This window comes from Delphinus delphis, chromosome 13 (genome assembly GCF_949987515.2).
Source record: "Delphinus delphis chromosome 13, mDelDel1.2, whole genome shotgun sequence".
Classification (NCBI taxonomy): Eukaryota; Metazoa; Chordata; class Mammalia; order Artiodactyla; family Delphinidae; genus Delphinus; species Delphinus delphis.
Genome location: NC_082695.1, coordinates 38370781 through 38514959, shown reverse-complemented (window position 1 = coordinate 38514959; position 144179 = coordinate 38370781). Strand labels below are relative to the sequence as shown.

Sequence of the window (144179 nt, the reverse complement as noted above, 5' to 3'; positions counted from 1 at the left end):
ATAGAACTACAATGTGATCCAGCAATCCCACTTCTGGGTTCTCAAAAGAAATGAAAGTGGGGACTAGAACAAATATTTTGTACATCCATGTCCATAGCAGCATTATTCACAATAACCAAAACATGGAAGCAACACAAATGTTCATCAGTGAATGAATGGATAAACAAAATGTGGTATGCACATACGGTGGAACATTATTCAGTCTGACAAAGAATGGAAATCCTGTCACATGCTACAACGTGGATGAACCTTGAGGACGTTATGCTAACTGAAATAAGCCAGTCACAGAGGGACAAATACTGCATGATTCCACTTCTGTGAGGTGTCTAAAATAGTCAAACTCACAGAAACAGAGAGCAGAATGGTGGTTACCAGGGGCAGGAGTGGAGAGGGAAATAGGGAGTTATTGTTTCATGGAGAAAGAGCTTCAGTTTTGCAAGATGAAGAGAGTTCTGAAGGTTGGCTGCACAATGATATGAATGCACTTAACACTACTGAACAGTGCACTTAAAAATGGTTAAGACGGTAACTTTTATGTTGTGTGTATTTCACCACGATTTAAAATAAAAATAAAAAAGCAGTGGCACTTTTTGAACTGGAAGTGGGGGCAGGGGAGACACGAAAAGTTAAAACATTTCTCACCCTGTATTCTGCAATTCTGCTCTAGTATTAATAGACAGAAAATATATTAAATGAGCCATGAGGTGCTCTCTGTGCAAGTTCTGGGCCAGTGTTTAGGTCTCAGTAGAAGCAGTAATAAAGCTCACAGAGCGCGAAGCTCTTCTGAGCTGGGACTGTTTCTTATGCTTGTTTTATGCTGCTGCAGCTCTGATTACTTATACACAATTAGAGGTGAATAAAGGTAACACAGGCTACCTTGCTTTTTTTTTTTTTCTTTCTAACAGAAGTGGAAAAACTCATAGAAAGAGGAATGATGTCAAACGCATTTGGTTAGAAATCTCTTATTAAAATGAAAGACTAAAGCAAACATCTTTTTTCTTATAATGATCCAGTAACATAAAAGGACACAAAATTCAAAGCACACAATGGCTTATTGGTGCCCCTAAGCCAGGGGTAGTGATGTTTACTGAATTATTAAATGACCAATTATGATAACCTATGATATTAAAGACTGTTGTGTCGGTAAAGCCTGGTGTATTGTTTTCAGGGGGCACTGCCTGAGAGGGCCACCCTCACCCCCTCTTCGCCGGCACAAATGGATTTGACTACACAGATGAGCCTGTCCACAAGTGCCATATTTAAACAAGAACAACATGTATTTATCCCCAAAATTGTGTTTAAAAAAATAAAATTAAACAAACGCCCTTGCGTTTCCATCCCACCAGGGAATAGAGTTTTAATGAACCTACGAAGCATCTAGGTGACATCTTTATCAGCCCTCATAAACCTTGATTGAACACATAGCGATAAGGCCTGTTTAAACTGTTCTCCTCCTGATAACAGGCCTGGAGTCTGTGCCGGCCTTAGCAACCAGCCAGGAAAAAGGCCTCCCCAAAACCCAGAGTCGAACCTGCTAGGCTCAGTGAGCGGCAAAACGCCACAGCTCCGGGCAGCTGGTTTATTTGGGGGTGAGGGTTCGGGGGTGGGTAGGTGGGTGCAGGCCCTTCCCCCTGGTTTTCTTGGAATAAGACTTTCTCCCGAACCAGCTTTGACACCTGGGGGTGAGGAAGACACTGGAGGGAAAAGGGTGCTTTAAGCCCTAGTGACCTTTAGCATTTACATGTGCAAACACAGAGAACTCCAAAGGGCCGGTTTTAAAGGATTTGGGAATGGTCAGCTCTGGTTTTCTTTCCACCAGCATCATAAATGCAGGCAAGGTACAGACATCTAAAAAGAACCGGGAGCCATGGGATTTTGCTAATAAGCTTCAAGCCTAATTCCTACGGCCCTTTCTTTTAATGCTTTGACACACCCAATCACTACTGGCTTCTTCAGTCCCAACCCCTTGCGCTCCAGCCTCCCCAGTCTAGAGCCCACAGCGATCCCCACAGGCTGTGGCAGCCAGCACCTCGGTGGGAGAGGCTATAATTCTGCAAAACAATGGAGAGCTGGTCTCAGCAGAGCAGGACATTCGCCTGTGAGGCACCTGAAGATACGCTTCCCGTGCAGCAGCAGAAAACGCCTGAAGCTGGGATTCATGGTGCGGGTTCTAGTCCCAGCCTTCTCTAACTAGCTGGCCGTCCCTGGGGACAGCTTATAACTTCTCTGGTCTCTCTTTCTTCAGTTGAAAGCAGAGACAATTGGACTGAAAGCTCATTCAGGTGTCTTTTCAGGTCTAAAATGAAAAGATTCCATTAAAATGCATTTTTCCATATTCCCTCCTAAGCTCCCTCTCACCCATTTTTTAAAATAACATTTAATTACCGCAGTGGGTTATCTTATAGGTCAGGGCAAAGTATACAGTAGGTTATTTCCTACATCACTAAGATATCGGTTTTCACAATAGCCTCCAACACATGGATGACAATAAAATTTCCCCTCTTCTCCCTTCGCCCTCCCTGCACATTGGACAAGCCTCCAATGAGGTTTGACCCCTAAGATGTCTTCCTGCAGGTCAGTAACCTAGAGCTTTGGCAGCACAAGGGTGGAAGGAAGTTTTTTAGCTGGGAAATTCCACTGCTCTGTGGAAAACACCTGGCCTCTGTGATATTCAGGGACTTGTACCTTCAGATGAGTTTGCAAAAGAACTCAAGCGCTTTCGACCCAGGAGATAAATAGGAAGCAAGGTCATCCCTAGGGAAACTGGGTTTTAGGATAATAACCTGTCTTTGGAGCTATACCCGGTACATGCTCCATGCCAGCAATTTCCCTTGAACATTTATGTGGAATTTTATATTTGTAAAGTGGTTTTCCATCATTTTGCCATAAGTCTACATTTCCCCAACAACACTATGGTTAATACTACTTGTGATTTTTTTGTTTTTTACAAAGAAAGAATTTTACGCCCAGAGAGAGAGAAAAGCAAGTGAAGTGACAAAATTAACAAATACTAAGGCAAGGATTCTGGTCTTATGGGTGATAATCTTATACAAACCAAAACTAGCCATGAGCTGTGATGACCATGGATGTGCTTTTGAGGGCAATGGGACAGAAGAGCTAAAACCCCAACTGCGTGGGGCCATCTCATGTAGTCATCAAAACTACAGGAGTTCTTGGAAGCTGGATCCTGGGATCCACAGAGCAGAGACACAGGGGAAGTCAACACACTCAGGTACTGAAGCATCACAATGTTCATGCATCAAACAAGGAAAGAAATCAGGGCTTCCCTGGTGGCGCAGTGGTTGAGCGTCCGCCTGCCGATGCAGGGGACACGGGTTCGTGCCCCGGTCCAGGAGGATCCCACGTGCCGCGGAGCAGCTGGGCCTGTGAGCCATGGCCGCGGAGCCTGCGCATCCGGAGCGTGCGCTCCGCGGCAGGAGAGGCCACAGAGGTGAGAGGCCCGCGTACCGCAAAAAAAAAAAAAAAGAAAAGAAAGAAGTCAACCTTGTGGGAGTACCAGTTAATCAAATACTATTTCAGACTATTTCCTTATGCTCCTCCTTGCATCCAGAGGGTTTGTCTCTTTCCACACCATTTCTAGACTTAGGGTGCTGATATAATTTATCATCCAAACAGGGCATTCGAAACGAGAACCCTATTAGTAATTACAGCAGACATCAATTAGGACTGGCCCAGGCAAACAGGACATCTGGTCACCCTATCAACACACCTAAAGGACCCTGGGACACTGATTTCTAGCCCTTAGAAGTCATGCCCCACACAACTTAACCTAGACTACATTTCCAGGTTTTCCTCTTCTCTATGAAAATTCAATATGTCCAGGACTGGACAATTATTATTATTATTATTATTTTTTGTGGTACGTGGGTCTCTCACTGTTGTGGCCTCTCCCATTGCGGAGCACAGGCTCCGGTCGCGCAGGCTCAGCGGCCATGGCTCACAGGCCCAGCCACTCCGCGGCATGTGGGATCTTCCCGGACCGGGGAACGAACCCGCGTCCCCTGCATCGGCAGGCGGACTCTCAACCACTGCGCCACCAGGGAAGCCCTGGACAATTATAATTTTTCTTCATCCCTTCCTCCAGCAAATATTTATTGATCCCCTGCTATGTGTCAGGCACTGTGGTTTCTGCCGGTATCCTCAAGGTGCTTGTAATATAGTGATGCACAGACTGGGATTATAATCCTGCCTTCACCTTGAGTACAGCACCAGCTTCTTTGAGCCTCAAGTTTCTTCATTTATCAAATGGAGATAATAAAGTAACTACTATCTCGGATTCTGCGAGGATTAAATGAGTCAGTATATGTTACGTGCTTGGCAAGAGGAAGTCCTATGTGTTATTGCAATCCACAGAAGCCACGTGTTTCTGACGTAACCATTTCATTTATAGTGATTTTTCTCACTGTAGATGTAGCTCAGTCCACAAAACACTCACCTCATTCATTCAACTCACTAAGTGGCCACCAGATGCAGGACACTGAGGAAGACATGAGAAAGCATGAACCATGTAAAAACTTTGGGAATTTTACAGTAAGTGGAGGATGGAAGACATTCATGGTTGGAAATGAAAGAACGATATGAGTATTAAAAAATCAGTGCTTAGTAACTCTGACTACATATCAGAAACATGTGAAAAACTTTAGAAGAAAATAAGGGACCTACCACTTACCAACTAAATGAGACTTTCTAGGAGTAAGGCAAATAACACAGAACATGAATAAAAACAGTGTTTCACCTGTCAGTGAATGGTACATGAATAGGCTGTGAAGCCTTTGCAATACCCAGTCACAGAGTAGCAGTGAAGAGTTTTTGAGCGTTTGTTATGTCTTGAGTGTTGTACCAAGAGCTCCATGACTTGGTTTGGTCCAGGATGGCTTCTTTGGGGATGAACTTGAGGTAGAACCATGAAGGATGGTGGGATTCAGAAAGAAAAAGAAGCAGGGCTTTCCATGATGCAAAGGAGAGAATTTCAGTGCTGGAGGTAGAGTGTGCACATTTGGATGGGGGACAAATAGAAGAACGAACAAATTTAAATGTAAAGCAAATTGTTTTTATTCTATGTGTAGTTTACAAGTCTGTCCTCTGTAGCCTGTAGGTATTATTGAAAGGGACATTCACCCAAAAAAGGGAACATTTTTATCTTAAACTGAAAAAATGTGTGGCTTCCTAGGCATAAACAAGCTGGCCGACCTACATTTTCACTTCATGGGGCTTTGTGTAACTGACTATATTCATAAAGCAAGCTGCAGTGAAACTCCATGGAAAATGACACAAGCGTGGATCTGAGTAAGTTCCTTCCATTTTGCCTTTCCTATCTGCAGCTCTCTGCTGTGTTCCCTACAAAACCAGCAGCCAGTTTCCAGGCATCAACCTGGAAGCAGCACTTTGGAACCTTCACTTTGATTTTGGATAAACAACGATAAAAGAAAAACAATCCGAGAGAGAGAGAGACAGAGACAGAGAGATAATTAGATTTTAAGTTACAAAAATAAAATCAAAACATGGCCCCGTGCAATGCAGACTCTCTCTCTCTCAGAGAGAACCGAACTGGGGTGTTATCTAGAAATGGAACAACTGCGAAAAAGCCAAGATTATAGAGGCAGGAAATATACCCATCATGTCACACCAGAGGATTTTTAAGATAAAAATGCTTCATTGAGCCTTATTGCAGGGAAACCCAAGTCTCTCTCCTCACCAACCCCCCAACACAAGGCTGGATTAGACAGGTAGGCATTTCCTGGTTGGTTAGACAGTGATTTTCCAGGCTCCTTCAATGTGTAAGACCCTCCACAGGGCAAGGGGTGGAGAGGAGGGAACCAGCATATGTCCCTGTGAGACACTCATTCCGTTGGTGATCTGCATTCCTTCGACCATCCTCTCCTGCTGTCTGCATTTTTTTCTATCATTGCACTTTGATTAAAGTAACCCACTGGCAGTCCAATCCCTCATTTACTTCCCAAAGTTTGTGCTAATTTGTAGGTCACCCTGAAGCCTCTATTAATAACCGGCACTGGAATTTCACATCATAGGCGACAACGTCTCTACGGGATCCTCTAGTAACTTTATGAATAAAGCATCCTCATCTCACCATTTTACCTGCAGGAAGACCAAGGGTCAAAGAGGTTACATGGATGGCTGAAGCCCACTGGTAAATTTGGCACAAAGTTTCCATTCTAAATCTCCCTTCTCTCCACTAAAGTATTTTTTTTTTTCTGCTTCTTTGGGGAGCATTTAATTCTCTCACTCACGTTGGGGTGATCAGGGTAGAGAGAGAAGCCACGTCTCACAAATCTCGTCTTGTTACCATTTGTTGGCTTCCAAGAACCTCTCTAACACCAGGACTAACAACTCAAGGCGTCTGAAAACTTTATCTCTGCTTTCATGCATCCATTCTCTCCCTTGCTAACGTGGAGGATTGTGTCAGCTCCGCTTGCTAATCTCTAATACTCAAGCTGCCCCGGGGCTGGACCCTGCCGAGGTGATCCCTCGCCTCTCCCTACACAATGATGAATTGTCCCAGAGGTGCAATGGGCCAATTTCAGGAGCCAAAAGAACAAAAACCCAGGGAACTCAATAATCCTGCAACAACAACAAAAAAAGCGAACTCCAAGTATTATCAAGGGTCAGGCCCAAGCATGGAGACACTCCAGACTCTTTCTGTGCGTTGGAATTCCCACTGAGACCTTCAGCCGTCCTCGCTGGGTTTTCAGTCTGTAATGTCTTACAGATTTCAGGGCTGGTCTCTGACAGCTCTGACGTATCTGAACTAAGGCTAACCTCAGCTCGTTACTTGAAAGCCTGATAAGTTATACTGTACCTGTCAAAGACTCTCCACCGAGATTCTCTCTCCTCCAATGGAGCAATCAAAAAAAAAAAAAAAGAAGAAGAAAATGTATCCTCTTCATTTGACTGGCATAACCTCCTCTGCATATTATTATCGCTGTTCTATTATTCCAAACCCTAATTCATAAAAGAAAATATAGACCACTTAGCTGAGGGGAAAACATATCAACTCAATTTCTTTTAACTTTATAAGCATTGTTGGCGGCTCTTAGAACATAAATTCCAGATTTGAGCTGGGTAGGAGAGAGAGGAAGCAAAGTCCACGTTGTCAAGAAATGAGACGTATCAATTGGCCCCTCCAAAAATTCAACAGGTTCTCTCTAATATTCCCCACAGTGGAAGTCATTCCTCTGTACCCACGAGATGTAACTGCAAATGCTTGCCCAAGTCCCTAACGCCACAATTTTGGTTGTGACCTTGGGGCCCCTGAGTCAGTCTCCAGTGAGGAACCCAGAGGAAATCACAGGGAATCTTTCTGAGAAGGCCCTGGAAGAAAGGAAGGACCCACTTCTCCATGACTCTGTCCCCAGTCCTGACTAATGAAGAGGTTTTACTTTAGATTATGGAACATTTAGGAAATTAAAGATTTACCCAGATCCCATCAGGGTTTACAACAGTAAAGACTGGACTTCCCTGGTGACACAGTGGTTAAGAATCTGCCTGCCAATGCAGGAGACACAGGTTCGAGCCCTGGTCCAGGAAGATCCCACATGCGGCGGAGCAACTAAGCCCACGCACCACAACTACTGAGCCTGCGCTCCAGAGCCCGCGAGCCACAACTACTGAAGCCCAGGTGCCTAGAGCCCGTGGTCTGCAACAAAGAGTAGCCCCTGTTCACCACAACCATAGAAAGCCCACGCACAGCAACGAAGACCCAACACGGCCAAAAAACCAAACAACAACAAAACAATAAACAACAGTAAAGACTTTTGGAAAAGCAATACATTATGAAGAACCTGAAATCGTAAACAATTTCTATCCTTTGCTAACTCTTTGCTGTTATAAGACGTTGCAAAGATACTTTTCATCTTTCTGTCAGAATACCTATAAAAAAGAGCAAAGGCTGCAGCTTCCACTCAAGAGTACTGAAACAGGAAGTAATTTTAAAGCATAGTCATAATTTAAGGATTGCATAAATATCAGATCACAAAGGATACTGCAAATGATTTATTTCTCAGCAAATAAAATTACCCGAGTTAGACAAATACAACTTCAAAAGGAAATTTGTAAAGAGGGCTTTCAGGCTAGGTCAGCACAAATATATTGATGTGCCAGGGACATGGGGCTGCAGGACACATTTCTGCCCTCTAGAAGCTTCAACTCAAGATACTTCACCTTTGGGGAATTCCCTAGCGGTCCAGTGGTTAGGATGCCACGCTTCTACTGCAGGGCGAACGGGTTTAATCCCTGGTCAGGGGGCTTCCCTGGTGGCGCAGTGGTTAAGAATCCGCCTGCCAATGCAGGGGACATGGCTTTGAGCCCTGGTCCAGGAAGATCCCACATGCCTCGGAGCAACTAAGCCCGTGCGCCACAACTACTGAGCCCACGAGCCACAACTACTGAAGCCTGCGCACCTAGAGCCTGTGCTCCACAACGGGAGAAGCCACCGCAATGAGAAGCCCACACACCACAACGAAGAGTAGCCCCCACTCACCACAACTGGGGAGAGCCTGTGTACAGCAACGCAGCCACAAAAAAAAAAAAAAAAATCCCTGGTCAGGGAGCTAAGTTTCTGCAAGCCATGGGGCCAAAAAAAAAAAAAAGATACCTCACTTCCATAATGGTATTTTCTTTTTTAGCATCTTCATTGGAGGATAATTGCTTTACAATGGTGTGTTAGGTTTCTGCTGTATAACAAAGTGAATCAGCCATACATACGTACATCCCCATATCTCCTCCCTCCTGCATCTCCCTCCCACCCTCCCTATCTCACGCCTCTAGGTGGTCACAAAGCATAATGGTATTTTATGTGTATGAATATATTCTCATTTAAAAAATTTAAACAAAGAAGTTTTTTTAAAACTCCCCGCTCCCATACCTATTTTTCTACCGGTCTCTCCTGTCTTCCCGATTGTAATTCCTCTTAGCTGTTTGCTGTGTGTCCTGATGGGCCGTGTTCAGGGCATTTGCGTGCATACGTGCATATACTATCAGACTTTTAAATATACAATTTCTTACTCAAGGATTAAGGTGTTTGACCTGAGGCACTTAACATATTAATGTGAATCTCCAGATTAAAATTTAATCTCTGCCGATAGTTTGTGCCATTTACACAGCAGAAGCTAACTAATTACAAAAGAAATCAGCTCTGCAGTTAACTCTCGATTTCCAGTCTAGAACTCCTGAGCCCTCTCTGCTTCTCCAACTCTACTCGGGTCCCGTGTTCTGCCTATTTTACCTCTCATCTGCGCCTCACCCAGAAAGTCAAGTGCTTAGATTGAAAAGACTCCGGGTATAATCGTTGTGACTTGTTACCCTTTTCATCAGTGCGTTCAAACACAGAGAATTTGGAAATTATTTTTTTCTCTGATTGCCTAAAATAAGGTTTGAGTTTTATCTGCAAACTCTACCTACTCACACCCCACGGCACCCTTCCTCTGCTGCCTGCAACCACAGACAATCAAGGGTTGGCTTTGGCTGAGGTTTGTAGGGGAACGTAGCTAGATTTCCCTCTCTCCACTGGTCTGCTAGTGTCCAGCTGGCTGATGTTCAGGGCGAGGTGCCAGGCCTATATTTTGGGGAAGGATCATCCAGAGAGATAGAGGCGGATGTGATTTGGCGGCTGTGTGAGATCTGGCGTGTGATTTTACGTGCTGTGGTGTTGTGTTTCTGAAATTCAGTACAAGCACTTAGAATGCTGTTCATCATCATCACAGAATATCCAGGCAGCAGCCACTTGGCACTAGAGGCATTCAGAATGTCTTTTTAAAATAACATTGTAGTGAGAGGCCCGGGAAACGCACAATGGCGTGGTACTGTGTGGTACCAACCCCATTAGGCTGACGTTGGCATTTCATGGGAAATTAGGATATCTTCCTGTTTCTGACGATCAGCAAGAATTCTGGAAAGACACAGGCTACATTTTATAATTGTTTTCATGTATTCAATGAAAGCAATGGCGAGCACATATTTTGAAATAAAACAATATTTCTTGAGTTAAAATGAAGAAAACAAGAAATTAATATTAGAACTTTGTCTTCACTCTGCTTTTCTTGCTTTCTTATACAATTCACAAATAAGGAAAAAGAAAGTTTTTTTTTTTGTTTTTTATGTTTTTTTTAAAGAAGATGTTGGGGGTAGGAGTTTATTAATTTATTTATTTTTGCTGTGTTGGGTCTTCGTTTCTGTGCGAGGGCTTTCTCTAGTTGTGGCAAGTGGGGGCCACTCTTCATCGCGGTGCGCGGCCCTCTCACTATCCCGGACGGCCTCTCTTGTTGCGGAGCACAGGCTCCAGACGCGCAGGCTCAGTACTTGTGGCTCACGGGCCCAGTTGCTCCGCGGCATGTGGGATCTTCCCAGACCAGGGCTCGAACCCGTGTCCCCTGCGTTAGCAGGCAGATTCTCAACCACTGCACCACCAGGGAAGCCCCAAGAAGAAAGTTTTTTAACCGCTCTTCTGAACAAAGCTATCTTGCCGTCGCTTACAAGTCTTTCCAGGAATACTTTCCACTCCAGGTTGGGATTTCAGATTTGAGGTGATAGATTCTGGCAGCAGGTTTGGGGAAGACATATCTCTACCGTACGGTGAAACCCCAGCACTGCATTTAGGCGAATATGCTATTATTTTCTGTCATCAGAACAGATGCCCATGTATCACTCGAGAGAATAATGGGGTCCCAAATATTTTTTAAAGGATCCAAGTAGAACACCTGGGGTCAGTTTTGCAGGAAGAAGTCAGCAAACACAGAGCACGTGTGGTCCCTTCTCCCTTAAAATCATCATGTACCTCGCGATGTTCAAGATGTAGTGATGAAGTGTACGGTTCACCTTCTGATTTTCTACAAGTTTGGTTAAGAAAAGCAATGCCGTCCCAAGGGGAGACTGTTGTCCTGAGGACTGAATTTCCTCCTGTGTCAAAAGAAGGGGGCAGGCCGATGACCTTGAAGGCCCCTTGGAGCAAGAATTCACAGCCTGCCGGCAGGGTTTTACCTACTTGGCCTTTTTCCCAGCAATAAAGTGATTAGAAAATTAGGAGGGGAGGAGGGCAAGTAAAATGACAGGTCAGTGTATATTTGAGGGGTTCGTTTACTTTACCCAATGTCTTGCCCTTATGCAGAGCCCAGCTGAGTTCAGAGGAGATGCCTTGGGGAAACAGACCCAAGTTTGACATCATAATGTCATGTTTAAAAAAAAAGAAACGACAAGTCACTCCAGGTGTGGGTTTGTAACATTTTAACCCACTGGGAACTCTATCTTCCTTCTTCCTTATCCATACCTAAGTTACTAAGAAAACAATTTATTAGACTAAAAATCATAAACAATAATAGGTATCTCTCACACTGCTGTGCAGATTAAATGAGATAATAATGACTGGTAAACCCTTGACACAGTGATTGGTAGTAGTAGGCGATCCATAATTGTTAGTTAGCTATTGTTGCATCGGTGGCAACTCACTTTTGAAAATCCCCTTTAACTTACGAAGCAATTTCATATTATTGCACTTAATCCAATCTTTCAGCACATATTTAATGAGTGCCCACCACAATGTGACAGACTCTGCTCTGAGACTACAATAGTGACCGAGATTGGCAGAGGCCACACACTCCCAGAATGCATGTTCCGACTGGGGGAGAAAAACAGTAAACAAGAAAATATGGTACGGTGAGGGGATCAGGGTAGGTAAGGATGAGGATCTGTTATTGTATGTGGATTCGTCGGGAAAGGTCTCTCTACTAAGGAGACATTTGAGCAGATGCCTGAAGGAAGTGAAGGGTGGGCCCCGTGGACGTGCGTGGGCAGGGCATTCCAGGTGGAGGGAGCAGCAAATGCAAAGGCCCTGGGGTAGAAAGGTGATGGCATGTTCAAGAAAGACAAAGGAGGCCCATGTGCTGCAGCCAGGCGAGGGGGTGGGGGTAGTGAGAGGCTGGGGAGGGAGGATGCTGTGGGGCTGGACCATGGAAGGATTCTGTTTTTTACCATGAGTGAGATGCAAAGCCTTTGGGGGGTCCTAAGCACAGAGACACTTGATCTGATTTACACGTTAAAGAGGTCACTCTGGCTGTATGAGAGGAATAGACTGAAGTGGGGCAGGAGCAGACCCAGACAACGAAGGACGCCAGCCTCAGAATCCAGACAAGAAAGGGTGGCTTGGTCCAGGTTAGCAGTGGAGGCAGGGAGAAGAGGTCAGATTCTAGATCAACCTTCAAGGAAGAGCCGACAGGATTTGCTGATGAGTTGGGGTTAAGGAAAGAGAAAAAGAGAAACCAAGGATGATGGAGGCCGCACTTTAGGGTCTGACAGTGGGAAGGTAGAATTGCCATTTACCGAGATGGGAAGACATTGACTCAAAACTCCTCTGTCAGGCAGATATCACGAATGGGACCATTTCCCAGATGAGGACGCTGAGACACAGAGAGTTTAAACCTGACTAGCTCCAGGTAAAGGGATCCTCACCGCCTTAAGACATAGATAAGGACTCAGCAAATGGCAGGGCCTCAGAAGATCAGACCTTAAATTAAATTGGCAAAGTAAAAGTTTTTAAAATTAAGTTTCTTAAAAAGCAGGCGACGCTGTTCAATTTCTGAAGGTTGCTCGCTGCTGTTAGTTGCCCACCGCCTTCTGGGAGGAAAGGTAACTTCCTGAGAGTTGGCACTTGCTGGTCTCCTGGCAGGGCCACTCTTCCATTGTGGAAAAGGAATCGATGGAGCGTCTTCCTAAAAACACCAGACCCCTTCCTGGACTCCTGTACCAGCCAGGCTGCCAAAGCCCTGGCGCTGGGATCAAGGAGAAAGCTCAGCAGCTCTGGGGCTCTGGTGGGGTGGATGTGGGGATGCAGGAGTCTGTCTGCAGGAGGAAACCCTCAGGCCCGTGATTTGCGAGACGGAAAAGAGAAGCTGTACAGAGAACAAACTCATCCACTCAGCTCCTACAGTCGTGTGGAATCCTCACAGCCCCCAGCGCCATGAATTATGTTCAAGCTCCCCACGCCATCCCGTCTCCACGGGAGGAAAGCAGGGCCGGGGGCACCTCCATGCAGCCTCCCAGGACAGACCCGGGACGAGGGAGGGTCGGGCGTGCCCAGACGCAGCATGACCGCTGCATGAGGGGACGCTGAATTTGATCCAGCTTCAAGCGCCCCCTGCCCAAACTCCCCACCTCACAAAGAAATCTGGGGTCAGGGGGCGTCAGTAACTAGGTTCGGACTGCCATCTTGCCCCAAATCAAACCTCTCACCAGTTTACTGGAGAACAGTTGCTTCAGATCTGAGCTGCGGAGTATCTAAGGGCCCATTAGCAAGGATGGGGGAATCCCGTTAGAATTTCTGCAGGAGATAACTCCACCTTCTCCACCCAGCGAGGGAGTCTCTAGTCTCCTCGGAGGACGCTGCCAAGAGGTTCGGTCCTCCGAGAGAAGACAGAACTGCATCAATCAAATGAGCATGTATCCAGTGCTGACATGCCCAGAACTGGGATATGCCAGCGAGAAATCCTGGTTCCTGTCACCAATTTGTTTATAATCTGGCTCAACAGAGATGGACTCACATAAAATGCTTTGTAAGCAATGCACTAAGGTTTACCCGAAGGCTAGCCCAGAATGGGTCCTTAACAAATAGTTGCTGTGGGAATTGCTTATTAAAACTTGTAGGAGTTCAGAGAGAGGAGAGATCTGAGGGCCTTGGAGTTCCTGGGAGGCTCTGGAGCTCAGGGTCAGGATGTGGGAGGTGTGTGGATCGAGGTTTCAGGCCAAGGGAGAAGTGTGAGCAAAGCTTTTACACCACAAGCCCTGGGGAAAGTAGACGATGCAAGATGGCTGCATATCTTGGGTCTCCGTTGCACACTCACTTCTGTCGTGCTGTGGGTGTCTCCTGATCTTTCTTACTGATACAGTGACCCACGGTCTCCGCCAAATTATATTTTATTCAAAGCAGAGACTGCAATATTACGGGGTATCGGAAAATCCTGTAACCTGCCTGCCTACCCCTGGAGAGGCCCTGTCACTGATGCGGAAGCTGTCCTTGTCAGCAGCGGGCTGTGGTCACTCTTCACCCTCTGCTGGCACACTCTCTTCCAGCTGTGGTAAGGCTGGGCGTGAGTCAGCTCCACAAGGACGTCTACAGGGGCATTTAAATCTCCTAATCCTGAAGAAACTTGAGCTGCAGGCCCCACCAGACAGGCCCTTCCAAGCCCTGGCAAGGGTCTGGGAGTGTGTTCATACGGTCACGTGGTTTGTAAAATAGGCAAAAGTAATATATTTTAAGTGCGATCAGTTAACACCACTTAGTATTTCCACTCCCACTTTTCTTTCGCTTCTCTGTGTCAGGTGGCGATGGCGTAGCCCCGCATTTTTGAGATGAGGCAGATGAGGTTACGTTAAGGATGCGCTTAGTTTAGTTGGATACGTCCTGGTGGCTTGCAGTTACTTCTCTGTATATTTAAGTTATTGCTGAGCCATCCTGGTATGGACATGGCTTCTAGGACCACTCCCATCACTCTCCCCGCTTGGTGGTGTGATGGGAAAAGACAGGACCAAAAGGAGTATCTCAGTATGCTTGTGTCCTATGGCACCTGGTACCTGAAATACATGGGTTGTGGAGGAGAAAAGAGATTTGATAGGAACGCAGTCAGAAGCTGGCCTGTGAAAAATTCTTCCAATCATCAGACATGTAAATGGTAAACCAAAGATTTGCTTCTCATTGACACCTAGTCAATGGTCTGCTCTCCTGTCAAGATACTGAGGGGGTGAAGGTCAGAGGTCCCTTCAATACCAGAATGATCCTCCTGTCCCAGTGCTAAGCCATGGAGTGGTTAATGGCAGTAACGGGTCTTCAATTCACTAAGAGGATTTTACTGACCCCTTGTGGGAGAGCGAAGTTGGTGCACCAACGAAGGGATACTTATTTTTCTACCATCCTTCAGGGGAAAATTCAAGGAGCAGAATGGTGAGGTATGTTATTACCTGCCGGGGTTCTTCCCATTCAACTTGAAACTCTCATTTACAATTATTTCTCACATCAGCTTTTTTCCTGACACACTTCAGAGCTCTCATCAAAGGCAGGAGGTGTGTGATGTCAGGTTGTGATGCCTTTGGTTGTTTAAAAAAAAAGAAAAAAGGAAGGAAGGAAGGGAGGGAAGGAAGATAAGAAAAAGAAAACCAATTTTGGATCCTAGCACAGCTACTGACTAAATGAAAGACTGTGAACAATTTGTTTAATCTATCTGAGTCTCGCCATCCTCACAGGTAAGATGAAACTCATTGTTAGTGATGTGCATGTTAGGGGCTTAGTGTTTATGTTGCTATCATTAAACATAAGGATGCCATTTTACTCATCATCTTGGTGCTCATTGGACAGTTATTTCACACTCCTGTATAGAACATCTTATTTTAAATTTAATTGATTAATTTATTTATATATTTATTTTTGGCTGCGTTGGGTATTCATTGCTGTGTTCTGGTTTTCTCTAGCTGCAGCGAGCAGGGGCTACTCTTCATCGCGGTGCGTGGGCTTCTCATTGCGGTGGCTTCTCTTGTTGCGGAGCACAGGCTCTAGGGACACGGGCTTCAGTAGTTGTGGCACGTGGGCTTCAGTAGTTGTGGCACGTGGGCTCAGTAGTTGTGGCTTGCGGGCTCTAGAGCACAGGCTCAGTAGTTGTGGCCCACGGGCTTAGCTGCTCCGTGGCATGCGGGATCTTCCCAGACCAGAAGCTCGAACCCGTGTCCCCTGCACTGGCAGGCAGATTCTTAGCCACGGTGACACCAGGGAAGTCCCCTAGAACATCTTTTTTTTTTTTTTGCGGTACGCGGGCCTCTCACTGTTGTGGCTTCTCCCGTTGCGGAGCACAGGCTCCGGATGCGCAGGCTTACCGGCCATGGCTCACGGGCCCAGCCGCTCTGCGGCATGTGGGATCTTCCCGGCCCGGGGCAGGAACCCGTGTCCCCTGCATCGGTAGGCGGACTCTCAACCACTGCGCCACCAGGGAAGCCCAAGAACATCTTTTAAAAAGAGAACAAAATCTAGAAGTTTCTCCTCAATGATCAATTTCCTCATTTGGGCCCAGGTCTGCCAGAGCCTGACAATGCACACAGAAAACGTTTCTTGTCCAGGAAGCTTGGTTTCCCTTGTGCGAGCAGAATTCCAGAGGAGGGGGCACAGAGAAACCACACCCCGTCCCCAGCGGGGCCGGCAGGACCGTCCTGGGCTCTGGTGTGTGTCTTTGTTTATTTTCCCATAGGAAATGCCTAAGGTCCCACTCAGAAGTAAATACTCTTTGCTGAGAACGGAAGGAGACAATTCTTATTTTCCCAACCTGCAGTTTGAGGTTCCTTATGTTTTGGACTAAGAAGCCCTCAGCATTCCCAGGAGGTAATGAGATGGGGAGAAGGGGGTGCAGGACATAAGCGGGTGTGCTCTTCCCCGCAGAAGGTACGAGGGGCTGAACAATGTCTCCTTACTCTTTCCCTTTCTTCCCAGAGCAGGGGAGAGAGGACTGGAGGATAACAGACCCTGGATTAGACTGGGGAGACTGGGGCTTCCCTGGTGGCGCAGTGGTTGAGAGTCCGCCTGCCGATGCAGGGGACACGAGTTCGTGCTCCGGTCTGGGAAGATCCCACATGCTGCGGAGCGGCTGGGCCCGTGAGCCATAGCCGCTGAGCCTGCGTGTCCGGAGCCTGTGAAAAAAGCGGGTACCAATAAATACGTGTGTGTAGTTTCTAGCATTAAAATTAAAACAGTGGAGGATAAATAAACCATAATATTATTTCTAGGGGAATGGAGGATGGGACAGGGATGGAAGCTAGATTTCTTTTAATATATCTTGCTTTGTGGAACTGACTTTGGAAAAATGTACATATTTTACATAATTTAAAATGAAATTAAATAAATTAATGAATAAGGCAATTCCTAATATCCAAAAGTGAAAGTAAACTTGTGTACCCAGTTGGTAGCATAACTACACAGAGAAAGCTACTACAAGGTCTTCAACGTTTAAAAACGTTGAAAACATACTTTTAACGTTAAAAAAAAACTTCATTTTTTAAACTGTTTTTAGAAATCATATTGTTGGTGATAACACTGTGATTGTGCAATAAAGCAAATACACTTATTAAATGGTTGAAGCAAGATGTAGATATAAAATCGATAAGACTAAATAAACAGGCAGTGGTTCTGAATTTGAATTAGATGGTTGGTTGTTTTTTTTTGGTCCTGCCGCACAGCTTGTGGGATCTTAGTTCCCCGACCAGGAATCAAACCTGGGCCACGGCTGTTAAAGCATGAAAGCACTGAGTCCTAACCAATGGACTGCCAGGGAATTCCCTCATCATGAATGTTTTTTTTAAATCATAAATTGGGATTTTGTCAAATGCTTTTTATCAATCTATTGATATGGTCATATAATTTTTTCTTCTTTAGCAATATTGATGTGATGGATTACATTACTTTTCAAATGTTGTATCAGGCTTGCATAACTGGAATAAATCCTACTTGGTCATGGTGTATAGTTTTTACACATTGTTGGGTCCTACTTGCTAATGTTCTGTTGAAGATTTTTACATCTATGTTCATGAGAGATATTAGCTTATGGTTTTTCTTTCTTGTAATGGCTTTTTCTGGTTTTTGTATTAGGGTAATGTTGGCTGCTTCTATCTTCTGAAACAGATTGTAGAGAATTGGTATAATTTCTCCTCTGAACATTTTAATTCACCAATGAATCCATCTGGGCCTACTACTTTCTGTTTTGAAAGGCTATTAGGTATTGATATGATTTCTTTAATTTATATGAAACTATTCATACTATCTATTTCTCCTTGTTTTGTAGTTTTGGTAGACTGTAAGTTTTGGTAGACTGCTTTTCAAGAAATCAGTCCATTTCATCTAAGTTATCAAGTTTGTGGGCATAGTGTTGTTAATTATCCTTTTAATGTCCATGGGATCTGTAATGATGGCAGCTTTTTCATTTGTGATATTAGTCATTTGTGTCTTCTGTCTTAGATAACCTGGCTAGAGTTTTATCAATTTTATTTATCTTTTCAAAGAAGCAGCTTTGGTTTCCTTGATTTTCTGTTTTCAGTATCACTGATTTCTGCTCTAATTTTGTTAATTTTCTCCTGGTTAACTTGGATTTAATTTTTTCTTCTTTTTCTAGTTTCCTAAGATGGAACCTTAATCATTTTAGATCTTCTTTTCTAATGTATACATTCAATGCTATAAAAAATTTCCCTGAGAGAGCTGCTTTCACTGCATCGCACAAATTTTGATAAGTTGTGTTTTTATTTTCATTTAGTTCAAAATATCTTTTAATTTCTCTTGAGACTTCTTTAAGCCATGTTATTTGGAAGTGTGTTGTTTAATCTCCAAGAACTGTGGGATTTTCCAGCTATCATTGATTTCTTAATTCTATGGTGGTCTGTGAGAATACTGTGTATGATTTCTCTTCTTTTGTATTTGTTTCACTTATTCCTTCTCTCTGAAAATCTTCCTTTAACACTTCTCACAAGGCCAATCTACTGGCAACAAATTTCCTCCATTTTTATTTCTCTGAAAAAGTCTTTGTTTCTCCTTCACTTGGAAGGATAATCTCACTGGATACAGAATTCTGGGTTGATGGGTTTTTTTCTTTCAACACTTCATTCTGTTCCGCTTGAGTGGTGTCTAAAGAGAACTCTAATGTAATATATTTGCTCCTTTATAGGTAAGGTTTCCCGTTCCTTCCCCAGGCTGCTCTCAAGACTTTTCTCTCCATCTTTGATTTCCTGCAGTTTGGATATTATATGGCTGTATGTCTATTTTTGGTATTTATCCCGCTTGGTGAGTTTCCTGCATCTGTGGTTTTGTGACCATCATTAATTTGGGGGAATTCTCAGTCATCATTGCTTCAAATATTTCTTCTGTTCCTCTCTCTCTTCTCCTGGAATTCTCACTAAACATGTTACACCTTTTGAAATTTTCCCACTGTTCTTGGATAGTCTGTTCCATTTTTTCATTCTCTTTTGCTCTCTGCATTTCAGTTTTGGAAGTTTCTATTGACCTCTCTTTAAGCTCATTATTCTTTCCTCAGCCATGTCCAAGCAACTGATAAGCCCATTAAAGGCATTCTTCATTTCTGTCACAGTGTTTTTTTTTTTTTGTCGTTGTTGGTGTTTTTATCTCTAGCATTTATTTTTATTTTTTTTTTAAGCATTTACTTTTGATCCTTTTTTAGAGTTTGCATGTCCCTGCTTACATTACTTATCTTTTTGGATGCTATTTACTTTTTCCATTAGAGCCCTTGTCTAGGAGTTAGGCTGTGTTTACTGTTTGCTGTGGCTGTACCAGAGGCTAAAATTTCTGGTGTCCTTGCTTTTGTCTCCATTATTGTCTTTGGGTTTCCCTAGAGACTTATTAAATAAGGTCTGAAATATGCTGCTCTTTCCATTGTAGTCCTGCTATTATACAGGAGCCCTCTTGATGCGTGGGGGGTAGAATGCATTTGACAGTCCTATGATTAGGTCTCAATCTTTCAGTGAGCCTCTGCCCCAAGCTGTCATCTCAAGTGATTCTCAGTATTTTTTTTTTTTTTTTTTCCCTTTAGGTGAGCCAGGAAGGTTACAGTGGGCTGGAGTTGGTTATCTGCCTTCCCCCAAGTAGAAGCCCAGAGTGGATTGGAGTTGGGTATTTTGTCAGTTAGGCTTTGGCAAATAGTTTCACTTAAGGGCAGGCCTTGTTAAGGCTGACAGAATGTTCTGGATGTATGGTTACTTCCTCCCTCCCCCTACCAGAAGCCCAAGAGGCTTTTTCTCTGATCCTCATTGTGAAAATCTGATAGGCCTCCTGGTGGTAAAATTCACAAAAGTATGGGAACCATCCTGGAATTTTAATTCTTAAGTTTGTCCACACTGAGCCTCCAGCAATTCAACAATTAGAGTTTAGGGTTTCCCATCCTGACACCGGGTCCAGCAGTGGTTTTGGCACCTGGCTTTCTGCTTCAGGAAGCTGTGATTCTCTGCATTGGCCTCCTGTCTACCATTTTCGGAGCAGTGGCTTGTCCTGTGAGCTCAATTCTCTGGTGGATCAAAGAAGAGCTGTTAATTTACTGTTTGTTCAGTTTTTTTCTTGTTGTGAAGACATGGGTGTCAACTTGAGAGCTCCTTACATGCCAGACTGGAAACAGCAAGTCCAAACTTGTTTTTTAAAGGAAAGTAACTTGAGGTAACACATAGGCAAGATTGAAGTGGGAAGGGGCTGTCATAGTGACACCAGGTAGAATGCTTCTGAAATTATCCATGAAGAGTTGATGAGTCCTTGACAAAAGCAGTGGATCCAACAAATAATTAGATATGATAAAAGTAGTCAAATATGACTGAAGTTTTTAGTCTAAGAAACTGGATAATAAAGATAATACTATTAATTAACACAAGTGTTTTGCACATAGTCAATTTAAGGTTGGGACATATTAGGTTTGAGATGCCTGGATATCTATTAAAATATGCCCAAAGTAAGTTGAAAATAAGAATTTTAGGATATAGAATCAGGAATCTTCCAAACATCAATAGTAACTGAGCCACAGTAATGATGAGATCATTGATACAGAATATGAAGATGAATAAGGAACAGCATGTAACCTATCAGCATTTCCATAAACTAGGGTTATCATTAACACTTTCCTCTAGAGAACATTCAGAATTTTGAGCAAATTATTCCCTTTGAGATTCATCCCATATGGGAACTGCCTGTATACCAATTCTGTTAATCGTGGCAGATTTAAGTTAACCTTTCAATGAGATCTTATCAGTTCTTTAAATCTACTGTTGAGAACATTTTTCTCAACATGTAGTAAATACAGGCCCAAATTCCCATCTATACCTTGGTGGGCAGAATAATACCCCATCCCCCAAAAGATGACCTTGGAACCTATGAAGATGTTACGTTACATGGCAAAATGAAATCAAGGTTGCAGGGGAGTTAAGGTTGCTCATCAACTAAAATTAAAATAAAGAGATCATACTAGATTATCCAGATGGACCCAATGCTGTATAACAAGGATCCTAAAAAGTGGAAAATTTCAAGAGGCAGAAGAGGCATTGTCAGGGCGATGCAATGTGAGACTCAACTGGCCATTGCTGGCATTGAAGACGAAAGGGGACCAATGAAAATGGGCCACCTCCAGAAACCAGAAAGAGCAAGGAAATGGGTGTTCCCCAAGATCATCCAGAAAGCCCTGACAGCAATTTGATTTTAGCCCAGGGAGACTCGCGTCAGACTTTTGACCTCCAAAGTCCTTACTGTGTTACGCCACCACCTTCACAGTAATTTGACACAGCAGCAATAGGAAACTAACACAATACTCCTGTATTATTGCATACATACTAAGGGCATATAATCTTTGTGAACTTCAGTCTTTCTTCAGTATGGGTTGGCCATGGTCAGCAGCCAAAGGCGTTCTGATTAGACTGTTTCTCTATTTTTGTATTAAATCAGGGTTAACTTCACCTATAAAAGCTTTTCCCAAACTGTATGTCAGTGTTCCACTCAAGATATAAATTGGTGTTCTGTGGAAGAGAAAGGAAGTGACGTCAATAGTCTTAAATATATGAGAAATAATATTTATATATTGATTGAAAATCTGCCTTTCAGAAAGTTGCCGTATCTAAGAATGTGAGGACCTGGTATGAAGGGGTATTTTAAGCATGTGACATCTGATTAGAGCATCAGTGCAAAGGCAGCACTGCCCAGAGGTCGCAGTGATGCGTCATCAACTCAGGGACTGATGGTCACTGTTTCAGGCCTTGTCTTTTCATATCATGTTTATCATCTTTTTGTCATTAAAATAAAAATAAATTTATCAATTAGTTTTGTTATAAAGAGAAAAACTATGAGCCAAATGATCATTCTTTAGCATTTAATTTATCTGAGAGATCATTTTTGGTGTTCTACTTTAATCCGTGCACTCATTCTGTCTTATAAACCCCTATTACTGCTCTGCAATGCACCATTTAAAAGTTTTCATTATTAATTAAGTCTGGGAAATGCTACACTATAAGACTAACAGTTTTAACTTCTGTGAAGGATGAATAACTATCAATGATAAAAAAATAGAAAGCAGATTTTCTAAAATGGCTTTATTTTAAAAACCTATACAGCTTTGATTTAATAAAAAATATTGCCATGAAATATCTAATTATACAGCAACAGAAATAAACCCCCAAATACAGTTAATTAGAGGTTATCCAAAAATAAATTCACAATTTTAAAGTTGGAATACACATGCTTTTTTTCAAATAAACAATTTTAAAACTGTTTCAGATGGTTTTCATCTTAAAATATCCAGGCTACACATACTTAATCTTTTGAACTAAAACCAGACAACCTCTCAGTAACTTCACAAATAAGTGTTTCTATTAACCTATAAAAGAAAATAACCCCCAAACCCTTCAATTACTGATTTAGTCACAAAATGCTAACAAAGCCAAGTAAATCATTGTTTTAAAATGTGTACCTCTTGAAAATGAAATCTACATCTGAGTTGTGAAGCATAATAAACTTTTTATAGAAGTTGAGCCTTCATGACTAGTCAATTTATTTTCTATCAAGTGCACCCTATTCAGACTACTTTCACAATATCTCTTAATCCTGAAAGAATGTGAGGTGTTAAAATAGGAAAACCTTCTTTGGCCCTATAGATAGAGAGGTACCTTAAATGTAAACAACTGCAATGAGAGCCTTCTAGATGTGGGCACCTATGTCTTATATAGAGTTGGAGATGTATTTCCTTGTTTCTCAAAGACATGATAATCTCCTTCCCAATAATAAAAGATCTGATGTACTGAGATTTGTTTTCAAATGCCATAACAATCAAAATTCACGTATACATCTATAAAGAATAGTTTCAAAAGATCAGAGAAAAGCATTATATAATGATACATCATAGGCTTTATTAATGGTAAATGTTTGCATTCATTTTTAAAAGCTTAGCTCTTGCTAAGCATTTTTAAGCAAAAGCTAATAAACGAGAATCATTTGCCATATGAAAAACTATATTCACAAACAAGACTTTAATCAAGTGAAAACTAAAAAACACTGGAAAAAATACAAAACACTGCTGAGTCGATTAAACCGCCTTCTATCGCTAAATATATTTAGAATGACACAAGCAGATTGAACAGAAAATCAATTTTGTGGACTCAGTCTAAGTAAGACCAGCGTTAAGAGTGTCATGCAATTCACGATTTTCTTTGAAAAAAAATTTTTTTTAAACCAAATCTCTTGAACAAAAGGTCTTCTTTTCATTTGAGGTGAAGACAATCTGTTTTCCAAACGGATTCTCCTTTTATACTAAAATAGCAAACTGTATGAACTCTAGCTCCTCTTCCCAGGTGCTACTTATACATGACTTTGCATAATGACTTAACATAGAAGTACTTTCCTGTTAACAGTGTCATGGCCATAAATAATCCATTAAAAAAAAAAACAAATGATCAAGTGCAAATCTAAGAAAACTTCCTTTAAAGAATTACCCAAACCCAGCACACAAGCAGGATCGCTATTACACGAGCTAAGAAGTACAACTTATGAACGTGTGTATGATGATAAACGCACACTAAAGACCACCTTCTATAAAGTTTTAGTAGTGTTGCCAAGTTAATAATTCCTTCAAGGCACTGAAGAATTATGTAGATGGATTTTCCAAAATATAACTAACAATTGCTTAAATTGTTAAAAAGCCCTGAGTCAGAACTTTCAATAGCTTCCTGAAATTACAGATTTCAGACACAATGGCACATTTGTTTATTGTATAGAAAATTACAAGACCATTTTGCTTTTTGGAGGAAAGAAGTAATGTTTATGAAACAAAATCAGACAGACTGCACAAGAAAAGTAAAATATTCAGCAATATTATCTTTCTTACACATTTTGTGTCAATTGTAACTTGTAGTTATGGATTTAGGCACCAAATTGATGTGGCAAGTCACCTTTCTTGTACCTACTGCTTCCTCAACAAAATAAAAATCTCAATTTTAACCTCAGGTTTCCATCTCCTCCTTAGTCACAAATATGAATAAATGCTGGAAAACTAATACTCTGACAGAAAAAGAGGTAGAAAATTCCAAGGTAGCAACTTACAATTTTAATTCACCAGTTCTACTAACTAGTTAATATTTTTATACTCTAGTTGCACCCACTACAAACCATTTATCAGCAAATTGAGGCTCAATCTAAAAAATTTTCCCCCTCACTGCAGCAAAGCAATGTATACATGAGACAGCATTAAATAGTTTTTCTTCAAATTTAATGTTTTGAAGAAGTACAACTGTACTTAATACTGTTATAGTTTTATATATATGTTAAAGTTCCAAGGCTATACATGATTATCAAGTAATATCAGTAAGCATTCCTATCATAATATTCAAGCAAATAAAATTAGGTTGCCTTTTTGAGAGAAAAATACATTTTGAAACAGTTACAAGTAGACTTAAAGAAAACTGACATTTTCAACAAAGAGGCAGGCAAAATTTGCGAATATCTATTACCTTCCCAATTTAGTACAAATTCAAAGCTAACCTAATTCTAATGTTTAAAATGTGTTTCTCCCCTCTGGCTCAAAATGAAATAACAAACCCTTCTAATTAAAAGATATTTAAAACCTACTCAATTACAACTGATGATAATTGGGAGGGAGGGGAGAAATTCTGTCTCCCTCAGATTTGATATTTACCATCACTTTAGACCTTGCAAACACAAACAAACTCTTAAGATAATTCAGGTGTTTCTTGATTTATACTTAATCAAAATTCTATTCCACTGGAGGAGGGAGAGGGGGGTTGTTGCTTAATGGGTACAGAGTTTCAATTCTGCAAAATGAGAAAGTTCTGGAGATCTGTTTCACAGCAACGTGAATATACTTAACATTACTCAACTGTATGCTTAAAATTTGTTAGGAGAGTAAATTTTATGGTTTGTGTTTTTAACCACAATTTTAAAAATGCAAAAACTTCTATGCTGAAATTCAATTTTTACACAAATTATTCCTATAAATATTTTAGATACTCTGAGAGGGTAAGTGGATAAATGCTTTTCCTTTCGGATCTTTTTTTTTAAGCAAGCTGTTCTAAAGTCTACAATTTCCAAAGCAATTATCAATGAAACTACACTAAAAACTGCCTGAAAGACCCTTCATTCAATTGAATATACTCTCTACACTTACTGCTTTGATAAAATCTACATGATCCCCATTTTTCTCTAAACTCAGAAACTGACTTTTCTTTCTTACTTACCGCAACCCCTGCCATCCTCCCTATCCAACTCCATCACCAATTGTCCTAGTTCGTAAGGTTAAACATTTCTTAGTCCAAAAGGGTCCAAAACTCGTAACAAACAAACAACAGCAATTGGGCAACACATAACTAGACAGTCTATTTCTACCATGTAAAAATGACCTAGAAAGCTCTGAAATTTGAATTGGATAAATCTTAAGCAGCATGCATTGCAATATGCTAAAATGCTCTTACAGGCTAAAGCCATCAAATATATAAATTTAAGAAAGTTATTTTCAACATTATCAATTAATTTTATGCCTCGGGAGCTAGATAGTTAATCTGCAATGTTTAAAATTACAAATAACCGAGCATAATTTGGCCAGCTAAACTAAAACACTTGTGTAATATAATATTCCTATACTAATACAAAATGATTTTCTCTTGAAAAACTTTCTTGCTCCCAATAAAATTAAATATGTATATAGTATAAACAGTAAGAATGTTAAATTATGTGAAGAAAAACTATTAGAATAGCACCATCTGGTAAGTTGTATCTATGTTTTGGGTAACAGAGCTGACAATGTTAGAAGAATAGAAGAAAAAAAAATGTGGTAGGAGTGAGGGGGTACAGAGAGGGAATCCAAATACTACTTAATGACAAGTCTTCCAAAACATTAGGAAGAAATGTTATCAGTGTCTTTAGATCCCTTCTTTTTGAAGGGAATACTTCAAATATACAATGGCTGCATGATAAACTCTGTATGTGCTTAGAAGCTGACAATTTTTTCATTGTTGTGTACCTTGCCCCTGAAGCCCAATAAATATGTTTCTGAATGAATGCATGTCAGTTTTTTTTTTTTTTTAAACGAATCTAGGAAAAGAAAAAGCTCTTTTGAGGCACAAGGTAAAGAGATGATAATGACAAGGAAACATCCTAATTGGGAAAGTACTGCTAAGGTAGCAGTTTCACAGAGTTAGAGCAAAGTCATTAAATAATTAAGTTCTTAATCTTATTCTCTCTCACAAACTGAAAATAAGTTTAAAATAATTTTTTAGGTGCTTGAAAACATGAATAGAGAAACATTTTCTTTTCACTAGACAAATTTCAATGTGGTACAAAGAAGCACTATAATTATAGTGACTTTATGACTTTTGTAATAGTTTATAAGTTATTACATTTTTAGTATGGAGGAAATAAACTAGTCTGGAAGATGAAACTGCCTTTTAGGGATGTAAGTTTAAGCACTGCAGCTCAGAAGACAGACAATAAGAATTTAAGTGAAGTGAAGCTCCTGACCATACAATTCTCTGTTTGGCCAAGCTATGCATGAGTCAGCTAGATGTTCCCTCCTTACAAGCTGATCTACTGGAAAAGAGATGGGCAGCCTCTGGCATGAAGAGAAAGAAAACCCTGACTTACATTGTTTTCAGATCTGAAAGAAAACAGTCTGTCTCTCTCTTTATGTGAACATCATCAGACAGATATTCTATCTTTTCATAACTTCAAAATATGGCTTAATCAACAGCCTCAGTGGCTCATTATTTGATAACTGAGTAGAGACGATATAAATTTTCAAATTTAAAATTTATAAAAATTTTACTGTTCTAAATAAGCCACTCAGCTTAAACACAGATACGGAATTACCGAGACTGTAAAGCCAGGCAGCAAAGCACACCATTGTTCTCACCAGGACTTGCAGAGGCGGCAGCCATTAATTAGCCAGAAATACAATGCTGTGAGGGCTAGAGAATTCGTACTTTCAAATTTAGCTGTTGCAGCAGGAAAACTGAAATAAGAACCAGGTTCAAAGGGGAAAAAACTGACAAAAAAGATAACTATCCTTAGGAGTTAACTTATACACAGTATATAGTAGATACTATTGTAAACAGCTGATTATTTATATAATTATAAATATATATTTATTTATAATCTAGCAGTAATGAACCGCAAAACACTTATTTATGTGTATATTCATTTTAGACGCTGAAAGATTACTCATTCTAAGGAGAAAAAATAATTAGATGTTCTAGAGTAAACAAAACAAAACCACAGGTAATCAGACATATTTCTGTAAATGTCCTAGTCATTCTTTCTAAAGTAAGTATCTATCAACTGGTTATTTACTAGGTCTTGGATATTGCTGGCAGTTGAAATAACATCCCCATCGTTAGGTATGAAGAGACCCTGTTCTTTATAGTAAGCTCTACTGTCTGAGAGAGAACGGAAGCGAGGCCTATGATGAAGGTAGAATCAGTAACACTGGCAGAATTAACAGACACGGAGGAGAAAGGACTGCTGCCTTTGGACAGTTCATTACCCTTCTCAGATCACTGCTACTCAGCACGTTAGAGAAGCTAAACTGAACCTCAGAGACACAAACAGGGCAATATCATTTCACTGGTCAGATCAAGCCTGGATAAGTAACTACTGGGGAAACTGAGGCACACTTCCCACAGACAGTTTTTTAAAAGCTGGCTGAACAAAACAGTGTACAAATTAATATAAGAAAGGCAACCGTTAACAGTCAGTTAATAGGTGCTCTTTTATTGGATGACTCCCCCCACCCCCTTCAGTTCCCCACTATGATTGCTTATTTTTCCTTTTCATGTCTATCAGTCATTTTGAAACTGGCAAGTTGATTCAAGTTAAACAATTTTCCTTTGAATCCAGACAATAAGTTAAATGCAAACTTAATATTCTCTCATTCTATATTTCCATGTACTCTAAGAATTTAGAAACAATCACTTGATAACTTTATGTTATCTTAAAAAGAGACTCCTCTCTTCAGTATTCCCTTAACCATGCAGAACTTGTACTATAATTTTATCGTTTAACATACATGACATAATGGTTTGACTTCCCCCTTTCATTTGATGCATGACTTTTCTGAGTACCTCTATCAGCTCACTGTGTAAAATCATGATAAATTGAAAGACAGCTGATCATAAGGAAGTATATCTTTTGAGGTCTAACAAACTTATAAACTATAAGAGAAAATGCAATAAAAACAAAAATAACAGGAGATCCTTAAAGGATTTTCCCCCTTAGAAGTCAAAGGTAAATCACCTATGAATTACATGGATTTGATGTTTCAGATTTAAAGGAAAAAACCAAAAAACACAGCTTCAAACACTGTTTTGTAGAGTTTTTGTTGTTGTTGTTCTGGTACATTTACAGTCTAATAACACTCTAGTAAAGAAACTATGATATTAAAAATTAATTCATTAGAACCTCCAACTAGCTCACCAAGATCTCATGACCAAATACTTTAGCTAACAAAACACACTGAGTTTTTAAGTTAATACAAAAGAATCCTTCGTTCAATAGCCTTTCGACAAATAGGACATTCACTCATTCGGTCTCCACAGAGCTGGCACGTTCCATGGCCACAAAGGAAAATCATATTCTTCAGACGATCCAAACACACAGGGCACATTGTCTGGAATGTGAGATAACAAATAAAGTAATAAATGCTGAGATATTTTCTATTTTAAAAGTGTAATGTAACAACTCTGCAACATCATTAATTTTCTTTTATTGTTTTAGTCAAATAATCTTTTGTTGCTTTAAAATTTTTAAACAGTTAAAATATCATCCTTATAAAACAGAAATATTGGTTGTACTGTCAGGTCAGTATAAAAGGTACTATCTAAAATAAATATTACATAAAACAAATAGTATATAAAATTAAAAATTCAAATGCCAAAATCTAATAGGAAAAGGATGAAAATAGCCCCATTCAGTCTGACTCAGATTCTCCAACTCTAGGTACTATGCTGTTCTCGCATGAAAATAACACAATGTATGGGTGGGGGGGGAGCAGTGAAGGGATGTTGCTGAGAACACACACATACCAAGCACCATGCTGGATATGATCCAGTCTCAAGGCCTACATCACTCCCACTTCAAAAAAGAGGAAACTGAGGCTGAGTGGGGTTAAAGACTTCCCAGGGCAAGCTATAATGTGAACTCAGTTCCGTGTGGCCCCAGAGCTCTTGCTTTTAAAAATGATGCTGCACTGTAATACTTTCAACGTAGACCCCCTTAGTTAAAAACAATTAACCTTAGTTATATATTGTTAAATGTAACTTAATCAACTTAGAAGAATTAAGGAGGACACTTCTGTGAAGTTTTCTAGAAAATCACATATTTACTTACAAAGCACATTTTGCATTTTATATTTATAAAAACATATTTTACCTTAATATATCATAATACTTCATGCTGAATTAGACCTTTCCCAAATAACATAGAAATGAAATAATTAAATTAAAATGCCTAGATTAATAAACCAGGCCTAAAGCCTATATGAAAATGTGGTAACCAACTCTGACAATATCAGAAATCATTGTGAAGAAAACAACAGAAAAAAAGAACCATAATCTAACTTGCTAGCTCCATTCTTCCAAAGTAAATTTTCACATTTATCCTTGAAGTTTTGAGAAGCAAATTTGTAGAAAAATCGTAACTTTTTATTTTAAAAAGGCAAAGCAGCTTTTTAAAATTAAATTAGTTTCTTTTTCATTAAACTTTCCAGAGGTCTATGTAGTTAATTAATAACTTCCAAAAGTAAACACATCTGTGCAGTCTGGGTTAAGTTACTTTGGATTAATATATGCTTAATAGCACATAAAATTAATCTTTGTCTTTTAAAGAGACATTGGGGTAATAGAAAGATTGGAGATTTAAAATTTAAAAAGAGACTTATTCAGATACTTTCTCTTGGTAACCTTGAAGGGATCCCTGAAAGAAATTCCAACATTCCACAGAAAATAAGTTTTAACTGTTTAAATACTTTAGTGATGAAATATGGCCATGAAGATTATTTAAGAAAGAAAACACTTCAGATAGAAAAGACAAGAGTGAGACTCTTAACAACATGGCAACACTGATGTGACTGCCAAACTAGAGAAAGAACACCCTTTGCTACTCAATCTTTTCATTTGATTCAATCCTTTGAATCAAATCAGATTTAACTGGTGGGTCAAATGGTAAGCTAAGGGGGAAAAAAAGACTTTTTTATTACCAGATACCTAAAAATTTTAGGTAACTTCATTTTACTGTTGCTTTTATTAAATATTAAGCAGATATGAAAGAGTACTTCTGTTGGTATGTATAAGATATAAAGAACAATATAACCACCACCCACCTTAACACATGAATATATATCCTCCTCCACCCCTCACTGATAACCACTATTCTGAATTTTGCATTTATTTACCTTTCTCTTGCTTTTCTCTTGCTTTTCTTTATTTACCTTTCTCTTGTTTTCTTTTTCTTTCTCTTGCTTTTATGTGTGTGTGTGTGTGTGTGTGTGTGTGCACGCGCACGCGCATCCTTTTCTCCTTTTCACTGAAGTATCACATCTATACAGAAATGTGCACGATCATAAATGTATAGTTTAATAAATGTTCACAAACTGATCAAATGCAAGTAATCAACTTAGATCATGAAATGGAACTATCAATACTCTAGAAATTTCCCTCGTGCCCCCTCCCAGCCATCTCAGCCAAAAAAAACCACTACCCTTGATTTCAATCACCATCTGTGTGATTTTTTTCTTCCAAGTTTACATCCCCAAACAATATCCTATTTAGTTTTACGAGACAGTGACAAACTTTCCCAAGGTGTTTTTACTAATTTATATTCCCACCAGCACTGTATGACTTATGGCTGCTAAGTATTTTGCCTGAACACTTGATATTGACAGTTTCTAACATTTTTTTCCCCTCAATCTGATAGGTAGGAAAAGATACCTCAGTGTGGTGTAGCATTTTTTCATGTTGGTCACTGGTGCGTTTCCTATTTTGTAAAGTACTTGATGAAATCTTCTCATCAGACTTTGCTGATTGCAAATATTCAAACACTACAAGTGATACACTAATATGAACCACGCTTACTACAGAAAACACTAGTAATTTTATAGAAAATGATGAAATGCCGTTCTTCGAGTCACTGTTCACCATGAAGAAATCACTGTTACCTGCTCTTTAATGTCCTGTAACTGCTGCTGCAGCTTCTGCACGTCTGCATTGACGTTGGTGTTATCCTTATCCTTTTGTAACACCGGAATATTCCCACTTGCTATATAGTACAGATAAAGAATCTTAATGTTACTGACTGTTTTGAAGCAAGAATGATTCTTTATTTCTAAAATCATTAGTTTTATTTATTAAAAACACAAGACTATTATTAGAATCCTCTTAAAAAATTTATTTTCCCACGTGGACAACAGAAACAGCAGTGACATCCATGTTATACTCCTTCATTTATAATCTTTGGAAAACAAATAGGCTTACACATTAATTTCTAATTATATTTAACTCAGCTAGACAATAGTCCACACACAGAGTACTGGGTTTTCCAAGGCTCTCCTTGTTTTGTTATTGATCTGAGATGAGGAACTCCATGAAAGAAAGGTCATGCTCTACTAAATGGAAGGAAATTTTTTATTTCCCTTTTCCTACTCTCTAGATTCTTGGTCTTTTACTCTAGCTAATCTGTCCCTAGGATTTTTATCCTGCCCTATGGGTGATAAAGAAAAAAAGCTCTGGGCATAAGTAGCTACGCTAATGTTCTTCCTCATCTGTACACAGAACAAAGAAATCAAAGAGACCATCCAGCTTATGTCTAGTGCAGAGATGAAAAATATTTTTATACAGCTGTACTACAGGTGACCCTTGAACAATGCAGGGGTTAATCAACAAATAACATAGTCTGCCCTCCACATCCATGGTTTCTCTACATTCCCAGATTCAACCAACCACACACGGACCGTGTAGTCCTGTAGTATTTACTACTAAAAAATATCCAAGTTTTGGGAGTTCCCTGGTGGCCCAGTGGTTAGGATTCCAGGCTTTCACTGACATGGCCCAGGTTCAATCCCTAGTTGGGGAACTGAGATCCCGCAAGCTGTGCAATATGGCCAAAAAAAAAAAAAAAAAAAAATCCAAGTTTAAATGGACCCTGGCAGTTCAAACCTGCGATGTTCGAGGGTCAACTGTACTGAAAAGGTTGAAGGTAAATAATTTACTTTTCATCTTTCCCCTTGTTCACTGGGTTACACTTCAGTTTATCTACAGTTACTGTGTCACAAAGAATTACTATTCCATAAAATACTTAAACACACGAGGTAAACCTATTTCATAAAATAATGAGGTTAATACTTGTGTAAATTGAGAAAATAATTTATAATATGATGTCCTCCCACCCTAAGACACAATAAATTTCATCTTAAAAATAGCCAGCAGGTTTTCTTTAAGCAAGAATACTACAATGCTCCTTATAACACACATGGAGGTTTCTTAAAAGACGAATGTTTAAAGGTCCATAATCATATTACAAGTTAGAAAAATACAATTTCAGGTTTCTAATAATGTAACAAGAGCAAAACCCTACCCGTTCCTTGTAGATTCAAGTCACATAACTTCTGTTTTACAAGGAGACAGTGTACTATGAGAAGACATGTCTATGAAAGTCCCAATAAGAAAGCGAAGTAAGAAAATCCACTTACAGATATCATCAGTGGCATCCTCTGAACTTTTCCCTCCACAACACATGATGAAGGGCACTCTTCGTTCAACTACTGCCCGACACTGCACACACTTTTTCATCAGATTAGCACAGTCTGGAAACAGCAATAGGACACTTCTCACAAAAGAGAACATGAACAGGGTTGCCTTCCTCTGCTCATTTTTCATAACTTAAATTTAACACTGAGATAAACACTAAGTTATATCAATACACAATTCTACCTTCTTAAAATGTTATCAACCTAAGAATGTATATTTTTGATTGGTAGCCTCTAGAATACAGAGCCCATCATCATGAAACTAATGACATTTTCTAATACATTGGAATAAACTGTGAGGAGGAGGAGGTTCTAAGTTTTTTAAAAATATGTAACGTAAATATTTCAAGATCTTAAGGCTTGAGAATAAAGGAGGGAGATACCTTTCATAAATTTAACTACTACAACAAGAATTATAAGGCTGCTCACATGATACTTTTTAAAAAAATACTTACTTTTGTAAATCGCTTATCTCTTAAATTCCTAAAATATGTTGAACAATTCTCTCCCTTCTATCAGACTGATGTAATCTAACAAGGAAATTGCTTAGTGACTACTTTTTTAATGTAGCAGTCAGGAAAATATCAAAAATGTATCATAATGGACTATCTTTCTAATTCCTATATATCGGCAGAATGCTTCCCCATTCCAAGAAGAAATCCCCAGGCACAATTCGATGTTATGGATTATTAATACTACACCTAAAGTTATTAATTATAAAATAACACAGTGTTTCAACATTCTTTCCCATTAGCATTTATTATGAAAAGTATACTCCATATCTTAGCCTATATACCAAGTGTCTTTGTCATTTCAAAAACAGGAAAAATAGCAAAAACTGTGGCAGGATGTCTTATGACAAGACAGTAAACCTTAACAAAGCACAAAACCACCAATGTGGACAAGGGGGTCACATACTCCCAACAGTACTTATGCTGGTGGACGGAGAATAACAATTCTCTGTCAAGGCCGATCCCGTGCCGAGGCCTAAACAGAGATGGGTCTGATGCTGGCCTAGGCAAGATGCACTAGGCAGGAGCTAATGTTAGTAGATACCTGGTTTGGGGTTTGTCTTCAATCTGAGGGCAGGTGTTTTTTCTTGAATTTAAAGAATTAATTTAATTGCCTGAGTATATAATATGTAACCACAATTATTTTAAATTCTTGTAGCTATTAAGTTAGGTTGTTATATTGTTTATATAAAATCTTTCTTCCATCCCTCCAAAAGGGATGTAATTTCCCCTTCCTTTGATTACTGTGATGTGGGGACTGGACCACCTGCTGTACTGTATACTCCTTGAGAAAGGGACATTTTCCACCTCAATTTCATCTTCCCTAGCAAATAAATGTTTACCAATGATCTGTAAAATGGAGAAAACTCTACTTCTTAGGTTTCTTGTAAAGATAAAAGAGGAAACACTCAGAAAAAGATTAAAATGCCTGGTACAAATTAAGAGCTCAATAAAAGTTAGCTGTTGCTTTTGTTACATTCTAAAGCAAAAATAATGTAAAAACGTTGGGAAACTCCTGGGGGAAAATATTACTTTAAGGCTCTAGAATCTGTATTACCAACTACTAACTATAACCAGCTTTCAAGTCACTTTGGTCTCTGACAGGGTCAGCAAACCCAACCAGTCACTTGTTTTTATAAATAAAGTTTTAATGGAAAACAGTCCCGCCCATTTGTTTACATATTGTCTGTGGTTGTTTTTGCACTACAATGGAAGAGGTAAGCAATTGGAAAGAGTTGAGGTGTTACTACAGAAATCATGTGGCCCACAAAGCCAAAAATATGTTTTATTTGACCCTTTACAGAAAATGTTTGCTAACTCCTGGGCTATGAAAATTTACATAACCTGAGCCCTTTTTTACTTAAGACAGAATTCTCTTTCTTCATGCCCTCTGACAGCTGATAATAGCCATTATACCAGTCTTTGGTAAACAGAAACAATTACGTGGAGCAGAATGTTACAGTAGAAAACCTTGATCCTTTCTTAGTTGACGAGGTGTCTATCAAAATGAAAAAAACAAATAAACAAACAAAACACCAATGCTTAAAGCAAATCTGTGCCAATGAGATTAATCTATTACACAGTTTGTTACTTTAGTCAAATGTTATATGAAAAACCAACACCTAACTGACTGAAACACCATGCTTTACTTTGGGTCCATTTAAGTGAAATATAAATTGTTAAACTTATTTAAAATTCTTCACTGACAAGTAAAAAGCAAAAAGGAGGATATTAATACTAAGTATATTAACTTGAAAAGAATAAGGGAGATATATAAAAGCAAAGCTTAAAACTCCTCTTAAACTTTAATATCATCCTCACAAAGAAGATTTCTATAAGCTCTCTTGACATAGAGGTTAAGGAAGGTTAAGAAGGCCAGAAATTATTGCCCCAAATGGTTGCTGTGAGTGGTTCAGCGGGGGGAAAGTATACAGGAGAGGCAACATAAAGGTGAAGATGTGTTAATTTCATATGTGAAAAAAGGCTAGACTAAATGTATCAACACTCATTTTCGGAAATAAATTTCTCCTGCGTGTGAGAAGTGGTCATTTTGTGCTCATACAACAAATGAAATAAAAAGCTAAGCTGGACCCTCCTACACTGTTGGTGGGAATATAAATTGGTACAGCTCCTATGGAGGACAGTATGGAGGTTCCTTAAAAAACTAAAAATAGAGCTACCATATGATCCACAATCCCATGCCTGGGCATATACCTGGGGAAAACCATAATTTGAAAAGATACATGCACCCCAATGTTCACTGCAGCACTATTTACAATAGCCAGGACATGGAAGCAACCTAAATGTCCACTGACGGAGGAATGGATAAAGAAGATGCGGTACATATATACCATGGAATATTACTCAGCCATAAAAAAGAAGGAAAGAATGCCATTTGCAGCAACATGAATGGACCTAGAGATCATCATACTAAGTGAAGTAAGTCAGACAGAGAGGGACAAGTATTGTCTGATACTGCTGAACTTATTGACAAAATAGAAATCGAGTTACAAATGTAGAAAACAATCTCATGGTTACCAGGAAGGAAGGAAGGGGGAGAGGGATAAATGGGAGACTGGGATTGACATCTACACGCTACTATATATAAAACAGATAACTAATAAGGACCTACTGTATAGCACAGGGAACTCTACCCAATACTCCGTAATAACCTATATGGGAAAATAATCTAAAAAGAGTGGGTATGTGTGTAACTGACCCACTCTGCTGTACAGCAGAAAGTAATACGACACTGTAAATCAACTATACTCCAAAAAAAAAAAAAAAAGAAAAGAAAAGAAAAAGCTGAGCTGGGAGAATGCAGTACATCGAGTCTTCCCTAACACTTAGGACTAAGGAGGGAAAGAGGTGACACTCTTGTACAGAGAACAGACGGAGGGTTCTAGAGGCCCACCAACTCCTCTGTTCGTGAGTTATTAAAAAAGTAATTCAAAGACATAATTTGTTTCACTTTCTACTTTTATAATAATTCTGAGGAAGTTCTGTATGGGCTACTTACTCTCACAAGCACACATGTGTCCGCAAGGCTGAAAAAGAACAGCTGCTTTCTTGTCAGAACATACCACACATTCTTCAATCTGCAAAAAAGAGGTTACAGCAAAAGCGTAAACATCTACAAATACATCTAGTGACTCTAACAGTTCCTTCTGTATCCAAATGTATTTCTCCTCTATAAGGAAACACTCCTGCAAAGAAGAATTTAACACACACTTCTCTGTCCTCTACTTTCTTGGTTACTCATTTTCACATCTTTGAAGACCCCAGCTAAACTGGTCTAGCTCCACTTTAGTCTCCCTACCTGTCCTAAAAAATGATACAGAAAAACTCCATTTCTTCTGAGGTCAGGGAGAACAGACTAGACTTCAATTTTCTTTTTTTTTTCTTTTTTTTTCTAAATTACTTTGAGGACTTCCCTAGCAGTCCAGTGGTTAAGACTCTGCCTTCCAATGCAGGGGGTGTGGGTTTGATCCCTGGTCAGGGAGCTAAGATCCCACATGCCTTGGGGGCCAAAAAACAAAAAAACCCAAACAAAAAATAGAAGCAATATTGTAACAAATTCAACAAAGACTTTAAAAATGGTCCACATCAAAAAAAAAAAAAAACTACTTTGGAGAGAAAAATCAAAAGAACAAATGACTAAGATAGATTTCTAATATTCATAAAATTCTAGCCACATTAGCCAGACAGCTAAAGCTTAAGGGGGATTTTTCTGTTTACCCACATCCGAGGAATTCCACCTAACTCATCCTTTCCCAGGACTTGGAATTCCCCCACACTGGCTGAAGCCCAGAGCTCTGGACTATTCTTTTCGCCTGATCTCCACAAGTCCTCCACAACCTATTCATAATTTCCCTCAATTTTTCCTCCTCTTCTCCACTTAATCTGAGTTCTGCGTGTGTAACTATTTCTTAACTTTGCTCTGGTTCTCTGACTCCCATCTGCCTACTGCCCTTGGCCCCACATCCATCTTTCACTGATTCTCCTCCTTTCTGACACACATTCACCCCTATCTGTGTCATTTAACATTACTGACCAAAAATGATGACCACCACTTCACCTAAACAACCAAAATATTGGACCTTCCCAACTTAGACCTTGCTATGTACATAGAATTTACATAGTCGTAGTAATCTAGTGGGAAGCAGTAAGACATGGTTAGTCAGGATCTTTATGTTCCTGCATTCCAATTCCAGCTCCAATACTAACAAATTACCTAACACTGTAGAGCCGCAGATTTTAAAAAATCTGAACAATAAAGAACAATCCTTCTTCACAAGGTGTTAAAGTGTCAATTAGAAGACAAGGAGAGGACTCAGGTGGCCCTTATTCAAGTATATCCTAGAACAATTCTAACTATGAGATAGGAGGGCATATTTTAAGTAAGACATAACAATACAGAGTAGAAGAAAGAGTTCTGAGAAATATTTAAGAAGACTTGGTAACTAATAAAATGTATAGAATGGTGAAGAAGAGATCTAAGATATCTGCTAAGTTTCTGACTTGATTTAAAACAGTTGAAAGAAACACATTTCAGTCGCCTACAGCTTATAGGATGCAAGACCAGGGTGTTCTTTCCAACTCTAGGATTATACATACAGGCTTTAAGACCTACTCAAGGTCAGACTATAACAAAGGCAATGTTTACCTTCAGTACACAAATCCAGCCCACAAACTGCAAACACTAAGCAGTACACTACCAGAAACACAGTGGGGAGCAGAGATAGGAAGACCCCAGAAATGGGCGACTAAGGAACCCATAGCCTGGAGGTAGGTACACTAACTTTTCATAGCTCCCAACAAAGTTTTTCCTCTCTCTAAAAAAACGGCTGAAATAAACAAATGGGACCTAATGAAATTTAAAAGCTTTTGCACAGCAAAGGAAACCATAAACAAGACGAAAAGACAACCCTCAGAATGGGAGAAAATATTTGCAAATGAAGCAACTGACAAAGGATTAATCTCCAAAATATACGAGCAGCACATATGGCTCAATAACACAAAAACAAACAACCCAATCAAAAAATGGGTGGAAGACCTAAATAGACATTTCTCCAAAGAAGACATGCAGACAGCCAACAAACACATGAAAAGATGCTCAACATCACTAATTATTAAGACAAATGCAAATCAAAACTATGATGAGGTATCACCTCACACCTGTCAGAATGGCCATCATCAAACAATCTACAAACAATAAATGCTGGAGAGGATGTGGAGAAAAGGGAACCGTCATACACTGCTGGTGGGAATGTAAATTGATATAGCCACTATGGAAAACAGTATGGAGATTCCTTAAAAAACTAAAAATAGAACTACCATATGACCCAACAATCCCACTACTGGGCATATACCCAGAGAAAACCATAATTCAAAAAAACACATGCACCCCAATGTTCATAGCAGACCTGTTTACAACAGCCAGGACCTGGAAGCAACCTAAATGTCCATCAACAGAGGAATGGATAAAGAAGATGTGGTACATATATACCATGGAATATTACTCAGCCATAAAACAGAATGAAATTGGGTCATTTGCAGAGACGTGGATGGACCTAGAGACTGTCATACAGAGTGAAGTCAGTCAGAAAGAGAAAAGCAAATATCATATAATAATGCATATACGTGGAATCTAGAAAAATGGTACAGATGATCTCATTTGCAAAGCAGAAACAGAGACACAGATGTAGAGAACAAATGCACGGATACCAAGGGGGAAAGGGGTGGGGTGGATGGAATTGGGAGACTGGGATTGACACATATCCATTATTGATACTATGTATAAAACAGACAACTGATGGGAACACACTGTACAGCACATGGAACTCTACTTAATGCACTGTGGTGACCTAAAAGGGAAGGAAGTCCAAAAGGGAGGGGATCTCTCTATGTGTATGGCTGATTCATTTTGTTGTGCACCAGAGGCTAACACAACATTGTAAAGCAACCATACTCCAATGAAAATTAATTAAAAACAAAATAAAATAAAGGAAGGGCTGAAGACCATGGCTAAATTTCAAAGGTGTGTGAGTCAGCTATCTGGCTGGCTAATATGCTAAAAAGAAAAGTAGGCACAGTATGGGTGAAAGAAGTGAAAATCCCAAACTTCAGCAACTAGACAGACAAAAGTCTCAAGAGCAATGACGACACGGAGGTGAAACTCTGATTGATCTAGCCATTTATTTGTACGTAAGGAGCATCTTCATATAAATATTTTAAGAACTGTATGTGCTAAATACTGGTCAAACATTAAAATGTGACAATTAAAAAAAGTAAATTAGATATTATGTGTACAGTGTCTAGTTCAATGCCTAATATAAAATCAGCGCTTAATACATGATGATTCTCTTCTCCTCTCTATATAAAAGATGTGTTGGTTTTTAAAATGATTCCCGATGCAACTGTCTACATATCTGAATTGCTGATAAAGAGTTTAAAATTATCTAGCAAACCAATCTAATAATCATTTACTTACCCATTCAGCTATTATTAAAAAAAAAATTTTCTAAGCATAACTTTTACCCCTTCTGGATTTTTTTCCTCAGATTACATTCCCAGGAGTGGAATTACTATATCAAAGCATATTTATTGTAACTGTTTGTATATATATTGTCAGGATGGTCTCTCAAAAAAATGTAAACCCATTTATTCAGCCAACTGCAGTGTTAAGAGAGTACTCATTTCTCTTTCCTAGCTAGCATTATTTAAAGTTTATTTTTGCTAATTGGACAAGAATGGCTAATAATAGTTCATAATTTTTAATTTGTATTTCTTTAATTGCTAAAGAGACCAAGTTTGTTTATTCTCCCTCTCTCCAAATACTAATTTTACAATTTGTTTTATCTTCAGTGAAGATGTTCACAATCCTTTAACCACTTGAGGTCGCTATTTCTTTACATTCGAAGGCCCTGCAACGAACCTGGCAAATCTCTTTGGTGGGTATGTAAGTTTTTCTACTTTTGTACAGGTTTGAAAATTCCATAACTTAAAATACAAACAGACTCCTTACTAATTCTTGGAATTCAGAACTGGTCTAAAAAGGAGTGACAACATAATCCTTCCTCTCTACCTTCCTGTTCTGTCAACCCTCCCTTGCAGACATTGGTTTTAATTCTGTCTGTGTATCATAACACAGAGGAAAGAACAGTGACTTAAGAATCAGGAAAACTGCACTGAAGACCCAACTGTCAGTGTACTTCTTTGAGCTTTGCTTTTTTCAATTATTTCAGTAAAGCAAAATGAGTAAGATGGAAAAGCACTCAGTTACATGGGAAAAAAAAATGAAACCAGAAACCCAGAAAAGAATACTGCTTCTCAAAAAGCAAAAGGAGTCAGATAAGATAAAAAGTTCAGAGGAGATACAGAATTTGACCACCAAAAACTGCAGGATGATCAGACTTTATTTGCCTAATGGTGGGATACAGTACGAAATGAATAGCATTGTCTATGAAGTTTTCTTGCCCAGTATGTCTAAGCTGACCCTAATCAAGCAGTTAGATCTAACTTCCAGTTTACAAAAACACAAAGGATATAGAAACAAATTAAAGAACACCATGATAAAAATCAAATAAATCCAGAATGTGTGATATTCTACCGAAAATCAACTAGTCTTTTACAAAGAGGAATACAAAACAACCCACATGTACTCAAAAAAGGTGCAATATACAAGTAACTACAACACGGAGTGAAATTAAATACACCTTTGGGTTATAAGGCGCTTTGAAAGTAAAACAGTAGATTACTTTTATTTTTAACTAGTACTGTAGTTTACATATTTCAACTGGTGTCTTGATAAATGTATAAATCATACATTCCCATATTTAGATCAGTCTTAGGAAGAACAAAATTAAAAGACACGTGGCATCATATAATCTTATTTATCATTAACTGTAGTCTTAAAGAACTTCAAAAAATAATAAAATGCTATATTAAAAACATATTACCTTTGTCCTGGATTGAACTTGTTCTTTACAGATGAGGCATTTCTTGACTCGTGGAGAACACAAAGAACAGGTTGCAATATGTCCACATGGGCCAAAAAGAGTATCTCTCTTCATATCTGAGCACACCATACACTCTTCTAAGGTTTCAGAATCATTACTAATCATAGAAGGACTTCGAGAACCCACCTGACCACTAATTAAAAGAAAATATTTCTAATCAAGCCTCTGAGAATATTCATATTACAAATTCATTAATTTAAATGTTTTTTAAAACATCTAGAGCATCATTAGTATGGGTAAAAAACTTTAGTTATGTTAAAAATTAAGCTTTAACATCTATATATGAAACATTGTATACTATATTTTTCTACTTCTCTGCATTTTTACATACTTCTAGTACAATTCAAATTTCAATTCAACAAATCCTCACCCAATGGAAAAGAGTGAATCTTCTTCTAACAAAGAAATCAAACACCCTAGTTTTTAAAAATTAACATAAAGTTTCCCTCAGAAACTGTTTTATCTATATAGGACCATTTGAGGAAGACACAGGATATAGGAATAAAACAAAAATCCTAACTAGAGCCCATGTTAGTTATGTTAACTACAGACAGAATGAAGCTTTATCAGAGTCCACAACTGACAGGGCACTTTGGAAAATATGTCACTGCAGCTGCTGTTTTGACATTTAAGTGTATCCTTACACTTAAGGAGCATAAAATTCTATTACAGAAAGACAGAACACGTCTATAAATATATATATACAAGACATAAAAATACATATGCACAACCAACTACAGGTACAGATAGAAAAGGGACACTCTGTTTCCACTAGGATCTTCAGAAACTCATGAATACGCGGGCTCACATGTACACATTCAAAGTGGTTTCCCCTTACACCCCAGTGTTTAAGTTATTGCTACAGTAATTACAGTGCCTCTATTTATATATTTTTAGATGCATTCTGCCTTGCTCTAATAAAATGCCCCTTAAGAATATACTTAAAGAAATGTATATACCTCTATATAAAATTGAATACTACTCAGCCATAAAGAAGAATGAAACAATGCCATTTGCAGCAATATGGATGGACCTAGTGATTATCATACTAAGTGAAGAGAGTCAGACAAAGACAAATATAGGGTATCACTTACATGTGGAATCTAAAATATGATACAAATGAACTTATTTACAAAACAGAAACAGACTCAGACATAGAAAACAAACTTATGGTTACCAGAGGGGAAAGAGGTGGGGGGGGGGGCAGATAAATTAGGAGTTTGGGATTAGCAGATACAAACTACTATATATAAAATAAACAATAAGTTCCTACTGTATAGCACAGGGAATTATATTCAATATCCTGTAATAAACCATAACGGAAAATATGTATATATATGTATAACTGAATCCCTTTGCTGTACACCAGAAATTAACACATTGTAAATCAACTATACTTCAATAAGAAATAAAATAGAATAGAATAAAAAAGAAATGTATATACCTCATTATATTAATTTCCCTATAACTGTGGAACCACATGATACTTTATGTACAGAATATTAGGTTTTATGATAATAATACAAACCTGACTTTTTCTTTATGACACTTTGCCAGTGCCTTGCAGAGACTTGGATCAGGACAGAGATCAAGTGGCGACTGACCCTTCTTATTTCGAATGCTAAGGTCAGCACCATTAGCAGCCAAAAAACAGGCAATAGATGCTGCACTCTTCTTCTCGGCTCCCTGGGTACCAAGTCCCATTATTAACTGAAATCAAATGAAAAAAAGTCATTATTTTCCCTTTAGGAATCTGTTATCAATTCTTATCACCATATATATATATATATATATATATATATATATATATATATGCAAGAATGTGTGTGTATATGTGTGTGGTGTGCATGTGCTTGCGTATATATGTATGTATATATGAATATGTATGTGTGGTAAAAAACATGTCTGGCAAGACTATATAGATGTGGTGGACACTTATGAGTTGCAGTCCTAGCATCCTTCCTCCATGACACCTACCCCCCAATTTCCTCAGGTGTATTGTATGAGGACTGACCCATCTCCAGTTTTAGAGATGAACCAAAGATGGCTCAAACCACTCAGAGACCCACCTCATCTATGTAATTAGTTCAGGGGTGACACATAACCTAAATCAGGTCAATTAAGGCCAATAAAACTCAAGAACAAGACTTCTGATTGAGATATTGAGGAGACAGTCTCCCTTTTCTACTCAATTTGTCTCTGGAACTGCTAGCAACCAACGTGAAACAAAAAGGGGAGAGACAACTGAGAAATGAACCAACCAGGAATTAAGCCACGAAGTGGAGAATGAGACAGATCAGGTCCTACTGTCATCTGAGCTTCTGACTCACACATCTTGTCTGATAATAGTCATAATAATTGTTAATATTTATGGAGCATCTACAATGGACTAAGAACTATTTTAAGCAGTTTCCATGAATTAACTCATTTAATCTTTACAACCTTATGGAGGTAGTTACTCACTTCCCCTCGTTTCAAAATGAGAAAAATGAGGCACATAGGAGTTAGAGTATTTACCGATGGTCATATAGAAAAGCAGCAATTCTCAAACACTTTGGTCTCAGAACCCTTTACATTCTTAAAAATGAATCTAAAATTCATATGGAAACATGAAGTACTCGGAATAGGCAAACAACTTTGAAAAAGAAGAAGAGACTTATACCACTGACTTCAACATTTATTACAAAGCTACTGTAATCAAGACAGTGGGTTGACATCACATAGATAAAGACACAGATCAATAGAAGAGAACTGATTTTAGATAAAGGCACAACAGGCAATTCAGTAGAAAAAGAAAGTCTTTTCAAACAAATGGGGCTGGAATGACTGTATATCCACAAACAAACAAAAAACAAAAAAGAACTTTGACCCATACCTCATATTATGCATATAAAAATTAACTCAAAATGAATCACAGACCTAAATGTAACAGCTAAAACTTTATAAACTTCTAGTACAAAATAGGAGAAAACCTTAGTGACCTTGGATTTAGCAAAGATTTCTCAGGACACAAACAATAAAAGAAAAATTGGTCAATCAGACTTCATTAAAATTAAGAACCTCTGTTCTTTGAAAAATACTGTTAAAAGAATGAAAAGAGGGCTTCCCTAGTGGCGCAGTGGTTAAGAATCCACCTGCCAGGCTTCCCTGGTGGCGCCGTGGTTGAGAGTCCACCTGCCGATGCAGGGGACACGGGTTCGTGCCCTGGTCTGGGAAGATCCCACATGCCGTGGAGCAGCTGGGCCTGTGAGCCATGGCCGCTGAGCCTGCGCATCCGGAGCCTGTGCTCCACAACGGGAGAGGCCACAACAGTGAGCGGCCCGCATACAGCAAAAAAAAAAAAAAAAAAAAAAAAAAGAATCCACCTGCCAATGCAGGGGACACGGGTTTGAGCCCCTGTCTGGGAAGATCCCACATGCCATGGAGCAACTAAGCCCGTGTGCCACAACTACTGAAGCCCACACACCTAGAGCCCATGCTCCGCAACACAAGAAGCCACCACAACAAGAAGCTCACACACCACAATGAAAAGCAGCCCCCGTTCGCTGCAACTAGAGAAAGCCCGTGTGCAGCAATGAAGACCCAACGCAGCCAAAAATAAATAAATAAATAAATAAAATTTTTAAAAAGAATGAAAAGACAAGTTACAGACTGGGAGAAAGTATGTGCATACCACATATCTGATAAAGAACTTGTATTCAGTTTATAAAAAGAACCCTCAAAACTTAGTAGTAAGAAAACAGCTCAACAAAACAATGAAGAAGGTCTGAAGAGACACTTCATCAAATATACATGAGTGGTGAACAAGCAAATGAAAAGATGTTCAATACCAGCAGTCATAAGGAAATGCAAATTCAAACCACAAAAAGATACCACAATACTCCTGTTTGAATGGCTAAAGTTATAAAAGGAGAAGCAAACAACTTTTAGTAAGAATGCAAAACAATACAGTTAGCATTGACTAGTATTTAGCTCATAAACTAAATTTGTACATTTGTAGCTCTGATGAAATATCTTATCAGGTGCAAGTTAAATTAGCCATAAATATAAACCTCTGCATTAAAAGATGCTCCCACTGGCACTGAATTAAAGATTATCTTTACTCACGGTGTTTTTGGATGGCTCCCAGGCAGCATCGACCTTCCCCACATCTTGCATATCTTGAAGCTGACGTAGCTGAGACAAAGTGTGATGCCTCAGAGCTTCATGCAAAGGAGTATCCCCATCCTTATCCTGAATATCTAATTTGGCACCTGCACGGACCAAAAGCTAGAAGAGAAAAACATCTTATTTTGCCAAAGTATTCCACCCACAAGAAGTTACAACATCTCTAAAGTAACAGTGTGAGAGCCCTGGACCTATCTGACGGGGTTGCCGTGAAAGTTAATTATTCTTATGTATTTGCTTGCTAAATTACTCTATATCCAACCCTGTGACTCCTTACAAATAATGATGAACCTGGTTATTCAAATATATTGAATTAGAGAAAGCAGAAAGAAATAAGAACCAAAATGTTGCTCAATTAATCTACTCTAAGATCAAGATAACTGGGGGAAATTTAGGACATTTTTTTTCTCATTTTAATTTCAGATATGTGAGTTGGGATATTTTAAGTATTTCCAATAGGACCAAATCATAACGTTCAAAATTCTTCTATTATTTAAATAAGCAAGTTATTTATTTCCATTCTCTTTGGTTAATTTTCTCCAAATGTATGGTTATAAGGGTTATAAGTCCAAATATCAGAGAAATGAAGAATTTTTGGCAAGGGGAATTTTAAATAATAATAAACGTGAAGTGTTTGCTAAACTGCAATCTCTTACATATAACACATAATCGATATATCTCAATCAATTTTTTAAATATATTTATTTATTTTTGGCTGCATTGGGTCTTCATTGCTGCACGCGGGCTTTCTCTAGTTTCAGCGAGTGCGGGTTACCCTTGGTTGCGGTGCACTGGCTTCTCATTGCAGTGGCTTCTCTTGTTGCGGAGCACAGGCTCTAGGCACGTGGGCTTCAGTAGTTGTGGTACATGGGCTCAGCAGTCGTGGCTCACGGGCTCTAGAGCGCAGGCTCAGTAGTTGTGGCGCACGGGCTTAGTTGCTCCGTGGCATGTGGGATCTTCCCGGACCAGGGCTCGAACCCGTGTCCCCTGCATTGGCAGGCGGATTCTTAACCACTGAGCCACCACGGAAGCCCTCAATCGATATTTTAAGTGGTAAACATAAAACTTTGCTTACAGTGCTTCAACAAGTTCCCTAATCATTTCTGTAAATGTTATCAGAGTTTTAGAAAGATACCATACAAAGAAACCAATCTCAAGCACATGGTCCTACCTGTCTTGGCTAATTACTGTTTTCTTTTGTTTTGCTTGCTTTGTTTCAAAAAGATTATATAATGTCTCTGCAGGACAGTTTCTCAAATTTGAACATGCATCACAATTACCTGGGGGCCTGTTAAACCACAGATTGCTAGTTCCCACCCTTGGAGGTTCTGATTTGGTTGGTCTGAGGTGGGGCCCAGGAACTGACTTTTCTACCAAAGTCTCAGGTGATGCTGATGCTGCTGCTTCAGCCTCCAAACTTTAAGAATCACTGCTCTACAAAAAAGTTGTAAACAGATAATCTTTCAAGTATTTTGACTGGAATCACCAGATTAGTAAAATAAAAATATACATGTCATCTTTTTTGGAATCTGTTCGGCAAATGTCTAGCCGAAGCCTTTAATTACAGTTCACTCTCAATTATAAAAATTAAAAGGGAGTATACTTTTAAAAAAAACAAATTTGTAAGTTACTCTGAAATCCTCTGATTTAATATTCTGGCAATTTACAAATCTGGCAACAAAATTATAAAGACTTTGAATATCAGAATCTTAAGATTTTCCTTATTACAAATTAAAACTCTTTACTCAACTGATGTAAAATATTAGCCTAAAATCGTAATTTTTACCTCCAGCTATGCCTTTTGAGAAATCTAACAAAGTATGATTTAATAAGCAAAGATTCACTTTAGTAGACACGTTACCCTCACAATCTGGGTGTGCTGCCGCTCAACAGCAAGGTGTAGGGCAGTCTGCTGGTTCACATTCTGGATATCCAGATTTGCGTTACCCTGAAGAAGAACAAGGCACACACAGTTGAATGTGACAAGAGGGAAGCATACTAAACTAACTCTTGGCAAAGAATCAGTACACTGGACACTACTGACCACACCCCCTTCCTAGGGGCTGGGACCTTGTTCTCATATGGTAACACAGGAAGAAGTGGATAGGGCAGCAAACTTTCTGAAGTATAACAGCAAGTTTAAAATAATTATTTTTATTATGGTGATTCCATCTAAGAACAGTTAAAGGACAAAGTACAGTACAAACACAGCTCCCTTTTAATCTCCATTATAGAGCAATGGACATAATCAGCTCATTTTAACTGTAAATATTTCCTGAAAATATATTAATGAGTCTTCACATTGGATCTAGATTTCTTTTAATGACCTAATAAGGTCAGTTCCTCTTGCTGCATAATTGAGCTCTTCCTCATTCAGTGAAAAGAACTCTGCTGGAGGGTGAGAAGAAGATAACGCTTAATTAGTACATACAAACACTTATTGAAGGAAGAGCAGAAAGTCCCACCAGGGCCCTGAGATAGACAAAGGACCATGAGAACAGCTGATGCCAAGCACAGAGGAAAGGGACGGAGAAGCAAAAGCAATGAACACAGTGTCAGTGGACCTGGGTTCAAGTGTTGTCAGCTACGCGCTTTGTGAGTTTAAGCAAGCACTGTATCATTTCATGCCTATTTCCTCAGCTCCAAAATGGTAAGGGCACAACCTATTCCAGGGGTCAATGTGAGGATTAAGAAAAATAACAATGTCAAAATGCCTAGCACCATGTCTGGCATGATAAAAAATAATAATAAATTTTTTAAAATACTAAAATTAAGTAGAGGGCTACAGAGTCAAAAAGTAAACTGTATCATTCCATTTATGTCTTAGAACCATTCACGCCCTATGATCACAACTCTGACACCCCTACCTGTGCACCTGCTTGGTGCATCAGGTAGAGCTGAAACTCACTTATGGGAGTTTGGTTGGTCTGAACATGCTATGACATGTTCGAGAAGGTGGGAGTTTCTGGATTGTTTTTACTATTTACGTTTCTTTGAGTGCAATCATTAGGCTCCTGATCTCAGCTTGCTTTCCTTTTTTTTTTTTTTTTGGCCGTGCCGCGTGGCTTATGGGATCTTAGTTCCCCAACCAGCAACTGACCAGCGATGGCTCATGGCAGTGAAAGTGCTGAGTCCTAACCAATGGACCACCAGTGAATTCCCTCAGGTTGTTTTCTTATCATGTCTGTTCTCATATAAATGCAGAAAGTGAGGGATCTCCTTTTAAGTTTTCTGAACTTTTTTCCATCATTTAGAATTTCCAAAGTAGTATTCATTGTATGGATATACCATAATTTGCTTATTCAGACACTAGTTGATGAACATTTGGTTTGCTTTCAGTTTAGGGCTATTACAAATAATGCTGCTACAAGCATTTAGTAGGAGTATTTCGTGGAAATGTGCCCTCAGTTCTCTTGGATACATATCTAGACGTGAGACTGCTGGGATGAATATATGTTTAACTTTATAAGAAACTGCTAAACTGTTTTTCAACATGGCTACCCTGAAAAACACCAGCAACGTTTGTGAATTCTAACTGCTCCACATCCTAATCAACACCTGGTTTTGTTGGCATTTTAAATTTTAGTCATTGTAGTTGGTGTAATTTCTGTTTTCCTAATGACCAATGGTAATTTAAGCAAGGTCACAAGATACATGGTAAATATATTTTAAAAACTGCAACTCTATATATTAGCAATACATAACTGGAAATTGAAATTTTAAAACAATACAATTTACCAATAGGATCAAAAAAATTACTTAAAGATAAACCTAATATGTGCAAGAGCAATCAAACTCCCCCAAAGACTTTTAATAGAAACTAATAACCTGATTCTAAAATGTACTGGGAAATTCCAAAGATCTAGAACATTAAAGTAGTTCTGAGAAAGAAAAACAAATTTAGAGGACTTACTCTAACTGATTTCAAGACTTACTATAAAGCAACAATGACCAAGACAGTGTGGTACTGGCTTAAGGTCAGTCGTTTGGATTTTGGATGAAAAGGAATTTATCATAATTAACAACACTTCTAAGAAAATTAATTTTAATAATAACGGCTTACAATGGCAGGGGAAAGGTTTGTTTAACTTTTGAACTATTTTTTTACCTAAACTTCTGTAGTTTATGGAATGTCTATCTTATGATCTATGACCTAATTACACATAATGTACTATCTACTAAATTTTTCTGCTGTTTCATCTTCTTAACTAGACTGTAAGTTCCTTGAAGTCAGGGATCACAGATAATTCTTTGGGAACTTTAGTGCTTAGCTATGGCATATGCTTGACTGAAGCATTTAAAAATTTTGCTGAATACACCAAAATATCATAAAATTGCAATAAATGGGTTTCCCCCAAAATCCAATCTCATAAAGATGTAGAGCATCTTATTCCTGAGATGAATGAAATGACCAAGGTGAGCCTATGCTGCTATCCAAGGGGTCCAGCAGTAGTCATGAACTGCATCCCTAGATCCTAGCTGCAGCCTGGTGTTACCTGCTGGCAACTGCCCACACCAGCTTAGATATCAACATGATGGTTCTTGGTGCTACAGCAGAGTGATACTTCCACAATAGCGGCAGTGATTCTGGAAAATCCCTTTTCATTGATGCCTATTTTGTTGGACCAAACCAGGAAGACTGTGCAGAGAGAATACTGGAGACTGAAGGATTCCCCGCCACCCCCCCGCCCCCTTCTCCCCACACACACCACTAACACCCTCCATTTAAGAACCAATGTTAGGGGAATTCCCTGGTGGTCCAGTGTTTAGGGCTCCATGCTTCCACTGAAGGGGGCACAAGTTCGATCCCTGCTTGGGGAACTAAGATTCTATATGCTGTGTGGCGCAGCCAGGGAAAACAAAAATAAAAACAAAAACCAATGTTAGGCGGAAGACTAAATTCATATTATATCTGAATTTGCATCATCATGGGATTTTGCTGTAAGATCCCATCATCATGGGATTTTACTTATTATCAACTAATAAGTAGTTGATGAAGTAAAAAATAGATAGCAATGACCCAAAATTGTTAAAAATTACTGAACTGCTTTTCCTACCTGATGTACCAACAGTTCAGCCACTTCTACATGATTATTGAGGGCAGCCAGATGCAAGGCAGTATAACCATCATCTTTCTTCTCATCCACAATCCACGGTCTTGGTAATTTCGACAGTAAAACACGCATTGCACTGAAAGTCAAATATTTAATTAAATATTTTCTTTAGAAAAACTATTCAAAAGAAACTTTTAAAATCAAATGAATATACTTCTCTTTAAAGAAAATTATGCCCTTAGAGACAAATAGAAATTCAAAATTTCTAAATCGGGCTTCCCTGGTGGCGCAGTAGTTGAGAGTCCGCCTGCCAATGCAGGGGACACGGGTTTATGCCCTGGTCCGGGAAGATTCCGCACGCCACGGAGCGGCTGGGCCCGTGAGCCATGGCCGCTGAGCCTGCACATCCAGAGCCTGTGCTCCACAACAGGAGAGGCCACAACAGTGAGAGGCCCGCGCACCGCAAAAAAAAAAAAAAAAAAAATTCTAAATCTTAAATACACAGCCTTTTGATATTGTAAGAAGTAAACAAATTATTGCTGTTTGGAGAACAGAATCAAAACAGAATGGGAGTGCTACAAAAGGGAAACATGAGAGGAAAAATACCAAAGGTAAAAGAAATATACCCTAAAAAGGATATATGTTGGCCTTGTGGAATCTCTTAGGTTCAACTGGAATAGTATATATTAACGAAGAGTTAATAAAGAACAACCAGGTAACAACAGCTAAGAAGGAAAAATAGTGATAAGACAAATTTTAGGTAGCTGGCAGATTATCATGAACTCTGCAGAATTAAAAATGTGATATATGTCATTTAGCAGTGCTAAATCCAGTTGATATCAAAACATACAAAATGGTCACTATAATCTAGTATTTAAAATTTAAGATATGGTAACAAAGTATCTCCAAAGCAAAAAAGACAAAGTCATCCTAAAGAGCACCAAAGATTAAACCGTAAAAAATCAGGGGAACTAATTATCAAGAAATCATGCTTTGTAGAGAAAAAGCTAGCCTACCACTCAAAAAGGAAAATAAAATCAGAAGCAACTTTCCTAAGCCTAACCAGTCTAACTTTTCTTAACATAGAGGTTTTGTGTGGAAAACTCATAACGTAATTTGGAAAAAATCTCCCTTAATACATCTATCAACTAATTGCTTTTTTTTAGGAGTGAGACCTAAGATAACTGCTCCCGTAAAGAGTATTGGACTTGGCTCAGACACACTGATATACGTATTAGATATTGAATCTTCCCTCACACCTAAAAAAGGCAGTAAACACAGAAAAGAAAAGCTTTTAAAATTGTGGCAATAGAGTATAAAAGGGCAAGAAATAACACTAAGATACATATCGGGATAGTTTTTCGTAAGGTGATACATATGAGAGAAAAATTTTTAATAGAGAAATGTTATAAACGTATGGAGAAACAGTCTGAAGATGCAGAATAAGAATGTGTGTAAATGAAACTGTAAGTCTCTAAAATAATGAGACTAAGGCCTAACATGAGCCAGAGCATGTTTCCTTAACAGCAGTGGTCTATGAATCCCAAACAGGAAATCCAAGACATCTGAGAACAAGCTTTGGAGGATTCAAGAATCTCCAAAACTGTACTCAAATCTGGAAGTTTATAGCTTTTCTCAGATTTTTAAACAGGTTTATGACCCAAGGTGTACTGAGAATCAAAACTTTAAGACAGCCTTTGGTGGTTGTTACTGAAGTTACAATCACTGTTTATGGGTAACAAGACTTCTTTAGAAATCTATGAACCATTTTCTCCCAGAAAATACACATAAAAATCTATACATACAATTTTGAGGGAGTCCAAACCCCCTAAGGTTCCATTCATGGACCTCATACAAAGCTAAAGATTCCTGCTTTAGCTCATTTTCTGTAATTATAAAGATTCTATACCTCCTCATTCAGTGGATTAAAATAGAATACTAGAAATTCTGTAGATTTTGACTCAAATTCTTAATGGGGAAAAGTACTGGTACAACAATATACTACTGATTGTTTGGATTTAGCATAATCATGATGCTAATGCCATAAATTATCTGTTACCTTACACACTTGACCATGTGATAAACGGAATTCAGCTTTATGATTCTTTTGGAGAGTTTTGAATATTCAAGTATTAAATCATGTGAAAAAAGTTTTAATAAAGACAAAATGTAATCATTAAAAATAATAAGATAGGATACAGATTTCAAATTTGTTCTCCTGTCTTCTCCTTGGATGCCGTGTGAGTAAGGCCTGTCTTCACTGCAAACCTCGGATATCTTAGCATTTTGGCTTGCTATGTTTCTGACAAAGGGAACTTGGCTTGGATAAATCGCCCAGCAAAGAAAAATCCAAGACACCAGTAAGATTTTCACCACAGTTGTCTACGCCATGTGGCTGAGAGGGTCTTGGTGCTCTGGCCGGGTGTCAGGACTGAGCCTCTGAGGTGGGAGAGCCGAGTTCCAGACACTGGACCACCAGACACCTCCTGGCCCCACGTAATATCAACCAGCGAGAGCTCTCCCAGAAATCTCTGTCTCAACACTAAGACCCAGATCCACTTGACAACCAGCAAGCTCCAGTGCTGGACACCCCATGCCAAACTAGCAAGACAGGAACACAACTCTACCCATTAGCAGAGAGGCAGCCTAAAATCATAATAAGTTCACAGACACCCCAAAACATACCACCGTATGCAGTCCTGCCCATCAGAAAGACAAGATCCAGCCTCATCCACCAGAACACAGGCACCAGTCCTCTCCACAAGGAAGCCTACACAAGCCACTGAATCAACCTTACCCACTGGGGGTAACACCAAAAACAAAGGGAACTACAAACCTGCAGCAAGCAAAAGGAGACACCAAACACAGTAAGTTAAGCAAAATGGGAAGATAGAGAAACACACAGCAGATGAAGGAGCAAGGTAAAAACCCACCAGACCAAACAAATGAAGAGGAAATAGGCAGTCTACCTGAAAAAGAATTCAGAGTAATGATAGTTAATGATCCAAAATCTTGGAAACAGAATGGAGAAAATACAAGAAACGTGTAACAAGGACCTAGAAGAACTAAAGAGCAAACAAACAATGATGACCAACACAATAAATGAAATTAAAAAGTCTCTAGAAGGAATCAATAGCAGAATAACTGAGGCAGAAGAACGGATAAGTAACCTGCAAGGTAAAATAGTGGAAATAACTACCGCAGAGCAGAATAAAGAAAAATGAATGAAAAGAACTGAGGACAGTCTCAGAGACCACTAGGACAACATTAAATGCACCAACATTCAAATTATAGGGGTCTCAGCAGAAGAAGAGAAAAAGGGACTGAGAAAATATTTGAGGAGATTATAGTTGAAAACTTCCCTAATATGGGAAAGGAAATAGTCAATCAAGTCCAGGAAGCACAGAGAGTCCCATACAGGATAAATCCAAGGAGAAACACACCAAGACACATATTAATCAAACTATTAAAAATTAAAGACAAAGAAAAAATATTAAAAGCAGCAAGGGAAAAGCAACAAATAACATACAAGGGAATCCCCGTAAGGTTAACAGCTGATCTTTCAGCAGAAACTCCGCAAGCCAGAAGGGAGTGGCAGGACATATTTAAAGTAATGAAAGGGAAAAACCTACAACCAAGATTACTCTACGCAGCAAGGATCTCATTCAGATTCGACGGAGAAACTAAAACCTTTACAGACAAGCAAAAGCTAAGAGAATTCAGCACCACCAAACCAACTTTACAACAAATGCTGAAGGAACTTCTCTAGGCAGGAAACACAAGAGAAGGAAAAGACCTACAATAACAAACCCAAAACAACTACAAAAATGGTAATAGGAACATACATATTGATAACTACCTTAAATGTAAATGGATAAAATGCTCTAACTATAAAAGACACAGACAGGCTAAATGGATACAAAAACAAGACCCGTATACATGCTGTTTACAAGCGACTCACTTCAGACCTAAAGACACATACAGACTGAAAGTGAGGGGATGGAAAAAGATATTCCATGCAAATGAAAATCAAAAGAAAGATGGAGTAGCAATTCTCATATCAGACAAAACAGACTTTAAAATAAAGACTATTACAAGAGACAAAGAAGAACACTGCATAATGATCAAGGGATCGATCCAAGAAGAAGATATAACAATTGTAAATATTTATCCACGCAACATAGGAGTACCTCAATATATAAGGCAAATGCTAACAGCCATAAAAGGGGAAATCGACAGTAACACAATCATAGTAGGGGACTTTTAACAACCCACTTCCACTAATGGACAGATCAACCAACAGGAAAACAAATAAAGAAACACAAGCTTTAAATGATACATTAAACAAGATGGACTTAATTGATATTTATAGGACATTCCACCCAAAAATAATAGAATACAGTTTCTTCTCAAGTGCTCATGGAACATTCTCCAGGATAGAGCTTATCTTGGATCACAAATCAAGCCTTGGTAAATTTAAGAAAATTGAAATTGCATCAAGTATCTTTTCCTACCACAATGCTATGAGACTAGGTATCAATTACAGGAAAAAAAACCGTAAAAAATACAAACACATGAAAGCTAAACAATACCGTACTAAATAACCAAGAGATCACAGAAGGAATCAAACAGGAAATCAAAAAATACCTAGAAACAGATGACAATGAGAACACAACGGCCCAAAACGTACGGGATGCAGCAAAAGCAGTTCTAAGAGGGAAGTTTATAGCAATACAACACTACCTCAAGAAACAAGAAACATCTCAAAGAAACAACCTAACCTTACACCTAAAGCAATTAGAGAAAGAAGAACAAAAAAACCCCAAAGTTAGCAGAAGGAAAGAAATCATAAAGATCAGATCAGAAATAAATGACAAAGAAATGAAGGAAATGAAAACAAAGATCAATAAAACTAAAAGCTGGTTCTCGGAGAAGATAAACAAAATTGATGAACCATTAGCCAGACTCATCAAGAAAAAAAGGGAGAAGACTCAAATCAATAGAATTAGAAATGAAAAAGGAGAAGTAACAACTGACAATGCAGAAATACAAAGGATCATGAGAGATTACTACAAGCAACTATATGCCAATAAACTGGACAACCTGGAAGAAATGGACAAACTCTTAGAAAAGCACAACCTTCCGAGACTGAACCAGGAAGAAACAGAAAATATAAACAGACCAATCACAAGCACTGAAATTGAGACTGTGATTAAAATCTTCCAACAAACAAAAGCTCAGGACCAGATGGCTTCACAGGCGAATTCTATGAAACATTCAGAGAAGAGCTAACATTCATCCTTCTCAAACTCTTCCAAAATATAGCAGAGGGAGGAACACTCCCAAACTCATTCTACAAGACCATCATCACCCTGATACCAAAACCAAAGATGTTACGAAAAAAGAAAACTACAGGCCAATATCACTGATGAACATAGATGCAAAAATCCGCAACAAAATACTAGAATCCGGGCTTCCCTGGTGGCACAGTGGTTGAGAGTCCGCCTGAGGATGCAGGGGACATGGGTTCATGCCCCAGTCCGGGAAGATCGCACATGCCGCGGAGCGGCTGGGCCCGTGAGCCATGGCCGCTGAGCCTGCGCATCCGGAGCCTGTGCTCCGCAACGGGAGAGGCCACAACAGTGAGAGGCCCGCGTACCACAAAAAAAAAAAAAAAAAAAAAAAAAACTAGAATCCAACAGCACATTAAAAGGATCATACACCATGATCAAGTGAGGTTAATCCCAGGAATGCAAAGATTCTTCAATACATGCAAATAAATCAATGTGATACACCATATTAACAAACTGAAGGGTAAAAACCATGTGATCATCTCAACAGACGCAGAAAAAGCTTTCAACAAAATTCAAAACCCATTTATTATAAAAACTCTCCAGAAAGCAGGCATAGAGGGAACTTACCTGAACATAATAAAGGCCATATATGTCAAACCCACAGCCAACATCATTCTCAATGGTGAAAAACTGAAACCATTTCCACCAAGATCAGGAACAAGACAAGGTTTCCCACTCTCACCACTATTATTCAACATAGTTTTGGAAGTTTTAGCCACAGCAATCAGAGACGAAAAAGAAATAAAAGGAATCCAAATTGGAAAAGAAGTAAAACTGTCACTGTTTGCAGATGACATGATACTACACACACAGAATCCTAAGATGCTACCGGAAAAATACTAGAGCTAATCAATGAATTTGGTATAGTAGCAGGATACAAAATTAATGCACAGAAATCTCTTGCATTCCTGTACACTAATGATGACAAATCTGAAAGAGCAATTAAGGAAACACTCCCATTTACTACTGCAACAAAAAGAATAAAATACCTAGGAATAAACCTACCTAAGGAGGTAAAAGACCTGTATTCAGAAAACTATAAGACACTGATGAAACAAATTAAAGATGATACCAACAGATGGAGAGATATACCATGTTCCTGACTGGAAGAATCAACACTGTGAAAATGACTATACTACCCAAAGCAATCTACAGATTCAATGCAATCCCTAACAAACTACCAATGGCATTTTTCATAGAACTAAAACAAAAAATTTCACAATCTGTATGAAAATACAAAAGACCCCGAATAGCCAAAGTAATCTTGAGAAAGAAAAACGGAGCTGGAGAAATAAGGCTCCCTTGACTTCAGACTATACTACAAAGTTACAGTAATCAAGACAGTATGGTACTGGCACAAAAACAGAAATATAGATCAATGGAACAGGATAGAAAGCCCAGAGATAAACCCAAACACATATGGTCATCTTATCTTTGATAAAGAAGGCAAGAATATGCAATGGAGAAAAGACAGCCGCTTCAATAAGTGGTGCAGGGAAAACTGGACAGCTACATGTGAAAGAATGAAATTAGAACACTCCCTAACACCATACACAAAAATAAACACAAAATGGATTAAAAACCTAAATGTAAGGCCAGACACTATAAAAGTCTTAGAGGAAAACATAGGCAGAACACTCTATGGCATAAATCACAGCAAGATCCTTTTTGACCCTCCTCCTAGAGAAATGGAAATAAAAACAAAAGTAAACATATGGGACCTAATGAAACTTAAAAGCTTTTGCACAGCAAAGGAAACCACAGACAGGATGAAAAGACAACCCTCAGAATGGGAGAAAATATTAGCAAATGAAGCAACTGACAAAGGATTAATCTCCAAAATTTACAAGCAGCTCATGCAGCTCAGTATCAAAAAACCAAACCCTATCCAAAAATGGGCAGAAGACCTAAATAGACATTTCTCCAAAGAAGATATACAGATTGCCAACAAACACATGAAAAGATGCTCAATATCACTAATCATTAGAGAAATGCAAATCAAAACTACAGTGAAGTATCACCCCACACAAGTCAGAATGGCCATCATCAAAAAATCTACAAATAATAAATGCTGGAGAGGGTGTGGAGAAAAGGGAACCATCTTGCACTGTTGATGGGAATGTAAACTGACACAGCCACTATGGAGAACAGTATGGGGAGGTTCCTTAAAAAACTAAAAATAGAACTACCATACGATCCAGCAATCCCACTACTGGGCATATACCCTGAGAAAAGCATAATTCAGAAAGTTTCATGAAGCACAATGTTCGTTGCAGCTCTATTTACAATAGCCAGGACATGGAAGCAACCTAAGTGTCCATCAACAGATGAATGGATAAAGAAGATGTGGCACATATATACAATGGCACATATATACAATGGAATATTACTCAGCCATAAAAAGAAACGAAACTGAGTTATTCATAGTGAGGTGGATGAACCTAGGGCTTGTCGTACAGAGTGAAGAAAGTCAGAAAGAGAAAAACAAATACTGTATGCTAACACATACATATGGAATCTAAAAAAAAGGTTATGAAGAACCTCGGGGCAGGACAGAAATAAAGATGCAGATGTAGAGAATGGACTTGAGGACATGGGGAGGGGGAAGGGTAAGGTGGGATAAAGTGAGAAAGTGGCATCGACTAATATATACTACCAAATGTAAAACAGATAGCTAGTGAGAAGCAGCCGCATAGCAGAGGGAGATCAGCTCAGTGCTTTGTGACCACCTAGAGGGGTGGGATAGGGAGGGTGGGAGGGAGACGCAAGAGGGAGGAGATATGGGGATACATGTATATGTATAACTGATTCTCTTTGTTATAAAGCAGAAACTAACACACCATTGTAAAGCAATTATACTCCAATAAAGACGTTTAAAAATAAATAAAAAGTCATAGACAACAATGTTCATTGCAGCATTATTTACAATAGCTAGGATATGGAATCAACCTAAGTGTCCATCAAAAGATCAATGGATAAAGAAGATGTGGCACATATATACAATGGAATATTACTCTGCCATAAAAAGAAACGAAATTGAGTTATTTGTAGTGAGGTGGATGGACCCAGAGTCTGTCATAGAGTGACGTTAAGTCAGAAAGACAAAACCAAATACCATATGCTAACAGATATATATGGAATCTAAAATTTTAAAAAATGGTTCTGAAGAACCTAGGGGCGGGACAGGAATAAAGATACAGACGTAGAGAATGGACTTGAGGACACAGGAAGGGGGAAGGGTAAGCTGAGACAAAATGAGAGAGTGGCACTGACATATATACACTACCAAATGTAAAACAGATAGCTAGTGAGAAGTAGCTGCACAGCACAGGGAGATCAGCTCGGTGCTTTGTGACTACCTAGAGTGATGGGATAGGGAGGGTAGGAGGGAGATGCAAGAGGGAGGGGATATGGGGATATATGTATATGTATAGCTGATTCACTTTGTTATACAGCAGTAACTAACAGAACAATGTGAAGCAATTATACTCCAATAAAGATGTTAAAAATATATAAGATAAATCCATTTTTTAAATTATTTTATTTATTTTTGGCTCTGTCAGGTCTTAGTTGAGGCACGCTGGATCTTCGTTGAGGTACGTGGGATCTTCCGTTGTGATGTGTGGGCGTCCCTCTAGTTGTGGCGTGCGGTTTTCTCTTCTCTAGTTGTGGCGCGTGGGTTTTTCTCTCTCTAGTTGTGGCCCGCGGGTTTTCTCCCTCTAGTTGTGGCAGGCAGGCTCTGTAGTTGTGGCACATGGGCTCCAGAGCGTGTGGGCTCTGTAGTTGGCGGCACGCGGGCTCTCTAGTTGAGGCGCGTGAGCTCAGTAGTTGTGGCATGCGGGCTTAGTTGCCCTGTGGCATGTGGGATCTTAGTTCCCTGACCAGGGATCAAATCCACATCCCCTGCATCGTAAGGTGGATTTTTTTTTTTTTTTTTTTTGCGGTACGCGGGCCTCTCACTTTTGCGGCCTCTCCTGTTGCAGAGCACAGGCTCCGGACTCACAGGCTCAGCAGCCATGGCTCACGGGCATAGCTGCTCCGCGGCATATGGGATCTTCCCGGACTGGGGCACGAACCCGTGTCCCCTGCATCGGCAGGCGGACTCTCAACCACTGCGCTACCAGGGAAGCCCTAAGGTGGATTCTTTACCATTGGATCATCAGGGAAGTCCCAAACACATGTTATTGATACAAAGAAAAGAAAAATGGTACTATAACTGTGTTGAGAGAAATGGTGGTAACAGAGGATATTAATAGCTTTCACTTACTTGTTCTTCCTTCTTGCATTCATTAAGTCAACAAGGTAGAAAACCTGAGGTCCCTCAGAAAAAAGAGCCAATGGTTCAGAAAGTTACTGAGGCATTTAAAAAGAAATAGAGGGAATTCCCTAGCGGTCCAGTGGTTAGGACTTGGCACTTTCACTGCCGGGGCCCAGGTTCGATACCTGGTCGGGGAACTAAGATCCCACAAGCTGCACAGCACAGCCAAAAAAAATTAAATAAAAATAAACAAAAATAAAAATAGATATGTATGTATTCTTGAAAGCCCATTGCCTCCCTGCACTCTTATTACTTTGTGTCTTTTTGCTTTTTCCTCTCTTAGTACAGTATATATAACTGAACTGTCAGAACAAGGGAAAGGCAGTACCAGGCTACTGCTGGCAGTGACAAAAACAACCCTAGTCCCTTCTAGATCACATTCTACAAAGTATATCAAATCCTAATATTAAAATGCAAAATTCAACATTTTCAAGGAGAAAGTTTTTATTTCAGAATAAATCTATTCTGTTAATTAGTCTCACTGACATAAATATTGTATATTATACTATAGAATAACCATATTAAAATATTTTTTCCTCACAATCCTGAAATATTAAGAAATATATCATTAAAAATAAAAATTGAAAGAAATTTGAATTAATCCAAATGCTTTATTTTAAACTGATTAAATTATTATAATATTAGCAACATATTTTAAAGAGAAATGGTAATTTTTGATTTCCCATAGTAACAGTGTTATATTGGCAAAGGAGGTGAATACAGCAGACAATAGTTAATAAAGTAAATAAAACAAATGGATAACTAAAAAAATTTTATATTATAAAAATATAATAATCTCCTATTATATTTTTATAATAGGAGATCCAGTAGTCGAATTAGGATGATAGATAGATAGATAGATAAGTAGATAGATAGATAGACAAATCACCAGGATGGAATTATTATTAAAAAGATGAAAATTATGTCTCTTTCTGGAAAATAATGATTGGTTAAAAAGAGAGTGAAGAAATGGTTCGTACAAAGCCTAGAGAAAGAATGAGAAAAATAATTTGTCAGTGTGTCACCAGCGTTATCTATAGAAAAAGCTCCCTGATGAGCAATCCCAGTATTCTAATTTACCCTCCAGTAGAATCAGGAGAATGCTATCAGTTTTCAGTCCACTGTCATATGCAAAGTCATCACAGGTTGATGGTACTGTCAATTAAGATCATCTAACCAGTTGTCTTGCTCACCAATCAATCTCCAATTTTAACTTAGCTTTTCATAGTAGATTTCTTTCTCCCCACTGCAGGGGAAAAAAATCTACTGATCAGATGGTGTAAGTACTACAATCCACTTAGCAATATTTCTTTCTGTAAACAGTAATTTGGCATTCTTTATTAGTGTTAATTAGTGTTAGTCATCTCTATGGACCAATAAAGCCAAGGTCCATACTCGGGCCCTGTGAAGCCTCAACTAAACACTCACACCCATAACAGCTCTATCTCATATCTCTAACTGAACAAATACCAACACTTCCATAGAAACCTCTGTAAAATACCATAAGATTGCTGTAAGAATTAAATGATATAATGTAGGTAAATGTTTTAGTAGAGTCTAAAATTCTTCAATATAATAGTGTTATTTTATTACAGTTCTAAGATTATAGACCTATAAAGTACACAGTACAAATTTCCCTTTTCTCCTTCCCAAGAATTCCTCCTGTATTCTTGATTTTGGTTATTCTTACCACCATTTAACCAGCCACCCAAGTCAGAAACTTGGGAATCATTCTAGACCCTTTCCTCCCTTCTTACTCCTGTGTTCAATTTGTTCTCTTGGTTTTCCCTTTTAAAACTAAACTATTCTTTCCCAGGGGCCCCAATATTCTTTATATAGGCTTTCATTACCTTTCCTCTGAACATCTGTAACAGCCCCCTTCCAAATCTATCCTCTATACCCCTTCCACACAAATCTAATCATTTCACAATTTTCACAAATTCAACATTATCAGCACTCAAATTAAAAAGGCTTCCTTTAGGGCTTCCCTGGTGGCGCAGTGGCTGAGAGTCCGCCTGCTGATGCAGGGGACCTGGGTTTGTGCCCCGGTTCAGGAAGATCCCCCATGCCGCGGAGCGGCTGGGCCCGTGAGCCATGGCCGCTGAGCCTGCGCGTCCGGAGCTTGTGCTCCGCAACGGGAGAGGCCACAACAGTGAGAGGCCCGCGTTAAAAAAAAAAAAAAAAAAAAAAAAAAGGCTTCCTTTAAAATAACTAAATCTTTTTAAGATATGATTGGTCTCGATAAAATTTATTCTGATATATACTTTTTGTTCTAAGATACTTTTAAAAGAATATGAGACTAAACTTACAATTTTGTTGATAACTGAATTATAACAAAATCAACTCCTGATTAAATGGTTTAAGTTGTGATAAAATATTGCAGATAGCCCCAAATCAAAATTAATGTAAAAGTCAATGGTCAACTAGTCAGGAGTGGGTAAATTTTTGTTTTTGCTGTTTTTAAATAAACTTTTTATTTCAGAACCACTGTAGAGTTACAGAGAATTGTGAAGATACTGCAGAGAGTCCCTCACCTCTACTGTTAATATTGTACATTAGTATGGTACATTTGTTAATTAATGAACCAGCACTGACTGCTATTAACTACTTCATTCCAACTTCCTTAGTTTTATTTCATGTTCTTTTTCTGCCCCAGAATACCACATTACATTTAGTTGTCATGGCTCCTTAGGCTCCCCTTGGCTGTGACAGTTTCTTAGACTTTCCTTGTTTTTGATGATGTTGACAATGTTGAGGAGTACTAATCAGTTATTTTGTAGACTGTCCCTCAGGTGGAATTTGTCTGGTGTTTTCCCATGATTACACTGGGGTTATGAGTTTTGAAGAAGAAGGTCTCAAAGGTAGTGCCTCTTCATCACGTCACATCAAGGGTACACGCTATAAACATGACTTATCACTGTCGATGTTAACCTTGATCATCTGGCTGAGGTAGTGTTTGTGAGGTTTCTCCATCACAGAATTACTCTTTTCCCCCTTTTCTATACTATAGAACACTAAAATATACCACATACTCTTTGGAAAGAAGTCACTATGCGCAGCCTAAACTTGAGTGGAAAGTTATGCTCCACTTCCTTGAAGGTGGAATATCCACATAAATTATTTAGAATTCTTCTACACTGGAGATTTGAGGTAGATTAATTTTAACAGAGACCTATAACCCTCTCATCTTAATTAGAAAGCTGCTAATTAATGTTCATTCCTGATCTTCCCCCCACAAAAAGCAAACAAACACAAACAAATAATATGATGCCTCAAGAAAAAAGCCAATCTTTGGGCCTAGCCTGCAAGATGAGTTAAGAAAAAAACAGAATAGCCCCTGGTCCCCTCACCCTCATGTCCAGAGCAGCTCTGAGGGGTCTGTCTCCTTTCTTCTCATGGGGTAGACAATCTGAGGAACCCACAATATAACCAAAGGTCAGCTGTTCCCCACAGAACCTTAGTTAATTAGGAGGATTCTGTTGTTAGGTTGCAAGAACTGAGGCCCATAGAGTTGCCGGGATAAGGGTGTTACAGCTCAATAAATCAATAATTATACTAAGCCAATAGACTCTCACTTGTGGAGCACAGTATGAGATTTGAAGATACTTTCTCTAACGTTCAAACACTCTTCTTTATTTCTCAGTCTGGTTGTTTTCCAAAGGTTAAGGACATGGATAATTTAAGGATAAGATCTTACTACCAGTTAGGCAGGCATTTGTGAATACTGCCAAAGAAGCATTAAGTTCCGGAACAACTAATAGTGGTGCCTAGCATAATCCCTGGCACATGGTAATACTCAAACGTTTGCTGAATGATGAACAAATGAGTTCTAAGAAGCAGAGGGGACAAGCAGCTGTCTGCATGGTATGTAACAGTCAAATGGCGCTGGGTCCATTTTTAGGACCTGCCATGCTTTGCAATCTTTCTTCAGAGATGGGCAACATTTTTCCAAATAAACCACAGTAGCTAAACTGAGGAGGCCTTACATATTAGTATTACTTAATGTAAAAAGACATTAGAACGGCACAACAGCACATATTAGGTGTTCAAAAAATGCTTGCTGAGTTAAAGAACAACCCCTCAAATATAGTTTAAGCATGTTAGTCCAGAATCCATAAAGAAACTTAATAAAAAAGTTGATGAATCCCAAGTAGAAGTTCTGTAGGGCATGCTAAAACCATGTTAGAATGTAACGGTCTGAATACATTTTTATTCAATACACACCCCTGCCTAAATGGATGGAGACAAGAAGTCTAGGAGGGTATATACCAAAATGCTATCTGTGATCATCACTTTAGTAAATGAGTATGGGTAATTTTTATTTTCTTTCATCTATTTATAGTGATAGACATGACTCAAATGTTTTTTAATTCTTTTTTTTTGGTGTGCTTTAATTTTCTTCCCACAAATTCTTTTTTGACAGACAGTAATTAAAAGGTTCATTAATTTAGCTTAAATTCATTAACTAGGAATTTGGTAATGTAGTAGAATTTAGCTCAAAATGAGAGACATATGCAATGACAATGCAGCCTACGGGAGAGCTGTACGGGTGAGTACTCGATTGTTCCTAAAATAAGACAACCAAAATGATCTCTTCTATGATGTAAGGCAGGGAAGCGTAGTTTACTTATCTTTATACCCGCTTTGTGCACCCAGTATTAGGTGCTCAAAGTTTAGCTGAATGGAACAAAAGAAGAAACAATCAAATGAACAACCATCTTTCTGAGCAAGAATGCTCACCATGCTACATTTTTGGTTTATGTTCCAGTCCCCAAGAGTCCATTCCCTAACTACTTGCATTTTCAGAAACCAGAGCAACAGCAGGCACAGTGGTGAAGATCTCAGTCTGAAGCCAAACTACCTGAGCTCACATTCTGGCACCAGCAAACTGAAGAGCTAATGACTTGAGCAGGTTACTTACCTTCTGTGCCTCAGTTTCCTCATCTATAAAATGTGAGAAGAATCACAAATCCTATTTCATAGGATCGTTATGAAAATTTTAAAGGGCTTAGAAGAGTACCTGGACTTTCATACACTATATGAGTGTTTGCTTGGAGGGGGGGTACTTTTACTGCTACAAAATGGTCAGCAAATATGGGGTAATTTAGAAACCCGAAAATTAACCTATCTTAACACTCTGAGATGTGTCATCTTATCACAATGTGTCTAAAATTATTTCAATATCTAGAAAAGCTGACTCTTTAAAACTGCCAGATATCTACAGAAGCATTCTTTATGTCACTGTTTTAAAATAGCCATCCAAAAAAATTAAACTGCTATGTTATTAAATGCTAAAGACAAAAAGAATGTCGAGGACAAATTTCCCTTCTAGGAGAACAAGCTCAGAAAACTGATAACCGTTTTTCTTGATTCTTAACTGAATCGATACTTAAGAGACTATATTTGAATTAAGAACAAGGTATAGTTGGTTTCTCTTGGGCATTCTTAGGTTTGTAAGATCTTAAATTGTATCTCCATAGGTTTGTGGAATTTGATGTTATATTTTTTTCTCCTTGGCTAAAAAATAAACTTCAATATTAAAATTTATGGTAAATATGCCATTAAATTTATAGCAAAAGTATTTTTCCTCTGCAACATACACTATGTGGCAAAGTTACATATAGGTTAATGACTATTTAAGTCTGCAGTAAAGTGTGTCATGATCATGCCTACATGCTATTTCAGAAAATAAAAGTGGAATGGCAATGTAGAAGGGAGGAAAAAACCACTTCATATTTGAGCATAAAATAAAATTTAACTAATGCATTTTAATAGTTATATAAGTATATATAGTTTCAATACAGAAGTACACAATTGCTCAAAAGCATTCCAGACACTGTTTCTCACCTAAGTACTACAAAACAATTTACTCAAATTGACAATGAATTAAAAGTTTTAAGTAGCATTTCCAAGATTTCATTTACACATTACTCCTTTCTTCCTTAGTGATCTCTCTCCACCCTCAATATATAGGTTCTACTTACCATTTTTACGAATTTGCCATTCAAATATTATTTATTAAATTTAAAAAGAGTGTATAGCAACAATTAGCTCTAAAAGGTAACATTACAAAATCCCTTCAGGCCTTTAGCTGTATAAAATATCATTATCCTGATTTTTTACCAATAAAAAAATCAGGTCATGAAACATATTTTGGCAGCAGAGGGATTTTACTTGTTCCATATCTGTCTAAAGACTGTCTTGCTACTAACCAGGGTAATATTTTTCCTCTTTCTTTTTTTCTCTGCAGTGCATCTAAGTTTAGTGACAGCCGCATCAGGCTTTCCTAGTCTCAGCGCAAGCTCAGTGAAAATCTGGGATGTGTAAGTGGAAACATGAGAGACCGCTTTATTTGGCAGTGCTTTGGGGAAAAAAAAAAAGGCAGGACAAATGGCAAGGCAGTGTTTGGACCGCAGGATGAACAATCAATAGGCAGAAAGCAAGATAGAGGCTTCCTCAGCTTCTGGATCGACAATCGACAGCTGAGAGACTATTTTTTGCTATGGTTGACTAAATATGGTCAGGGAAGAGAGAGGCACAAGAGAGTCTGTTTGCCTGGGAGTGCATGTTTCAAATGCTTAGCTGCCTATAAAGCTGTAACAGTTCAGCCTGTGGCCACTGAGGGAAGAATATAAGTTAACCTTTGTAGTGACCATGTGGAAGTCCTGACCTTGCTTGCAGACTTGACCTCGGGATATGACAAGGTAGCTTCAATACAGATCTACCATTTAATCCTGGAAACTAAAACAAACAAAAAAAATCTCACAGCAAGAAAGATGCAGAATATTTCCTCAGAAGTCAGAAGACCCCAATGTATTCTGGTGCGCAAAGAAAACAGGGTGAATGTCTACAGTTACTTGGGGGGAGCAAGGTGTGTTTTGGTTTTTGTTGGGTTTTTATGTCTTTTTTAGATTATAAAATTAACCTCCTCTGCAACTTTTTCCCCAATTCTGAAGCATTCCATCTGAGAAATAAGTGAGGTTCATTTTCTTGGCTGTTGTAGCAACCTTCCTCCGTAGCTTAACTTTCTGTCCAGCAGATACAAGGTGCTTATAACTGTGCAATACTAGTAATACGACATTCCAAATCAAATGGCCAACGCTGATTCAATTTTACTGTAGTTTTTTTTCTTTTCCCTTAAGCATAAGGGAAGGGAGAGGGAAAAGATGGCTGACTTATTTTTGTTTGTTCATTTGTTTTTCAAATTTATCTTAAAAGGTGAGGTTCTGTGTTCACTGTTTCTTCCCCCTTACTTCACCCGGCTCATGAAAAGAAGCGCTAATTCAGCAAATAGAGTGAAGAAACAATCAAGATGAGATGGCTGCTGCTGATGTGACTCTCTAGGTCTTTATCTCTCTTCCTGCTGCTAACGCTGCATGACACTAAGCTTACAGGTAACACAGCACCATAGGCCTGTACTTTTAAGGATGCTTATGACTTTCTGCATGCTTACCTATTACTGACTCGATACATGTTTTTATTGTTAGATTAAATTCTATCTGGGCACAGCCTAGTTTCACAGTTCAAGTAGAGAGCTTATGTAGTAATAAAAAGGAACGCTGTTAAATATCATGACAGGTAACCCTTGATCTCAAACTTGTACAAATCCATTCCTGTCATTTACGTTATTAAAGAGTTCGTTTTTATTGTTTCAGATTAAATGGTAGTTTTGCATCCCTAGTAAAACACATCCTGCTTCCAAAGTATACTACCGTTTAAAAACTATTAACTATTTCAAGGTTTAGTCAACCAAGATACTTGGTAGATCACAAAATACTTTTTAATGCCAACTCTAATAGTTGGGCACAAAAATAAATCAGAATGTGCATGGTGAAATTCTAACTCTGCATTGCTGAAACTGCTGTAGTACTGGGCTATCTGCTGCTACATTCTGATTTGCTCTCTCTAAGCTGCACTAGCTTTTTATCACAGGCTGCAGAAATTCTACTTTCTGTGTCTTTTCTTCCCTTCCTTTCTCAAATAGGAAAATTTCTCATGGTTTTCTTTTAAATTAACCTTTTAATACCACAATAATAAAAGGCAACTCACCAATTACAATTTCTTTTCATGCTCAATGATCAAGCTAAAACTCAACTGCTCATAGGCTAATACCTTTCGGCTGTTTTTAAGTGAGACTTTGGACAGTACTGTTCTGGTACTTATCCTTTATATTAAAAAAAAAATCAAAGAATCAAAACAACTCAATTCACCAAAATTAGATATTAATTCATCTATCTAAATTTATATTTAACCCAAAAGGAGCACCAAAGTGCAAAATTCAGGTAAGTAACTAATAAAAAGAAAGGAACAACAAAGACGTTTTCAAATGATCATGAGTTCTTATCTATGACCTTAAAAAAACTAACAAAAAAAATCATCATCTTTAAAAATTCAGTTCATTCACACCCTAAAAAGATCGGGTTTTTCTCCTTGTCTTTTCAACTTTAGAGTTAATATCAGAAGTACTAATTGGCTGTTAAGTTTTTAATAAGACATTTAGTTTGTAAAAAGAATTTGCACCAAATTAATTATTGTCTACTTGTAGGATCTAGAAGCAAACTACAAAACAAGAAGAAATTTCCTCTGAAGACTATGAAGAAACACTAGGCTGATCTTACCAATATCTGAAATACACTCTGTAAATCCCCACTGGTACTATGGATCTCTTGCAGAACCAAACCAGGACAAAGTTCAACAGATAACTGGTCAAAGTTTAAAAGTGTATGTCCACCAAAAACAAGGAACCATGAATGGCACTAATGCCATGCCTCAGGTAAATTTGTTATAAAGTTTAGTCTTTGATAGTCTCTGCAAATGATCTACCATTTCTCTCCATCAGTAAGCTGAATGTTTTACTAACAAATGGGAAAATAAAACATTTCGTGTTTTTACAGCTAACAACTTAGTAATACCTACTCAGAGTACATACTTCTTTATGTACCCATATGAACATACAATGCTATGGAATGTAAAGAAGTATGTATTTTTGGTAGGCAATAAACCGCCAAGAGGGAACTAGAATGCAGCTATGTGAATGACCTTCATATGGTAAATTAACCTAATATCAAAGAGATGACCTTTGGCAATACTAACACCAGAAAAATGTACCTACTACTTACAGATGGAAACTAAATGTTGCTAAGATTTATATTCTGTGAAGAAAAAAAGTTTTACTGAAGTAGATTTAAAATTATCATGAAATTCCTTTTAAATATTTTAAGTTATGCATACATTTTACATTTTTTAAATTAAGTTTCACATGATTAAAATTTGAATACAAAAAAGAGTATTACTAGTACAAAACAATGAGGGATACACATGACCTATTTTCTGTCTCCACAATTTGACATTAATTTAAATTAATATCATATTAGTAGTGTTGATTGATTTAACAGAAGCCAACTTCATTTGCATTTCAACAGCTCTTCTTCATATTTTGATAAATTTATAATTTAATAATATTAGAGGAATTTCTGAAGCAAGTTTTGCTGTTTTAGGTTTTCTTTTTGAAAGCTATAGACATAGTTATGATTTTAAAAGGCTATCTTTCAAGTAAAATTCTGCTCTCAAAAGAAAAAAAACTGGTCCTTGTCCTTCTCCCTAATCCAGTCTCCACTTGCAATGCTGTGTAAGTACTTAGAATGAATCAAGACATAAGATTTATTCATAAAAAATGACAAAATTCTGGGAAGTAGCTGTAAGTCAACAGGGCACATTGGTCACAGACTGCCAAATATTTAAAATAAATTAATTTATTATCTATATTATCCTTGAATTTGCTTTCTCCAAAGAGGGCACATAAAATGAAAACACTATAGTCAAGAAACCAATTTATACAGAAAGAATAACCATCTTTTATTAGTACTATGCAATTATAATTCAATTTTTTATAAATATCATAGACCTACTCTTTATAGTATGTTAGATAATTAAAATACTTTTTTGTATTTTATATAAAATTTATTTTGTACTATATTTATATACTAATAAATTATACATGATATAGCTCTTAGCAACAATTTATAAGTAGTACCTACTTTAAGCTACTATAATAGACTTTGAAAAAATAAATACTAATATTCATATATTCTAATCATTTCTTACTAAAAGTTTTATTTTGACTGGAGTATTCAGACATGTATTACATGTATAAATTTTTTGTGTCACAGTTGAATAGAAATGGCTATAAGGTTATCCAATTTTCTGTTTAATAAGACAACAAGATAATTGTCAAAAGATGATTTTCATTTTATCGGCAGATTATAAAGAATGAGAGCATGACTATTAGATATGGTAGCATATAAATTACTGAATATTTATTGGAAGTTACAAAAAGTTCATAATTTTAAAATTCCACATTTTCAAAGAAAAAATCAGTTCAAAGCTTAACTCACTCAAGAATAGCCCTTCTTTCTGATCATCTACAAAGAGAATGGCAAAGCTGCATATTCCATTTGTTAAGTTTAATTATACATGCCCTAAATACCAAAAACTGACAATATATACCTCAAAAATAGAGGTTCCTCTATAAAACTACTCAAAGGGTATTACTACACCCATGTTTTATAATAAACAATTATATTCCTCATTCTATAGGTATAAATGTTTTTAATAATTATTTTAAAACATTCCAGCAACTAAGAATCTCGTTGCTACAATATTAAGAGTATATAATCCCTAGAAAATAAAATGATAGCATCTGTTGTTATTCATTTGAAAAAGTAAAATTATACACTGATTCTAGTGCTTACAAGTTTAACTTAACATACCTAAGAGTATTTTCAATCACTCTAAAATGTCACATCTATCACTTAGATCAGCTGTTCATTTTTAACTGAGTACATATTAAACTCTGGGCATCTGCTGACACTGGTGTAACTCAAACATTTCAACTGTCTCGCTGACAGGGATAACAGATGCTGACATTATCAAATGCTGTACTATTTTTTTTCCACGGCCTCTCCTTGCCCCGATATGGCCAGTATATGAAACTGAACTGCCATCCAAAAGCACACTTGAGCAACTGGATCTGCTAAACGGCTCCCATATAACTAGTAAAAATAGAAGCCAGTTTTATTACTATCATCAGCACTGAAGTCCACGCAATTTAACACCTGTTTCATTTCTATTAGAATAAATGATGGAAATAATTGTAGTCACATTAATTTCACCCGCAGCACGATACTCATCAACCAACAGATGGAGAATATACTTAATATGAGAATTGTTTGAATATTGCCTGAATTAGTGTTGACCTTCTCCCAGTTTGGTTCAAAACAGATAACTATTTCTTTACTCTATATTTCACTGAGAGCACTTATAGGCAAACTATAAATTGCTCAAACTTTTATTTCAAGCAAGTATTTTCAAAAGACATCCCTTCCCAATACTGAAATCCCCTTATAACAAAAATTTGTTCTACTGAGTTTTAATGGTAGTTTTAATACTCAAATTCATGATTATTACTAACCACAAGTCAATGTATTATTAAGCTGATAATGAGAAGTAACTAGGCAAGCTGTACCCAAAATGACAGAGAATTCAGTCAAGGAACTAGACCTTTAAAAGGGTTAAATTATTAACCTATGATTAGTAACACTACATAAGCAAAAAGAAAGAAAAATAAGCTATCATGCATGGCAATTCCTTCCAACACAAGTCTAAGCAATACACCGAATATACGTGTCATCTATTTATAAACCAAAACGCAGAGGTACTTTCTTAAGGCTACTCATTCCTCCACCCCGTCAGCAACTTGCTGTTAGTCCTTAAGTATAATATTTAAAAAAGCAGCGGCAGTAGAAAAGTATGACTAAGCAGTGCTCTTCCCTAACCTATTTCGCTTACTTATTTGGTTTACTGCCCAAGGATAAATAGATAAAATTACTCTGATACACATCAAGATCTATTTGCTCTTTTACATGGTGTGGGTTTTGAAACAGGTCACTGTCTGAATTTAAGAACTAAGCAAAAGTGCTAAAAATAAAGATGTACATTGATAACTCCTTAATGCACTAAAGACGTGTTAAAGGGTAAAGATTTCTGCACGACTAGAGTAGGAAATAGTAGGAAAAGTGCCTTCAAAACATAAAGTTTTACATTCAATGGATGAAATACTGATATGAGAATCTCTTAACATTTGTGGAAGGAACATAACCATAATTTTTTAAATAAAAAACATTTTAACTGTTCTGGGTCCCAAACTAGCGGCACTGCAATGCTTTGCTAGAGCTGGTAAAATGGAACCAAATCGCCTCTTCAATGGATTTGGTCCCCTTCAACCAGCTGTAGCTATGCATTGATTACTACAGGACAGCCAGCGTTTTCATTTATCAATATCAATCACATCAACTAATTTCAACTTATTTAAATTACTCAGATTGTGGTTTAAATCAAATAATTTGTTACTGTTAATTCTACTTGGAAGAGTCATAATGGTAAATAATGTTTATAAACAGCTTTATGAAAAATGTGTGGATGACATAAGGCTTTCAAATAAAATTATTTTATTCATTTATGGTCTCTTGGTATTAAATTTCTTATCCTTCAGAAAAGAAATGGTATTGAAATGTAGACTATGCCACACAATTCTAAAAAAACAAAACTTCCTTCAAAGGAAGAAAGTATCTGGGAAGGTCACCTGAAACCATAACAGGAATGTCACAGTGTGGGCACGTACATTTTTATATTAAAGAAAAATGTAACATTATATAAAATAAAACTCCAGAAATGTTGAGTCACTACCTTCCATATGATTAGCATTTAATTTTACTGCTATTTAATAGAACATTGATAGGTAAGGTGGAAAAGGAGATGATGACACTGCAGAGAATCTTATAGACAGACTTAAACAGAAGGTATCTAATTCTTCTGACCCTGAACCAAAAGACTTTAATCCTCAAAAAAGAAACAAAATACTAATAAGCATTGCTACCTTTTTACTTATGTAGATATTTCACCTCTCCAAACATGTTTCCTCAGTTGTAAAATGAGAAGACTTTTTTTTTTTTCTAATTCTGAGTTAAAATGGTTTCTTCTGTCTTAAAACATCACTGGTCAGTACCAGGATAGAAAAGCCAATTTTAAGAGTATGAAACTTGATATAGAAAAAAAGAACTCAAAACAACCCAAGTTACAATTACAACCAATATATAACTTGTGTTATCTTCTGATATGCTTTTGTGTCCAATTAAAATCACACTTTATTGGGCAATATACAGTCAAAACTGCATAAAATGTCTTAAGGAAACAGGAATAAAGAAGTGTGTACCTTTAACTAAAGCACCACTTTGTTGTAGAATGGAAGTTTTTTTTCCTTTCTTTTTTGTGTCACCTGACACCAATTATCTGGTTGGAGGAGTCACTGTTATAAATTTCCAGAGGAATTCTCAAGAATTAAAGAAACAGAAGTAGTATTTTTTTTCCTCCTTGTATAGGCTCAACATTATTAAATATACTATGCCTATTCTCAATAAAGTTAAACAATTCAAAATATTTAAAAGTTACTTCCTAAACACTTTAATTTTCAGTCTATCTTAAACTTTATAACTTAAAAATATTATAACCTAAATTAAATTCCCTCAATAAAATCTCTTTTTGACCATCCTAATTTGAAATAATTGCTTTGTTTCAACTCTTGACCGTTTCTCTACAGAATTTATATTTTAATTGATCATATACTCCTGTGATATCTAACACTGTCCTGACTGTCAAATTAAGGCTAACATGTATTGAGTCCCCAGTATAGTCAAGGCATTACAGGAGATACACAGATAAATATTTGTGCCCACAATTTTAACAGAAAGAAACATAAAAATGCACATACTAAGCGACAGCACAAAGCAGATTATAAGTGCAACAAAACAAAAACACAGAACAAGGAAGTATAGAGCAAACAGAAAATAACTTCAGTGATGATACATAGGAGCTCTGGAAGAGAGCTGGTTAAGAAAAAGAAGGGATAAGGGCATCTTAATGAAAGAAAATGCTGAATAAATGAAGGAAGAGAGCAGACAATTTTAGGGAGAGAGAGTAGTATAATGTAGCTGAAGGGCAAGTTGGGCAGAGGGATTTTAATCAGCAGGAGATAAAGTTAGAAAGACAGGCTCATGAAGCACAAGAAGTGAGCTTGATATATTAATACATTCTTAGTTAAATCATTCACTGTCCACGTGTTCCAGTCTTGCCTCACATACAGACCGTAATACACAGAAAATAATATGAAGTGGCTAAGATCAGTGAATCTAAAGTCAAATAGACCTTGCTCAAGTTCCAACTGTTCCACTAGTCGGCTGCATGATCTTGAATAAGTAAATTCATCTCTTTATAAGCCCCATATGCTTCATCTATAAAATGAGGATATTAACACCTGCTTCAAAAAGCTGTTCAAAGGACTGAAATGAGATAATGCATATATACTACTAGTGGCCAGGCATGTGGTAAATGCTGTCATTATCATCTTTTATTTGAAAGGCAGGGAACATATAATACTACTGTGTCTCCTTTACAGTGCCAACGTATGAAGTGTTCAAATATTTGTAATTTGAAAAAACAAATCAAGATATAACCTAAAACACTGTCATTTATTTCATCCTAGATTATACACCAATTGTTACAGCAACCAATCACAATAAAATCCTTTTGTTCTCTGTGCTCACCCTCTAGTGGTGATCCTAAGAAGCTAAAAAAGAACAAAAAAAAATGTAAAAGGAAACATGATGTAAAAATGCAATATACATCATGAATAAGAATTCATGGTGTTTATAGTTAAAAATACTGCATTGTACATTTGAAAGCTGCTAAGAGAATAGGTCTTAAAAGTTGTCACCACAAGAAAAAAAAATTGGAACTATGCGTGGTGATGGATGTTAACTAGACTTACTGTGGCGATCACTTCACAATATATACAAATATCAAATCGTTATTTTGTAACACCTGATACTAATATAATGTTATATGTCAACTATATCTCAATTTTTTTTAATTTAGGGTAGATTAAATTATGAAAATAAACTTCTAAGTAAATATCTCCCTCAGTCAATATACATGGGCTTGATTCAACTATAAACAGAAGACATCTAATGTAGAATTTTCTAAAATGCTTCTCAAGGTAAAGTTGTTCCAAAAAATTCACTCATAGAAAGTTCTAGGTTAAGCAAAGCTAATAACCATTTTCCTTTTCTGTGAGACTTCACAGATCCTTTATGAATTCTATGACTTCCCAAAAGTCTTTCTCGAGCTTTAACCAGCAAGCACTTTTTTCAGTAGACCACCTATTACTATAACAATGATTGGAGGACCTCTATACTAGAAGTTTATAGGTAATTATATTATTAAAAAGAAATCAGGTAACTTAATAAATGTTATTTAGCCACAAGTTTAAAAAAATAATTACCATGCAAATAAATAACATGGGGCTAGAGGACACCTGAGAATGATCTTGAAGAAACATAAATCTCCAAATGGAATGCATTTTAATTAAATCTTTAGAATATAAGCAAGTATTCCTGATACTTTATATCCATATTTAATATATATTTAAATAGTCATTTCATAATACTTGTATTAGTTTAACCAAAAAAAAAAACCATATAAAACTGATCTATTTAATGAAGTTCATAACGTCCACAGACCTTAAAACAATTTAAAACATTAAAGTAAACCAAAATTATTTCCTCATAAGTATCAGAAAAAGAGAACCAGCAACAGGAAAATATTTTAAAATTGCATATAAAATAGTAAAACGTGACATCTTTACCTGGGATTTCCTCTTAGTGCAGCATGGTGTAGAGCATTAAATCCATTATTATTTGTAATGGTAACATCTGCTCCAGCTTCCAGAAGAACTGCCAGGATATCATCACGTTTCTTACTTATTGCATCATGAAGAGGGGTATCACCTTCAGAATCCTTTTTTTTAAAAAAAAGTTTAAACAGACTTTCATTAGTTCTTTTTCAATTAATCATTATATGTAATGTTAATACTTACAATGAACTACTGAACAAAGAAACAAAAGCAGAAGCCATATCCTACAACCCGTTAATAAAACATGCTGTGTGTTAAATTTTAAAATGCAGGCAAGAAATATTAGCCTCATTATAGTAAAGAAATTCCTACTCAGTCTAGATGGAAAAGACAATAAACATGCTGTAGCTTTCCAAAGAAAATAAAAAAGAAAATCAAAGAAGTACCCTCAAATATAGTTTAGCAAATAACAAAATTTAATGAGGTGGAAAAGCTGCCCCCCACCGCAATTCATTAGCTTACAATGGCCTGCTATACCACATTCCTACCATTAATTGTTATACTCTAAAATTCCACACCAAACCTACACCAGTCTTGGGAGTCCCATAGTAATGAATTTAAAGTCAGTGGTTATCAACCTTGGCTGCACTTTAGAATCTGTGGGGAGTTCTTAAAAAATCCCAATACCCAGGCTGTTCTTCAGACCAACTAAGCCAGAATCTCTGGGGGTGAAAGCCAGGCATCAATAGTTTTTCAGAGCTCCCCAGATGATTATGTTGTGCAGTCACAGTTGAGAATCATTAATCCAAATGTTTTCAAAGGGTAGGAAAGTGGCTAGTTAACTCAAAGTGAAGACAAATGAAAAAGAAAATCTGACGTCTCAGTCTACCTTTTTCTCAAGGTACTTTTTTCATTAATCAGTGATTTAGCAATAAGTTGTTATTCACTATCAGTCATTTGGATAAATGGGTAATTTAGACCTTTTTCATATCATAGTCATAAATACTATTCTCAGTAAAGCCATATATAGCCTATCCTACGGCATATACCACAGATGCCAAATCCAGTCTTCCACCTATTTTTGTAAATAGTTTTACTGGAACACAGCCACACACATCCATTTATGTACTATCTACAGCAGCTTTCAGGCTACAATGGCAGTGTTGGACAGTTGTGATAGAAATCATATGAAAGCCTAAAATATCATCCGGCCCATTACATAAAAAGTTTGCCAATCTCTGGTGATATATTCATCCACACACATAAAAAAATCCCAATACAAGTTCAATCCAACAATCCAACTTCTATCCGCCTATCTGGTGGCACTAAAAATTCAGTCTCCAACTTGAGATGGGCTCTTAACATGGCTGGCATAAGCTTCTACAGGTCCTCATCTATCCTGCCTTCTGTTCCCCACAGTAGCTATTCCAAACCTTCATCATTCTTCTCAATCACCCTTTCTACACCTACCAATCCCCACTCATTCTCAACAGATAAGTCTGCCTCCCATCCAAGACAAAAAAAGTTAGCAGGTATAAATTCCCACTCCTTCAACAGATTAACTCCCCTCAATTCCTCCCCCTATCCTCCAATCCAGCCATCCACTCAGAAGCTGTCGGTTCTCGACTCCATCAGTTCCAAAATGGATATACCTCAGAAATATCAGTCCGTAGTAACCATCTAGCTAAACAAAATCTCTGATTCTTTCAGTTCTTCTCAAACCCTCAGTCCCATTACTCTGGTTCTTCTGCTTCATTACTTCTCTGAGATTTTTCCAATTTAATTCACCTGGTTGCCAAAACTTCAGATGGGAAGAATCATTCCTTAGGTGACTCTTCAAAAATTAGGTCCTACTACAAATCAATCCTAAAACCCTATATATTTTTTCCAAATCAGAAAATCTTCCAAGACTGGATTAATGACTAGACCCAGACTCTAAGATAAATTAAGCTACAATTAAAATACTTTTGATACCTCTGAAGTAACTATAATGAAATGGTGAAGCTCACTATCATGATCAATAAAGTTAAATCAAATCAACTCAGAGCCGATATTTTCACAAGTCCCCATCCCCAACTCCCCCAAACAAAATCGATTTACTGACACTTTCTTAAAAAAGGCTTTTCTAAGAAGGAATAACTGCCAATTTTATGACAGTCTACACCTTCAGTATCATTTACTATGATCGATCATACAAAAAAGAACTGAAAACAAAAGAATGCTTACCACAAAACCTAGTACTTCCATTTAATAGAATCCTAGCAATACCTGCAGAATATATTCCTTTAAAGGTTTTACCTGAAGACTGGGATGACAGCCAAAGTCCAATAAAGTCTTCACCACTTGAAGGTGACCTTTATTGACAGCAATATGAAGTGGTGTCTGCCGGCGCTTGTTTCGTGCATTCAGATCAGCGCTGCCTCGGTGCAGCACTTCTATAACAGCACCTTCATCTCCAAAAGCTGCATGGTGAACAGCTCTATCTCCATCTTTATCCTAAACAGCAGCATTTAAATCTGAGTCAGTGAATATTTTAGAAAGAAAAATAAAACTCGAAGCTATAATAATTCATTAAGAACCATATTAATATGAGAAAAGGAAACAGAAAACAGAATGGAGCCAACAAAATAACTAGAAATTCGCTTGAATCGTGATTAACTCCAAAGATAAATGATGATCTGGATCATTATATCATGCACACATATACCAGACCAATAGTTATATCAGAAGTAGCTTGATTCTTCAGTACTCCTAATTTATCAGCCATGATGGTAAACCAACATTAGAAAATGTTAAATCACGACACAACTATATGAAGTTTTTTTCATTTAAAAAAATGTTACACAGATTTTTTAATAACATAAAAATTACGCTAGCGATTGAGTAATTAAAAAAAAAAGAATGAATGCCAAACAGTATGATCTCAACTAGCTTTCTTTTTTTTTTTTTTTTTTTTTTTTTGCGGTACGTAGGCCTCTCACTGCTGTGGCCTTTCCCGTTGCGGAGCGCAGGCTCAGCAGCCATGGCCCACGGGCCCAGCCACTCCGCGGCACGTGGGATCCTCCCAGACCGGGGCACAAACCTGCATCCCCTGCATCGGCAGGCGGACTCTCAATCACTGCACCACCAGGGAAGCCCTGATCTCAACTAGCTTTAAGGGAGAGAAATATATCAACATGTTAACATTGGTTATCTCTGGCTGGTGAGCATACACTTTTCTGTATATTTAAGAACAGAAAAAAATTAAGTATTTCATTTAAAGATAAAAATGAAACATAAACAAGTACAATTCTATACATCCAAAATTCCAAAACTATTTCAGAGGAATCCAGTAGCAATGCCTCACCTTCTGCTGGCATATTTCTGAGGAGACGAGAGGTAGAAAAAGACCCAACTGCTTTAATTTTTTTCAAATGCAAGAAACTGCTTTAAAAAGAAAATGCTTGTACTACACCATAAAGATAATAAACACAGTCCATACCAAAAAGAGTCTCATTACCTTGCTAGATGCAGATGGAAAAGGATATTATAAGGGTATTGTCTTTATTCCATACACATCTCAAATTTTAACACCCAGATGTAAGCATACTCTCAGACTTTCTCCAACCCATGGTAGCCCCTGGTGGACTCTAGTTTTTGCAAGTGGTTTGAAACTCCACATGGCACTCGAGCTTATCTGAACTACTTTTCAAAGATAACACAGATAAATACCGCTGTGGTTAAATATATTTAAAACAAATAAACAAAACAGTTGCTGAATTCAAAACAGTTTATGGTCTTTGCATATTTTCTCAAACAGATACTAAAAGTAAAAAGTAGAAGTCCATGACGACTTGACAACCATTCTTGAAAAGGTAGGAATCCAAGACTCAGGAGTACTTCTACCTTACTAACATTCCAGCTAAACAAGGTTAGGAGTTTTTGTTACCTCTTAACATTAAGCATAAAGGAACTGGCAAACTACCACAGGAAAGATTTAAGATTCAACTCTTGCTCCTCTGAGTAGCATTATATTTAAACATTCCAGAAAAACAAGCTTCTTACAAAAAAAAATATGTTTGTGTGTATGTATTGTTAACCTCTCTAGTAACACATTTCAGCATTCAGAATCTTAGATGTAAGATCTTCCTAACCTCCAATCTGGATTTCTTTTCTGTTATAATTTTTAAGCCTATCTAGTGGTACTCGTACCATTAAAAATGGGAATCCACTAACACTCACTGAATAAAAACAGGAACTATTTATGAAGTGTACCACATATTTATGATTGTTAGAAAACTGCTACCGAAACACTTTTGTGCAGGTTACGTCAACAATTTGTTTACATTAAAAAAAAAAAACCTTAAAATCCAAATATATGTCAAAGGGAAATACACAAGGAAAGTTTAAAGATTTTGTAAAATACATATACACACTAGAAAACAACAATTCATTTCCAGATTTTTATTCTAAATTAGAAAATCTCAGTTGAACAAAGACCTTAACTTACAGGTTTTGTTGCTTTCTTCCGAATTTATCTTAAATATTCCAAAAAACCTCAAACATTGAGGTCATTATCCTGTCTTTGATACTGCCAACAAACGAGATGTTGAGGGACAACACAGTAGCTCACTCCCAAACGGTTACCTAAAAAGATCTGCAAAGGGGCCTCAAATTAAATCTTAAACTGATCTTGGTTCTTTCTATCCTCCTGCTCCTCTGTTTCCTCTCAGCCTCCAAAACCTCCTCTTGCTCCACTCTTCCCTTAGCTGATATAGCCACAGACTGTACAGTCAACAAAATCAGGATCTGTAGGTCATGCTCACCTACTTCCTTTCCCTGAACCCCTAGGTCAAACACCAAATTCTATGGTTATCTATTCTCTCTTGTCCAATTCTACAGCTAATTAATTCAGACCTTCCTTCATTCTCATTCACTTGACCTACTGCCACAGCTCACCCAGCATTCTTACCCCAATCTATTCTTCACACAAGAAACAGAATTCTCTTTGTAAAACACAGAATTTATGTTTAAAACTCTTTAATGTAACTCCATTATATAAAGAACAAACCTCTTTTAAAGCCTACTTCTGTGGACCATTCCAGACTCATCTGCTGCCATGTTCCCTCATATATAAAACTAACTTACCAACTTACTTCACCCCATATGTTCATGTGCTGCTCTCAGACTTCAATGCTCTTATTCATTACATTTTGGTTTGAAAATACACATTCTTTAAAACTCAGCTCAGGTAACTCCTCTCCTATGAAACTTGCCCTGCCTCTCACAAAATTATTTTAACTCTTCTTCTGTCATATCACTTATCACACTACAGAATAATAATTTGTTTGCAAGTCTGTCATTTTTATTTGACTGTGAGCTTCGTGCGGGCTATGACTGCATCTTAATCATCTTTACTCCCAATACGTATCATAGTACCTACTACTAGTAAGAACCAAAATGGGTGTTGAATTGAATCCTTAATATGCCTTAATAACAATCATGCATTTTTTTCTCAATCATTTTTTTAATGATTTTTTATTGTGGTAAAATACAAATAACATACCTGTGTCTCTGCATCTAAAATGTCTCCTACAGACTGTGCACAGTTAGAATATTTTTTTTAATCCATTCTGCCGTCTCTGTCTTTTGGAGTTTAATCCATTTAAAGTAATTACTGAGAAGGAAAAACTTCCGTAACTTTGCTATTTGTTTTCCATATGCCATACAGCCTTTTTTCCCCCTCATTTCCTACATTACTGTCTCTTTTGTATTTAGTTGCTCTTTTGTAGTGAAATGTTTTAATTTCCTTCTCATTTCCTTTATGCTATAACTGTTTTCTTTGTGGTCATCACAGGGATTACATTTAACTTCCTAAAGTTATAACAATCTAATTTGAATTTATACCAGCTTAACTTCAACAACATACAAAAACTCTACTTGTTTACAGCTCCATCCCCACCCCTTTCAAGTTACTGATGTCACAAAATTACATCTTTGTACACGGTATGCCCCAAAACACAAGCTAATAACTGTTTTTTAAAAATCCATCAGTCTCTTAAATTATGTAGAAAATAAGATGTGGAGTTACACACTGTTGTTAAAATAATGCTTTCTTGTATAATTGCCCTTGTATTTGCCTTTACTGAGATTTTATTTCTTCATATGGCTCCGGGTTACTGTCTAATATCCTTTCATTTCAACCTGCAGAACCCTTTTGGGATTCTTACAAGGCAGGTCCAGTGGCAACAAACTCCCTCAGCTTTCGTCTGGGAATGTCTTAATTTCTCCCTCATTTTTGAAGTACAGTTTTGCTAGATATATGATTCTTGGTTGACAGGTTTTTCGGGTTTTGGTTTTTTTTTGGTTTTTTTGCCATACGCGGGCCTCTCACTGTTGTGGCCTCTCCCACTGCGGAGCACAGGCTCCGGACATGCAGGCCCAGCGGCCATTGCTCATGGGCCCAGCCGCTCCGTGGCATGTGGGATCCTCCCTGACCGGGGCACGAACCCGTGTCCCCTGCATCGGCAGGCGGACTCTCAACCACTGCGCCACCAGGGAAGGCCCTTTTTTTGTTTTTTGTTTCTGCTTTTTTAGCACTTCGAAGATATCAGCCCACTATCTTCTGGCCTCCAAAGTTTTTGATGAGAAATGTTGAAAATCTTAAAAGGATCTCTTATAAGTGACATGTCGCTTCTCTCTTGCTGCTTTCAAGATTCTCTCTTTGTCTTTTGAAAGTTTGATTATAATGTATCTCGATGTGGGGCTGAGTTCATCCTATTTGGAATTCATTCTGCTTTTTGGATGTTTATATCTTTCATCAAATCTGGGGAGTTTCTAGCCATTGTTTCTTCAAATAACCTCTCTGCCCCTTTCTCTCTTTCTGCCTTCTCTTTCTAGGATTCTCACAATGCGTATGGTGGTCCGCTTGATGATGCCCCACAGGTCCCTTAAGCTCTCTTCATTTTTCTTCAGCCTTTTTTCTTTCTGTTTCTCAGACTTGATAATTCCCATTGTCCTATCTTCCAGTTCACTGGTTCTTTCTTCTGCCTGGTTAAATCTCTCTTTGAATTCCCCTATGAATTTTTCATTTAAGTTCTTATACTTTTCAGCTTTGGAATTTGTTTTTAGTTTCTTTTTAGGTGATCTATGTCTTCATTGATATTTCCATTTTGTTCACACATCATTTTCTTGACTTTCTACACATCTTCATTTAGTTCTTTGAGAATCTTTAAGACAACTGTTTTAGAGTCATTGTCTAGTAGATTGCCATCTGGTTTTTCTCAGGTACATTTACTTGTTGGTTTATTTTTTTTTCCTTTGAATGGGCCATACTTTCCTATTTCGCTGTTTACCTTGTGATTTTTCTGTTGAAAACTGGACATTTGAATCTAATAATGCCATAAGTCTGGAAATCAGGAGCCTTCTCCTTCTGCAGGGTTTGTTTTTGGTTTTGGTTTTGGTTTGGTTTTGACTGTTTTAGCCTGTCTTCATGCTTACAGCCTGAGGTGTAAACTTAAGGTCTCCTTGGGTCTTTTCTGAGCCTGCACCTTTCCTCAGGTATGTGCAACGCCTTTCTAATTTCCATCATATATGCAGTTGCTTTTGAATGTCGTAGTCTTTAATGCCAGGCTCCCAAAAAGGAGAAAAAGAAAAATGGCAGGGGAAGCAGAAAAAAGCACAGACCATTAAATCCTCTGGAAGTAACTTCAGCCAATGAGGAAGGGTTTGCAACAATGGGAGGGTGCAACAATGGCTACCCACCTCTGTGCCTGCACCTCCATAATCAGAAGCAGCAATCAAGGATCAGAACACCTTGCAAGCTGATCTAAGAACACATACCTGGCTGCCTGTCACTGGGCTGGAGGGTGGGGTATGTGTAGCTCCTGCTGAGCTAAGAGCTGAAATTGACCAAAATTAACCCCCAAGCCTTCCCCTGGAAGTAGCAAGCCTTCAACAGAAGCCAGAGTTCTAAAATAGTTACATCAGAAAGATTCTGCCATTGCAGTTGTTGTCTAGATGGGGAGATGGATTCCTAGTACTTCCTACTCCACCACCACCCCAGAATCCTCTTGGTAACCATCATGACTTTTTTCTTTTTTTTGGCTGCACTGCGTCTTTGCTGCTGCGTGCAGGCTTTCTCTAGTTGCAGTGAGAGGGGGTTACTCTTCATTGCAGCGCGTGGGCTTCTCATTGCTGTGGCTTCTCTTGTTGCGGAGCACAGGCTCTAGGCACACAGGCTTCAGTAGTTGTGGCTCACAGGCTCAGGAGTTGTGGCTCGCAGGCTGAGTAGTTGTGGCACACGAGCTTAGTTTCTCCGCGGCATGTAGGATCTTCCCGGACAAGGGCTTGAACCTATGTCCCCTGCATTGGCAGGCAGATTCTTAACCACTGCACCACCAGGGAAGTCCCCATGATTTTTGCCATCAATGAAATTAAATATTTCCTGAACTCACTGATATTTTCAGTAAATTAGGTCAACTATTATATTATTAGGTCAATATTTTATTATTCTCAAATATAATATTATACTTCATCTTACTTTCCTTAAACCTTGTTCAGTTAATCAAGATGCTGGTATTGTGATCATATTAAAACCTTTAGATTGTCTGGAAATGGTGTATTCTGGTTTGTTCGTTCATTCATTTATTCATTCCTTCAATGAGTATTTACTAGGTGCCTACTATGAGCTCAATACTGTTCTGGACACTGGAGAACAACAATGGGCAAGATAAAGTTCACCCTCATGGAGTTTACATTCTAGTGGGGGAGACAGAATATTATAAATGAAATAAGTAAATAAAATGTAAATGTTAGGTAGTAGAAAGTGCCAAGGAGAAAAAACAGCAGGGAAAAAAGATTAGATAAGACAGCCAAGGGACGGCCCCTCCCAAGGAAGGTTTGAGTAAATACCTGAAAGAAGTGAAAGAGAAGGCCATGAAGATAGCTGGGAGAAGAGAAGTGTGAGGAGACAAGCACAGTGGCAGCAGGAAAGATGAAAACTGTTTACATTCTGGATATATTTTAAAGAGCCAACAGAATTTAGTGATAGACCACATGAGGAATATGGGGAAAATAAAGAGGAATCAACGAATGACGATTCTTAAGACCCAACCTGCACAACTAAATTTACTGATAAGGGAGAACTATAAAACTATGATATGTCCCCTTTGAAAACCTGACCTTTTTTATTTGGGCAATCTTAGATTGCAGTCTGCCTTCCTGTAAAAGGCACCTTAACGACTGTTTTCTGTGTCTTATAAATCAAATCTTTCTCTTGACATCCCATGTTTTTAATAGTGCCAGTATTTCGGGGGGGGGGGCATGTAGGGAGGTGGGAAAGCCTCTGGTCACAACCTGAATTAACATGGATCCCCAGGAACCACATATACCAATTCCTAGAGCCATTCTGGATGTTATTATTCTGAGTTCTGACTTGTTTTTAAGGAAAGAAGTTCCTTAAACTGACCAGTCTTAAAGTCCACTTGCCCGTTCCTTTTCAGATTACAGTTAAATAAAAAGTTTATACAGTTTTGTTTTCATTAACTAGATAAGCAGAATCAGACAGAATTAGCATCTGGGTTTTTTTTGAGAAACTCTGCTAACTCCCACTAGTTGGAAAGAAATCTTTAATAAGAACAGGGACTTCCCTGGTGGCACAGTGGTTAAGAATCCACGTGCCAACGCAGGGGACATGGGTTCAAGCCCTGGTCCGGGAAGATCCTACATGCTGCGGAGCAACTAAGTCCATGCGCCACAAATACTGAGCCTGCGCTCTAGAGCCTGCAAGCCACAACTACTGAAGCCCGTGTGCCTAGAGCCTGTGTTCTGCAACAAGAGAATCCATCGCAATGAGAAGCCCACGCACTGCAACGAAGAGTAGCTCCCGCTCACTGCAACTAGAGAAAGCCCATGCGCAGCAACGAAGACCCAACGCAGCCAAAAATGAAACAAATAAATTAATTTTAAAAAAAAAGAACACAGGTAATAATCACACTTTAAATTCCCATTGTGTTCTACATTATAAATGGTATCTTAATTATTTCCCTTACTCTATTCCCCAACCCTTTCAGTTATTTTCGTAGATGAGGAAACTGAAGCTTATACCAATTAAACTTTTTGCCCAATATCATTTTAGAAAGCAACAATACCATTACAACTTGGGTTTTCTGACAATGTCGAGTACTGTTCCCTACTATTAATATTCTCCATTAAAAGAATTTTCATTAACCTTAAATAATGAAACCACCTAAAGTTTACTGATATCTTCAGTATATATTTGTACTATATTTGAAAAACTTACTGTAAAGAACACACGTTTTAAAGGTGGGCTTCCTTTCCATTAAAATAAATCCTCCACACCTTTACCTATTATATTGATCAGTAGGGGGGAAAAAAAACAACAACTGAGTCCCTGGAGGATCAAACATTAGCTCACCCATATCAACATACCTAAGATCTCACAGTCCTCAGTGCCTTTGACTACACATTAAGAAGGAAACAGAATGTAATCCTACTGTACTCAGTAGGTCATACATAGAGACAACCAACTTTCCAAAATAGCTCTGAGTTTTCCCTAAGAAAAAGAAATAGGGAAAAAATGTAACCTTATCACATATTTGAAAGGTATAATATATAGCAAATAATTTAGCTTACTAACAGCTTAAATCAACTAAAATCTGTAATAGTCATCTATATTAGGGGCCAGCAAACTTCTGTGAAGGGCCAGAAAGTAAATATTTTAGGTTTTACAGGTTGTATGATCTCTTATCACAACTACACAACTACTCAATTCTGCAGCTGTAGCACAAAAGCAGCCATACACAATAAAATTAAGTAATGCGTGTGTTGTGTTCCAATAATACTTTAAAATACAAATGAAGGGCTGGACTTGGCCTGCGGGCTATAGTTTGCAACCTGTCATCTATACTATCTTGAGCTCACTTCCTGATGGAGATGAAAAAAATTAATACAGATACAGAATGAGATAACTAGACAACAAAATATATTATTCTCTTTATTCTTCAGCTAACCTCGAAACTTTTAATAAAATTAGATTTTTAAAAACTCATTGTTAAATTATTGTGCCTACATGTGCTAAAGGTACAATAAAGTTTTTAGAAAAGAGTACTTATCTTCTAGGATACATACTAAAATATTTACAGATTAAATAATATGATATCTGGATCTGCTTCAAAGTAAGTCAGTGGAGGAAATGGGAGGCAAGAGGGTACAGATAAGACAAAATTGACCAGGAAAAATAACTGAAGTAGAATAATGGGTACACAGGATTCATTATACTATTCTATTTCTATACATGTTTAAAATTTCCAATAATAAAAAAATTAATAGCAACCAATCAACTTACAAACAAGCTAGTGCATGATGAATCACAATTTTAAGTGCATTCGTAAAATTAGCTATTTTCTCCAACTTTTAAACCAGGATTTCCCAACCTCAGCACTACCGACATTTTGGACCAGATAACTCTTTGTTGTGAGAGCTGTCCTGTACACTGCAGGATATTTAGTAGCATCCTTAGTTTCTACCCATTAGATGCCAGTAATACTCCCCTGCTCCCCAGCAACCAGTTGTGACAATCAAAAATGTCTCCACAAAATGCCCCCATGGGACAAAAATGTGCCCCAATTAAGAATCACTGTTTTAAACAAACTATATTGCTGTTTATGACAGACAATGTTAATTCTCACATTCTAGAAAAATGAAACATTGATAAATTTTTGTTTTACGCTTAGGCAATGAATTATATTTATATTTCAATCCAATTTTTAAATGTAGTTTTTCCTCTACCAGTTGGGACACTGTGTTATTAATTTAACCTGATGTGTAAATATTCCTTTTTCACACTATTTCTACAAATTACATCTGCCTACAATGGTTTTTGAAACAGAAAATGCACAGAATGGAAATCCAAAGGAGGAGGTATGGTACAAGTCCACCTGTACCTTACTGCTTTAGTAAGAGATGTGGTTTCCAAAGTGAAAGATAAATTATTTACAAACACCTAGCCTACTGAGCTTCACTCCAACTCCAAGCTTATGTGTACAGTAATAACTAACCATTTGCTTTGTATTTGAGTTCAATTAAGGAAAAAAAAAAAACCTACTCTTGAGAAATAGTGCTAACTTCGTTCCCCACCCCACAGCTACATCCCTATTCTACACAACGTCTCATATAGTTTACAAACGTATAATATACTAATTTAAAATTCAAGCTCTAGGCAAAAGAAAAATTCCAACATCAAAGATGACTTATTTACACCTACAAAACCAATGGCTCTTTAGTAGCTGTCCAACAACTCAAGATATATACAACTGGGGGAAAAAAGCAAAAATAATGTCTAAGACTTCTCTTTTGAAATATATGTCATTAAAATTTTATAATTAGTAAAAACAGACTGGTCAACAAATTTAGCCCTCAGAAAATTCAAATCCATATTAAATAGCTTCCTCAGATGAGAGTGTCATTTGGACAAAATTGCAACCTTTTGCCTAGTTAAACTTTGATAGAATTTGGCTTATTCCTAAATAATCTTATATTAGACTAAAACAAATGTAATTCTAATATACTCTTTAAGTGATGAGGTTATAGTTAGCTACAACAAAGGGAGCCATCCCTCATACCAGCCATACAATGAAATTCCAATGATAGTAAAAATCATTTATTTCTCCTTTAATAAGAATATACTCTAAATTAAGCACATATACACACATAGAGCGATAAACATGCATTATAAAAATCTTCAAAAACCCATATAAAGATCAGGAAACAAAAAGACTAAACAAATTCTAGTTTACTTTTTCCCTCAGGAGACAAACAACAACAACAACAAAAGGCCTCCGAGTGTCACATATCAGGAAAAATCTTGCCGCACATGATTTATATTCCTATTCCCTCAATTTCCCCAGCATGACTCATGGGTAAATCCAACTGGGCTCCCAACAACATGGTGCTTCTACCATAGCAAAGGGAAACTCAACTATCTTCACTTAGGGTTATGCCTAGAATATTGAGCCATCACAGAAAAATACGAAATGCTTCAAGCTGTCTTTTGTCAAATTTTTCTTTTCAATCAGAAGAGGCTTAGGTTAATATTAAATTTCAAAACGAAAAAAATCCATCTCATGATAAGAAGTACCATTTCTAGGACATTAATTTTTACTTAAAATATTCTTTAAGCTTAGTTTTAATTACCTCTGCTTCTACATCCACATTTTGCTTCAAAAGTAACTTCAAAATGTCAACATGTCCATTCTGACTAGCAGCTTGCATGGCTGTGTGACCAGCACACTGTCCATTCACCTAAATAAAAAAAGAAAGGATGAAGGAATGTCACAAATCAGAAAGAGCCAATATATACATACAGTGTACGTTTAAAGCCAGCAAATTATATGATTGTATGAAAACAATTTAGGTTGGTGTTCTATATATCCTAGCATAGATCACCAGAAACTGGTTTCTCTAATTTAGGGAGGGATACAGGAACTTGGAAATTTCCATTGTTCAAAGAGTTATGAAAACTTTTAGGCAGTCTGCAAAGGTGAAAATAGAAAAGAAGGAGGGGAAGAAGGGACGAAGGGAAGTAAGTTACATTCGTTTTGCATGTATATATCTACTTGAATTATTAAATCTCAGAGTCTGTTTCAGTGAAGAAAAAGCAATGAGGTGAATGGAAAAACCTTTAGAAAAGATACTGTCTGCTACAGTATAAAGAAATTCAATTCAGCCAATATAGCCAAATGCTAATGGTAGTTTGACAAATGTAAACTACCATGAAGCATACATAAATGAGTTACCAGGGTAGCTATACACAACTGTTCTAATATAAAGCAGTAATTTTCAACCAACCTTTTCTTCACTTCAGATGTTGTGTAAATGCATTACTTATTCATGGATACACCCAAGTCTAAGTGTAATTCCTTAATCCCACTACATTCACTCCCATCCATAAAACCTTTTATAAAAAATGGCCAAGAACACCAATTACTAATATAAGAAAAGGGGGATATCATTACAGATACCATGGACATTAGAAGAATAATATGGAATATTCTGGAAACTGCCCACAAATTTGATAGGCTAGATGAAATGGACCAATTTCTTGAAAGACACAATCTGCCAAAACTCACACAAGAAGAAACAGACCACGTGAAAGGCCTCTGTCCAATAAAGAAACTGAATCAATAATTAATTAATTTCAAAAACCAAAAGCACCAGGCCCATATGGGTTTACCAGTGAATTCTACCAAACATTTAAGGAAGAATTATACCAATTCTCTACGATCTCTTTCAGAGGCTAGAAGCTGAAGGAAAACTTCCTAAGTCATTCTATGAGGGCAGATTACCCTAATACGAAAACTGGACAAAGACACTACAAGAAAGGAAAACTACAGACCAATATCTCTCATGAACACAGATACAAAAATCCTCAACAAAATGTTAGCAAATCAAATCCCAAAAAGTACATAAAGAATTATACACCACAACCAAGTAGAATTTATCCCAGGTATGGAAGGCTGGTTCAACATTCAAAACTCAATTAACGTAATCCATCACATGAACAGAGTTAAGAAGAAAAATCACATGATTGTATCAATAGATGCAGAAAAAGCGTGTGAAAAAATCCAACACCCATCATAAAAACTCTCAGTAAACAAGGAATAAAGGGGAACTTTCTCAATTTGAAAAAGACTGGGTACAAAAAAATTACAGCTAGCATCATATTTAATGGTGAGAAACTCCCAACTTTCCTATTAAAATTGGGTACAAGGCAAGCAGGTCCACTCCCACCACTCCTTTTCAACATCATACTAGAAATCCTTGCTAATACAGTAAGGCAAGAAAAGAAAATAAAAGGTATACAGATTGAGAAGGAAGACAGGAAACTGTCCTTGTCCACAGATGACATGATCATCTATGTAGAAAATCTGAAAGAGACCAAAAACCTCCTGGAACTAATAAGCAATTATAGCTAGGCTGCAGGATACCAGGTTAATACACAAGTGTCAATTGCATTCCTATATACTAACAAACAAGTAGAATATGAAACTGAAAACATAGTATCACAGCACAGCAAAGGAAATCATCAACAAAATGAAAAGGCAACCTGCTGAATAGGAGAAAATATGCGCAAATCATATACCTGATAAGTTAATATCCAAAATACATAAAGAACCCATACAACTCAAAAGCAAGAAAAACAATTTGATTAAAGAATGAGCAGAGGATCTGAATGGACATTTTTCCAACGAAAACATACAGATGGCCAACAGGTACATAGAAAGATGCTCAACATTACTAATAATCAAGGAAATGTATAAAAAAACCACAATACCATCACATTACCATTACACCCCCCAAAATCAAACACTAAAGTATAAATCTAACAAAATATGTATAAGATCTACATGAGGAGAACTACAAAACTCTGATGAATGAAATCAAGGAACTAAATAAATGGAGTATACTCCATGTTCATGGATAGAAAGACTAACAGTTCTTCCCAACTTGACCCATAAATTCAATGCAATCCCTATCAAAATCCCAGCAAGTTATTTTATGGATACTGACAAACTGATTCTAAAGTTTATATTGAAAGGCAAAAGACCCAGAATAGCCAACTTAATACTGAAGAAGAACAAATCTGGAGGACTGACACTACCTGACTCCAAGACTTACTACAAAGCTACAGTAATCAAGACAGTGTGGTACTGGCCAAAGAATAGACAAACGGAACAAAGGAAAAGAACAGAAAGCCCAGAAATAGCCTCTCATAAATATAGTCAAGTGATTTTTAACAAAGAAGCGAAGGCAATACAACGGAGCAAAGATAATCTTTTTAACAAATGGTGCTGGAACCACATGCAAAAAATGAATCTAGATACCGACCTTACACTTTTCACAAAAATTAACAAAATGGATCACAGACCTAAATGTAAAACACAAAACTATAAAACTTCTAAAAGATAACACAGGAGAAACCCTAGATGACCTTGGGTATGGTGATGACTTTTTTTTTTAAGATACAACACCAAAGACATGATCTGTGAAAGAAATAGTTGATAAGCTGAACTTCACTAAAATTAAGATTTCCTGCTCTGCAAAACAAAATATCAAGGTAATGAGAAGACAAGCCACGGACTGGGAAAAAATATTTGCAAAAGACATATCTAATAAAGTACTGTTATCCAAAATATACAAAGAACTCTTAAAACTCAACATTAAGAAAACAGCCCAATTAAAAAATGGGCCAAAGACCTGAACAAACACCTCACCAAAGAAGACATACAAATGGCAAATAAGCATATGAAAAGATGCTCCACAATATATATCATCAGGGAAACACATTCTTACTATATGATCCAGCAATCACATTCCTTAGTACTAATCTAAAGAAAGCTGAAAACTTACGTCCACACAAAAACCTGCATACAGACATTTATAGCAGCTTTATTCATAACTAACAAAACTTGGAAGCAACCAGTATGTCCTACATAGGTGAATGGATAAACCCTGATGCAACCAGACAATGGAATATTAATCAGCACTAAAAAGAAACAAGCTATCAAGACACAGAAAGACATGGAAGAAACCTGAATGCCTATTACTAAGTGAAAGAAGCCAAGCTGAAAAGGTTACATACTGTATGATTCCAACTATATGACATTCTGGAAAAGGCAAAACTTTTTATTGAATACAATAAAAAGATCAGTGGTTGCCAGAGATGGGGTGGGGAAAAGAGGTGAATAGGCAGACCACAGAAGATTTTTAGGGCAGTAAAAATACTCTGTATGATATTATAATGATGGATACATATCATTATACCTTAGTACAAACCCACAGAAGGTACAACACCAAGAGTGAACTCTAAGGTAAACTATGGACTTTGGGTGATTATGATGTGTCAATATAGGTCATCCTTAGTAAAATAATGTACCATTCTAGCAAGTGATGTTGATAATGCGGGAGGCTATGCATTTGGATAGACTGGGAATACATGGGAAATCTCTGTACCTCTCTCAATTTTAGTTTGTAAAACTGCTCTAAAGATAAAATCTAAAATAAAAAATGATCAAAAATTCCCAAATATGAAAGACATGATTTCCAGAATATAAAGATCAAGCATTAAAAGTAATGGATGAAAACGGATCCACAGCAAAGCACAACATTGTACAAGTTCAGACTGTGGTGACAAGAAGAGATGTTCATGCTTGAAAGAAAAAAAGAAAAAAACAGCTCACATGCAGTATCGATCAGGAATCAGAATGGCTTAATAAGTCTTCTCAACAGCAATTCTGAATGCTGGAAGAAAATGGGATTATTCTGAAGGAAAATAATATCTAACCTTGAATTCTATTCCCATCTAAAACCTAATAGTAAGGTTAAAAAATATATATATTGAAGGTCTATTTCCCATGCACTCTTTTTCTCAAGAAGCTACTAAAAGCCATACTTCACAAAAGAGGGAATAAACTTTGAAACAGAAGGACAGAGGATACAGAAAACAAAAAATCCAACACAGCAGAGAGGGGAAGGGCACCTCCAGGATGATGTGTGAGAGACATTCCAAACGGGCATCAGGCATAGAGAGCAACCTGGCCAAATGGAAGAGGTCAGAAGGCACTGAGAGAAATCTCTCTCAGAAGATAAAATGAATACATACCTGATGTGCCTGAATTTCTTGACAGATTACACAATCAGAGAGAATTTTGGAGAAGAATTAATTATAACAATATAGATTGCTAATAAGTGAAAACGATTTTAGATTATCTCTTGGGAATAAGAGAGACTGGGAAAAACTACAAGTGAACTCTTTGGAACGAAGGAAATGTTCTACATCTTAATAAGGCTGTGGATTATGTGGGTATATGCATTTGTCAAAACTGATCCATGTATTTCACTGTATGTAAATTACACCTCAGTTTTTTTTTTAAAGAACGATTATGAACACCAAGGAAAACAGAAAGTTGTGTAAGAAAACACAATCTAGTATCCTCCACAGCTTAGATATGAATGTCATTTGAATAATAACATGTACAATTAATTTTAATCTTAACAAAATTACAATACAATATAATACCACATTAAGAACCTGGAAGAGGTGTGTATGTGTGTAGCGGGGATGGGCTGGAGGTGGCAAAAGAAAGCTGAATCCTCACCTTCACAGAGAGGTATCAAAAGATAACTCCTAAAACATAAAAATCAAGAAATAACAATAGAAATATGTTATTGAAAGATGTGGAGGTAAGCATATGAAGAAAATCAGCTGAAAGAGGTGAAAATAGCTGCCTCTGAAGAAAAGTAAAATAAGATTGAAAAAGAGATGCTGTTTTTCATAACAAACCTTGTAGAACTGTTTTTCCCTTGAAATTTTTAGAATGTATGACATTCTAAAAAACAACTAAAATAAATTAGTAATTAAATAAAGGAAAAAATTAAGTACAATAACATGTAAATCTGCCTGACTGAATATAAAAGAAGTCTGACTCTACTTTCCAAACACAAAAAACTTGAATATCTGAAACAAATTATTTGTGACATAGCTCATAACCAATCAAGAAACCACTGTGTCATGCTGCTGCAACTGATCTCTAACAAACCTAAAATGCCACATGAGATCATAGAAATAAGATGTTTACACCTTATAATTACAGATCTGATCTTTGTCAAACTATCCAGCATACTTGCACACAAAAATGTGGCAACAAAAGCCCTCACTACACAGTGACAATGATCCAAACTGACACTCAACCTACAGTCTCTTGGCTGGTACTGACATCATACTGGTGCCACAATAGTAGCAATGACAAAGCCAATGGATGACTAAGCGAGAACCAAAATTTAAATTTTGAACCCGTTTAAAATATGGCTTTTGTAAATGGTAAAATTACAACATAAACTATTAAGATTCACAAAATGCATGAACCCTAATTCACCTGCATTATAAACTATGAAACAGTCAATTTTCATAAGGAGGGGAGGGAAAAAGTTTAAATTAAATGTTTTGAAAAGAGAGATGGAAAATTGCTTATAAAATTTACTAAAATACATTTTTTAAACATAATAAGATAACATTTACATGAGAAAACTTCCCTGAATTTCCCAAAAGGACACTACTTAAAAACCTAAAAGTAAATTTTGTCAATCATAAAATTTAAAAAGTCAGTATTAAGAAAATGTCAATATCTTTTAGAAATGCACAATGAAGAAGTGATGCCCAGTGTCTTCTTTAAAATACCTTAGAAAAACAAGCAAGAAGGAATAGATGAAGCACATGTGGCAAAATATAATAACTGTTGAAGTATAAGGTTCGTTATAACTATTCCATTCTTGTGTATGCTTCAAAATAATTTTTAAAATGCTCACATCCACATCTGGTCTTTTTAGCAAATCTTCCACTTTAGCAACATCTCCATTGGCAGCAGCCTTAACTAATTCTTCATTGAGGTCACCAGATTCTTGGGTTTCAAATAATTTCTTCAAGAGTTGGGAGAGTCTTTCTGTAAAGCATCAAATAAAGCTGCTAATATAGGAGGATCTCAAACCTTAACTACTAACAGACAAGCATTACCCATATGCCTATAATATATACTTTTCCTTTTTTATTATTTCTATCATTAATATTATTTTTGTACTATGCTACAGATATTACCCATGCACATTATAATTACTACCATATAAAGCTGCATTAAATTCGAGCCCACAGGTATTCCCAGTTTACTCCAATTCATGTACTTCAAGTTAACATTTCAGAAAAAGAAGAGCTACATACAAACTATAATTCAAGATTTAGGAGTCATACCAAAGATATTATAAATGAACACACTACAGTGGGAGTATCATAATGATACAAATTGTCTTTCAGGTCTTAAGTATATCATATGGACACTCAGAGCTCAATGTTAACAGATCTTAGACTAGATCAACAGATCAATGGTTATGATTCAAAAGCAATATAATCTCTATAATGTCTGGGGAAATATTTTAGGAACAAACCAATTTTCAGTTAAAAATGGATCTCTAAGGGTTAATAACATACTTCAAAGGTGCCAATTGATTGGTTTTGACTAAAACAAGGAAGAACCAGAGATGTGTTTACATAAACCCTTTCAATATGATTTTTTTTTCTAAATAGCATTTATCAGTAGCAAATCTACCCAGTTCTACTCCTTAACTCTTGGATCTACTTACTGGAAAGGAAAGAAGTCACAAAGTGGGGCAGAGGCCCAACACCTAGTCCACATTATTTGAGAAAAGGATATTAACCATCTTTCACTCTTTCAGTTTGTTAAAAGTCAGCCTACTGTGATGCCATCTAACCTCAAGGTAAAAATAACACCACATGATTTAAACTTCAAATACATTAGCAAATTACAGCAGGAAAGACAAGACAGAAGCAAAGAAGTAGAAAGCAGTACAAAATAAAACTGGAGGTCACCCAATGTTTTCCTTTACTTTCTTACTGTTCACAGTTATGGTTCTATCTTCTTTTCTGGATGACAACAATACACATACAGTAAGCTGTAATTTGCTGTTGAATGAAGTGAGTGTGTATATAAAGCGGGAGCATAAGAAGGAAAGATTTTGGGCATGAGTCTACCCAAGCATCCAGCATACTCACATCTCAACATAGCTTTCTACTCATTGTGGCATGTATATAACTCCTATTAAATGACAAGAGAAAAAGTATAGCTGATATGTAAAAATATCCAGAAAGAAAGCCATCGGCTAGCAATAATATTGGAAATAAAAAGAAAATGAAGTAGTCTAAGAAAGTGATGGTTCTTTAGCAGAAAACATAACTTCCGACTAGGAGTAAGAATGTTGAATTTCAGGTATCTCAGATTTGATGTGGAGAAGCCCTTGATACATCCAAGAAAAAGCACATATTTATGGAATTTTTCCAGGGCATACCTCAGCCAGAACAAAGATTGTTCATCATATGAAAAAAGCAGAAAAAAATAAAAAACCTTTAGCGAAAGTTTAAAAGGTAGTTAATATTCAAGTGAGGTTATGTGATCTAGGAGAAAATCAAGAACACATACGACATTATCTGTATACAAGAATTGGGGAATTGGGAAAGGTTCTAATGTAAACCATATTACTTTTAGAGAAACATGAAACAAAACATACCACCAGATGCATTGCTAATGGCTGATCCTGCAGATGCCACCTTGGAAACTGCTGCTGGATTATACGTCCAAGATGTTCCACAGACTTCCACCTTTAAATCACTGTCTGAATAAATTTGTTGTACTCGGCCAACTTTACCTAAAGTCTTAAAAAAAATTAGATTCATGTTTCAAGTCTGAAGTATATACCGTAAAAATCAACCACCAGTTTTTACATATTTAAAGTACTAATTTTACTTCACTCCTAATAAAAAAAACCTTTAAAGGATAATCATATTCAAATGGGTTGTTTATTAGTGACAAACTTTAAAGAGTATCTTTAAAAAATATTTTAATAAAACTACATTTCCACAATAATATAAAACAATCATGACAATCTATTTTATTCATAAAAGTTCACAAAATCTTGGTTTCTGATATTCAATCCTTTCTTTTGTAAATTTATTTTGTAAATTTATTGATTGATTGATTGTTGGCTGCGTTGGGTCTTCACTGCTGCGCACGGGCTTTCTCTAGTTGCAGCAAGCAGGGGCTACTAGAGCACAGACAGGCTCAGTAGTTGTGGCACATGGGCTTAGCTGCTCCACGCACGTGGGATCTTGTGTCCCCCACATTGGCAGGCAGATTCTTAACCACTGAACCACCAGGGAAGTCCCCAATCCTTTTTTAACCTCATAAGATACTTCTTGAGAACTTGTAACGCAAGTGGTCCAAAACCACCATCAATCTAGCCTAAAAAAAGAAAATCTGATTTCTAAAAAAAGCAATTTAAACCAAAAAGGGCTCAAAGCTTACATCTATGTTTAAATCCTTTTTGGAATCAAGCCTGATTTCAAAACAGAAGTATGTAGAAGTAACATGCTTATTAAATATATGGAGTAAGAAGAGCAATTAGGTACGGAACACAACCAGAAGCAGCAGCCCTCACGTGGTAGGTACTGTTCTAAGAGCTTTATACGTACTGACTCACCTAATACATAAAATCCTGAAAGCTATGTAATCTTATTAGCCCCATTTCAAACTCAGGTCCAAAACCCATTCTCTTATGCACAACAGAATAGCCAATAACAACACTAGAAAACTGGTGATACTGATAATATCTATTTCCTAACACAGAGGAGACTGCCCTTAAACTTGTTTTCTATTTTGACCTCTCCACAGCATCTGACTCCAACTCTTGAAAATATTCCCTTGATTTCTGGATGACAGCCTAATCTTTCTGCCTGTTCCTTCCCTTTTTCCACTCACTGGCTCCTTTTCCTTCTTCAGATTCCTAAGTCTGTTCATTCTCCCAAACTTTATTCCTTGTTTTTTACTCTACTTTCTTGGAAATGTAATCCACTTGACAACTATCGTCTTACTTCCAAAGACTTCAAAATATACTACTCCAGCCCTGTTTACCCCTCTCCTCGCCCCAAAACACACACTAATTTTAACTTCTCATTAGACATTTTCACCTGGGATTTTCCACCATCATCTCAAACTCTTTGAGGCTGCATTCTTTTTTTTTTTTCCCTCCTTAACTGTTCTTTACGGAAAATCTCAAACACACAAAAATAGACAATTGTATATTGAATCCTCATGTACCCATCAACCAGTTTTAACAATTGTCAGCTCATGGCCAATCTTGTTTTCCCTATCCATTCTCCCCTCCTGTATTATTTTGTCATGTAAACTCTTTTTTTTAATATAACTTCAATACTATTATCAACCTATCCCAAATTATCAATAACTATAATAAAATAAACTACTAGTCAGTGTTCAAATTTCTGATTGCCTCACAAATGACAATATTTTTTAGTTTGTTTAAATCAAGTTCCTAACGAAACCTACACATTTTTTTTCTTTGCAAATTACTTGTTGAAGAAACAGGGTTATTTGTCTTATAAAGATTCATCCAATCCTAATTTTACTAATTGGTGCAGTTTAATAGATTCATCTGTCTTAGTATTTGGTGAGAAACCCTTCAAATTGGCTGCCAGATCGTTTTAACATACCTAGAAATCTTTGATAGCTTCCTTGCTATCTGGTATGAGGCTCATCTTGTTCACTTCCTGCCAAAGAACTAGAATTAGCCATTTCTCCAAAGAGCCGTGATTCTTCACAGATGGAAAGGCTATTTCGAGACCATAATCTAGGCACTAAGGTTGGTTATTGTTACAGGAATGGTCACTGTTTCCACGTCTTTTCATGGACAGAGCTAGGAAACGGAGGGGGGCGCAGTGTGTTTTAAAACAAAGATAAAATAAATCGTGAGTTTAAACACTCTTCCAATTCAAATTCCAGACTACAGGGTCTTTACTTAACCTCTTCTATACTACCTCTGCGTCTCCTTTTTACCTCTCTGATAATTCTGGTCCTCAGAGTCACTGGGAATAACAGTATTAGAATTATCATATAACTGCTCATTTGGAAATCACTTGGAATTTCCTCTCTGTATGATTATGCCAACAGGAAACACACTTAGGTTCATTTGTTTCATTTTCTTCTCCACTTTGGGGAGTTTCCTTTTTGAACTTAATTTTGTTTTTTCTAATTGTATAAAATACATGTGATTTCAAATCAAATCTATAAAATAAGACATATTCAAAGATGTTTCCCTTCTACCTTTGTCCCCCATATCATATTACCTTGCTATACATGAAAACTTTTTTTTTTTTACATGAAAACTTTTTTTTAACTTTATGGTTAATCCTTCCATTGTTTGCTTTTTTAAATATAAAGTTTATATTAAACTTTATATAGTCCCAATTAATAACTAAAATGCAATCAAACAGCTCATTAAACTTATCATATCCTCTCTGCATTCCCAGCCCATTTTCTGACAGTCATACTTTATCTTGTTAGAGCATATAACCATTATAAACTCTACCGTTTCCTTTATAACTATCATTTAATCTTAGTTCAATAAATAAATATTTATTTAATGATCACTACCAGTCCTTCAGTTGACATTTCTTCAGTCATTTTGGTTGTCTAAAACTAATTCTCTAATAGATTACTCAGAAAAGGCTCATGGGGACTCAATTCTCTGGATTCTTACATTTCACAGCAGTCTACAGCCTTTACAGTACTTGAAAGTCGGTTTGGTTATATATAAAATCCTTAGCTTACGTTTTCTTTCCTTGAGCACCTTAAATAAATGTTATTTCATTGTTTTCTGGCATAAAACATTGAGATCACATTTTTTTCTTAACAACAATCTGATTTTCTTTCCTTTGTAAGTAACTTGGTCTTTTTTCTTTTTTCCTTTACCCAAAGAAATTTTTCTTTTCTTGAAGATTCTATTATTTTACCAGAATATGGCTCTGTGTTTGGTGTTCTGGGTTAGTTTTCCCAGGTATGCAACATGCCCTTTTAATATTTAATTTCAAATCTTTCAATTTCAGGTAAACTTTCCTGGAATTACAAATTTTAGCATTTGTTATATTCCATTACTTTGGTTACTGTTTTTTCCTTTTTGCAAGGATTCCCTAATACACATATATTAGATATTCTATATTTGTCACTTTCTCTCAAATACATTTTATCTTTTTGATTTTAAAATTTTTCCTCCTTTTTACCTTCTGTTTCTCTTAAGGCATTATCTGTTGTATTTATTTGCTCTATGTTGCTTCTAACTTATTTCATTTCTGAAATGAATTTTTAAAAATTCTTTCCTAAGTTCTACCTCATTTCTAATTATGACTTATTTCATCCTTCCATGTCTTTTATCATCTTCTTAATTTTTTAGCTCATTTTGAATTATTAGATTTTAGTTTTCTGTGCATATCTTTCTGATGTACTTTCATCTGTCTGTGGAGAAGTTATTCTATTCCTTATTCTCCTTTTTCAATAATAACAGTGCATAGGGATTCGACCATGATCCCTTCCAACTTTTGCCTGGATTTACTCTTTCCTTTGTGCCTACTGTCTCCACCCTACTCAATCTGGCTTCTATTCCCAGCATTTTCTCCTCAATGGAGGGCTCTGCCCTGGAAGGGAGATTTGGCTGGTTGGTTTGGAGAGTTTATAGCCCCAGCCTACTCCAGTCCCTTCAGACTTTAGCATGGACTTATTGCTCTCACCCCAAACTGGAGTCTACAAGAGCCCTCCCAGGTTCGGCTGTTGTTATCACATTAATCTACCACACTAACCAATGAATACTCATTAGCTATTCTGGAGTTTCCCCCTTCTCAGGTCCACCTGATGCTCCATTAATTCTCTCTGCTGCCACACAGATGCAGACCCTGTAGCTGTCAATGGTTTATCTTTACTTGTTCACATTTTAAGATTCAAAAGACTATTCTATCACCTGGCTTTGTTACAGATGTTTGTAGCTTTTTCGGTTATGCTAACTAATCTAGTTGTTGACTGTTTTTATCATGAGGATTTGAGAAGATTCAAATCTACGTCGTCACTACTGGAACCCCAGTACTGCCCTCCAGAAATTACCTAGAGGTTTTGCTTATACAGCAGCTTAATATGGGAGACAGGCTTTGAAGTAATATAGATTTGGGTTCAAATTCCAGTTCATTATCTTAGTTCTGATTTCCTCATATTTAAAATAAGGATGTCATACCACCACCTACTTATAATATTCCTAAGACAAATAAAGCTTGTATGTTTATGTATATACGTGTAAACATATATATAGTATGTGCTGCATATGTATGTATACATCATTCAGCACAGTGCTCAGTATAACTGGGCACTCAACAGATGGAAGATGCTATAAGGTGTCACTGATAAGGGGAAAAAACAAAAACATCTTGACTATAAAATAATTTTAAATAGTATATACAGCTCCTATAAAATACGTCAAAAAATGACATTTTAAGTAACACCACACTATAGTGAGGCCTGAAGTATATTAATACATTTTTTTAACCAACTTTAATACCAAAAGCAAACAAAACAAAGAGGGATTATATAGAACTCAACTTTTTGGAGAAAAATAATGATTCTAAAATATAGTCCTGAAATACAACTATCACTTATTCATACCTAACTAAAGCAATAAAAAATGTCAGCACCATGTGCAAACTATGAAATGTCTTTGAATGAAAGCACCACAACAACAGAGATTTTTTTTTTCTGTTGTGTTCACTAGTACATCCCTGAAGACTAACAGGCACACTGCTTCTGCTAAAACATCTGCTGAAGGACTAAGGCAGGAAGGAGGAATGGACTGATGGAGGGACAGGACATCATGAAGGATAGGAAAGGGGGACTGGACAGGATAGGAGGGGGCAGAGGGCAAATGGGGCAGGAGTTGGGGCTGGACAGGAAGAGAAAAAGGTGTTGACCAGGACAGGAGACTGGACAACACACCAGGGTGGGCTGGATGTCATATGAAGGGGGTGGGAGGGGAGGTATACATGGGACAGGAAGGAGGGGCTTAAATGGGACGGGACTTGGGAAGACAGGATTTGGAACAGGATGAGACAGGAGCAGGGAGTGGGCAAAGTGGAGAGCTGAAGAGGAGGATATAGCAAGGTGGAAAGGAATGGGATACAGGGCAAGGCAGTAAGGGCAGTCGGCAGGATGGAACAGGTAGTACCTAAGGAAAGAGACAGGAGGACAGAAGCAAGGAAAAGATGGAGAAAGAGAAAGATGAATGAAAAGAGGGCAGGACAAACAAATTATTTTGTTACTGCTGAACATTTGATGAAAAATGTATTGAATGAAATGTATTGTATTGAAATAAAAAATTAAACTGTAGGGCTTCCCTGGTGGCGCAGTGGTTGAGAGTCCGCCTGCCGATGCAGGGGATGCGGGTTCGTGCCCCGGTCCGGGAGGATCCCACATGCCGCGGAGTGGCTGGGCCCGTGGGCCATGGCCGCTGGGCCTGCGCTTCCGGAGCCTGTGCTCCGCGGCGGGAGAGGCCGCAGCAGTGAGAGGCCCGCGTACAGCGAAAAAAAAAAAAAAAAAAAATTAAACTGTAGCTCTTTGGGAGCAAAGCTATCTCAGAAGGCACACGTTCTGAGCTGCTCTTGCAGTCTTAAGTTTTAGAGAGGCATGGCCCCAAGTGAGGAGAGCAGCGGTGGTCCAGCACTGCTAGTGACTGGATGAGCACGTCGCTCTAATTCCGGGGTGAAGTATCAGGAAGCCTCTTTGCCTTACGCCAACATTACATTCTCCACTAAAAGCTCTATCAAAAAATATTAACTATAGCTCTTCTTTGGACCTTCCCAGGCTAATCTAACTGAAATAATTTAGAAAATAAAAGGTATATATATGTTAAGCTGCCAATGAAGATTACAATTCTCAAAGGATTATGCTAATTTACTTTCTAAAAATCAAAGTTTTAAAAACTTTTAAAAACTACATAAACATGGTATATTTCCTAGTCCCAAATTATTTTATATGTACTTACTGGGAGCATAGCTTCAGCCCATTCTCCATGTCCTCTCTGTAGAAGTTTAATTCTTTCCAGGTCATAACAAACTTGTACAAGATCACCCACTTGGAACTGTGAGGGGCCTCCTTCTGCACCCTGAGCGGCATCCCCACTTCGGACAATGTTCGCTTTAGTGAGAACAGCAGGATTGAAGGTCCATCTAAAAATCAAAGCCAAAATTCAACATGGGTAACTTTACTTAATTTTAGCACAAATTCTTAGTTAACCATTACAGGGAAAAAAGCTTTATAACTCATCAAGAGTGTAAAGCAATCCTTTACAATTACATCCTGAATGATTTGTATTTCTTTTTATGATTTTATTATACAGATTTGGGAAAAGAGTTATCCATAATCTCACCACCCGAATATGATACACTTCTGTCTAGCACTTCTGTCTAGATTTATTTGCACTTGCATGTCTTATAAAATTGTTATTAAAAAAGTAACACACTCAAAAAAACAAGTAATACACACTCGTTAAAAATTAAAACATTTCATAAACATGTAAAGTAAAAGTGAAAGTTCCATTTCACACAAACACACCTGGATCACCATTCCCCACCCCACTAGACACCACAGTTAATACTCCATTGAGTAGCCCTGCAGATCTTCTATTAATATGCAGAGTGATGGTTATAAGAGAGTTGTTTTGTTTTCCATAAATGGGATCATAATATACGTATATATGTTATTCTGTGACTTCTTTTTTCTCAGAGGATGCATTTTGGAACATTTATTTTTCAATGTGACAGATATAGATCTATTTATTTTGATTTAATGGCTACAGAGTATTCCATAGCATCGATATACACAAATGTACTTAGCGATTCTCCTATTGACTATCATTTAAAGTAATTCCACATTTTCACTATTATTACGAACAATACTATAAAGAACATCACTGTATGTACAACTTTGTGCACATGGGGGTCAGTATTTCATTAGAGATTCTTAAAGGAACCACCTAATCAAAGTATATATTTGTTTACAATTCTGATAGAGCCAAACTGCTCTACAAAGAGTACACTATTTTCCCATACCATTGCAATCTCATGGATAAAAATATTATCTAGTTTTAAATTGCCATGTATGGGTATCTTACATCCTTGTAATCACTGTATCAAAACAAACTTGGACTCGGATTTCTTCCTTCCTATACATAAGCATTTTTCTATGCTGTTACCATCTGCACAACCACCATTTTATTGACTACTTAATATCCCATCGAAAAGTTGTACCACAGTGTATAACACATTTCTCCTAGTCCCATATGGTACTCCAAGGGAAAAAAGCTTCCCTAGTCAAATAAACTTTTACAATATGGCATATTATACCCTCCTTTCCTTATTATAATGGTCCTTAGCATATAAAAGGCTCTGAGAGGTCACAACACACAAAACCCTGCTTACTAAATTCCTATAACCATGTAAACTTTCTTTCTAAAACAACCACAAAGAGAAAGAAGTGCCTCTGATCAGTTAAGAATAAAACTCAAATACAAAAAGTTTTCTTTTCAGTCTTATGAGTCATGTGCCCTTTATTTACCTCACTCCCAAAGTTCCAAAATCTACCAAACCTGTATAGTGTCCGAACAGTAGTATTTACTCAAGTTGTTCCTTCTGCCTACAGCGCTTCCTTGCCCAGGTGAAAACCAAATCTTTCAACCTTACTTAATGTAATATGCTCGCTTAAGTTTTCTCGGATTTGCCCAGCTGAAATGACCACTCTTCTTCTGTACCTTCAGAATAGCCTGAATACTCACCTATCATAACTACTTAAAACATTTTAATACAGCTATTTCTGACTTTGTCTATCCAAATTAATAGAGAAACTCCTTCAAAGCAGAGGACCATGTCTTGTTTGTCTTTGTAATTCTAACACTAATCACAGGGCCTAATACAGGGTAAGTATTTAATAAATTGGTGTTGAGTAAAGAATAAAAAAGATTATTTTCTAGAAGTCAAATGTCATGTTACTAATAACGCTACTGCCCAAGAAAGAATTTTGACGGAGGAAGAATTCTACAAGTAATAATCCTAATCTGTGTTAACCTAACATTTCCAAATAACAAACAAGATACTATTTAAAACAAAATATGCTAGTACATGCTACTCTGAACTTAAATTGTGTTGATTTTTTCCTTCTTTTTTATTAAGAGCTTTATTGAGATGTAGCTCACATATCATACAATTCACTCATTTAAAGCATGTAATTCGGTGGTTTTAGTATATTCAGTTGTATAAACCAACCACCCCTACCTAATTTCATTTTCATTACCACAAAAAGATACCCCCTTAACGATTAGCAGTCATTCTGAATTCACCCCTCTCTCCCCAGCCCCTAACAACCAGTAATATACTTTCTGTTTCTATGGATTTTCTTATTATGGACATTCTGTATAAATAAAATCAGATAATATGTGACCTTTTGTGACTGGCTTCTTTCACTCAACATAATGTTTTCAAGATTTATCTATGTTGCAGCATATGTCAGTACTCCATCCCTTTTTATGGCCTTTTTATGGCCATTTGTTTTGCTTTGTAATTGTAGCTTTATTTTTTAGATTGTTGTATACTTGACATATAACATTAAATTAATTAACATTAAATTAGATGTACACCACAATGACTGAATATCTGTAAATACTGTCGGCACCGTTTGTTGAAAAGACTGTTCTTTCCCCATTGAACTGTGCTGAACCCCTGTCAAAAATCAACTGACTTTAAATGCAAGGGCTTATTTCTGGACTCAGTTCTACTCCATCAATCTACATGCTTATTTTTATAATAGACTGTCTTGATTACTATAGCTTTGTGGTAAATTTTCAAATTGGGTAGTGTGAGTCCTCCAAATTTGTTCTTCATTTTTTAAGCTGTTTTGGCTATTCTGGGTCCCTTGAGTTTCCGTATGAATTTAAGGTTCAGTTTGCCAATTTCTGTACAAAAAAAAAAAAAAGGCAAGGATTTTGATAGGGATTGCACTGAATCCGTTGATTAGTTTGAGGAATACTGTCACATGTTAAATGTTGAATTATTCCCCCCAAAAGATATGCTGAAATGCTAATCCCCAACACCTCTGAATGTGAGCATATTTAGAAACAGGGTGTTTGCAGATGTAATCAAGTTAAAATGAGGTCATATCAGATTAGGATGGGCCCTAAATCCAATGACTGGTGTCCTTATAAGGTCATGTAAAATCATCTTTTGATCATTGTCTATGTAAAAGACTCTAGAAGTTCCATGAGCTCAATTAACTGTCTTCTATGCCTCCTTAGGGTTCTTTCCTTATGGATGGCCAAGGTACAAATGTTGGCCTGACGAAACTAAAATAGCGGGCTGGAGGACTGTTGATGTGGCTCTCGGTATTAAATAATCTCCCTATAACCGTCTGAACTTGACTAATCAGAGACTGACTTGAATGAATTTGAAAATAAACTATGTACCCAGAAAAAAAAAAAGAAGGTCATGTGACAACAGAGGGGCACAGAGACTCACAGGGGACAAGACCACGTGAAGACAGAGGCAGGGAAATGAGTGATGCATCGACAAGCCAAGGAAAGCCAAGGACTGCCAACAACCACCAGAAGCCAGGAGAGAGGCACAGAAGAGATCCTCCCTCAGATCTCCAGAAGAAAACAGTCTTGCCAACATCTTCACTTTGGACTTCTAGCCTCCAGAATTTGAAAGAATAAGTTTCTGTTGTAAAGCTGCTGTTTGCGGTAATTTGTTATGGCAACCCTAGGAAACTAATACACCATCTAAACAACATTAAATCTTCTGATGCATAAACATGAAACGTCTTTCCATTTAGGTCATCTTTAATTTCCTTCAACAATGCTATATAGTTTTTGGTATACAAATCTTGTACTTATTGGGCTAAATTTATTCTTAAGTATTTTATTCTTTGTGATGCTATTGAAAATGGAATTTTTTTTTAATTTCATTTTCAGATTGTTCATTGCTAGTATACAGAAATACAACTGATTTTTCTTTTTTTTTTTCTGGTACGCGGGCCTCTCACTGTTGTGGCCTCTCCCGCTGCGGAGCACAGGCTCCAGATGCGCAGGTTCAGTGGCCATGGCTCACGCGCCCAGCCGCTCCGCGGCATGTGGGATCTTCCCGGACTGGGGCATGAACCCGTGTCCCCTGCACTGGCAGGCAGACTCTCAACCACTGCGCCACCAGGGAAGCCCTGATTTTTCTATATTGATCTTGTATCCTGTGACTATGCTGAATTCATTTATTAGTTCTAACAGTTTTTTTTTGTGGATTCTTTAGATTTTTCTATACACAAGATCATGTCACCTGTGAACACAGAGGGTTTAACTTCTTCCTTTCTCTTATTTCTTTTTCTTGCCTAATTGCCCCAGCTAGACCCTCTAGGAAAATATGGAATAAAAGTGAGGAGAGCAGACATTCTTGTTTTGTTCCTGATCTTAAAGGAGAAGGCATTCAGTCTTTCCCACTGAGTACGCTGTTAGCTGTGGGTTTTTCATCGATGTCCTTTATCAAGCTGAAGAAGTTCCCTTCTGTTCCTAGTTTATTTAGTATTTTTATCATGAAGGATGTTGGATTTTGGCAAATGCTTTTTGTGTATCTCTTGATATTATCATGTGTATCCTTAAGATTTAAACACAATTAGAGCTAATTCTATAATGTGGTTAGCAACTTAATGTTAATTTTTCTTATTTCATATATAATCCTTCCCCTAAAGAATCTCAGAGAGTTAGTTTCTTTATGTACATGGCAGTAATAAAGCTTTGACAATTATTCAATTTAACTACCGAATTTTTTCTTTAAAATACTGTAAACATACTAGTAAACTGGATATATTTTGGCCCCTAGGGACAAATAAATAAAAGGCACAGGCCCAGTCTCCAAGAAACACGAAACCCAGAGACCAAATAAATAACCATTTTAGTAGATAACAGGAGACCTAAACAGATAAATAGCGTATGCATGTACCAGGGAGGGGGGAAGGAGAGAGGAAGTAAGCATAAAAGTTCAATATTTATAGGAGGCAAAGGAGTTAATCCAGAGAACGAGGGAGACAAGGAGGAAAGGGTATTCTGCATGGAAGGAGTGGTGTGTGCAAAGGTTACAGAAGTGAGGAAACACACGCAGTGCTGTGTGGCTGATAAGCATTAGTGTGTGCACAGGTGTCTGTGGCAAGGCAGAGCTGTGTTACCATGAGATGACGCTGGAGATATGGGCCAGAGGAGTTTTACTGTTATCCCGTTCATTCAGGGTAGACTGATGCAGTCCAACAGAACACAGAACTTTTTAGCTATACTTGTACCTAATACTGATACAATGTATTCTGCCCCCTAAAGGAAAAAAAAAGTGCACAGAACATTGAATCATAAATATATTCATATAAATATATACACACACACACACACACATACACTGTTCTTACTTGTTTCCCTCCACTTTACCAACATATTCCGGATTTTCATCTATTATTGAAGAGTTAGCTGTAAGAAGTTTTTTTATATCACATTATTTGCTTTCTTTAAGGCTCTTTCCTCTATATACTAACTTTATTTGCCATTACTGAAAATTAAAAAATATAACCAACCTATTGCCACTTGGATACTGTACTACAATGTCATGATCTTCATCAATGCCACAAACAGTTCCAGTTGTAGTTAAAGTCTCAAACATGCCATCAGTCCATCCTCCATGACCGTGCTGCAAAGACTGTACAATTTCTAGGTCAAGATCTATATTGACCAGGTCACCAATCTGCAATCCACCAGGATTCCTGTTGCCATTCTGCTCACCTATAATTGCAGAGGGAGTTGACAAAGGAAAAGGAAAATCACAGCAACGACAGGCAACTGCACTGTTTTAAATAAGAAAAAGCCCAAGATATTTGAGTTTTAGTTACTATCTAATCTTAAAATGTTTTGAGAATATACTGTGAGTATCAAATTCTAGAATTAGAGAGCTTTAAAAGAAGAAAGAAAAGAAAACAGACTCAAAACCAGAAATAATGTAATGATTTACAACAATGACTGAACAGGGGCAGAATCTACAGAAGACTAGGCAACCATCTATCAGAACACAAAGTTCTGAGCATTGACAATATTCACCTTTCTGCCTGGATGACTTGCTGAAGAGCCAACATAACTAACTAAAGTATATGAAAGAGAACCCTGGAATTTTTTTTCCTCTGAAGTGCTTACTGTTATTAGTTACCAAATAGTTCTTGTGATTTTTGCCTAAAGAGCATTTTCAAATATTTCAAAGCCCATTTCTGAGATTATTTTCAAAACTACTTATGGGATAAAGGATTCATGATCATAAAACATTATGCTGAGGGATCTGAAATGGGTATGCTGATTCTACACTTTCCTTGTAAAACCCAGATACAAAACAAAGTTTCTGAAAGCAAGAGAAAGAGATGATCTCCTCAAAACCGTAAGATTTTCTTCTACATTCTCCTTTTTAAAAAAATTAGGTATGCTGGAAGAGAACAGCGTTTTGGGGCAATAAGGCAAATCAAATGATTTGGAAAGAGGAACAGAGCGTTCACATGAGAAAGGAAAGCATTCAGAGACTAAAGGTTTAATCAGAAGAATGTGGTAAATATTCATCTTGCCAACAATGAAGAATCTATAAAATGAAACTAGTTTTGGTTTTCTTGTTCTTTTTTTATTTTAATGATACATGAAATTATATTTATCATATTATCTTAATCTTAGAGCTGTTCTTATATTTTCAAAGAAATTTTACAGAAATTCTAAGGAATTTATAAGCATTAAATTGTTAGGTCCTATTCTCCGTAGTATAAGAGATATAACATTGATCATATAACCCAAAATTTTTCAACAATATAAGTTTATGGTTAAAAGACAAAAGTTTCAAATATAGTATGCCATATAAATGGTATATCAATTATCAAGTCATGACAATTCTTTCAGAGTTTAAATAAATTAAAAAGAACAAATGCTTTAAAACAAAATAAAACCAAAAGAGTATGTCTTTAAAAAGCTTTAATGGTAACTAATTTTTTTAAAGCCCAATTTAAACACTTTTCCGATTCCATGAACTCTGACCCATTATTTAGAAATTTTCTCTAGCCTGTTAACTCACCTAGCACAGGACAATGATCTCTGTAGAAAGAACCTCCTTTGGCATCCTGGACACACTTCAGGTCAGACTAAGAAAAAGAAAAGAAAGCAGAAAAATCACCCTTGAAAACTTCAACTACAGCTTAAAACCTAAAATACGCAAAAATGTTCATTTAGAACATATCCTCAGCAGAAATGAAGAGTAGCTCTCGGTTAACAGTCACACTAAACATTGCTTTCAAAAACACCCATCAAAAACTATAAACTTGACCTTCAGATAGGTCATACTTTAAGATTTCTTTTAAACTTCAACATTAAAATGCCTGGATCTTTACCATTATCATACTTTCAAAAACACATGCTGGAAAAAAAGAACTAAAACAAAAATCTCGTATTTCAGAAGTACATAACATATTCCATTTTAAAGATATTTTTACCAAAAAAGAGCTCAACTCATTTGATCTTTCTAATCAATTTTATGAGATATACAAGGCAGGTATTGTATAAAGGAAATCAGCCAAAACTAAATAGTCAGAAAGTAGAAAAGGAAAAAACCAAATCCAGTCTTTTGATTCCTTGTCCAGTTAATTTCCTATTTATATCACTTTTAGTCCTTACTTTACCATAACTTCGTTAACTCAAGTTCCTTCCCACTTAGCTTTTATAAGAAAGTATTTAAGTATTTGAATGGGGAGGCAGTTGTGGTATAATGAAAAGTACAGGAAATGTGAACTTAGAAGAGCAACCTTGAGGGTGACTGAAAATTCAGAAACAGATTACCTAAAAGTGCCTAACAGTACCATATACATGTATAAAGTGATCAGTACATACATACTATATTAAGGAAAGGAGCTCCTTTATACAGACACATACACACACAAACACACCCCAACCCAACTCTCTTTTACAGCCTCCTTTGCCACTATAGCTCACATTTAGTTCAATCCTAGCCAAGGAGACATGGGTCAAGCAGTTTTAATATGATACTTTAACCCAGTGGTTCCACTTCTAGGAATCTATCTTAAGGAAATATACCCATAAATGTATAAAGACATATGCACAAGGATGCTTACTGAAACACTGCTTGCAACAATGAAAAAAACAAAAAAAAACCCAGATACCCATCAACAGAAATCTCATTATATAAACAATGGCATAACCATATAATGGAATACTACTCAGCCATCAAAAAAGAATGGGATCAATCTGTATGTATACTACTCAATAAGTACCTGAGCGCACACAGCATGTAAAGCTTCATTTGAAGCAAGTTAATAATCAGTTGGAATTCTACAAAAATTCCCAATTTAAAAACAGGGAGAGGCATGAAGATAATAATGAAAAACTAATGACCAATGCTGTATACAACTGTAAAAGGTGGCGAGTAAACTACCTGTCTAGATTCACAAGGCTCGCTTTTATGTATAAAAGGAATAGATTAAGGCAAAGGGACAGTGGGATATTTTTTCCCCTCCTAATGAGCATAAGAGTTGGAAAAAAAAATGAAATTTTAGAATTCTTTGAATGAAAAATGTATTCAAGGTGGAAAGGATATAAAAGGCATTAATATCTTAGCATTAATATAATATTTAATTACACTCTATAAATTAAATAGCTGAGGTCAACATTTGAATAATGATCCATGACATGCAGAAATATAGGACAATCCATTGAATAAAAACTACCATTATGCTCCTTAAGCACTTAAGTAATTCAAAGTGCTTCTAGGTCAGTCATTTTCAATCATCAACACTACACTTTAAAAATACAGAGGAGGGCTTCCCTGGTGGCGCAGTGGTTGAGAGCCCGCCTGCCTATGCAGGGGACATGGGTTCGTGCCCCGGTCCGGGAAGATCCCACATGCCGCGGAGCAGCTGGCCCGTGAGCCATGGCCGCTGAGCCTGCGCGTCCGGAGCCTGTGCCCCGCGACGAGAGAAGCCACAACAGTGAGAGGCCCGCGTACCGCAAAAAATAATAATAATAAAAATAAATAAAAATAAAAATACAGAGGAAAAAACTCGTAAAAAATAATTTTAACACCTATTGTATTAAATTCTCACTTTACAGATGTTCCCTCCAATTGCATACTCATGATTCAGATGGCTGTATTCTGACAAAAGGAGATGACAAAAGAAAAAATGGAAGAATACAATAAGGGCTATTTTTACTTCCCTTCTTTCACCTGTCCAATATTTTCAGCTTTTGTGGTTCTTACACTTACCATGCCCTCAAAGCCAACTCTGTAAAGGTTCTTAGCACCATTGTCCCAGAGAACATAGGCCGCACTATGTGGGCTTGATGCACTCCAGTCTTGGATTTCTGTTACCTAAGGGAAATTTTTGAGGAAAAAAAAAATTTTGAAAGAGGAGAGGAGAGATTGGTTCTTTTAATTATATTTAAATCTTTAAAAATATTTCAGCTACAATCCTGTGTAACAGGATCATGAAAAATACTTATTTACCAAATATATGTCACTTCTAACATATAACTGAATAATACAGTTTTCCAGAATATTATAAGCTAATTTCTAAAACCACTGTAGAAATTGTAAATACAGAAGCTTAGTGATTATTACAGTGACGGATCATCAGAAAATACATAATTCAATACAAAATTTAAAATCTTCACTCTTAAAGGATTCCCTCTAACTATTCTTTTAAACCTATTCTTTGATACAAAATTTAAAATCTTTGACCAAATACCCTGAAAAATTCAAGGTAAACCCACTCTCTGGTCAGCTAAACGCTGATAAGCATGAGGCTCAAAGGCCAAGTTTAAAGAAGACTTGAGTGACTTGGCTCCTCCAGCAGCACCCCTCAGTTGCCCCAAAAAGCAGGCCTTCTAAGCTGAAACACTGTGACTGCAGTGGAGACCCAGACACAATCTCTAGGCCCCACACACCAGCAGGCTGATTAGTAAGAGCGTTTAATACTTAAAAAAAAAAAAAAAAAAATACTGGAGTTGCTATTGCTTAAGGACCAAGAATCAACTACACAAAACTGACGCACAACGAGCACTAAACTTGGGTATTCTCAAGTGAACCAGTCTACAGCTCAGTATGGGAAGTCGCACATGTGCAATTCATTACTCTTCTCCACCCTGACACTTATAATCAACCACGCTACATAGTTACTTAGAATGCCAGGCTGATGTTAAATGTAATTTTTAAGGCATGCCCTTAAAAACAGACTATTTCAAATAAGATACATAATGACCATTTCATTTTCACCCTGTACTAAAGAAATAGTTTTGCAAGCTATGTATTTTATGGTGCTTTTGTAGAGATAAAAAGTTCTTATGCTTAAAATTTAATCAAATATTTGAGCAACATTTCAAATTGTTAGTAAATGAGTCTATCTATTCTCTTTAATTTTTTTTTTTTTTTAATGGCCGAACGGTGCAGCATGCAGGATCTTAGTTCCCCGACCAGGGATCAAACCCATACCCCCTGCACTGGGAGCGTAGAGTCTTAACCACTGGGCTGCCAGAGAGTCCCTATTCTTTTTAATTTTAAAATGAATTATACATTATAAAAATATATCATATGTAAATTTTAAAGAATAATAAAAAAACAAAATGAACATCAGACTAAGAAAAAGAATATTACCAGTACTTTTCAATTCCCCTGCATGCCTCTCATCAATCCCACCCTCCTGCCTTCCAACAGAGGTAACTACCATCCTGAATGCAGAGTCCATCACTGCCATGCTTTGCTTTCTGATTTTCACAACCACTGTATAACCTTCCAAAGCAAGAGTTTCTAACACTCTAAAGTGAAACATGCAACTTTTAGCAAAAAAAAATCCCTTCTAATTCTAATATAGTCAGGTTCTATTTCATTCATTTTTAAAAATACAATGCTAGATTAAATAACTGTGTTTTTATGAGAGGGACAAAAAAGTATGTGACCAACTAAAAAACAAAGACTACAAACTTTAAATCAAATTCATCCTGAATTTCAAATTACTTGGGATATAAGCAAATTCATTACTCAAGCTCTGAATCACTAAATGAAATTCCTTCATTTGTTAATATGATTTGGTTAATCAAGGAGGAAAGTGGAAGGCATAAGAAAATAACTACATTAATTTCATACTTTCAATTCTGATTAAGAAATATGTGCGGAATGGCTGCTAAAACCATTAGGTAAAAGGTTGCTGAGAAACTCTGTAAAGGATCAAACTGACAATACCTGCACTGATCAATCTTAACGTCACCAATAGTAGGATAATCAAACTTTATATGCCTCCTGATGTGATGCAATGAAAGTACACACACCACTGATGAGGTACTCTTGACAAAAAAACCTGAACCGGAACCTGAATCTGATCATGTCTCTACACCTAACACCTAGTTTATAAGAATACAAGGCTCAGGGGAAGAAGTTCAAGAACATCATAAAGAATCAATCAGCCAAATCCAAAGAACCTTGATTTCTTCAACAAATAAATGGCATTTTTTAAAATGTTGATAATTTTTGAAGTTGGATGTTGGGTGCATGGGAATTTGTTATACTATTCTTTCTATTCTGGTGTATGTTTGAAATTCTCCATAATAAAGTTTTTTAAAAAGAAGAAAATATATCTAGCGTACCTGTATGAAATAATCAACATATATTCGAAAGCATTTGCAAAATGAAAACAGTCTTGAAATACTAACTTAGGTAGTTAAGAATACACTACACACTTCCATGATGACCTTACATCATGCTTGCCAAAGCCATGGTGCAAAGCAAAAAACCATGGTACATGTTGGCACATGGTAGGCCATAGATTGTATCAGTATTACAACGTCAGCCTAGGTTGGTTTACACCCCTTAATATGGCTCACACTAGCCGTATTGTTGAGAACATGTAGTGATGAGAATGGGGTGGGAATCTTGAACCCTCAAGGGAAAAAAAAGATAAGGAAAGAGGATTGGGACAGAGCAGCCAGCACTGAAGACTGGCCAGCACAGGAAGGCTTAAAAACTTTCTTCATTCACACACATGGTCAAAAAGAGTCAGACAAAAATTACATTTCATCTCAAACATGTGCTTAAATAATGTTTAAGACTTCCTATTATATTAAGTTCCCTCACTTAGAGTCACATGTGTAAGATGGTTTCATTTACTTTTCATTTTGTTCTTAAAATGTAACAAGTATTAAGTCATAATAAACCAAAAATGTAATACTGATGACTCAAAGCTTCAAGAATGCCTACTTTTCATCCCCCTAAGAAGTGCCAATATAACAAAAATCCAGAAAGTTCCATTTATGTGGCTTCAGACTTTAGCTGCAACTGCTTTTGAAAAGCTGATGAAAAAAAATTTTTTCCAACCCTCTGACCATAAAATTAAGCGTGAGGAAGAATATAAAGTTAAAAACAATTTTAGAATGAAAGTATTAAAAAATTTACTTCTTGTGCACTCTTGCAAAAGACATTACTAGAACGTGTACACCACCAAAGGAAAGAGTAAGCTAAGTAAGATGATGTAATGGGATACAGAAAACATGGGATCTGGGTTTCCCTGGTGGCACAGTGGTTAAGAATCCGCCTGCCAATGCAGGGGACACGGGTTTCAGCCCTGGTCCAGGAAGATCCTACATGCCGTGGAGCAACTAAGCCCGTGCACCACAACTACTGAGCCTGTGCTCTAGAGCCCACGACCCACAACTACTGAGCCTGTGTGCCACAACTACTGAAGCCCATGTGCCTAGAGCCCGAGCTCCACAACAAGAGAAGCCACCACAATGAGAAGCCTGTGCACCACAACGAAGAGTAGTCCCCACTTGCCACAACTAGAGAAAGTGCGCATGCAACAACGAAGACCCAATGCAGCCAAAAATAAATAAATAAAATTTTTTTTAAATGCTTAAAAAAAAAAAAAAGAAAACATGGGATCCAGCCAGGAAAGAGGCAAGGGCATCCATCAAAGGGAGCTGCCAGGATGACTGCTGGGTACCAGGCATCAAGGGCAATCTGTCTGAACTGTAGCCATGTGATTCACAGGCCAGACATGCTGAAGGCTCTTATCACCCAGATGCCCACTGCCATTGCACCATTTTATCAACCTAAGGTCACACTGCCTGAGTGAGCCTGACCCAAATTCTCCACTGTACTTGGCTTGTTGGACTATGTAATGATGAGGTTCCCACTCTCCCCTCCACCCCCCATTCTCTGCCACCTAAATCAACTGAGGTCTCTCATCTTACCCCACAGAATATTCCGCTTTGACCCACTCCTAAAACTTTGAGGTGGACCATGGTAAGCTTAGAAGCAAAACATGCATAGTAACTCATGTCCTCTGACCATATTCCTGTCCAGTGTCCTGCACTTGGCCCATACTTCTGCCTTGCCTGATGTCCTGACCGTGCTGATCCCTGTGTTTCCCAGGACTCACTAAGGAGTTGTTGCAGGGCTTGCAATTGGGAAAGGGTAAACAGAAGACTTTTAAAGGTATTCATAACATTCTGTTTTTTAATCTGTAGAGTAGGAAAAAAAGTTTGCTTTTTAAAATTTTATTACTATTCTTTAAGCTTTAATATACATTTTATACATCCTATGTAACACAGTATTGCTATGATTACAGAAGTTGTTAACTGCACAAAGGGCCTTGCCAAGGAGGAGAATAGAGGCTGACCTCCAGCCTGAGCTCCACTTACCAAGACCTTATGCACGGGGACAAGGCTGTTCCTGTGTCCACGCTCAAAAGGGTACCTTTTCTCTACCACTGGCTTGCCAAGCATGTCCCCACATCACTCCATCCATCCAGAGGTGGTGCCTTTCCCAAATTCACACTGGTCTATTTTTCTTTTTAGAAATGTGCTTCTCAAACTTTAATGTACATCTGAATGACTTAGGGCTCTTGTTAAAATGAAGATCCTGGGGCTTCCCTGGTGGCGTGGTGGTTGAGAGTCCGCCCGCCGATGCAGGGGACACGGGTTCCTGCCCCAGTCCGGGAAGATCCCACATGCCGCGGAGCGGCTAGGCCCATGAGCCATGGCCGCTGGGCCTGTGCGTCCGGAGCCTTGCTCCACAACGAGAAAGACCACAACAGTGAGAGGCCCGCATATCACAAAAAAAAAAAAAAAAATGAAGATCCTAATTTAGAAAGTCTAGGAGGAAAGGGACCTATTACCTATTATACTTCTAACAAGCTTTCAGGTGACACCAATGCTGCTGGTCAACAGGCCACACTATAGTCACAGAATTTAGATTTATACTTCTGGTTGTCCATCCCCCCAAATTAGAATATAGGTTTCAGAAGAGTAGGAATTTTGCCTCTTTTGTTTATTCCCATAACCCTCATGCTTGGAACAGAATCCTTCACCTAAGTGTTCAATAAATATTTACTAAATTAAAAAAAAATTGCTTCCTTAATAAAAATCAAAGTACTTAAAACATATAGGCCAAAATATTTCTGTCCGACTTCCAAACGTTAAAATTAGACCTTATTACTTGAAATTAAATCAATATAACAATACTCTGAATTTAGAAAACATCTATTTGACAAAATGTTTAAAAATCTCAAATTCAAAAGAATCTATATAGCACCAAGTTGTACAAAAGAGGCTTTCGAGTTCCTAGGAAGAGTTCCTCAGATGACAGAGACTCTAAAATCATCATTCCTTAATGCTAAAAACAATATTTTAAAGAAGGTAACAGAACTGATATTGACTTCAAAATCTCAAACGTGAAATGCTGTTCATTTCAGTACATCTAGCAAAACACAGAGAATACACATTTAACACGTGACTGACTGAATCAACGAATGCATCATCAGCAAAAGCAACATGAAATCCAAATAAGTAAAACCAACAACCCATTCACCCTAATATCTCTGGCTACCCCAGCCCGTTAAAGAGGCTGTACAAAATTCCCTTCAGAATAACTGCTATAACTGACCCCTAGACAGCTCTACACGCCTCCTGAGAAGGGTAAGGAGTTAAGTGGACTGAATAACAAAGTAGCTGCCTATTACCCCTCAGAAACAGACCTTTGGGGGAATGGAATATAAAACAAGTACATTCAAATGAAGTTTTAATAACAAGAAAATCAAGAGCATGAGATACCGCTTAGGGAGGACTAGCCCAAACAGGATGTTCAGAAAGGCATTCTGGGCAACAAAACGGCCACATGAAGCCTAAAAGTGGAAAGGTAAAATCTACCCTACAACCTTCTCACGGAACGCCAATATGTACAACAGAGCAGGAACAATCTTTTTTCTTCTGGGGGGAAAAAAATGAAAACTTAAGAAACTGTTATTGGCATTAAAAAAATGGGCCAAGAAATTCAACTACAGTAGTTATAAAATCTACTGAATATACAATATTCTAGAATAACATGATGAATCAAAAACAATTTTTACCTTTCCCCTACGTCCATTTCCTCCATCCTGATCTTCCCACTGCCAGTCCACTCCTCGTACCACTCTGGCACCTGCAAAGATCCCTCTGGCTGTAATCTTCTTAGATTTTCTACGAGACTCTAACAGAACCCTAAAAAAAGTATTTACTTTCAAATTTATATAAAAATAGGTAACAGCAGTTTATTTTTTAAAATAAGGTTATAAAAAAGGTTATTCTGAAAATATAAAAGATTTTTCTTTGTTCTGGTTAATACCATAACAGCACGGTACAGGAACACTTTCCACGTTACACAGGTTATGATGATGAAGACATTAGTAGTTGGAATAATAATAATAACGGCTAATATTTACTTAGCTTTTCCTATACATAAAAGCACTTACAGAGGTATAAAGTCTGTTACAGTCCCTAAGATGAAGGTATTATTATTCATTTTACCAATGAGGAAACTAAGTCCCAAAGAGCTAAGTAATTTGCCCAAGGTCACAAAAGTTAAATTGGAATGGAATCAACACATGAATCCAGTCTAACCACTTCAGGGTATCACCACACTCTTCAATACTTTAGAGATGGCAAATTCAAAACCCTACAACTGTCAGGCAAGTACTACAAATGAGGGTCTAAGAAAGACAGCACCACAGCAATGACAAATGGCAAATGGCACTTGACCTCAGGCTGGGGAAAACAATAGGGAGTGGTAGGGACTTTGGTGAACTCCAGAGTATGATTTGTCTAAAGGGTACAGGTGTTCCTGTGCTTCAGCCAACTGCTGCCAGGAAAAAATGCAGAACCTGTGTTGACAGTCTTTGGAGCGTGGGGGAACAGAATAGGGTTAGAATTCATAAACCTGATTTTTCTGTGAAATCACCCGATTTTAAAAGGTTAGCAATTGTTCAAAAATTTAGATCACTGTGTAAGTCAAGTAAAATACATCTGTGGCCTGGATTTGACCTACACTAAACTGTCTCTAAAGTAGTGTATACCTACAAGAGACGACAGACCTTGAAAAAGATGCTATACTCAACTATCTAGACAAGCATGGTTTTCCAAGGCCTTCTATCCCTTATTCTTCTACATCCTTCTCATTCCTAAAAATCAAAAAGATTTGGGGTTTTTTCTTCTGCTCTGCTTTTATCTCATTATTCTGTTCATTTTCAGAATATCTTTACTACACCCTAACTTTAAAAATTGTAAGCAAAAGACAAAAATAAATAATCTGTTGAAAGTTACTCACTTAATAAATGGCAGGACCAGGATCTGAACCAGGACAGTCTGACACAAAAATCCATTTTCCTATTACTCCTGCTGCCTCCTTGTCACTGACTTGATTCTTGCTCCTATGCATTAGTCATAGCTACAGGAGAATACTCAATCACCTGACACTCTGCACCCATTCACAATTAACACCCTTCTCTCTTTGCTCCTAAGACACTTAATATACATCACTATATACAGTCTGAAACATCACATGATAATCACTGTTAATCAAATAATACCTTAATTCGTAAACTCCTTAAGAATAACGTCTTATTAATCTTCAAATTTACACAAGTATAGTCTTAATGCTCTGTAGTCTTAATAAATGTCTCTTGATTCAATAAATGGGCTCTAGTGTTCACAAGATAGAATGCATACAGAGAAAACAATCAGCCTCCTTTGGGCCACCCTTTCATTTCCAAACACTGAGCAGTGCCAAGTCTCCACACTAGAGAAAGAACAGCTCAGATTATCCTGGAAAAATACATGTATCTCTATCTTCACAGAGCTCTTTTCTCGCTATGTGGTAGGCCTGGTCCACATCTAGCCTGGTAATTGCTACTTCTTGACGAAACCAGCTGTCAGAAGCTATTTCCTGATCCTATTTTTAACGCTGAATGGTATAAAAAATTCAATAGAAACAAGGAATTGCAATTGAAAAAAAAAATGGATTGCCATACCGCTCACTTCCTGGTGTAGTAATTCTATAAAAGCGATGCCTTAAATGATGTTTATCTCCATGATAACAAACTGTGCACAAATCATAATTTGTACACTCCGCACATTTCCATCGAATGCCAATGATTGGTTGCTGGCGGCAGGTATCACACATGGTTCCATCATGCTTGATGCCTATTAAAACAAGGATACACGCTTACCTTAATTACAAGTATTATTTATTTGAATATTATTCCCTAAGGGAAAAAATAAGAACACAGCATTTTACAAAATAGTTCAATAAAACAAGAAGTAATATTTCAAATGTACCATATATAGTTGCAAGATAACATATTGCAAATATTTTAACCAGTACAAATTATAGACTAAATATTTTCTATCCCTTCTTTTTTCACTAGTAAGAACACTTCTCAGTAGCACTTTCCTTGCTCTCATCCACAAACTGAAATTTAGGTTCAATCCAGAGAAAGAAAGAAGAATCCTTTATCACCAAGTAGATGTTTCAGACTTCAAACACACAAAAATCTTTTAAGGAATGTGAACCTATTCTCCAGGTAAAATTTCCAAAAGAAAAGACAGTTTTATCCTCATGATATCAGAAACAAACGATCAATTAACTTTAGCATTTATCCCTATGTATTGACAACCTTTTCCCCATCAACAGTAAACTTTAGACAATGATTAGCAAGCAAGTTTCCCAGTTTGGGAAACAAACTTGCGTTTGTCGTGGGTTTTCTTTTTTCCTTAAAGAACTAGAAGAAATTAACACTAGAAAAAGAAAACAAGCACTTGGTAATATAACCTATACTAAAAATGTTCACATGGATAGATGAGATACATGTTAGAACTATAAAAGTTCCACTATAAATCAATGAAAATAACTGACATTGTAGGGTAATAAGATTGGGGAATAATGTTCCTTTACTATTCTACTAAGATCACTTGTTCAATAAATTAAAACTAGGAGTTTTTTAAAACAATGTGTGGCCTGTGAACATCAGTGTCACTATTTCATGACACATGCTGTATGGTCATGCCCAATGTTGAACTACAAACAAGGGCTAAGTTGTCTGTACAATACTGACACTACCCGAGATCAAGTTCTGGCTCTCTCAATAGCTATCTCTGTGTCCATGAAAAAGTCATTTTAACTGAAGTACTTACATATAAAACAACAGTATTTATTTCAAAATATTTGGTGGAGAGGGAAGGGAAGTAAGGTGCGTTTAGATGAAACAAGATTGCTCGTGTTGAAGTTGGGTAACAGGTAACATGGGGGTTCATTATACTATTCTCTATTTTGTATAAGTTTAGAGATGTTCAATAATTAAATAAAAGAAATGAGTCATTTTAGTTCTCAGAACCTCAACTTCCTTTGGAGGAGGTAATATGTTCTTTAAAGGAAAGGTATGTTCTAAGAATAAAATGAGAATGTGAAGTACACGCAAGAACTAGAATACAACAGTAGTAATACTGTAGCTAAACTCTGCAAGAACTAATACATATTGCTACTTCCTGGTAAGGGGAAAAAATCCTACATAATTCATTTTCTATATCCCAGTTTAAAATCCCTATGAGTAAGGAAACCAGATTCTAAATAAAGTACCCTAGCTGAGATGGTTAAGAAGAAAAAAGGGAGGGAGGGAAGGAGGAAGAATGAACACTGAAAGGAAGCTGGGATGTCTAGTAAACTACAAAAGAGCATGACACCAACACCAAATATGTTTTATGCGCAATCCTTCTGCAGTCTCCTACCACACAAATGCCTGGCTGTAGAGACAGAGAAGACAGCAGACATCAGTACCTACTGATTCATTCAGTAACTATTTCTTTACTGCTACTGTGGGCAGGCCCTCTGCTGCTTTCAAATATCACTCTTGCTATGGTAGGAAGAACAGAAAGGAAGAAAATAAAAGGGGCTAGAGAAACAAAGTCAAGTACTAAGAAGCTTACACAGTAGTCCAGGTAAGATAATGGTAGTTTAAGCCAGGGTGATGATAGTGGAAGTGGAGAGAAAAAGAGTCAAGAGAGATTTAGGTCTTGGTGGCTATGGGTTAGAAAATAAAAGATGTAGAAGGTAACAAAAAAACAAAAAAAGTATAAATAAGATCATTAAAGAGAATACAAATGGATAAGTATTAGAGATATTTAGGAACAAACAGCACAATAAACTGAAACCTAGAACTGCTCCCTTAAAAAACAGAAAGGGAGCCACCAACAAAAACATAAATAAACACATGCTTATCAAATAATACAAGCTCAGGGCTCCACTGAGAAACTCATTCAAAAAACTAAATCAAAAAAAAAAAAAAAAAGAATCAGGAAACGTTTTTTAGAAATGGTGGATGAGTAGACCTTTCAAAGGAAGAAAGAAACCTCAGAAGAGCACAGAGTGTGTTCAATGAACCAGGAGCAGCTTTATTTGTTTGGCAGGATTATGAAATATAGTCAGAGACTTAGAGATAAACTTTATAGAGTCATGCTGGGAGATAATAAGATAAAACATAATCTCTGATCTGTATATTTAAATTGTTGCATTAAATGGGGAAAACAAAGGTATGCGATTTCAGAAACTACTCACATAAACTTACTGGCTAGGTAATGTTCAGAATCGAGTTTTTTAAACTACTCTGGGACCAATATTCTCATCTATAAATTGAGAAAATACTTCCTTTCATAGATGTTATGGACTGGGAGGTTCCCCCACAATCCCTAACCTCCAACGTGATGATATTTGGAAGTAAGGCCTTTGGGAGGTAATTAGGTTTAGATGAGGCAATGAGGGTGGGACTCCCATGATGGGATTAGTGTCTTTCTAAGGAGAGGAAGAGAGACCAAAGTGTCTCTCTCTCTTTCTTTTTCTGTCATGTGAAAACAAAGCAAGAAGGCAGCTATCTGCAAGCCAAGGAGAGAGCCCTCAATAGGGAACCGAAGTGGCCACCCCCCTGAACTTGGACTACCCAGCCTCTAGAACTGTGAGAAATAAATTCCTATTGTTTAAATCACCCAGTCTGTGGTAGATTGTTATGGCATCCCAAGCAGACTAAGATAATATGGAAAGGGACACTGTGAAGCTAAAGTGATATAATAGAGGTAAACATACTCTGAAAGGCGTTACAATAAAAGGTAAGTATAAAGAATTATACTGCAATTAATTTAATCTTAATATAGATATATTAAATGTACTAGTCATCTATTTAAATAATTTAATGATCAAAGTCATCACATACCCCAGGCAAATTCAGCAATACTGATACAAAAATTAAAGAACTCAATAAATTTCTCAATTTCCCAGAGACTGCATACAGAAAATATTCAATTATTCATGTGTGGATTACCCCCATTTTATTTTAGCAAATTATCTGCCCTCTCCATTTGCTAATTACTCTTTTATCTCAGGTTTTCCCCCAAAGTTTGTGGCTTCCCTGCAGCTGTACCTGTCCTCTCTGTTCCTTTAATTGTTTTCACTCCAGAACAGCAACAGAGGACACAACCGCCATGTGACACAGTCCTACACAAGAGTAGTTCATCCACCACTTCTCATTCTAGCCTATGGCTAATTCTGACTGCATCAATCATGAAAATTATCATCAGCCATAGGCCCAAAAGAAATTATACTCTAGTCTAACAGACTGTAAACTAAAATTAAAAACCAAGTTAAAAAAAAAAAACCACCAAATTTATAGCTGCACAACTCAGAGCTACCAGCGTTCACAAGTACTGCATGCTTCAGTCTTTCACAATATAAATCAAAAGGCCAAATCTATTCTTCCTTTTGGGGTGTATAAATGAATACACAGAGAAGGATTTGTTTGGTGTTTTTCAATCACAGAAGGATTTTTTTTTTAAGTACCAAATAATCCATAACCTGGCTAATCGTCCCATGGGTTACTAAGAATTTGCTATATTTTGCTTTAAACCAATATATAACCATTCCTTATAATGTTCACTTTGAAAACATAATTTTGTAATTATTCCTGATATTATCTCCCAACACAAATAGCAAAAGTCTACAAAGTTAAGAAAGAAATTATCCTAGCTCACATAAAGATATTTTTTAAGGTAAATTCTAAAACCTATCAACAGACAAAGATTTTGAAGAACTGCCATAATTGTCTGATGCAAGCCTAAAAATGAATTTTAAATTTTCATAAAATTGCACTTTTTAATAAGAAACGGCAAGAATCACAATATGAGGTTTTTTAAAATTCATCAATTTAAATACTGAAATACAGGTACACCCCTGCTTTATTTATGCATTTTATATCAGGCACATTCCTGGAAAACTGAGTGTATACTTAAAATGGAGGAAAGACGTGGCAGATTGTATTTTCCAAAGAAAGCCTCACCGATCTATATCCACCCCAAGTGCTCTTCTGACAAGAGGACAATGAATGACAAGTGGCCATCAAGAGGCGGGTCTGTTTTCCTCCCCACTGATCCTGGGGGGACATCTGCAACTGCCTTGGTTAATAGAAGGTGGCAGAAGTGACACCATATGACTTCTGTGCCACCTGTCTGTCCTTGTCTCTCTCTCCCCCTCAGGATTCATGCCCCCACATGCCTTGGCAGTTCTTTCATACTAAGTCTGGCTACCCTGAAGCTGCCACAGAGAGGAGACCACTTGGCGAGGCCATAAAGAGGTATAAAGAGATGCCCGAGGAAGCCTGGCTGTGCAGCCCCCTCCACTGTTTGACTCTCCTAGCTGGGGCCCTAGATACTGTGGAGCAGAGGCAAGCCATTCCCCACTGAGCCTCTCCAAATCCCTGAGGGGTAGAAGCCCTGAGCATATAAACTGTTTCACACCACTAAGTTTGGGGGTATTTGTTGTGTAACCATTGCAACTAGAACAAAGCAAGTTAAAAATAAGTTACAATCTTTATTAAATTACAGTTCCCTGCAGTACAGCGTAGCAAAAATGTGGATAAATTAAAGAGCTAAATATGAAAAAAAGAAAACCATAAAAGTGCTAGAAAAAATTGTTGAACAGCATCTTTTACAATTCTGAGTAAAGTCTCTCTAAGCATGACACAAAACCTAGAAGTCACACACACATATAGGAAGTGTATAAATAGAGAAAACCTGGAAACTCCTCCAAACTGCTGACAGTGGTTGAGGATACACAGATGAGGAAGGAGAAGGCACCTTCACATTTTTTCTGTATACACTTTTCAGTTGTTTAGCTTCATTACATACAATTTTCAATTGTTTAGTTTTATTATAAGTATTAATTTCATAATTTTAAAAAGAAAATACAAAACAAGAGATACCAACTTTATCCTCTTAAATTGGAACAGACTAAAAATAATATGTCCGTGTACGTGAAGATGGTGTCAAGGGAGCCAGTCATACTGCTGAGAGGGAAACAGAAATTGATACAATCTCTATGGAAGGTACTTGCAAAATGTTTCAAATGCTTTAAAAGATTTTGACCCTGTCTTCAAATTTTTTAAAAGGTACATCTCATGATACTAAATTGTTTGCAGTAAATAAAAATTTAACATAACATATTGAAAAGATGGGGATGCAGCTATTTATGTGTAAACTAAGGTAATCCATAGAAATTCTATGCAGTTATTAAACCATGTTGTAGAAGAAATGGTACTGAGATGGTAAACTATATTATTATTTTATAAAGCAGTATGCAAAGAATTACAATAGAGCACTTTGGTACATAAATTACATTATACATATAACACATGTGCCCAGAAAAACTAGAAAGATAACCCCCAAAATGTGCTTGACGGGATCGCCCTTTGGGGTTTTCCAAGTTTTCTACACTGGGTATGTATTAATTCTAGGAAGCAGCTGGGCGAGAAGGGGCATTTAATATGCAGTATAAGCATCAGAAATGCTGGTATATGTCACTTCTAAATAAAAGCTAAAAATAAACAAAAACATGAGGAACTCCAAGTATTTACAGAAACCAACGTTCAAATAGTTACTTCAGCAATGTGGTACACTGCTACTCAGAAGTTTTTACGTCTTTTAACCCTTACCCTAACTTGAGCTATTCTGTGCTTATGAAAAGAAAATATATAGCTAATAAGTACACTCCTTATTGCCACGTGCCTTAAGAGTCTAATTTGTCTTACCACAGGAAAGCATCATGACCAAAAACATCCTAATTAACATTAAATAGCAGTAACAGTAAATGTCCACACAGTAGTTAAGTTTCTGAACAGGTCTAAAATAGGTCTCCTATGCCATCACAAAAAGTCAAATACACTAAACAAATGGGTATCCAATACACACTAAGAGGTATATCCTAATTTATCTGCACAGCTCTTCAAATGAGTGCTGACTGATGAAAGGCATAGGGAAAATGTATCCCAACCTCCTCACTTGACCAGAAAAGGAAAAGCCCAGTTTTCAGCTGTTCCCCTATTTACATATTTTTCATCTCTACGTTCATTTTCTCCAAAATACAATAACATTCATGAGCTCATAATCTGAGTACAGGCTTTCTTTAAAAGCAGCCATTTAAACATACAATGATAACTGGTTAAAAAAAAATAAAAACTTCTACAATTCACGGTTTTAAAGAATACTTCAGGAAAACCACTAATGCACACAAAAGCACATCCAAATCCTTTCTTGGTTCCCACAGTTCAAATGCCAACAAAGCTACTGAACAGCTGTGAAACAGACTAATACTGAGAATTGGAAAAAGTAAACAAAGCAACCCACTCCACTACCAAAATGAGCAGTACAGAATTTTTAATGAGAATGCAATTAATTGACTTTAAAACAAAAGATGACATTTAAAGAAAACATAAAAAAGGAAAAAGAATTAAATGAACAAGGCCAACATTTTACTGGTCTCTTACTCTGGCAGCTTTTTTGTTTCCCCTTACTTCATCCACCCAATTCATTCTCAACTAAAAGCACTCCCTTCCACTCTGAACCTCCTTAGAACCTCCAAGAGTTATTCCTTAAAAATTCAATAAAATTTAATTCCCTAACTAAACTCATGAATGCTTTTTCTCCCTCCTAAAGAATACCATGCCACCCTAGAGAGTTAACACTCTTTCCCTTTGCTAAGCTTTATGAAGACATCTGCCACCGTTAAATGAACCACCTGATGATAGCTTTTGACTCATTCTAATACTCAAATGACCATCTGCTCTACATTTTAATGACATCTCGCCTAAATTCAATAACTTAGAGTATTTACATAGCTTAAGTCTTTTTGCTGGCAAATTTTATGAGACCAGTAAAACACTATGGTCGAGATCAATAACCACAAGTTTCTTAAAAGAGCCAAGAAAAACAGCTCAAATTCATAAAGCACTGATTTATTTAAGTAAAATGTTAAATTTCTAGAGAGAAAAAAATGATTGAAAGAGAGAAGGTTCTTACTACAAGCAGTTCATTATGTGAAGCACTTAAACATGGAACAAGAATATGTGAATTATCACTTTGTATAAGAGCAAAAGAAAAAGTAAACAATGTAAATGTTCATTAACAAGAGAGTGAAGATATGTATTAGGTATACAATGGAATACCTAAAATGAACGCTCAAGAGCCACACAATTCAACATGGACGAATCCTTCAACCATATGTTGAATTTTAAAATTATTCAAGAATACAGAATGTTGCAAATAAAGTACTATGCACTGTTTACAGATATATACAACACAGCATAAACGTAAAGAAACCCATGGGAATTACTAATTTCTACACAGTGGTTACTTTAGGAGAGGAAGGGAATGAAATTGGGAAGAAGTACAGAGAGTGTTTTAAACATTAGAAATGCTTTATTTCTAGATAGGTTCACATTTATTAATCACTTATCCACTTGGATATCTTAAATACTATGTAATAAATTTTAAAACTTTTTTAAAATAAAAAATAAGCATTCCTAGTAGACTAGTATAGTGCCTAGCTAATCCTCTAATCTTTTGCCCTAATTAAAAGATTTCACCTAACCTCAAAAAATAATTTACAAGTCATTAAACAGTGTTTAAAAGCAATTACTTGCTGTGGCATAACCGTTTGCTGATGTCACTCAGCCAACCAAGAATTCCTATTTCTGATTTATGGATTCATTCAATTTTAACCCCAAATCAATGTGACAAGTTTACAGAGATTAAAGAGGGTTAACCAACTTGAGTATGCATCTTATTCTCCCTGAACCATCAAAGTACTTATGGTTTAGAAACTGGCTGAAATGTAATTAAAATTCCTACTGAGGGTGAGGCCTTTGTGACCTGCCAGCTGGTTGGTGTACTCCACATTCCTTACTCTTGAGAAACAGTAAATTAGTGAAAATAGTATTGTTATTATTAATAATACTAACCACTACTTAAATCAGTACCAAGCTAGGTGCTTCACATATATTTTATTAACTTTCCCAGCAATACTAAAAGGTAGGCATTATTATCCTCATTTATAGATGAAGAAATTGACGATATGAAGGCACACCTTAGTAAGTGGTGGGCTCAAATTCAAACCCATGTGAGGAGGCTGATTACAAAGCTTGGCCTCTTACGCTTTTACCCTACCAGGGTTTTTCCCTCTACTTAGCTCTGATTTTTTTTTTTTTTTTTTTCTTTCGGAATGCAAGCCTCTCACTGTTGTGGTCTCTCCCGTTGCGGAGCACAGGCTCCGGACGCGCAGGCTCAGCGGCCATGGCTCATGGGCCCAGCCGCTCCGTGGCACGTGGGATCCTCCCGGACCGGGGCACGAACCCGGGTCCCCTGCATCAGCAGGCGGACTCTCAACCACTGCGCCACCAGGGAAGCCCTTAGCTCTGATTTTATTTGAAGAATAATTACATATCTAGGGCATCATGTTCCCCATTCAACCTCTGCACTAAAAATATAAGTTATTAAATCCTATTCTAATATTCAAATAAATCTCAAAGAGATACATTTTTAAAATTGAAAACATTATCTACTTCTTAGTTAATTTCAAAAGTGTTGTAGAGTGAAACACCATCTACTTCCAACCAACTCCTGTTATGAGTTAAGGAGATGTCTATGAAAGTGCCTCACCCAAAATCTACAACTCTTTCATCATATCTTTTCTGTTGGACAAGTTATTCCCTCATCTATTTTTGCAGCCTCTGCTACTCTACATTATTATAAGCTTGCATAATAAAATTACAATCATGCTTTACACAGTCCAAACAAAGGAAACAAGGTGTCAAATTAGGCATACAACTGGCAATTTTAGTAATATATTTGTTATTTTTAGCACTTGTTACACAAGAGTAGAAAATTAATGAGGTCAAAAAGAAGAATTTTATCCATTTTATTTTTTTCCTAACAGATAAAAATTCATTTTTTCATTTTACAAGCAAAACACCTGTGTACCTTGACCTACTCCAACTTCATTTTACAGGTGAAGAATTAAAGTTTTAAAGAGACTAATGTTATAAGGCAGGCGGAAAAAAAAAGACTGACAAACCTAGATTTGAATCTCAGCCATCAACCAATTACTTATGAAATCTTGGGCAAATTAGTTCATTTCTCACAGCCTGTTTTCTCATAAGTAAAATGAAGGTTATCGAACAACACTTTTATGAAGTTTAAATGAGATAAAGTATATAAAAAGCTTAGCATAGTTCCTGACACATGATGGGAGCTCAGTAAATGTTAGTCCATTCCCCTAGTTAACGAGGCCACGTGAGAAAATCTAGAATGAACAAATACCTTGACTTCCCTACTAAGCTCGTGCATTTTCCACTACTCCATGATAAGAGACTGGGAAAGAGGAGCGAGCAAGGCACCACAATGTAAAATATTACAATCTCAAGCTTTTATGATTTATTATCACTAGCCCTGCAAAACTCCCAAAATTCAAATAATGATTTTTAACATCAAAACGTTTCTACCCCATTTCTTGATTTTTTCAGAACAAAATTATCAACAAGAAGATAAATCCATCCCAGGAGAAAGCTATATACTCTTATCATGAGTGTGCTTAGAGAATATAAACTAACCCTAACCACAGCAAGCATCTACAAAAGTAAATATGCTCCCAAAGGCAATCCAAAGCCAGAAATGAATGTCTGGACTACCTGCTGCATTCCATTATCTCCTCCATTAATTTAAACCCCACCTTATCTTAGTTGTGTCCTACAAGTTCATTTAAAAGCCCCCTGTTTAGAATTCAGAACCATTTTCCCTCAGAAACAAAGTTTTAAAGATAACTTAGGTACCAGACTATTTCACAAGAACTTATTTACATAGAGCTAATCTATGGGCAAAGATCAAAATTGTTCCTGTGTTCCTAGTTCCATCTGAGGAGGTGGTTTAATCGCTGTAATGCAAACATGATGATAAAAAAAGGCAAGCTAAATTGGTATGGGGACATATGAAAGTATATGAGTAAAGAAACGGGCTTAGGAGAATGAGGAGTGTTCTAAAAAAGCCATTTCCCTACAGATACTTAAAATGCATAAGCTCCTGCTTGGTGACAGTGCAATGGTTTTCAAAGTGAAGTACATGACCCAGGAAATATAAAAGATGTCCTCTGAAATTAAAGAGATAAGCCCACAATCTCTTATCTGTCCAAAATCCCAAAACTCTTAAGTTTTTTGTAAACGAGCAGGAAACTCATTTAGTGGTAAATCCTGATCTGAACAAACAAGAGGCTGTGTAGTCTTTATTTACCCCCTTAGTATAACCATTCATATGCTTCCTGTAGAAATATTGGTGTATCTGATGACAGGGTGCTGCTGTGGACCTGGAAGTGGGCATTAACAAAAGTTTATAAATTCAGTCCCAAGCATTCTGAATAAAGGGTTGTGGACCTCCATTAATACTTTTATATTTACTATTTTTCTTTTTTCTTTTCTTCTTTTTTTTTTTTTGGCCACACCACACAGCTTGTGGGATCTTAGGTCCTGACCAGGGATTGAACCCAGGCCCTCAGCAGTGAAAGCTCGGAGTCTCAACCACTGGACCGCCAGGGAATTCCCTATATTTACTATTTTGCTAAAAATCTATGAATGAAATTAGGTTATTAATTGTACATTATTCAGCTGATACTAGCACCCTCAGTGGGTCTCCACAACAAAAAGAAAAAAAAATCACACACGGAATACAAGGTGTACTAAAGGTGAGTGGGAGTTTGACAGCCTGAGGGTCTAACACTGTTGCTCACTTCTTGCACATTAAGACGGGCTGCACCTATTTTGTGCCTAGTTAAGCAGTCTTGTGGAGCCCCTCCTAATGATACAAAACAACATGTTGATTATCTTGCAACAAAGTGCTTGAGGGTCAAAATTAAGAATAGTTCCATTTTTTTTTTAAATAAAATAAGTATTCCCAAATTGCATACCTTTTCTGGAATGAAAAGTGGTTGTTAACGGTGTGCTCCCTAGAAGACACATATATTTTTAAATTATACCATTTAATCTATCCCTTCCAGGTAAAGGTGATGTCTGACAATAAATAAAAAAATAAACGCAGTCCAAAAGAAACTAGAGTAAGCACCGTGAAAACTGACATTTGGAGATACTTCCATTATTATATGGTCTTTAATGCTGAAACAATGTATATCACCAATAAACTCTAATATCTGCATCCATAAAGGAAAATCACTTTTATTTCATTTTAAATTCAGTGGATTTTGAATTTATTTATTCACAATGTAAAAGTGAAACACTGTCCAATTCGTTTGTTAGAAATGATCAGCATCAGAAAAGATGGAAAATTACTAGCTAAATTTCAATAAAAATGTTTACTTAACTGGTAAATGGGATAGAAAAATAAGATTGAGATTTGGTAAACACATTGTATTAATCAGGGTCCAGTCAGGAGACAGGAAACCACACCACTTCTAAAAATGGGGAAACAATGAAAAATAGTAGTATTAAAATGTAAGAGGCGGGGACTTACATGGTGCAGTGGTTAAGAATCTGCCTGCTAAGGCAGGGGACATGGGTTTGAGCCCTGGTCTGGGAAGATCCCACATGCCCAGAGCAACTAAGCCCATGTGCCACAACTACTGAGCCTGTGCTCTACAGCCCGCGAGCCGCAACTACTGAAGCCCACGCGCCTACAGCCTGTGCTCCACAACAAGAAAAGCCACTGCAATAAGAAGCAGGCACACCGCAACAAAGAGTAGCCCCCGCTCGCCACAACTAGAGAAAGCCCGTGCGCAGCAACAAAGACCCAATGCAGCCAAAAATAAAAATAAGTAAATAAATTTTAAAAAAGAAATAAATCATGGCGTATTAAAAAAAAAGGAAGAGGCTTAAAGGAGGGGTCTCATAGTGCTGGGATCCAGACTTTTAAAGAGGGGTTGCAACTGGCAGGTGCTAGCGTCACGGGGCGGGGGGTGCACATCAGGCTACTTCTGATGGTGTTGGAAATAAGCAAACTGGAATCAAATACTGACACTGAAATCCTGCTCATTGAAATGATACCTGAAGGAAGAGCAAGCAAAACAAGGAAGAGTATATCCCTCCCCACCCCCAGCCCAGCCTCAGGGGCAGGAGCGCAGAGGGTGAACTGAAGGCAAGAGACAACAGCTTCATAACCAGCAAGGACACATCAGAAATGCACTTCTTCCCTTTGGATCTATCGTCTATCTTCGTGAGGTCTCCTGAGAGCTAATGCGTCCAACAAAATCAAGAATGGAAACAAACTCAATTTAGACTTGATTTACTAACATACTAAACCAAGATTTCCAAAAACAATGAAGAAAAATCACATTGCTCTCATTAAAAAGAAAAATAATAATTTGATGAGATGAAAAGAAAAATACCAAAATACCACCCTGAGGTTAGATCCTTTCAGTCTAAGTCTTTATCCTTTTTCTACATATATTTTTCCATAAAAAGAACTTTTAGTCTTTTTTCAAACTTACATAAAAAACACAGTATTATCTCCAGTATCTCCTTGAAATCTACTTTTTCACTCACCATATATCTGATAAATATAGTCTAATTCTTTCATTTTAACTGATAATATTTTATTGTATAAGACTCATGCAACATAATATACTCTACATATAAATTTTCAGTCACTTCAAATTACTGCTTTTATAAACAAGACTGCAGTGAATTTCTTTATACATATCTCTTTATGGATGTGTGCTTGAGAATCTCGTGACATAACATTTAGAAGTAAATTTTCTCAGCTGCAGGATACATGAATTTTTTTTTTTAATTTACAAGATGTTGCCAAACTGCTTCTCAAAGTAGTTGTACTAATTTACAATCCCACCAGTAACTTGAGAGTTCTGATTTCCCCATATTCTTTATCAATGCATACTATTTTTAGACTTTTAATCAATCTAAATGGGGTGAAGTCTCTTTTTTTAATTTGTATTTCCCAGGTTAGCTGTGATTTAGCTGTATGAATAGATATTAGCTCTTTACTATTAACATTAAATCAAATTTTGAAAGGTAGAGGGAAATTTATATTTAAATTGATATAATCCATTTATTTCATTGCTAAACGAAAAAGCTAGCTAGCTGGCTTCTAACTTCTAAATGAAAATTTTCTCCCACACCAGGTAATGTAAGTATCTATGTTGCCCCTGAGCACACACATACAAACATAAATATTAATAAGCCAATTTTTCTCATAAAACAAAAGAAGCTTTATGAACAAGGTGAGTTTCAGTAAGATCTGATAGTTTAGAGATATGACCATGTCACATCTTCTGCCAAGAGCAGAGCTTGGCTTCAAGAGTGCAGGATGACTGGGACTTTGGGCCACTGTTTGGAACAAAGAAAACATAAAAGATGAAGAACCCCAATAAAGTAAAAAAACAATACCATATAGTAAAGGCTAACCAGCTGAGCTGGAGAATCTGACAGCCTCATGTGCAGCTCAATTACTTGCTTTGAGAGCAATTACTTTGCAAAAACTCTTTCACAGGACTGATATGTTTTCTTAAAGGAGGCTAAAGATAATTACATGTAATAAACTACCTGTCATGTTGGATATACACAGAAAAACCATTAATCTCCAACAATGTTACATTAAGTTAATCAAATAACCATATCACAGACTAGAATAAATTATTTAAATTTCCTAATCAATTTTCCCTCAAGAAAAGTAATACAAATGGTGATCATTTCTGAACTACTATACTATAAATGGAAGAGAGAATGATGAGGAAAAGCAATGAACTGGGTTTTCATCCCTACATCTGCCATTCACCAGCTTTGTGACTGGACAAGTCTCTTCATCTCTCCAAGCCTTCCCTTTTATCTGTGTTAGGCTAATATCTATCTAACCGCAGATCAAATGAGTCCAAAGTTCTTTGAAAAGAGCATTTTATTCAGAAAATATTCATCCAGAGCTATGGCTTTGCTAGAAAACGGAGATACAAGGAACACACACACACACACACTCCTTCCTCTCAAATTAATAAACTCATGCAAAAGACAGTTACAACACAGCATACCTGTGGCAGTAGACAGAAGCACAGAGTGCACTGTGATCACACTGCCTAGCAATTAAGGAAGGTGGAAGAGAGAACCTGGTGGGCAGCTACCAGGAAATACATCCAAAAGCAATACCTAATCCAGAGAGATAAGGCTGTAAAGTTTAGAACGAGAATATATATTAAGACAGCATTATATTTGCAAACAAATACATATATTAGAAAGCTGTTTCGGGACTTCCCTGGTGGCACAGTGGTTAAGAATCCGCCTACCAATGCAGGGGGACTCGGGTTTGAGCCCTGGTCCGGGAAGATCCCACATGCCGCGGAGCAACTAAGCCTGTGCATCCCAACGACTGAGCCTGCGCTCTAGAGCCTGCAAGCCTGGGTGCCACAACTACTGAAGCCCACGCACCTAGAGCCTGTGCTCCGCAACAAGAGAAGCCACCGCAATAAGCCCGTGCACCACAACGAAGAGTAGCCCCCTCTTGCGGAAACTAGAGAAAACCTGCACGCAGCAACTAGGACCCAACACAGCCAAAAATAAATAAAATAAAATAAATAAATTTTTAAAAAAGAGTAGTGTTTTTTGTTTTTTTTTTTAAAAAAAGAAAGCTGTTTCATGTTCCTTTATTTCCTCCCCTTCTTCCTGCCCAATAATGTCAGTCTCCAAAACTGAAGACATATATTACTGACAAACAATGAAGGCTTGGAATCAGCTGAAGGGAAAAGGAAACAACAAAGAGCCTGGACATCTCAAAAGACAAGCAGTCACTTAGCATCCTGCTATTCAAAGTGTGTCCATGAGCCAGCATCATCTGCATCACCTGGGCACTTTTAAACTACTCTTGCTGAATCCCATACCTACTGAATGAGAATGTCCATTTTTAAAGGTTCCCAGTTAATCTGCATGCTTACTGTCCGTTTGAGAAGTACTGACAGAGGGATAACTATTTCTTGAGATCTCCAAGTTGATTTCTTGAGGTCCTCAGTTGCTGCAATTTACAAGGAGTATTAAAACTAGATGGACTTTCATCACTTAAAACATTGTTTTAGCAGATGAAGATAAAAAAGAAGACATTTTACATAGTATTTAAAATAGATAGGATCTATAGGAAAATCAAGTTTTCCTTACAGATGCCATTAGTAAAAAACCTCTCACAAAATCTCATCCTTTCCAGGTCTGGCATCCTATTCCCCAAACATTGTTCACACAAGCCCTGTTTTTTCCTAAGACTCTGTCCCCTGATAACATTCTTTTCTCCTGTAGTTCTAGAAACAGATCAGAAGAGAAAGAGGAGGCCTCAGAAAGGCAACGCTGAGGGTTATTAAGCCATTTCACTTTTTATCCAGGGTCAGCACTTCTAGACCTTCAATTGAATAATGACGTCTAAGGAGCTGGTCCACAAATGACCTAAGAAGCACTCTTTGCTAGGGGTGGAAGAAAACTACAAAGAACTGCCCCCCAAACAGCCTGGACCAAAAATACCAGAAACTAGTTTTAAATAAACCTAATCATCTATACTCCTAACTTTCGTTATCCATACCCAGGAGAGTAGAAAGAACTTTAATAGGAAACCCACATTTATTTTCTCCACTCTTTCTCTGGTAACAATACAACACTGTAGTCAAGTGACCAAAAAACAAGCATTAAGTAAAAACACATTTCTCCCCAAATCCTATAAAATCAGTACCTAAATGATAAAAGGTCAACTATACCTACTTGATTACAGACTTCACAAAATTAACTCCAAGCTTAATTCACCAATAACATATATATTTTCACGATCTTCTTGCTCACGACAAATTAACCAAATATATCTGGATACAAAATAGAAGTTATATCATTCAAATATATACTAAATGCTCCTCTTCTCAAGGTTTTACTATCTTAGACCATAAATTCAAATTTATCATGTGTCACCTGAAAGAAAAAAAAAACAAAGCTTCTGTGCCAAAATGTTACAGACCCCACATACAACCCTCAGACCAAATCTCCAACACACAGTAAAGAAATATCAGAAAGATTCAAAATGACTCAACCATTCCAGAATCCTTAATTCTCAGGAAAGTTTCACAGAATTTTATTTTAAAAGCTACCCATTTCTTAATTCCCAAACAGACTGCAATAAATTTTCTGTTCATATAATGTGGGTAACAAGTAAGGAACAAAGAATGAATAAGCAAAGACAATCTCAGTTGTCCTGGTAAATATTACAAGACTTAAAAACTAACTATGAAATTTAAGAACACAAAAGGCATAAAAATATAACACACACCTATGTACCGCCACCCAGTTTAAGACATAAAACTTACCCAAAAAATTACTACACTCCACTTCCTTCAGTTTAAAGAGAGCCACTCCCTTGAACTTGGCATTTATTATTATTTTTTGGTACACTTTTACCACATATGTACATATTCCCAAACCACTGAGTACCAACCCGCAGCAATCATACCTGGCAATGTCTGAAAAATGTTGGGTTATCATAACTGCAACCAATGGGTAGAGGCCAGGGATGCTGGCCACAGTGCACAGGACAGCCCCCTCCAGCAAAGAATTATCTAATCAGTCCAAAACAGCAATATTACCAAAACTGAGAAACCCTGTCCTAAACAACAAATAGTACTGTTCTACATTTTAACATACCATACATTTTCTTTTTAAAGAAACTTTACTTTCTTGCTTTATTTGCTTAACATTAATTTTCTCCAGAAGTGTTTTTAAAATGTTTGCTAACAGAATCAGAGGAACAAGATGAATTGATACATACCAACAAATTAATGTGTAAAATTATCCTGTAAACTAAGATTTTTAAACCTCTGAAAAATACCTGTTTTTACATAAGATAACGAAACTATTTACACGACAGATATACTCCATACTAGAAAACATACAGACAACATGAATATCCCTTCAGAAATTGCTGTAGTACAGGATTTGTTACACTTTACTTTTACCCTGGAAAGATATTTAAAATTCCCCATAAACCTACAATTACTGATCCCAAGATGCCTCCAAATTATTGAGCTCAAACTTTAGCTTGAGCTAGCAGGATAAAATTTTAAGAGTGTGCAGAAACAGGAATATGCCCCATACAGTGTTGTAGGAGGGTAAATAGGGAAAATGTCTTCCCAAGGCATTTAGTCAACATCTCTCAAAATATTAAATATGTGCACTTTTTGATGCAGCAATTCCACTTCCAAAGTACTCAGTACACATGCACAGGATATATGTACAAAGAGTCATTCAATGCATCACCGTAAATAAGAAAACCTGAAAGAATACAAATGCCCATCAACAAAGCACTGGTTAAATAAATTACTGCATCCAATCACTGTAATATTATGCAGCTATGAAAGAATAAGGCAGACATCTATGTGCTAACATGGAACAATCACTAATAGGTACTATTAAGTTAAGAAGCAAAAGTACAGAAAAGAATATAGTGTATTACCACTGGGCCTTAAAAGGGTTGCAGATTTACAATACGTTAATACATATGCTTGCCATGAGTATTCTGTAAGAACACACAAGAAACTGGTCCTGCACATAAATCCTCTGCAATGTTTAAAAAGCCAGCAAAGAAACACAATTTTATCAATTATCTATTCAAAACCTGAACTGCCTTGTGTTAATTTCCTTTTTATTGGTGCTAACAGTAACTATGTACCTATTTCAGGATTTGTTAGGTTTTGCCAAACTCAATCATAAAGCTTTAAAAATAGTTTATTTAAGCATTCTGAAAATTATCAAATTTTAAATTTGAAACTATTTCCTACTGAACAGAGTACCAAGGATAAATCTATGTGAAAATGAACTCGATTAAATTATTTTGAGAGCAAGCTTTCAGTTTATCATATTATATAAAAATCCTAGAGTCAATAACAAACAGTGCCCTGAAATTTGGTGAATCAAGAAGGACACTGACTCATTGCTGTGTTAATGGATAAGTCTCTGATATAACCTTACAAATGAACTGAGACGTTAAAAGATATCAGGTGTCCCCTATACCTATCTTCCACTTGAAAAGAGTATTTAACACAAAGAAAGGGTTCAACAGCTTAGGCTGTTTTTCCCTCTATTGGTATAAAGATACACAACGAAACAAAATGAAAAATCATTCCACAGGGTACTAAGTAGCAGCATTCAGCTACTGAACTCCAAGTCTTTCCATGTGTTAGATGAGGAGGAAAAAAGGCTATCGCAACAAATCCGAGGTACCAACGGCCCCTCGGCAATTGTAACCGGTCAACTAAACACCATATGGCAAGGCAAGCCTCCCTTCAGACACTCATCACTCGGTGACTGATTAATTTCAATGCCTTATTAGACAGGCCTCTCTAGACCCCTTCCCTAGAGGAGAAAGAGGAGGGGAAGTGTCTGCGGTCTTCCCGGTGCTTTGTGCCTTCCAGGCTTGAAAGCATCCCCATGATGGTGCAGCCATCATTCCCCTTGGGGATGGGACGGAGGGAAGAGAAGAGGGGTCTTTTTTGTAAGTTTTTGTTTACCAGGTATTGAACCTAAAATTCCCTTTGACTCCTTCCCCGCTCCCTCCAGCCAGGCGCTGCACGGTAGGCGTTCCACCACGGGCTTCTCCCAGGCCTCCCGACGCCCCCGCACCCCGCCTCGCCCCTGCCCCCACGCGCGCAGGCCCCGGGCCAGGTGGCCGCCGCTTACCCGTGGGCGCGCTGTCCAGGATACGCAGGTCGTAGGCCCCGGAGCAGCGGTAGTTGGCGGCGGTGCCGTTGTCCCACACCACCACCACCTCCTCGGGACTTTCGAAGCTCCGGACCGTGCCCACATGGCCCTCGCCACCATCCTGCTTCCCCCACTTCCAGTCCGGGCCGCGCACGACTCGGGCCCCGACCCCTTCCACCATCACCCGGTTATTCCTGGAGTTACTCATCGGGGCCCGAGCGGTGGGCTCCGCCGCCGCCGCCGCCGCCGCCGGGGGACCCGTGAGGGAGTTGGGCCCGGGCCGGACTCTCGGCGCCGGCGGGGGCGGCAGCGAGCCCCGGGGGACGTGAGAATAACTCACGGGGGCGGCGGCGCGGTCCCCTCCGAGCCCAAAGCCGCTCCCCAGCCGTCGCCGCCGCGCCCCCCGCTCGGACTGAAGGCCGGACTGCAGCAGCTCAGAGGCGGCGGCGGCGGCGGGCGGGCAGAGAGGATGGGGCCGTGGGCGGGGACTCCCCCGCTTCCTCCGGGCTCCCTGGCCGGGCTACAGCGACGGCCGCCAGGAGACCACGCTCTCCCCCGACCGGGAGCGCAGGGAGCACAGGGGGCCGGGGGAGGTTAACCCCGGGGAGACGGCGCGGGCGGCGGGCAGCAAGCTTAACTGCCGGCCTATATTCTCCCCTGGGCCCTCGCTCCGGGGTGGACGCCCGAGCGCCGGCGCCGCCTCCTCCCCCGTGGGCAGTGATGGTACCTGCCGGCGCCCGGCGAGCGCCCGGGCCCAGGCGCCCCCTTCTCTCTGCCCCCGCGCACGCCGCCGCGCTCCGCCCAGCAACAGAGTCTCCGCCGGGCGAGAGCGGCGCCACATCCGGGTACTGGCGCACCGAAGGCCGCAGCAGCACGTTGTCTGAGGGATTAGGACAGGGCTCCTCAGTAACAGTACGGTGGAAGGGTTTTGGAGAGTCGCGCGACTGAAGAAAGCAGAGAAAATCGTTCCCTAAGCGCCTTGCCAAGGCCCTGTGAGAGTACGCATGCGCAAGTGTTGGAAAAGCTAAGGGGCAGACGCCCAGCCCCAGTCTGAAACGATTGGAGGGGCGGTTCCCTGGAGTTGTTGCAGATCGGTTGTGCCGCGCGTCCCATTGGCTGTGAGGGAAGGGGCGGGGCAAGGAAGTGCGTCTGGCCGATTTTTAGGTGGGACTGGAGGCAGTGAGGATCCGGATGTGGTCTGGGCTGCTGAAAGCGGTATCTCTGGTGAGGTCAGTCTTTAAACAAGTTGTAGAGTATCTGGATGTACTAATTGTGAATTTGGGATTACATAACGTTTTAGTCTTTTTGCTTTTAATTTTTATTGGAGTATAGTTGATTTACAATGTTGTGTTAATTTCAGGTGTACAGCAAAGTGAATCTATTATACATATACATATATCTACTCTTATTTAGATTCTATTCCCATATAGTCCATTACAGAGTATTGAGTAGAGCTTCCTGTACTATAACAGTTGGTCCTTATTAGTTACCTATTTTATATATAGTAGTGTGTTTATGTAGTTTTCTTTTTTAACGGGGTGGGGAACAGGACAGATTATGACACAGATTAAGGGCAACCTGTATTTCTGTATATGTAATTTGAAAGTATTTCAGACCACAGTGGGTAATTAGTGATGTGTTTTTAAACTGAGCAGAATGTTACTGAATGATGTGTGTCTTGCCTTTATGCGGAGTCAGGGTGGTAAGTAGACTCCAAACAGCACAAGCTCCTGGGAGAGATTTTACAAGCATATTGCCCATTTAACAACATCTTGCCCATCCATTACATAATTCGGCCCCCAATCACAGAGTGGTTTCTGGCTGGTATTACTTAAATGACATCATGGTGTGTAGGATTTAAAATCATTTGTTCACCGCCCACACGGATGCATCGTTAGCATACTGTTGCTTTTCCTGAGTCAAGGGAGCAAGGAATACTCCAGCAGTATCGAATAATCAAGTGGAAAGAAAGGGTGTGTTAAAGAGTAACCAATGGAAAAAAAAAAAGAGTAACCAGTGAATGATTATGTAGTGAAATAAATGTTCTTAATTTTTCATGTCAGTGAAACAGGAAAATACCAGTATGGAATCCCAAAGGCCAAACAGAGCTTATTTTAGAAACTAAGCAGTTCAAATATTTGTTCAAAATAAGCAGTCAAATATGTACTCTATTTCAAAGCATTTTCACCCTGGAAGTGTTAAATGTGCTATTCTTTCTCTGCCAACTCTTTCTTTTCTCTCTGGGTTCTTTTCTGGTTTCCTTCTTTTCTTGTTCACCTGTTAAATTGATCACATGCATTAATAACTTGATAAAAGATTTTTAGAAAAAAATATAGCCACTGCACAAGTTATACTGTGGTTGACTTTGTAAAGTAAGCTAACTCGAGAAAAGGCCAACTGAGATGATAAGACAATAGTGCAACCTTGCATTTTACCTCAAACCCAGTTTATTGATAATGGCTTTCCATATGTTTGATTGTGTTTATCTCACCCAGGAGTTTTATACTTATGAAGACATCATCTCATATTTAGACAGGCTTTTATTCTCAATACCAGAGATTTGTTATAATAACTTAGAATTTTATTTGTCCTTAAAATGGAAAAGGATCTCAAGAGGTGATCTAGCCCAGTGGTTTTCTTTTCTTTTCTTCCCCCATCCCTTCCCCGCCGCTTGACAAATCCTCTGTTCTTACCCTGACCTGTAACAGGAGCTAGGCGCTCTAGATGAAGCAATTCAGGAATTCCCCGGCGGTCCAGCAATATAGCAAGGCTGGTACCTGCCTGTAGTCTTCCCTTCCTCCTGCCTTTGCAGGGGCTCTGCAGAAACTCATCAAAACCTCTGGAGTACCACTGAGCACAATTAATCAAATTAACCTAATCCACATATTTGATAAGAAGAAAATGAGGCCAGCACTGATTAAGTAACTTGTCCAGGATTTCAGAAGAAGTTAAGAAAAAAGCAAAAACTATAACCCATATAATACTGGATGAATTTATATATATTAAACAGTCTCTTATCCATCCATCCCCTTATTAAACACATTGTGAATTTATAACACTATCATGTTGCTAAGACTATTTCAAGGCCCTTAAATTAATTCAGTTTGCCAATGGTCTCTAAATATTTTTGATCATACATCCTTTCAGTACAAAATTTTTGAACACGTACTTCCAATATGTGTACTTATTAATGTATAACTTATATATGTATTAGCATGTTACATGTTATATAATATACTCAAAAATAGAAATTACAAGAGGATAAGATACCAAAGAAATAGGAAAGTTTTCATACTTTCTTCCTTCACTCCAATAGATCATCTCCTGCATCCCTGGATGTTTAAATTAGTATTCTCCAAAGTAGACACACCACAACAACAAGCTCATAATTACAGAAAATAGATTGGTGGTTGCCAGAGGCAGTGATTGGAGGGTGGGTGAATAGGGTGAAGGAGGTCAAAGGTACATACTTCCAGTTATAAAATAAATAAGTCATCGGGATGTAATGTACAGCATGATGACTATAGTTAGTAACACCATATTGTATATTTGAAAGTTGCTACAAGAATAGATCTCAAGGGGCTTCCCTGGTGGCGCAGTGGTTGAGAGTCCACCTGCTGATGCAGGGGATACAGGTTCGTGCCCCGGTCCGGGAAGATACCACAGGCCGCAGAGCGGCTGGGCCGTGAGCCATGGCCGCTGAGCCTGTGCATCCGGAGCCTGTGCTCTGCAACGGGAGAGGCCACAACAGTGAGAGGCCCGTGTACCGAAAAAAAAAAAAAAGAAGAAGAATAGATCTCAAAAGCGCTCATCACAAGAAAAATAAATTCTGTAATTATGTGTGGTGACAGATGTTAACTTATTTTGATGATCATTTTGCAATATATACAAATATCAAATCACTAAGTTGTATACCTGAAAGGTTGTATGTCACTTATACCTCAATAAAAAAAGAGTCTGGGAAATGAGAAGGGGGAAAATAATTGGTCTTATGCATAAAAAGTGTTGCACAGGACTTCCCTGCTAGTGCGGTGGTTAAGAATCCGCCCTCCAATGCAGAGGACTTGGGTTCGATCCCTGGTCAGGGAACTAGGTCCCACATGCATGCTGCAACTAAGGAGCACACATGCCCCAACTAAGACCTGGTGCAACCAAGATAAGTTAAAGAAATAAAAATGAAAAATACATAAGCTTTTTTTAAAAATGTGTTGCACATTGAATTATATCCTCCAAAAAGATAAGCCCTGATAC

The 144179-nt window shown here is 37.5% G+C and overlaps 1 protein-coding gene across 1 annotated transcript; it reads right to left on the bottom strand.

Annotated features, from left to right (window-relative positions):
• Positions 1-26006: 26006 nt before the first annotated feature.
• On the bottom strand, positions 26007-140995 carry MIB1 (MIB E3 ubiquitin protein ligase 1). Its single transcript, XM_060028778.1, has 21 exons — positions 139908-140995; positions 120873-121044; positions 118938-119067; positions 112808-112912; positions 110609-110675; positions 109089-109293; positions 103483-103666; positions 97126-97270; positions 95359-95492; positions 89188-89295; positions 78292-78489; positions 76006-76157; positions 50580-50712; positions 47384-47470; positions 45463-45624; positions 42884-43065; positions 41296-41488; positions 36354-36432; positions 32766-32879; positions 31236-31336; positions 26007-28691 (listed from the first exon to the last, which is right to left on the bottom strand). The coding sequence occupies exons 1-21, from the start codon at positions 140134-140136 to the stop codon at positions 28551-28553; spliced, it is 3021 nt and encodes a 1006-aa protein (XP_059884761.1). The 5' UTR covers positions 140137-140995; the 3' UTR covers positions 26007-28550.
• Between the last annotated feature and the right edge of the window lie 3184 nt (positions 140996-144179).

Bases quoted from the DNA above. Each gene is read 5' to 3' on its own strand.
- MIB1 (XM_060028778.1), bottom strand. From the start codon at position 140,136: ATGAGTAACTCCAGGAATAACCGGGTGATGGTGGAAGGGGTCGGGGCC. The intron at 47,471-50,579 runs GTAGGAAAAGCA...GTTCTTCTTCAG, and splicing joins CTGAACTGTTGGTACATCAG to GGTAACGCAAATCTGGATAT. The intron at 45,625-47,383 runs GTAACGTGTCTA...TTTCTCTTCTAG, and splicing joins AGCACACCCAGATTGTGAGG to CTTTTGGTCCGTGCAGGTGC.